This window comes from Garra rufa, chromosome 9 (genome assembly GCF_049309525.1).
Source record: "Garra rufa chromosome 9, GarRuf1.0, whole genome shotgun sequence".
NCBI classification, from domain to species: Eukaryota; Metazoa; Chordata; class Actinopteri; order Cypriniformes; family Cyprinidae; genus Garra; species Garra rufa.
Window position 1 is genome coordinate 18,374,792 of NC_133369.1, and position 135,586 is coordinate 18,510,377.

General features: G+C 36.7%; 3 protein-coding genes across 3 annotated transcripts; 2 read left to right on the forward strand and 1 right to left on the reverse strand.

Annotated features, from left to right (window-relative positions):
- Positions 1 to 3,263: 3,263 nt before the first annotated feature.
- rspo1 (R-spondin 1) lies at positions 3,264 to 24,723 on the forward strand. Its single transcript, XM_073847471.1, has 5 exons — positions 3,264 to 3,826; positions 11,820 to 12,011; positions 14,383 to 14,523; positions 18,006 to 18,215; positions 23,081 to 24,723. The coding sequence occupies exons 1-5, from the start codon at positions 3,730 to 3,732 to the stop codon at positions 23,233 to 23,235; spliced, it is 795 nt and encodes a 264-aa protein (XP_073703572.1). The 5' UTR covers positions 3,264 to 3,729; the 3' UTR covers positions 23,236 to 24,723.
- A 19,594-nt stretch (positions 24,724 to 44,317) lies between these two features.
- fhl3a (four and a half LIM domains 3a) lies at positions 44,318 to 100,882 on the reverse strand. Its single transcript, XM_073846674.1, has 6 exons — positions 100,702 to 100,882; positions 57,661 to 57,850; positions 54,271 to 54,445; positions 49,597 to 49,766; positions 48,806 to 48,992; positions 44,318 to 45,856 (listed from the first exon to the last, which is right to left on the reverse strand). Exons 2-6 carry the CDS (start codon positions 57,814 to 57,816, stop codon positions 45,705 to 45,707), a joined length of 840 nt encoding a protein of 279 aa, XP_073702775.1. The 5' UTR covers positions 57,817 to 57,850; positions 100,702 to 100,882; the 3' UTR covers positions 44,318 to 45,704.
- A 4,228-nt stretch (positions 100,883 to 105,110) lies between these two features.
- On the forward strand, positions 105,111 to 112,140 carry utp11 (UTP11 small subunit processome component). The gene is made up of 8 exons (XM_073847723.1): positions 105,111 to 105,273; positions 105,530 to 105,591; positions 106,137 to 106,239; positions 106,340 to 106,453; positions 107,009 to 107,102; positions 107,458 to 107,588; positions 111,543 to 111,653; positions 111,866 to 112,140. The coding sequence occupies exons 1-8, from the start codon at positions 105,214 to 105,216 to the stop codon at positions 111,947 to 111,949; spliced, it is 759 nt and encodes a 252-aa protein (XP_073703824.1). The 5' UTR covers positions 105,111 to 105,213; the 3' UTR covers positions 111,950 to 112,140.
- Positions 112,141 to 135,586: the final 23,446 nt, after the last annotated feature.

Here is a 135,586-nt window from a genome sequence, read left to right on the forward strand (position 1 = left end):
CAGATACTTTGATGACGCTGATGTGGTCCTGACTCATAGGTGCTGGCGTAGGTTCAGTTCAGATCAAGAGAGAATGTGATGTTGAGGGCAAAGAGGTGCTCACCCGGATTGCTGAGCTGACTGAAGACATCAGATTTATTGTACACTTTAGTCATAGTTATTGCGTGATCATTGGTTAGTTTAGTAGTTTTATTCATCTGGCTGCCATTTATACTGAACCAATATTCCAAAAAGTACTTTATGTGCCAAAGACACACTCCGTTCAACCATTTTAAACACCAGCACTAATTCTTTGTCTGTGCATCACCATTTCTGACCTTGATTCCAGTTCATAAGCTTTTATAGCAAGCCATTTGGGATGGATGTTGAACGTTTAACTGTCTTTCTTCATTTCGTTGGGTTTCCTGGAGCGAAGGATTTCCAGGGGGTCTGAGCCATGGTTCCAGAGCAGGCCAGACAGACATCCACTCTGCTTTTGCTCTGCTTTATTACAGACTCTGTTTATGGCCTGTTTACTGCTCTGACCTTTTTCATGGTTCCGCCTGAACTTGCTGCCTAATGCAACGGCTCGAACATATGTTCTGTGGAACAAGCTGGGCTGTTGGCCTTTGTCACACAAGATGGAAAAAGGCAGCATAAAGAAACAAAGAAAAACAGTGGTATACTGAAAAGGACTGGACTTGAGACCACCGGTGGTCCATGAGGGATTCCAGGTGGCTTGCGAGTTAACTGGCTAATGTAAAAACAGAGTGAAATATAGTAAAATAATATATAAATAGCATGTATACATATATAAAATACTTATTTTATATACAGAAAACCTACATAGAAAAGTGTCATTAATTACTCACCCTCATGTTGTTCCAAACCTGTAAGACCTTTGTTCATCTTCTTGTAGCTTCATAAAATTATGGTTGATCCACTGATGACACATGGACTATTTCGTCGATGTTCTTGGTGCCTTTTTGGACCTTGAACATCTATGGAGGATCAGAAAGCTCTCGGATTTCATCAGAAATATCTTAATTCGTGTTCTAAAGATGAACAAAGGTCTTATGGGTTTGGAACGACATGAGGGTGAGTAATTAATGATAGAATTTTCATTTTTGGGTGAACTATCCCTTTATGTCTAATTTCTCAGATAGCAAATATATGGCTATTTTAGGTTCATTAGATGAAAGTCATTTAAATAAAAAATAGCAGTCTAGCAAAGTTACAGATTAGTTGTAGAGGTATTCGCTAATTTTCATTATTGTGACGTTACGCTGTATATTCTTGTGGTAATTGACAGACAATTTTGTGCAAGTTTTGGTTTGTTGTTTAGCTAAATGAGCAAAAACAGAACTGTCTATCGGCTGTCTGTTAATGGATGAGAGAGCAGAGACTTCAAACATGAAGAGTTGTCAGAGTGCCCTCAGAAAAGCTCAGTCAGATGGTGGGGATGCCCTTTGTGTCACACTCAAAGGTTTGTCTGGGAAATGAGAGTATGACTTCATTGTAGACAAGCAATATTGGTTAAAGAGTAAGGTTTGAAGCATTATTTTTGTTTCGATTTCGCCTATTGGTTTAGATGGATAACTTTTTCGATTTTACCTGAGCTTTTTCCTCTTGTGAAAACTCAAACGCCATGTATTATTTTCCGGATAAATCCCCTTTCTGCTTCCAGGGCGATGGCATATCTGTGCGTCAGACTTGACATGTCTCTCCTAATTAATATTGCTGACGAGTGCTGCGAAGAGCGGGCTACAGAAGGTTTTGGCTCTGTCTGATAAATACGGAGAAGGTGTCGAAGACGTTAGGGTATTATTCATTGTCTAAGATAAATAAACTTGGGGTAGAGAAGACGTCTGTAAGTTTTGGTGGAGGGAGAGGAGGTTGTAAGAAGATTCCGTCTAGACTAGAGAGAGATCATCTTTTTAATGCCTGATGTGCAAGATAAATATTATTTCCTCATTTTTCCTTCATTTAAACCACATCCGCTACTGCATCTGTGTATGCGGTTGCTGTCGTTTCGTTTTTTACCACAACACAGTAACCAAAGGATCCTGTTAACAGCCCTTTAACAGAGAAAATGATTGAACACTATTAATAATGTTGTACATTTGCACAACGTTTCTTTTCGAACCGCTGTACTTTCACCCGTTAGAAGTCAAATTCAAACCAAACTGAGGGAAAATCATGTTTGTCTTGCTTGTTGGCTCATAAATTACAATTTATAGACTCAGCTTCTCATGTTTGAGGAGTGCTGAGTTGCTACAATGAAATATAGATATCTGTAGAGTTATTGTTGGCATTTAAAAGCACTTTTTGGTATGCTAAGAATTAACAAATAACATGATACAAGATCCAGAGGACCTGTGGCCAAATATGGCCCTGCTTTCCTGATACTTCCAGGCATGATGTCTCTCTTGCGTAAAACCAGAACGCTCATCCATTTCTGCTGGAATGTGATTAAGAATCATTCTATAAACATATCTATCTGTCATAGCGAGAGGCGTAAATGTGATCGCTTTCGCTGCTTGAGAGACATTTTTCAGCCTATTGTTTTCTGACAGATGGGGTAAACATGTTTTTTCTTTTCCATTCCTTACTTTTGGATGCGCATCGACCGAAGGTTATTGTGGTATTTGTGCCCTATTTCTGGTGGAATCAACTGTAGCTTTAGCGGCCGGACCCTTCAGCTCTTGTCAGTCTTAATGGGAAATTACACTTAAAATGAAACATTTTGTTTGCTTTCCCGGCTCATGAAGCTATATGGCCAAGGAAAAAATAAGCATGGCAGGAATGTGTGGTTTAAACGGACAAAATACCAGTTTGGGGTTATGTTACTCAAACTATTGTGTCCGCATTTGTAGTTCCAAACCAGACTTCCATGAATCAGTTTAACAAATTTAGAGCGCAGAAATGCTGAACTTCGTTGAGAAAGAGCAGTGATAGAGATGAAAGAGTGCGGTTATGTAAGCCCTGCGTAAGGCTATTTTCTTTCCGTCGCCTTTTCCTTGATTCCAGAAAGTATTTTATGACAGTTTACAGAAAATATAAAAAATTGTTCACTTTCGAAAGCGCAAAATTGAAAAACCTGCACCTCTTCCCCCTGGGCAAGATATTTGGACTTTCTTTTGACATGCTGACTTAACAAAGTACCATTTTATATACATGTCTCATTGTGCTTTTCTCCCCCCATTCACCCACTCCTCTCCACATCCAACTCCCTCCTTCCCTCGCTCGCCCCTTTTTGTCTGTCTCTCTGCAGCAGATCTTGGCACTGACGGATACGTTGTCACGCGTAGGAGTCCAGAACCTCTCTCCATCTCTCTCGTTTTTTTCGGCACTCCCCCTCCTCCTCCCAGCATCCCTAATAAGACACATGCTCCTGGGCTGGGTTGCTCACTCACGTTAGGATCTCCTGGCTGCGACCGCCGCGAGCTTCTCTCTCCTCTAGGTTTCGCCCCCGGCTTCATGGGTTGAAGGGCAGTTCGCGTTGTCCACAAGATCTCATCTCGACCGGCTCTCCTCTCCCAAACTTTATCCTTCTCATCTTCATCGTCTTGACTGCTATGGTTTGTTCTCCAAACATGTACGGACTCGCAGCGGCAGAGGCCTCCAGCCAAGGGCGCCGCGACCGGCTCTAGTCGACTTCGTTCCACCTGCCACAGCGTGAAAGGGGCCCCCTCAGCTGTGATCTGTCTGCCTGCAGGCGGGACCCAGCGTGACTGGGCAGCAGGGACTATGCATTTGGGACTGGTGGCACTGGCAGTTGTCTTCCTCAGCTCCATGGGTCACGGCGATAACCTCAAGGCCTCCAAAGCAAGAAGACAGAGACGAAGTAAGTGTTGATGTCTCTTTCTGTCACATCATTAAGCAGCTCCTTGTCCCTTGAGACAACATTTCACATTTTATTTCTATGTCAGTTTCTATTATTTGTGGCTCATTTCTGAGATCTTTTCCTTCAGCAAGTTTGGTGGGGTATTGCATGTGTAGAACCTGTTCTGGTGCTTTTAATAGCAACTTTGCTTTTTAAGGGTAAATTGGAAATGAGCATGTCATGTTCCCAAGCATTGCCAAATTTCACCCATTAGAGTTTTCTTTGCCTGAATACCAAAATATAATGCCTAACACACCTCATTTTTGTAATTCGTCTGACTTCAAAGCACCTTTTTACGACTTCTTAAAAATAGTTTTTTATTGTTAAGTTAGATTTGAAACTCAGTGCAGCAGAACTCACTTTGAAATATTAGTTCTCTCATGTGTGAGAGAGCACTGAGAGCACTGACATAGTGTTTTTTTAATTTTAAACAACACATTTATGTTTATTGAAAGTGGCTTATCTTATTTTTTTAATACTTTGAGGCTTTGGAATAATGGCGGGAATTAACCTCCAAATTGCAACAGGACTCACTCTGAAATATTGCAGAAGTTAATATATATGTGTGCATCTCATAGTAAGAGCGCTGATGTAGATTTAGTATTTAGTATTTTATTTTTTAAAGGGCACATTTATGATTATAGAAAGTCTTATTTTTTGTGTACTGCTATCAAATGCTCAATAAGGCATTCTGTTTAATGTTTAAAAGTCAGCCTGACAATCAAATACATTTTTTATCCTTATCTGAGATTTGAGATTTATTTATTATTCAGTGGAATACATTGACCACTTCTGGCAGTGTTGAGGAGTGGACAGCCTCCTCTAGAGGAAGCGTTTGGTAATGCAATGACACTCACAGTCGCCGTACACAAATCTGCATTGCATTTGCTACTGGTTAGACTGTTGTTATTTAACTTTGTTGGTTTTTATATTTATACACTTGCCAGAAATTATAAGCATTGAAAAGAACATATATTGTGTTCTGAGAGTTCTAAGAGGTCGTTAAAGCTAGAAATCAAGTAGCACAAGGAAGCCTAGAAGTGCAAATCAAAACACAACGCCAGTGAGAATGTGAAGCTATCTGAGGAGAAATAAACAGTGAGTTACTTGCTGAAATAAATCTGCTGATACTTCACAATCTGTTGAGACTTCTTGACCTCACTGTAAGCTCGTCTGACCAGTGCTTCTTGATAGCAGAGTTTTCTAGCAGTTTTATCAACAAAATGAAAGCAAACACCTCTGACAGCTGTTTTTATACAAGTGACTGATCAGCAGTCACGCTGCTTTTTTTCCCTCCCTTTAAAATGTCCAATCCATACCAGCAAAACATCTAATATTTCATTTTGTCTAAGTGTTTATTTTTGTTCGTTATAAACTGTTTGAAATTATGATAGCACTCTGTACATTTATTTTATGGCACGGCGCCTGATATGTCAAAACGGGATTCAGCTATTCTGCCTACTCTTGTACACTGCAAAAATATTTTTTAATCAGTATTTTGTGTCTATAAACATCCTTTAAACAAGATGATAAATTTACTTTTACAATTGTGTAAGCAATAAGACTTGTTTGCAGGGAATATATCTTGATTTAAGTTTATTTCTCAGAGCCCATTAGTTAATTTTTTTTCTTGCTTTAAAGATAAACCTCTCTACATTTTGCTAGGGTAATGTTTTAAACAAGACTAAATGTATTTGCCAGTGGGATAAGAACATTAAATCAGTTAAATATAAATCAAGATATATTCTCTGAAAACAAGTCTGATGCAATACACGGGATATTATGTGATAGATTTAGCTAAAGGTCTTGTTTATTGAACTGTAATTCCTCAAAAGGCAGATAATGAAGATTTATTACTGAAATCATCAAAATCAAAATTCAGTTTTGTTCCTCTCTTAGGTTTAGGTCATTGTGAACTAATGCTCTGCCACATTCTAAGCAAATCCAAAGGACTTTTTCACACTTGTTGAAGTGAAAAGCTTTAATATTTTAAAGTACAATTCGTCACAAAATTACTCATTTCATGGTTTCAAGGAGAAATATATGAGTATGAGCTGCCAGAGAAATGCAAAAATGCTATTCAAATAACTTTAAAGTCCAAAACACGTATACGTTCTGATACAAAAAGAATTATGATCAGTGTTTGCGTTGCTTTCCTATAAATTCCTACTGGTTTATATGTTGTCCAAGTATGTTTTGTGACCAATTTTAAATTGTTCAAATGAATCCAGCCCAGATTCTGAAAATGTCACTTTCTGGAAGTGCATTTGTTTTGAAATACAAACCAGAGATGAGCATGATGTAAGTGCATAACAAATGAACACGCTAATGTAAAAACTAAAAAAAGCAGTAAAAACGATATCTTTTGACTTCAATTGGCTAGTCATCTGAGAGTCATCAAATAAGCATAGAATTTTTTTCTCCATGGATTCATGTTCAACTAGTTGGATTAATTTATTAGAATTAGTGAATGACCAGTGATAAGAATGCAGGCAGAAGTTCGCAAAACTATCCAGAGTCGAATGCCCAATCACATGGATTGGTCTATTATGTCCAAAAATGCTTGTTTAATGACGCATGACTACTTTTTCATCTCGGGAAAAGTCTTGATTCTTTCCCTTTAGAGTAATGAGGTGTTGTGGAGGGTCATTTAGATTTTATGATGATCTCATGGTCAGATTGGTCATAAAAAGGTCTTATTTATTACTTGCACATTCTGTCATCTTTCCCTTGAAAAGGAAAATCCAAAAGGGACATTCTTTTGCAGTGGCAACTGACATTGTATATAATTCTAGTTTCATCTTTGTTTTTCCTGCTAAGAGATCTTTCATTCATTTCAGCTGTGGAGAGGAATGCAGTGATCACACTAATGCCTGAAAATTCGTTTTTTGAGCTGATTGGTGGTCCTTCTTCTGTTGAAACCACCAGGGAGTCCTAGCTACTGAATATTAATGGCAGACTGATATTGATATTAGTGGTATTGATATTGGTATTAGTGGTACTGATATTATATAAAAGCAATTTTTTTATAGTTGAGGTTATATGATCTAATAGGTATTTTTGTCATGGTTTTTTTTCCCCAGTAAAACTATGTAAAACCCAAGGGTTGTATTTATTCATGAGGTTGCATCACTTACTGTACTTGCAGCTTATTTACAGTGAGACGGTCGTTTTAACACTTTTCAGCATGGAGATTGATTGCCCTGTGAGACTGTATATTTAGAGCTAATGCTACACTCATAGACCAATAAATTAAAGCAGATGAACGCAGTTTTGACTCTAGTCAGCCTACTAGGAACAGGATGTGCACTCTGACATGCTTTCAGAGTAATCGTTTATTTCTTCTTGGCCTCAAACGCAGACATTTTTGGATGTTACAAGCAAGGCACGGAAGTCACAAGGGATTTCTTCGATATCTGTAACTGATTTTATTTTGTTATGTGTCAGCATTTTGGGGCACCTGGACAAAACAAGTACGGAAACAAGTTTCAGGCCTCTTTCTCCCTGTATGACCCGTCAGAAACCTGTGTCTGAAGTCCCAAATTGAATTGCCAGTCCTTGCAGTGCTCTCTCGAATTATATTACACCTACGGAGTTTGTATTATTACACACAGCTTTGCTAAATCGTTCGTTCGTTCAATTGTCTATCGTTTGTATCCATCCATCTATCTATCTATCTGTCTGTCTGTCTGTCTGTCTGTTTCTATATAAAATAAGGTCAGAATTTATATTAGATGGCCTTAACTATTATGTACTTACATCAAAAAATAAGTACAATGTACTTAATGTGGTCATATTGCATTGCAAAACACATTTGCTTCTATTAAGGTGGGATATGGGTAAGGTTAGGGACAGGTTTGGTGGTATGGGTAGATTTAAGGGTGGGTTAGGGTGTAAGGGATGGGTCAACAGTGGTAATTACAGAAATTAAATACAAATGTAATTACACATATATATATATATATATATATATATATTAGGGCCGGGACTCGATTAAAAAATTTAATCTAATTAATTAGAGGCTTTGTAATTAATTAATCGAAATTAATCGCATTTTAATCGCATATAAATATTTGACCTGAGAACAGTGAGAATTAAGATTTTTACATGGATTTTTAGTATACCATTGAATAATGACTGAATACATAAGCTTAAGCAACAAAACATTGTTTATTTTTGTTCAACCAAGTCCAACAGACCAGTGCACTATTGCCATTAAGTGTAGCAAGAGGCACGTTCTTTAACGAGTCTTTCATGCCGAGAACTCTGCTCTTGTGTTTGCTTAATTATGCATTTAAACGTTAATGACCAAACCTATCATTATAAATGTTGCTGCACATGGAATATAACGCGGATAACATTTAAAAAATAGTTTTTATCAGGTTACACACTGATTATTTATCACTCAAACCCCTTTCTCTACCTGTCCGTTGGTCGCGGATATCCTCCATGTTTGTAGTTTTTTAACACTTTTTATGCGTGTTTGTAGTTCTAATCGATTCCTCGTTCACGGCGCAGTGTGTTGCGGGCAATATTAGCCGTTAAGAGTGTGCATTGATCGTTAACTAGTAGACCATCCGGGAATCTTTGGAATACTTTTTTAAACATACTACGATTTGGGACGGACGCAGCTTGTCTGAACCTGAACGCTAGTTGGTGCTCCAGTATAATCGGTCCGCGGAATCTCATCCAGTGAGAAACGTTCCGCGGTGCAAAACTAAGTGCGATTAAAATGCGTTAAAAAATTTTAACGCGTTATTTTTGTGTAATTAATTAATCTAAATTAACGCGTTAAAGTCCCGGCCCTAATATATATATATATATATATATATATATATATTTTTACACATATGTACACAATAAGTACATTGTACCAAATGATTCATTTAAATGTAAGTACATAGTAACCTTATTGGGACAATAAGCACCTACCCTAACCTTAACCGATACTTTATTTTCATCTTTTCAATTAAGTCCTTCATTTTTATTGAAAATAATTGCCTTTTTGATATGATGTGAGATGAGGGAGAAAAAAAGTTTGCCAGAAGGGTGATTCGAACCCGCATCGGGTCGCGTCGAAAAGAGTGAAAAATGCAATATATCTTCTGCGCCACCGGATCCTTTGTAGTGTTGACTATCCCAATCACACAACTGTGGGTGGAGTTAGTGTAAATAGCCTCTGCCAACAAGGCAGGCTATTTGCACTGAGTGTTAATTTAATTATTGCAGGTTTGTCACATTCTGAGTTTGCATTTCACTTTTTTTTTTATCATTTTGAGGAATACTGAATCTGTTTTTTTTTGCAATGAGATGAATTAATGCATGCTTACACTTAGTCTAGAACTATAGTACTCCCAGTTTCTCTCAACATGGGAACAGGAGACTTGTTAGTCAATAAATGGGAAAACAAAGTAACTGGCGTTACTTATTTGAAAAAGTAATGTGGTACCTTACTAGTTACTTAAAAAAAAGTAATCTGATTACGTAACTTGCGTTACTTGTAGTGGGCTAGTGAGCTGGAAATTAAGCTGTTTACTCCTATGGAAAACACTTAACCAGTGGTGGACGAAGTACACAAATCAAGTAATTGAGTAAAAGTACAGATACGTATAATACAATAATACTCCAGTAAAAGTAAAAGTACTCCTTTTTCAATTTTACTCGAGTGAAAGTACAAAAGTACTACATTTTTTGTGTACTTAAGTAAAAAAAAACTACTGAACTATTTAGCAATTTTATTTATATTTTTTATTTTATAATCCTACTGTTCAAAAAGAATTGGATTTTGCCAAAATAACCACTAGCCTATATGGAGTCAAGATATATCTCAAGATATATCTCATTCTCACCAGTAAGAAAAGTGTTTTAAAGCTTGTTATTTTGCAGAACGGCACAGTTATAAATGATATGAGAATAAGGCCTAAAGTTAGGAAGAAAATTTTAAGGAAAATGTAATTATATTTTCATACATTTTTTTCTTCTCAAACCTTGTCTGTGGTGTAAAAACACCCCTGGCCAAATGCCCCCAGAGGACATCACTTTCCGACTTTGATAATTACTGTAGTTACCATGTTCTGAATGCCACATCCTTTCTTTTTCCCTCAGATGTAATCTGTCTGGGCTGTTGATTATAAATATTTGGACTTCATATATGAAAATTACCTCAACTTGTTAGCTAGACAGTTAGCATCAGCTAACAATATTTACTTATTTTCAGTATGGTTATGAATAAACATTATATCTGTCTACTAGGCTAGTTGATCCAAACAATATATAAATTATTCCGTTAATAAACAATATAAAAACAGACGTCACATAGGGCTAAATGCGTAGTATTTTAATAAAACTGTTAAGGTTACAGCAGCGAGGAATATGAACGTGCGTGAGCTATTTTTATTTAATCTGTGTTATTTTAATGTTTCGTTTTTTGACCTAAAACATTGAGACAACAATGTTTATGTGTCTGCATTCAATCATTTCAGTGGGCTTAAATATATCACCCTTTACGGTAGGTTTAGTTCGCAAACAACTGACAGTTACAATAATTAATACTAAAATTCGACATTATAACTTACTTTTTGCAGCATCAGTCGCGCGCACACTCACAAAATCTCCCGGTTCTTATTTGTGAATTCAGTTGACTGGAGACTCACTCTAAACGGCTCATTTGAATCAGTGAGTTGTCGACTCGAGAACAGCTGCAATTGGATCAGTCCAATTCGTGAATGATTTAACAGGTTCATTGAAAAGAATCAGTTTGTTCATTAGTCAGACACTGCTTCTGCGTCTCGGAGCATGTGATATATTATAAGGAGTAACTACATGTTTTATGAAATGTAGTTAAGTAAAAAGTACGATCTTATGCTTTGGAATGTAGTGAAGTAAAAGTAAAAGTCACTCGAAATAAAACTACTCCAGTAAAGTATAGATACTTGAAAATTGCACTTAAAGGATAACTATAAAATGCAACCTGGGCTGTTTTTTTTTTTTTACTGTAAATGAGACAAACGTACATCTAAAAGCATAATTACGACAAACGAGCTGTTTTTGAGATTGACCGTGATTTCGTTTTGTGGTCAGTGGCCGGTGAATGGGAGTACTAGGGGCATAACTTTGAGCGCATCAAAATCGATATTTTTACAACACTAAGAAGGCTCGACACACCATGAAACTTTGCTCGAAGTATCGCCTGGGTCTCTACACATGAACTCGAGCATTGAGAACATTGTTTGTGTACACAGAGTTTACTAAAAAGAACGTTTTTGAACAACTCACTTTCACTGTTTGAGTTTCCGCTCGCGGCCGTCTTGCCAGTCAAGAGGTGTCGATCTCCGAATGCGAGGAGAGTAAAGATGGATAGCTCCTAAAGCATGTTTCCATATAAATGCATAGCTAATTCGTTGTTTTGTCACAAGTGAAAAACAATATTAACCTTCTAGTTGTAAAAAGAGCCTAATATTTCGTCCTATGGAGTCCATTCATTTGCATTCTGAGATCGACACCTCTTGACTGGCAAGACGGCCGCGAGCGGAAACCCAAACAGTGTAAGTGAGTTGTTCAAAACCTTTCTTTTTAGTAAACTCTGTGTACACAAACAATGTTCTCAATGCTCGAGTTCATGTGTAGAGACCCAGGCTATACTTCGAGCATAGTTTCATGGTGTGTCGAGCCTTCTTAGTGTTGTCGATTTTGTCAAAAACGGCTCGTTTGTCGTAATTATGCTTTTAGATATAAATTTGTCTCATTCACAGTAAAAAAAAACAGCCCTGGTTGCATTTTGGCAATAGTTATCCTTTAAGTACAGTAACGAAGTTCGTTACTGTCCACCACTGCACTTAACTAGTTTACTTATCTAGTCATTGTAAGCACTTGGGATTGCAAAGGGTCTTCTAAACTGTAAGGAAACACTGCCAGTATCACTCTCACTCATATTTCTCTTTCTTTCTTCCATCAGTAAGCACTGAAGTACCACCATCGTGCTCGAATGGCTGTGAACACTGCTCGGAGTACAACGGCTGTCTTAAATGTCGACCCCGGCTCTTCATCCTTCTGGAGCGGAATGACATCCGTCAGATAGGCATTTGCCTCGCTGCCTGTCCTGTTGGATATTATGGCATTCGAAATCGAGATATGAACAAATGCACACGTGAGTCTTTGCTCTGCTGGTGTATTTTCATAGTTTTAAAACGGTAAAAAACAGGATATTGAGGTAATCTGTGCCAATCAGGACATTAAAATAATTTCTGAAGGATCATGTGTCAGTGAAGATTGACGATTATGATCAATAGGAAGTGACGCAGCTTGCCTGCTGACACATCTTACCCTGCCCCCTTCCTGAAAAATGAAGATGACTTATCAGAACAGCACATCGTCATAAAATGACCTTCGTTTGCCTTTACAAGGCTTTAACGTCAGTTCTACAGTGTTTAACGTCATTGGAAAGATGGCACAAATTATGCAATTACGAAACAATCACATTATTCACCACATTCATTAATACTGTAACCAGCAATGACATTAAACTAGCACGTCTGACCCGTGGATGCCAAGTGCTAAGGCAGTGATCTGTTTTCTCTTACTTTGTGGGTGAAAAACAAGGTTGGGGGATGTAATGCGAAGCAAAACATTTGTAATACGCGGCTGTTTGTCTATTTCTTCTAGGAAATCTGTGTTATTATTGTAGGCTGTAAATGCAGAGTTCATGGCAGTTCAGCTCCGGCTGTATTTTTCGGTCTTTCTACGCAAACCCTTTGCAAAAAGCATTATGAGGATTTGCCTCGTTGTTTTAACAGTGTGCTCTCTAGGTTTCAGTCAGAGACTCGGCGGCCCGTTCCCATCGTGTGCGTGAGCATTTTTACTGTGATAAAAGCAAAGCAGGGGATAACTGGATAAACAAGGAAATACCTCTCGTAAATTGATTGGTGGTACCTCTTTACTCCTGTTGTGGGAGGAAATAATAGCTTTATTTGAGCCTTTTTCTTACTTCAACCTACCAGAGCTTTTCCAGTTGTAAATTGAACGTCCTGCTCCCTTTTCAAGCGTGTTTTGATAGCCAATTAGTGTGAACCACAGCTTGGAGTCATTATATTTTGTTATAGGAAGAAAATACTTTTGTTACCAAGATACACTCTTGCATCACTCCGCCTAATACCTCTCAGATGGTTCTGATTTAAACTTTCATTCTAGATAACCTTAAATTTAAATGTTAGCATCAAGGGAAGTGAGAAATTAGCGGAGAGCTGTTTTTATTTCACAACCCTCTGGAGCCTTTAATTCATCATTTCTTGACTGTATACTTTACACTTGCTTTGAAATACCACATGCAGCTGTCCGCTTGTTAGCCTAAGTATTTTTATGACCCACACATTGAGACCGAAATACGTCGTATCCACAGGTGTCGACACCAAATCGCTCTGGACGTCACCAGACCTCTTATTGTGTTCGTTTCGTTCTCATTTGAAGTGTTTTCGTCGCGTTCTGAGAGGCGGTTGTGCATGCGAAGCCCTCCTTCATCTCAGGCCTCTGAGTGGCTGCCCCATTGCAATTATTCAATCAGCTGCGTGCATTTGATTTGTCTCCAGATCCCCATGATGTCTTGTTAACAACATTTGTCTTGCATTAAGGGTACATTTGTAAATGCTTGAGTGCAAAAGAATTTGCTCCAAACATTACTAATTTAGTTGTCAGGCATTTAAAGTAGTAATTGAGAGCAGAGGTTATGACAAAAAACACGGCTCAAATATGTTGTTAGGCCCTCTTCTGCTTTTGGCCGGGATTCAGCGATATCTGAGATATCCGTGTGCTGCTGCTGCTGCTGCTCTGAGAATGTCCCAGGTATTCAAAGAGAAATTTAAGAACCTTATTTTTGCACGTTTTCACATATGTCACGCTAATTTAGCATTTAAATCTGTTTTCGTGAAATTTTTTGCAGTCTTATTCGATTTCAAGTTCAGACTGTGTCAGTCAAAAGGCCGTGAGGGGAAAAAAGATCTAAAAGACCATTTAAAATAATCAGTTTTAGGATTTTAAATAGTTTAAAATAAGGAACATTTACTCATGCTTTTGATCATAAATAATTCTGGATGACATGATCACCAGATTTTAGACTATTTTTGATCGCACTGTAAAAAAGGTTTTACAGCACCAAAAGGAAAAGAGTGTGATGGATATTTAAGAACCAGATCTCCTGTTTATCAGAATTAGATAATGACGATAATTGTGAAGGGGTTATGGGTGGGGAAGTGGATTCCGTTTCGTTTGCTTGGTGTCTGGTTTTCATTCTACCAAAATCCACAATTGCCCCCAATTTGAGGCACTTTGTATGTTTGATCAAAGACGGCAGGCTTGTAATGAGACAGAGGTGTGAGGAAGCCATATGAGAGTCCTGACATTCTTGAACTGCCTACTTTTTGTTAAGAAATTGTAAGAGCCTTTTAGAGTGGTGGTCCACTTGTTCAGCATGAAAAAAAGTGTTGATAAAATCAGTATGTAACTCTTATTGTCTTTCTTTATTACAGAATGTAAAATAGAAAACTGTGAGGCGTGTTTTAGCCGAAACTTTTGCACAAAATGTAAGGAGGGCCTGTACTCACACAGAGGGCGGTGTTTCTCCAGTTGTCCTGAAGGATTCACCGCCAATGGCACCATGGAGTGTGTAGGTGAGTCTGGGTTTACACCTTTTGCTTCCGTTGACAGAACTTATATAAGGTTGTTTCATTTTAAACAGCATTTTCTATTCACCTTTTACATGGAAGTAAGCCTATGGGTGAAACTTTAGGTTCATTAGCCACTGTAAGGAAAAAAATGAGAAGAATAACAATGTGGAGTAAAGGTAAAACTATTTGCACTACAAACCAGTGTGTTCATAATTGAGATAATACATTAAAATAATGTGGTAAAGCACACCAATTCGCAATATCAAGCAGCAAAACAAGCCGTTTTGTACAGTTAAAAATAGCTGGATGCAGAGAAGACTGTCGTGGAGCAACTAATTTCTCGAAGAAGTCAATGAAGCTCGAGAGGCAGAGTTCCAGATGTCAAAATAAGACTTTATTGAACAGACCAACAAAGCTGAGACAACAATCGCTGTATATCTGTCTCTGTCTGTCTGGGTATCCATTCTCTCTGCCCAATTTTTAATGGTGGAATCTGGCTAGATCAGCCATTTTTAAAATAACTTTTATTCCGCCGCTTCTTATTGGTTGGAGGCGGTCACATGAGACATACATCAAACTTATTCACTTAAGTTCACTGGTAAAGTCCAGTGGAAAACACCTATGCTGCCCAATGGCAGACACCTAAAGCTCTCAATCTGTACTAAGACATCTGGTAACCAACATATTGATCAGTCTATTGATTACTTTCATAACTTATATGTTATATATTTGAGTAAAATAATAACATTTTGAGTAAAATGTCATAATATATCTTAAGATAACACAATAAGACCAGAAGCCAGACCCATAAATGTTACAAAAGGCCATGCCCACAGAAGAAAAAATGGATTTTGCTCATCTTTCTTAAACTGGGCTCACACTACAGGAGTTTTAAAATCCTAATTGATTGTGAAATCTGGCTGCAGCACACACATAAAGACAATCTTTGCAGATTATCTTCCCTCAAATCTTAAACATGCAGACACTACAAGATATGAAAATCGTGGCACATCACACACTACAAGATATTATTAAGATGATCATTTACGGCACCTCATACAGACAGTCGTGTTATTGCAAAACTTCCACAAGCAGTTTCCTCCATTTCCATGATCCAACGAGCCGTACAGTCGCGTATTGGCCGTTGTGAAAGTAGACTACTTCATATTAACGTCATCATCCCGATTGGCAGCCCTGATTTGTGTGCGAGCAGATCGGGAGTTACAAGATTCGATTTGTGAACGCCTCACATAATCTGCGCCGAACTTCATAACCGATCGAGGTGCTTGACAAGATTTTCGGAAAATCAGGGCAAAATTAGGGCTAAAACTCCTGTAATGTGAGCCTGGCTTTAGTCAGTTTAGGAGTTTAGGAGTTAGAAAAGTGTTGTAATGTGAATTTCTGGGCAAGTTATGCTTTTAGGCAAGTTATGCTTGACAAATGTTGTTTTGAATATTAAATATAAATGGAAACATTACAGTTTTTTAAATTGAAAGTTAAGTGATGTCCCATCTACATTTTTTTTTTAGATTTTTGTAATTTAACATGACACACTGACAATTTTTTTTTAGTTAAATAGATAGTTCACTCAAAAATCAAGATTCTGTCATTAATTACTCACCCTCATGTCGTTCCAAACCCGTAAGGCCTTTGTTCAATTCATCAAGATATTTTTGATGAAATCCAAGAGCTTTCTAACCCTGCATAGACAGCAACGGTGCTACCAGTGTTGTTTTTGACAACCATCTTAGATTTAGTCTTAGTCTTAGTCTTTTGGACTAAAATGCTTATTAGTTTTTGTCAAATTTTAGTCACTTCTATATGTGATAGTTTTAGTCCAATTTTAGTCGACGAAAAGTCAAAAAGGTTTTAGTCTAGTTTTAGTCGACGAAAAGTCAAAAAGGTTTTAGTCTAGTTTTAGTCAAAAAAGGGGAAAAAGTAGTCTTTTAACAAATTAATGTAGGTCAGTAAGTATTTTGCTGTTGGGTAGTGTCACTTGTAAGTTCTGAAAATAGCAGATCTATAGTTCAACACAATGTGAGCTTCCGGATCGACTATTTTCACCAATAATTACAGTAATGAAGGAATGTTTTAAAACATAAAAGACAAAAAAAGGATGGAATGCTAAAACGGCTTGCCATACTAGTATGGCAAAGAGTATTTAATGCTAAAACGGCTTGCCATAGCGTCAGATACGTTTTAGGTTTTGATTGGCATGCACAATAAGCAGAAATGTCATGCATTTTAAACGTCTGATGGACCACCCACTAACATTTTCGTCTATTCTCGTCTCGTCAACGAAAACTCACACACGTCTCGTCATGTTTTAGTCATCAACGAGTCATTTTTATCTCGTCATCGTCTCGTTATCATCATGAAAAAAAGTGGCGTCAACGAAATGATTTCGTCATCGTCATCGTTGACGAAAACAACACTGGGTGCTACCACGTTTAAAGCCCAGATAGGTAGTAAAGACATTGTTAAAATAGTCCATGAGAATACTTTTTGTTTGCAAAAGAAAAAAAAAATATTTAACAAACTTTATAACAGTAATATATAAAAATCTGAATCTGATCTGGTTTTATTTTGTATATAGCCAATTTATAAAGTTTTTGGTTGAGTTCATGTTATTAAATCAGTGGGCATGTGGTACTTCTGTCATAGAATGAGTTATATATGGATATGGTTGTTGCAACTCAGTTATGCTGATGGAACGATAAAACTGTGCTTTTTTATTTCTTTAAATTCTGTTTTCCTTTTTCTGTGGTTTCTCAATCTCTGTTGAGAGGAACGTTGGCAAAAGGCCTGTTGGATGATAAGGGTTTTTATTGATTTCTTTTGAAAATATTTCTGTCAGAAGCAAGCAAACACAGCACTAATAGCATTACTCGCAATGGTGGTGCTGGCTCCTCCAGGCCTTTTGGCCTTTAAATGGAGAGCCTCGACTTTCAGTGACATTTAGCCAAAGCTTATGATGGCTCACCTGCTTTAACGGGTCAGTCCACCACTTTGTATTTTTTTTCAGTCTGTGATTGTTTTTGGCAAAGATGAGCTCCCTTTGACTGTCCGGCCCTCAAACACATTAGACCAAAAAAATTGGATACTTGCTAAAATGCTTGAAAACCGCTCAATGCAACTGAAAGTCTGGAGCTTGACAGCTTGTCATTATGTTGAATAAAAATGGAACCTCATACAACCATAACACATGCTCTGCTTTTTAGCTAAATGTAATTGGAAAATGTGAGTGGTCCTGGATTTTAGCAGTCTGAATCTCTGCTGTGAATTCTTTGGGGTTTCCTAATGCGATTTCTTCAACTTTTGTTTGGAGTAACTTGTTTCTCAGACCCCCGTCCAGAAGAACAAAATGTTCAAACCCCAAGTAATTTCCCTGTTGTCTTAAAATATAGTAAATTGTGAAATTGGTAAATACTAGATTCATTCGAAAAAAATGATTATTCTGTTTCTTGTGTGTGTCTGTGTTGCAGTCCAATGTGATCTAAGTGAATGGAGTCCATGGGGCCCTTGCATGAAGAAGAACAAAACATGTGGCTTTAAAAAGGGTAACCAGACCCGTACCAGGGAGCCCGTACAGCTTCCAAGTCCAGCCACTTCCACAGGGGCCGCTCCGCCCTCGGGCTGCATCCCAGAGACGCAGACCCAAAGATGTACCGTGCAGAAAAAGATCTCTTGCAAAGGTAAATCAGAGAAAGAACAACACAAAAATGTTGGAAAGTAGATGGATAGGAAATACTTGTGCTGAAAGGAATGCGTGAAATCTGTTATCCAACTTCAATACCCGTGTTTGCAAATTACAGATTTGTTGATTCATTGATCATTTATCTTTTTTGGCCGCTCGGAAAAACATGTAAACAGTCTCCCGGCACTAATTTGATTTCGTTTATTTACGGTTTTTGACATAATACGGTGTAAATAAATCCTAGAGTGTTCCCAGTAAATAAACAGAAGCCCAGCTGGTTTGTAATCTTTTCGTCGCTGGCCGTGGATCTGAGGGCGGCCTTTTGTTTGTTGCTTTAACTTACTGGAAAGTGAGCTTAATATGCTGCTCTGGCTCTCGAGCTGTAACGGAACGTTAGTGGACCTGTAGTGGACCTGTTGGCGGTAAAGTCTGAACATGTTTTTCTCTCTACCGTTACTTTCCTGGATGGCTTGTGTAGATTTCAGCCTAAAATATAGGAGTATGAATGGAAGAAGACAGAGGTTTATAGTATGAGCCTTGAAAAAAAGCTTTTAATGTCCTAAACAAGAGGTTTCGGCTCATTGGTTAATTCAGTGGTTAGACCACCGTTCAAATGCTTCGGGTCAGTTCGATTTTTTTCCATTTGAAAGAAATGTTACTTTTACTCAGCGAGCATGCATTAAAATAATCAAAAGTGACAGTAAAGACTTTAACCTTGTAACAAAAAACCCTATTTCAAATAAATGCTCTTCTTTTGAGCTTTCTATTCATTAAAGATTAAAAAATGTCAACATTTTTAGCTTTCCCATCACAGTAATAAATTATATTTAAAGATAAAACAGTTTTAAATTGTAATATTTTAAGTGTTTTTGATCAAATAAAAAAAATCTCCCATACTCTGATAACCACTAGGCTTTTAAAAATAAAAATAGCTAGTTTGATTCTGATTTTATTAAATTTAAAACTCAATAGCTTACAGCAAACCTTGACAATTTCGAAACCAATTTAGGCTAATAAAAAGTGTTTGTGTGATTGCTCTCACTCAAGCATTTTCTCTTTTATGTCTTCCAAACCTTAGATTTCCTTTAATTACATCACATATGCGGACACCATGTTCAAGCGATTCTTATCAGTGTAGGAAATCGCATGACTCATGACTCAAAGCTAATCTTAACATCACCCTTTGACTGATTCTTACAAATAAACACCAGAATATACCTTCTAGATCTCTAGAGTTGAAAAACAGCGCGCTTTCCTGGAAATGACGTCTTATTCTGTGCGAACAGCCTCTCAAGATCAAGTGCTCGGTGTTCTTCTGTCGGGAGAAGTAGGCTCCACGCTTTGCTGGACTAGGTGTGACAGCGCCATTTGAGAAATGAGAGGCGAATTTACTCTGCATGACGCCCGTATTTGTGGAAAGAATTTCCACCCGGGGTCCATAAGAATAATTAACAGTGAAATATTATAAACTGCCCCATAAAAGTGCTATATCGCCTGCCAAATTTCTAAACTTAGAGAGTCCACTTGTCGGAAAAGCTTCGGGAGAGAGAGAGAGAGCTATGGTGAACTAATAGGCCTGGACACATGTAAAGTCATTTGTTTGTAGTTCAATCTCATAATATCATGCTTTCCTTAACTGCGTTAAGATAGGATCAGTTCTGTGCCGGCTGGAGTCAAAACATGTTTTTGGCCACAAAAGCAAAGCAGCACCACCCACTTCTCAGGGCGAGAAGAATTAATGCAACTCAGGTGTCAAAAAACTCATAGGTTATGGGTTGCATGACCCGATTGGCCTCTTTTTTTCTCAGTGCGTAAATGTGCACCTCGTGCTAAATTAGCGAGGCTGTGAATACATCTGCAGGAATTGGCTGACAGGGCTGCTGTAAAAATCACAGGGGGCAGTGCTTGTATAACACCGGTGATTTACTGGTCTGCAGATCTCACGCTTTGTGTTGATTTTGCCAAGCTCCCCCCACTTTCTCTTCCCCTTCCTCTAGCTTAATAAATGTCTTTGCACGAAAACCGAATACGCTAAACGCGTGATTGCCTTTGTCAGGCGATGGTGTTTAGGTTGGATTGAGCAGCGCTGTAATTATTGCTGTCATAAATGAATGGATCCTCCCCAAGCGCTCTTACAGCTTTATCAAAGCTAACAAGTCTCCTCCATGTGGATCCAAAGTTTAAGGCTCCATTTCCTTCCATGTTTTTTCATTTCACCTCGGTTTAAAATCTTGATTAACTGACACTCAAGTAGAGGCTTTTTGTAAACTCAAGACTTTTGAATTCTTCACATGAACGGGATTGCTGAAGAAATATCTTCTTCTGATGATATAATGCTTTCATACAATACATACAACACTTACCTCTTGTCCTCTGACTGGACGAATCTGGGAAGTGATTTTATGAGCAAGTGAATCATTTATTCAGCTGATTTGTTCAAAACACATCACAGCGTTCCATTATGAAGGGCTCATCCCTAATGCCTTTAAAATCCCTTCTGTTCCTTGGAACATGCTTTGCGTCATTTTGCCAACCCACAATTAAACCTGTGCAAAGAATCATGGAACGACCTTTGAAGCAAGTTTTGAGCACTTCAGTGTGGCGGCCATGGTTTTTCTCACTCTGAAGTTAGCCAATGATTTAGTCATTTGAATAAGTCGCTAAATCATTCATTTAGCTGATTTGTTCAAAACATACTGATTCATTGTTGTACAAAACAATCAGATGTCACAGAGTTAGTCACTGAGTCATTCATCCCACCCGACTTGTTCAAAACATGCTACTGATTTGTTTAGGAACAAAACAAACAAGCGTCTGAGTCACTGACTTATTCGCTCAACCGTTTTATTATTCAAAAACAGTGACTCAGTGAAACCGTTTGTATATGAAACACCACAACTGTGTGTTATTCTGAAATGTGCAGCAGCTTTACTGTGGCTTTGTTTGATACTAACTAAACATTTAGTTAGCTATATTGTGTCAAGTAACTTATTACAATATAAACCTCTTGTTTATTGATCGGTTGTGTAAAAACGATAGCACTCTCAAAAATAGTTCTAAATAGCGTTTGCGATTTCTTGCAGCGAAAAAAAGAACACCAGCTTTCACCACACTTTCTCTTATAATATTGCGGAAATTTTTGGTTGATGTTTTAATAATGTAACAGGTGTAATTGCAACAACATCATATCTTTGATATGTTACCCTGGACCACAAAACCAGTCTTAAAGGAGTAGTTCACTTTCAGAACAAAATTTACAGATAATCTTCAGTCGTAAAGAAATTATGCTTTTTGAGGAAAACATTTCAGGATTTCTCTCCATATAATGGACTTCTATGGTGCCCCCGAGTTTGAACTTCCGAAATGCAGTTTAAATGCAGCTTCAAAGGGCTCTAAATGATCCCAGCTTAACGATCTAGCAAAATGATCGTTTTTTTCCCTAAAAACATTTACAATTTATACGCTTCTTAATCTGTACACAGAGTACACACAGAGCTAGAGGTTTAAAATTTTTGAGGTTAAAAAGTATATAAATTGTCTTTTTTTTTTTTTTAGAAAATAAGCATTTGTTTTGCTAGATAAGACCCTTCTTTCCTCAGCTGTGATCGTTTAGAGCCATTTGAAGCTGCATTTTGGAAGTTCAAACTCAGGGGCAAAAAACATATACAACTGAAGAAAGAAAGACATGAACATCTTGGATGACAAGGGGGTGAGTACATTATCTGTACATTTTTGTTCTGAAAGTGAACTACTCCTTTAAGTAGCAAGGATATATTTGTAGAAATTGCCAAAAATACATTGTATGGGTCAAAATGATAAAAAAAAATCATTAGGATATTAAGTAAAGATCATGTTTCATGAAAATATTTTGTAAATTTCCTACCATAAATATATCAAAAAGTTTTGACAACTTTTTATTCTCAAGATTTAAAGTTTTTTGCACGCTCAGATTCCTGATTTTCAAATAGTTGTATCTCGGCCAGATATTGTCATATCCTAATAAACCATACATCAATGGAAAGCTTATTTAATCTGACTGGTTTTTTGGTCCAGAATCACATATAGGCTTTATATATAGCAGAACGAATTGCTGTTTGTGCTTTACAGGCCTTGGCAGGCCCGTTAAATAAACTAAGGGAATGATAATTGTTGCTTGTTTTGTTGTTAGATTCAAGTCCATTAAACTCTTTAATGTTTGCCAAAGAAAGTTGTCTTTCATGTGTTTACAACGATCGCATTTCAAGTCAGAAATCTGTAAAAGTGAAACTGCTTTTTATATAACTCGTATTAACAATCAAAGGTTTAATTAAACAAATGTTTGTTTGCGTCATTTCCATTCTATTTTTAATCATGCATTTTATGTAGAAACAAATGCAGCAGTTTGTGGTCAAACATCAGGGCCCTGAGATGAGCAGAGAGCCAATTTCAGGAGCCGCAGAGCGGCTGTGTGTGTGGCTCATGTTATCAAGTGCGGAGTGAATGCTCTCCAGCACCAAATGAGTGTTGACTTTGGTTTCCAGGGAACACTGAGACTCACAACACTAACTTCATAACAAATATCAGTCAGTCTGGAGGCCCTGATTCCCCTTGTAGTAGTGCAAGTGAGGCTGATGGGAAACGAACCAGCCTGTGTTTTTCAGTACTTTCAGTTTTTTGGACAGTATTACAGTTCAGCATGACCTAATCAGCATTCATTTATGCGTAATGTTTACACATACATTTTTGTACATTTGAATAAAATGGATTACAAATATATTGTATTGTACATCCATTATATTTACTTAAAAATGTAAGTGTAGCTACATTTTACTGTATATATACTAATACATCTTGGGTTTCTAATTGCAACTTTCTTTTACTCAGGAGAAAATAAGAAGAATCCGCAAAACCGTGGAGAAAAAAATGGCAAGAACCGCGGACGAGACTCCAAGGAAAATAGTAAAGGTGGAAACAAGAAAAAAAAGACCCTGAACCGGTCCACCACTGTCCCCACTATTACAACGAGCATGGTGACCTAACCTTATGATGGTGTCAGATGGGCCTAAAAAAGGCGCATGCCTGGCCTATCTTCGTTGGCTGAAGACAAACAATTTTTGATTGTGACGATATCAAAATGATGCAAAAAAAAAAAAAAAAAAGGAATAACGCTGCTACACGTAAAACATGCTCAATGAGAACTGGAGGATTGCTGTACTGAATAATGAACTGATTAAAGCTTGAGGAAACCAAGGAGCTAGGTTGGTTAGTCTCATGCTATTTGGAAGCACCCAGAAAGACTGTGTCCGCTGTGCGTGTGCAGGGTCATCTTTTTGTAAGCCTTCCCACAGGAAACGGCATTGTTTGTGGTTGGCGAAATGTTCCATATGTTCCTCTTTAGACCTATCGGAAAGGTTTCTGAACTATAGACGACACTGCAAATGAGGCCCGCCGTCCAAACATTGCTTAAAGAAGATCTAAAATACATTAGAATCTCTTGTGGTTCACCTAATCCAGCTGTAATCACATTTTTTCTCTCTCCAGAGTTGGATCTCTTTATGTTTTGTGACAGGTAGCAAATAGTCTGGAGCCTGTCTCAGAGTGAAAAGATTTTTTTTTCTTTTACATGCTTTTTTATGTCTGTTTTTTCCTGTTGTTTATAACAAAAGAAGGCACTGGAACTGATATTGTGGTTTACAGAGAGAATGTGGAGAAGGAAGAACTTTAATGATGATGAAACTTTCCAAATCTGATGCAAAAAGTGTTATTATATATCTAGAGACAAACGCACTTATAACTTACAACCGATGGAGCGGTTTTACTTGTTTTAGTGGTATATGTAAAATAAAAGTCTTGTGAGTAGGGGACAATAAATACAGTATTTTCTGCACAGAAGAAGGCAGCAATAATATGAGGAATGTACAGTGTTGAAGTATGTATATGAAAGATTGTGTGCGTGTGTCCGATTGTGTGTTGTTAAATCTGTGTTCGTTCTTGTGTGCACCTTTATGTTGTAAGGCGAGGAGAAGAAAGAGGTCAACAGAAGTCTACAGCACACTTCTTGTGACCAAGCCATTGAGGAACTAAACCAGCATACTGCTTAAACTACATTGATTATATGCTTTATAGGTTTTTCATTGCTCAGTTATCATGGTTCCAATAGACTCAATATATCACATCGTTCATAATGCTTTGCAACATACAGTATCAGTATCTGAGATAGTAATGCTGTACATCATACAGTTATTTACATGTAGCATCCAGTCACACTTTTCTTAGTCTGTTTGCTTTCCATAGCCTTTTGACCAGGACTGTGTTTTCCAAAAGGCAGAAGCAGATTTTCAAGACCGTTGGTGGCAGTGGTTTAAGATCTACTTTTGGGAAACGCAGCCCAGATCAGTAGGTGTTCACCATATACACCCCTAATGAGAATTATGACACTGAAAATGTCAGCTTCCGTTAATCCTGATGCAATATACATATTGTTATATATCTATTTCTATAAAAATCTTCAAGGTAAATAAACATCTAAATAAACATTTGGTTGCAGTTCATATTAATTTTTTTGTCTGTGTATTTGTGTATATTTGAATGGGAGAGCGGGCTTTTAACAGTGAATAATAGGCCTACGTTACTGGGGCAGAGCACAAAAGTGTTTCACTGGGGTGGTCTGTGTCAGTACAAGGAGAGAGACTCTATTTGGGCGGGAAGGTGTTTTGTACTTGTACGTGCGTGATTCGCGTTCGAACAGGATGGCGATTGTGGTTCAGAATGTACGACGGTAGTTGGTGCCCGGGCAAGGGCCGTAAAACTTGAGACAGAAATAAAAGCTAATGATGTGTCATCGCCAGGGGGAGGAGCTTAAACGGGCTTGCACCCTCCAACCGCAACAGCCGTTTCTCATTACAGAGGGGAGGGCAGAAGAACGGTAGAGAGTGGACCGTAAATTACACTTTCATCCCCCTTCCTGACCATAAATTCTTGCGCCGGCTCCATGGGCCGGAGCTCTCCCTCTCGTTCACCCTCTCCCGCTCCTCTCCCATCATTTCTCTCCCTCGTTTCATCTCCCGCAACCCTCCGGGCCTCCCCTTTGGTCCCCCTCTCTGCGTCCATTTTATCAGTTCTTGATTTCTCACTAATACGGAGCCCCTAAGGGAACATAGTGATGAAAAAAATATGAGACTGGTTGAAAAATATATATTTCAATTGCGTTCTCACGCCTGTTGTGTACCCCTGAAACATTGCATTCTCTGGTAAATGTACTGAAATCCTTAGATTCCAGGAAACGCAAGTTTTGGGAATGAACACAAAAGATTAATCCCCTCGAGAAACTGAGTTCACTCTCAAAAGTTTTGAAATATTGTTTTCCTGCCTTCTCAGATTTTATTTCTATCACAAAAGTTAAATATTTCTTGGGCAGAGATTGCAAAAGCATTAAAGTATAATTTTACTTTTTACGTTCCCTAAATGTATAGAGTGTTTGAACTTACGTCACGGTTTGGTCAGTTACCTGGATGTGTGGCCACACTGGCGATACTCAGATGTAAACAATAGCATGGATTGCACATTTAATGTAACCCTGAATACACTGTTCTGCTCATTTATGCTGTCTAAACTATGGAAAAACGTGTGCAGACTGCTAAATCATACACTGTTAGCCCGGATTTAGTTTCTACTTAAGGAGCTTGTAAGCAGGAAAGGGCGCAATAGTTTGACAAACTAAAGTTAACAGGTGGTACGAGCAGTTTGGCCAACCACATAAGTCTTTTGTTCCTCAGACGATTTTTTGCACTCTTCTTCTTGATTTGTTGTAACCGTTGGCAGTCTAATGTATTCCAAATGTTTTTTTCTGGTCTGACTGATTAGTACGGTCCAAAACATGACAATAACTGACCATTTTCAGCAGCAATAATCAGGTAATTTTTGCGAGTTCCATTTGGTTAGGTGGCATTGTTTATGTTTAGTGCCTCTACTATAAGCTGATGACGCATCGTGAAATCTATTGCATTCTTTGAGAAACTTTGCGTGTGCTCGCAAAAGTATCGAACTAGACAGGTACAATTTAAATGTTTTTTTTTTTTTCTTTTTTCATGCAAAAGATTTTGCGTTTGCTCCTGCCTCCTCAGATTATTTGTATCGCAGAAGTTTTAAAAGAAAATTTATCAGTCAGGGAATGCATTTAAGTACGCTATAATTTTCTCCCACAATACATTGCATTCCCTCAAGAAACTTTGCGTGCGTTCGCAAAAGTATTGAACTATTGTTTTTCCGCCCTCAAATTATTTTTTATCACAGACGTTTTGTGAGTGAACCCAAAATATATCGGACAGGGAAAGTAAAAGCATTTAAATATAACATAAATATTAGTTTTTTTTTTTCCCTCACTCCACGAGCGAACGCAAAAATTTCCCTGGTGGGAACACACAAGTTTTGGAAGCAGCTGAGACCGGAAGCCAGACACATTAAAGGGGTCATATAATGTTGCTAAAAAGAGTATTATTTTGTGTATTTGTTGTAATGCAAAGTATTTATGCAGTTTGAGGTTCAAAAAACTATTTTCCACATACTGTACATTATGTTGCTCCTCTTTTTTCCCCGCCTTTCTGAAACGCTTCGATTTTTACACAACTCAACATTGATGGAAACCGAGGTGTTCTCTGATTGGCCAGCTATCCGGTGCGTTGTGATTGGCCGAATACCTCAAGCGTGTGACAGAAATGTTACACCCCTTACATGCAGTTTCTAGACGCGATGCGACAAAAACAATAAAACTCATTATTAAACGAGGCATTTGTTGCTTCCAGTGGGGGCATAAGTACTGATTATAATGACTCTTACTGTCTTTTACGTGCTGCGTCGCACCACTTCACATAAACATAACACCATGTTTGCATTTGCGATTGTAGAATGAGAAACAACAAGCACTACTCTACACTGTTAAAAACACTGCCCATTTTCCACAAGTTCATATGATTCTTTAGGATCTTAATGAAAAGTCTCTAATATACTTTGGTTAAAAATGATCAATAGTAGTGTAAAAAACACCCTTTTACCTTGTCAAAATCAGCTCATTTTAAGACATGGCCCCTTTAAATGCCACCGAGCTCTGCTCGCCCCGCCCCTCTCTGGGATTATGTTTACTTTAGCTGCATTTAGGCGCATTTATCGGCAAAACTTGCCAACAAGCACATTATAAAGAAAGGCCATTTGCAAAGATGCATAAAAAAACCCTGTACAGGGCTCGAAATTGCGACCGTTTTGGTCGCATATGCTCCCAAACTTTCATCTGCACGACCTCAAATTATATTTGGGAGCGTTTGTGCGAGTGCGAGAAATTGTTGTGGTGCGACTTGATTTCATTTCTTTACAAAACATTCGCTAGCCTAACTACTGCACAGACTGCTGTGAGCAGATACAGTGTCAGGTTCTCTCCAACATTACATAACCATTTAAACGTCATCGTTACATTCTTAACTTTAATGCAGATTTTAGATATTAGCCGTCAATAACCGCCTGTCACTGACACTGCTCTTTGCTGAACTACGAACCGACCGTTTTTTTTTTTCACTCAAACAACCTCTGTTCCGGATTTGCACAAACTGCATTGCAATTAAGGGTGTGTGATATGACAGTTTTTGATTGTGGACAATTAAAAGGTCTTCACAACCTGCTTTTGAGGAAATATACTATATTTCGTGCTACAGCGTACATTTTGGCGCCTCCGTCTCAATATACTGTACAACGCGGCATACATTCACATCAAATGATAACTCAGCGGCAGAGTTGCACTCACGCAGGGGTGTAATTTCCACTGCAGACACGCTTTACAAAATCCCGTTTGTGTCCTCCCACTTTCAAATTGTTTTGTTAAATGAATGTCTTGTATTGCAGAATGCACGCTCAGCGTCGCCAAGAGTTTCATGAGATCGTAAAAACGAAACCAAAAGTAAAACGCGCACGCGCATTCAAAAGCAATTTTAATACCCCACTTTAGAGTGCGGCTCCCCAATGCGCGCAAATTAGGCTACATAAAATATCTAGGCTGTTATTAATATGTGGGCTATAATAGGTTGTGTAGTTGTCTATAACTGTATCATGCTTGAAAAATTCGGTCTCTATTTGCACTTTAAATATTGAAAGAGTAGCCTACTTTGATTATGGCTGCATTTATTGTCTACACGACTAAGAAAGAACTGTGTCGTTTATTTTTTTTTAATCGTATATTTTTATACTGTAGATTGTTTAAAAATGCAGTGGTTGTCTCTAATTTAAATTGCTGTTCCTATAATAGAGAAAATAAACATCTTGTTCATGTACTCATATTTTCATTCATTCTTGTCGCTTGCTTAAGGCGTAAAATAAATATATTAAAAAGGCTTTCAGAATCACCCTATTTGCTTGTAAAACATTTGCAATCAGAATCGGCCATGAAGAATCAAGATCGGTGCATTAGGCTATTAAAAAGAAATTGGGTGCTCCTAAATTTTTTTTGGTGCTCCTAACTTTTTGAAGTTGGGAGCACCAGTGCTACCAAGTAAAAAAGTTAATTTCGAGCCCTGTTATACTCACTTCTGCTGTGGGTGAAGCTGCATCACAAATGATTCACACGAAGATAGACACATATGTAGGTCGGGATCGGCGCTTTCCATTTAAAAAGTCTTCAGCGGCTCAGATGTCAGTAGTAAATGACTACTGCTATGTTCATTATTACATCCAACAACAGAACACCTCAATCGCTCATGTGTGACTCTGCACCTGAGTCACACAATGATTGCATTCGGACTGTTTCAGGTCGGATGCGGGCGGGTCTACGGTAAGACGCTAACGTCAATCAAATGTGTTTCGTCACAACAACAAGAAGCTAAGAATGAGCTGATTTTAAAAAGGGGATATTACTTTTAAAGATTAAAAGAATACCACTGGTGGATTTTTATCATTGTAGGCTGGTTGTGTACACACATTAATGTTCAAACAACATGTAAAAGTTAGTTTTGCACCCGATGACTTGCACCCTTTAACTCAAAAATATCTCTTTGGTTTTGAGACTTTAAGCTTTGCAACTTTACAGATCTTATCTATGCACAAACAGCTTGTAATACTCCAAAGACAATGGAAAACCAGGAACGAATCATATGACCCCTTTAAATTTATAAATGGTCACGCCCACTCTTACTGAAAAATGAAGTGGATAGCCTAATTTTTCCCATCACCTTTAGGGGCTCTGTACGTTGACGAGCCTGTAGCAATGTACAATGAAAAACTTCAACAGCCTATATGAAAACCATCCTAAATACGCCCTCGTGAGTGCCGAGCATTTTTGCTTAGTCACAGAACTCAAGATGTCCCCCTGTCCTCCCTCTCAGGTCACGGACTCCACCGGGGCAAATGAGGCCACAAGTCTCCCACATGTCATATACTCTCCGCATATAATCCAGTGCTCTCCCACTGTTTTAACCAATTACCCAATTTCTGACGTTCTTTCAAATTATAACCGAATCCAGCTCTCCTCACATGAACTCAGGGATTCCCCATAGAGAAAACCGCTCCACGTTTTCATCTCTCCTGCTCTGAAACACAACAGCCTCTCTCGTATGGATCGAGATCTGAGGCGAGGGAAAATGGGGGCCAAAAAGGGATGTTTCTAAAGGGGTGCCTCTGGAATAGAGCGTGATGGAGTGTGTGGGTGGTGGGATTTATAAGCTGGCAGCGTGTTTGTGGTGTCTACCAGCGAGGCGTCGTGCCAGTGCAGAAGATATATCTGACCCACTGGAACCCCAATGGTTTTATGAGACCCAAACATGCAATCTATACATAACCGAATCAATACAGCACAATCCGATGTTTTTCAAATGGAAGCGTAAAAACATAACTGCGAAACCTTCTTTATAATCACTGGCTGGTGATTAATACGCGAGCGAATTTCTGAGATGCTGGGCATCCACGCTAACAGAAACAGCCCTCGGTCAGCAGGTGCAGACAGGGTATAAAACTCCTGTGCGTGTCAGGATGAGAACGCTGGAGCCAAGAACTGTGCCTGACTTGCCTGGGAACTCCACAAACATCTGCTTCCAACCACTGGAAAGCGGCGTTTGATTCACAGTTTAGGCACTTTCTTATTTGCTCGGGTTAGCCGAAGCATTACTCTTGTCGGGTTTTCTAAATCAACTTTATTGGGGCCGTTTAAGCCTAGACTGCACGGGCATGGTTTTGTTGGTAAAATGATTATTCTCTTCTTATATTATAGGGAAAAGATATGGCCCAGGTACAATTGTTGGCTCATTAACAGGTCAGAGCTAATATGAACAAGTTAAATGTATTTATTTATTTTTTTGACATAGAATGTTTAAGTCATAGAATATACTTTTCATTGTTTAAAATGTTTGAAAGCCGCTTATGCAAGTAGTAGCCTAAAATGTTTATTCCAGTTGTAAAGAAATTCCATCTCATTACTTTTTAGCATTATATTGAAGATAAAGGTATTTTTAAAAGGAATGAAAAGACACCGTACCGGTCGTAGATTGTGTGTGTCTTGCGTTTTGACAACAGTAGGAAAGTGCTGCCACCTAGTGGTTGTTGTATTCTAGCACTATGGGTCTTGTCTACAAGACATTATCATTTAATTTTACGGGTTATTTATTACATTAAGATGTTTTTGTTGGCTATAGGACTGAATTCTCAAAAATAAATAATAAAAACAGTGCCTTTGCCAGTAGGCTATTAACAAGATTAACAAGATTTCTAAACAAATAGACATGCTATTCAGAAGTAGTCACTCAAAAATGAAAATTCTGTCTTTAATTAATCATGTCGTTCCTAACCCATAAGACATTTTGATTCATCTGCAGAACATAATTATGATACTTTTGATAAAATCCGAGAACTCTCTGACCCTCCATAGACAGCAAGGGTCTTTCCACATTCAAGGTCTAGAAAGGTACCAAGAACATCGACAAACTATTTCTTGTGACATCAGTGGTTCAACCGTAACTTTACGAAGTTACGAGAATACGTTCTGTACATGAAAACAGACAAAATAATGACTGCATTCAACAATTCTTCTCCGCTGCTTCAGCGCTACCACGAGGCCTACTCACGCTTTTATCTGCACTTAAACAAAGCGCGGCGCATGCGTGTTCTACGTCAACAGCACCACGTTTGTTTACATTAATTTTTTTTTGTGCACAAAAAGCATTCTCAGAACTTCATAAAATTATGGTTGAACTGATGTCACATGGACTATTTTGTTGATGTTCTTGGTACTTTTCTGGACCTTGAATGTGGAAGGACCCTTCTGTCATGTAGTGTCTCTTGGATTTCATCAAAAATATCTTAATTTGTGTTCCGAAGATGAACGAATGTCTTATAATTTTGGGTGAGCTATTCCTTTAAGCTTATTGGAACATATCCACAGTTAATGGGCCTGTTTCAGAAAGGAGGTTAAGTGAGAACTCTGAAATAAGGGAAACTCTGGGTTTTCCGTTTCAGAATGGGAGGTTTGTCAAACCAGAGAAAGCAGGCTAAGTCAAGCCTGTTTCTGAAAGCGAGGTAACATACTCAGAGTCAGTTACTGTGGTAACTTACTCTGTGAACCTAACCTGGTCGGGAGCAGGTTATCTTCAGTAAACCCAGTTGAGTTTCTTTCGGTCTCCTCTTTTTAAAGCGTGAGCAATGTTTAGATATCTCAATGATTCATTCACGCTGCAAAAATGCTTTTCTCAGTGAGTATTTTGGAAACTAAATTAAGTGCATTTTACTTAAAACATGAAAAATAATCTTAATGCAAATGGAAACAAGATTATTTGTCTTACCCTGATGGCAGATAATATGCAAAATAAGAAAAATAAGCTTAAAAGAATAAATAAATATGTTATGTAATTTTTCTTATTTCAAAAATGCATCTTGATTTAAGAATCTTTTTTAAAGATTGTTTTTTTTTATTGAAAACAAGAAGACAATAATACTAGTTAAAAGGTCATTTTTAGGTGTATTGCACATATTGCACATATTTTCATCATGCAGACACTGTCAAAGTGACAAAAACTGCATATATATATAGTATAGGATTATTTTTATTTTTATTCCCATATTATTTGAGCTGTGCCATTTTTAAATGATAGTCAGAGCACATTAGTACAGCCGCTGTATGCACATTTTTGTGTCATTGCCTGAGGACAAACCCATCAAATATGAAGCTGATTACTGTATGGAATGGAAGGATGGCAGATGAAAAGGTAGTTTGAGATATATGGCTTAACCACCACCACAGCTGTTAAATTTACTTGGTCATCTTTATTTCATATAAATGCACAAATGCAACGTTTATTCTTTTTTTGTTGGATTTTAATATTCTTCCAAATACCTCTTCTCCTCTTCTTCATTATTTTGTGAGGAGTCAAATTTCATTACTCTAATTAAGAAATGCAACAGTTTGGATTAGAGCACATTTAATTATGTGAAAAAAAAACCCATTAGACTACATTGAAAAAGCTGCTGCAAATTGAAATAGACCCAGAATTATATTTTTATATTTTATATGACATATTTTCATACGTAAAATATTTGTAAAGTCATGTAGTCGACACCCATGAAGCCTTTATGCTTACAGCTTTACCTGGTTGAATTATGTTTTTATACTTCACGTTTAGCTGTTTTATTCTACTTCTTTTTTCTTTTGCCTGTGGGATACCAAGGAAATTAATAGTTGTTCAAATATCATTCTGCAATTTTTTTCCTTTGCTATTATAATTATTAACAATTAAATCATTATATTTTTTTAATAATTAAGAATTAAAGTTAAGCATTGGCTCAAAGTATGCCAAAGTCATTCATAAACAACACACAGTTATACATGTTAGGTAGGCCTAATTAAGTCTTCTTTGTAGAAGTTACACTGATAACATTTTATAATAACGTTAATACATTATATAATGCTATAAATGCTAAAAAAATAAGTTAGTTTATGCTAAGATGTGTAATTATTTTGTTAATATGAAGTGTATCTAATTGTTCAAAACTTGAGGGATGCTGTTGTTTGTCTTAGTTTATCTGCTGTTGTTTGAGTCTGTTTAATTGACACAGTTTTGATATTTGATCAGTGACCTTCACTGATCAAATATCAAAACTGTGTCAATGTGTTCTTTATGTGTTGTATTGTGACATAATTGAAGACCTTTGACTGACTGCCCTTAACATTTGTACATATAGTACAGGATAAACAATATATATAGGCTTTTATCACATTCTACTGCATTTATATAGGTTAAATTACTCAAATTGTTAAAATAATAAAACAAGGGAAATAAACAGGTAAAAAAAAAAAAGGACATGAAATTTAAAAAATCTAAAATAACTCGGTGTATTATAGTGACTGTGAATTATTCTTTGTCCATTAGAGGGCGGCGCATCATATAAAATAAACTTGTTTTGTCCTGATGAAGAAGAAATTCACTTTGTACTGTCACAAATGCCGATACTAACAGCAGTATTTTTGTTATCATAGCATATACTACGAATGGAAAAAAAAAATAATAATGAACGTGCTGCTTTCAGTTTGGTCCTGCCTAAAACAGGAAGCTTGCTATAATGGACTCACGAGGCACGATAAAGTGTGAGTAATGTTAAGAATAATTATATTGAATTATTTCAATAATTCACTTTGATCGTTAGGTGTGAAAGCTGCCCCACTTAAGTTAGAAATCAAATTTTTTAGACATCAAATTGTGTTACTATTGTGAAACACCTCAGGGCCACATGGTTGTCATGCTGAATCAATTTTAGCCGCACCATCGCGTTTGAATGCTTATGCTTAATTTAATGTAGTAATTCCTGGAAAGGAATTGTTTTGACTGACCATGGGTAGTGTCTTCAATAGAGGGTTTGCACTTACTTCACGATTTGGTCAGTTACTTGATGAGGGATACTCGGATGTAAACAGCAGCATGAATTTCACTGAATACATTGTTCTGCTGTCTAATTTAAGCAGTCTAAAACATGGCAATACAATGTGTGGAAGCTGCTAAAGGACTTAGTAATCAGTAAAGGGCACAATATTTTGACGAATTAAAGTTAATAGGTAGTAAAGATATTAATTTATTAATAAAGACGAACACAAATGTTGTCAAGATTCTAGCCCTGGAAACCCTGGTTCAGTTTGGCTAACCTTTTGGCACTCTTCTCTTTGATTTGTTGTAACTTTTGACAGTGTATAATCCACCAATGTTTTGCCTGGTCTGACCGATTAGTACAGCCCAAAACATGACAATAGTCGACTATTTTCAGCATGAATAATCAGCAAAATACTCACGTTTCATTCATTTCAGTGGCATTATTTACTTTCAATGATTGATGACATGTCATGAAAACACTATAGAATTTAACAACTTAAAGAAATGTTTTCCTATCTTAGAATAGTTGCTGTTGAAATGTTTGAGACCGTGTATCTTCTGTTTTGGAACAGCCAATCAGTGTCAACATGACACCTAAGTCACCTGGCTTTATGGCTCAGATTATTAGTTGGAACATTCAGAACTAAGCAAAGATGGTAATCAAATAGCGTACTTCTTGCACAAGATAAATAGGAAAGCTAATAGAGAGGCTAGCTATTGCCAGGTATTACAGACCCCTTGTTTTTAACCTCTGACTGAATTCCTTAGTCTAGGAGTAATTTGAGAGCATTAATTGAGTGTTTGTACTGTGATTGTCTCCTTCACCTCATCTGCTTCACATTTGCTTTTCGATCTTACACAAGGACACATTTGTGTGCCTTAGCTTTTATTTTTGTTGTTGTTTAGGTTAAAATGCTATCCCAGATAGCACAGGTAAATCTGCAAGATGTCTATTAAAGATCTCTTGATCTGGAAAGCATCTGCTGTGCACAAATGTCTGGCAGACGTCTGCAAGATGTCAGTTTTACATACATTTTAAACCATAAACATCTTAAAGACATCTAATTGACATCTATTTGACATCTGATATGTACGTGTGCTATCAGTGATGTTTAGAACTTTTTTTTTCTAGTCTTCCAAATTAGATAATCACTTTTAACAATAATTTTATGAATTCCTGATTTGGATGAATAATATCTTTTTCTATTAAATTTGTAGTGTACTTAACCCAAACTTTTCAGTAGTAGTGTATCAATAGAAATGTTTCTTGTGCACCAAATCAGCTATAGAGTGTTGTCACGTGGCGTCATCAAATTGGCAGCACTGAACAAAACTTGCATATTTTGCTGATTATTGCTGCTGAAAATGATCAATTATTGTCATGTTTTGGGCTGTATAATCGGTCGGCCTGTGAAAAACATTTGGAGTACTACAGACTGACTAAAGTTATAACAAATCAAGGAGAAGAACAAAAATGTTTAAGTTTTAACGTTGACGTCTGAATTTACTTTTATCATTTAAATCAGTTGATTTTCATTTAGTTAAAAATGTATTTACATAGAACAGAATTTTAATATTAGCAATATATTGTTTATCTGCCATGAAAATACATTAGCAGTTTATAGACATCGGCCATAATTTTAATATCTGTGCATCCATCCCTATTTAAATATCACATAGAAAAAATGGCTGATAATGCAAATAAATGTTTAGTTTCAACCACTGCAGCTTGACAAAATGCAGTTCCATATGCACATCCAAGTGCATGGTGCACTGCCAAGTTGTGGAGTTTTGGTCATATACCAACTCAAATGTAATGGCTGACGCTCTGTTGTCTTGCTGTAAGCCTGACACATTGTTATATTTAGACAACGCAGCCCTTTTTCAGCCACAGAACTGGCTGCTTGAAGAATGGAGTGTTGGATAACCGCTCCAACCATCGCAGTCCATCCACAGGAAAGAAATGTCTTGACCTCAGAGCGAGAGAGAAAGATAAAGACACAGAGAAGGGGAGGAAGAATATATTTTGGGGCAAGCCAAACCACAGACGCAGCTTCCAGACCTTTACCATTAAACATCGAGCCTGAGGGTGTCACTTAAAGACTTAGACAGATGACTTTGTGTTCTGCCATTGAGCTACAAATTCTCTCATCTCTCATTTCGGCCTGTTGTGATGACAGCAATCGAGAGTGATGAGGTTTGTGAAAAATGTCTACAGCGAAAATACATCTGGCTCTGTTTGCCGAAACAGACCTCAGTGATGTTGTCCCTGACAGAAATCTAAAATGCATTGACTGTACTTTTGAACTGGATTAATACTGATGGAGAAACATCTTGTGTGACCAGTTTCAATTTCCTTCAGGAATATATTGCAACCAAAATTGTCTTTCTCCAGTATTTTATGTTGCGAGTCTCTGCTTAATTTGCATATACAAGCGTCTGTGTCTCCAAGTGTTGACTGCGCAGACATGTCTGTGGCTAAAGCAACACCGAGCACCGCGTCAAGTGGACACCCGCGCTAAACCGAACGCTGACGGAGATCGTTGGAGAGCTCCTCTGGGATTATGAGTAAACCCTTGGAATGCACTGCCTGGTTTTACACGGCTCCTCCGCTGCACATGCCTAGTGCCACGTTTCACAGCGGCAACAGTGAAAGGTCATCCCTTTTTTCCCTTTCACAATTCATTTTCCTCCTCCTCTTCTCGCTCCATTTCTCTCGCTAGTTTAAACACACCAACCTCTAAATTGCGGTGTTGCCTATTCACTAGAAATCTCAACTGTCTGGATATGATGTTTATATACATGAATGAGAAGTAAAGAATCAACCCAGTAGTGAATTCTACTCTCTCTATGTGAAATTTTACAGCTTCTAGATGGGAAGGATCACATCCTCTGTGTTTGTAAACAGACTGAAATGACTTAATGCAGATGATGTGTTGAGACTTATTGTGTTGAGACTTACGTTTGCCATTGATTTATGATCAAGTAGTCAGAATTAAAACACTCTCTGCTATTGTTTTTTGACAGTACTAAAAACAGGCTGTGAGGGATGCAAATGTTTTAGTTCATGTCTCCCTGCCTAAAACCAGCTACTTAAAAAAAACAGCTTTTAAAAAGCCTAACACTAGTATTTTCACCAGCTAAAAAATAAAAAGTCAGTTATTACTATCTTTTGCTGGTGTTGTGCCAGTGGCAAATATCAGTTTACATTTCCAAACATTCGTTTTGCCATTAATTGTTATAATCCAGCGAGACTTTTGTTTGCACAAGGAGTCTGACAACAGCCAGTGCTCCACACAGAGATCTGTTCTCATTATCATCATCATCTAGTGCAAGACGAGCATTTGTGCTTGAAAAGTATATAGTATGAATTTTTCTTAGAAAATGATAGATTGCTTCGCTAGATAAGACCCTTATTCCTCCTCTGGGATCACGTAGAGCTCTTTAATGCTGCACTGAAACTGCAATTGGACCGTTATCCCATTGCCCACTGCTGAAGTACACAATATGGAGAAAAAACCTGGGATGTTTTCCTCAAAAACCTTCATTTCTTTTTGACTGAAGAAAGACAGACATAAACATCTTGAATGACATGGGGGTTAGTTAATTATCAGGAAATTTTCATTATGGAAGTGAGTTTCTAGCTTCATGTTGAGGACGGCAGTAGCTAGTAAAAATGTTGACCTGGCATTTATAAACATTAGACCAAAAATTATCCCACAATATTAATCCAATAGCGTTCAACTTGAAAGAATCTGTAAACCTTTTTAAACATTTTAAGGAAAGCTTACATTACCATCTACTGTCAGAAATAGGAAATACATGCATTTCATTTTAGTACTACTTTTTTGTAAGTGTTCTTTCTTCCCCAGCTTCTTAAAATCAAACAGCTGTGACCGTACTAGTGCCAGGAATTGTCTCACCAGTCAGTGACTTGTAAAATCAGCAAGTGTTCTTGTCAGCTGTAACCGCGTGCCATGCTTTGTCATCTTGACCTTAAATGATATCAGAAAACAGTCCAGTAATTGACTTTTAAAAGGTTGTTTTGAACCACACACACAGTGTAACCAACCAAGCTGACTAATTCTGAAAACTTGTCTAGACGTCTACCTATGGGAATCTGTCACACTGTAAAGTGCAGCTGTTTTGTGAGTGATACGATATCAGCTCTGACATCATTTATGACCGTAACAGTTACGTTTCTTTTCCTCATTGTTGAGCCACATGGAGGAATTGTGCTGAAATGTGTAATGGATGTGAGTCATAAAGACTCTCACTGACTGTAAATCTCCTCAGCACCCAGATTTCTTAGGATGTTGACCTTGTTTAACCATCTTATGTACTGTTTTTAGGTTTCACTTGTGTTTGCCCGAATTCAACGAGAAGAACAAATTGACTGCTTTACCTGCAAATAGGACCTTGATTTCTCAGGTCATCCACAGATTTCTTAAAGACCTCTCAGGTAAACAAGATTAAATGCACTTCTTGGAAATTAATTTTAACAACATGCTGACTTCAAACTTTGTTGTTCAATTTGGCTTTCAAAAGAAGAATTAAGCATTTGACACGGCTAACAATAATGTTTAAATTGTGGTCAAGTGTTTGTCATGCGGTGTGACCTACGTGCTAGCGTGTAATGTGGATGCTATCTGCTAAACAGCCTGATCTGTGCTTTATAGAGCAACTTTCTGTTGAGCTGGAGTCCCGGTTTTAATGAGCATTTAAGTTCCATTAGCCCCCCACTAGTTTTATAGCCGAATTTAGCGTGATGTCTTTACTGGTTAAATAATCACTGTCTGGCATGTGTAAGAAAATGAGTCTTGATAATAACAAACAGACACATGAAGCAGTATTGCATTTCCTGTCAAGCTTCTCTGTTAAAAATGTGTCAGGAGACTTAAGGATTAGAAGAACCACAATCACAAATGGCTTTATCGAGACGCATAAAACCAAATAAAAGTACGCACAAAACAAGCTATTGTTTCCCACAGTGCTTCATTACTCTCCACTTAGTGTCATCATGGGAACTAGCAGTGTGTACAATAAATCATCTAGTATTTTCAGAGAGCATTTGGCTTCACTGGACAGGCTAATAGTTATGGGCATTTCAGCACTTAATATACAAGGCTTTCAGATGTCACTTGAGGATAAAGTGAGATGACATCACACACTTTCTCATGGCTGGACTTCTCTCCTGATTCTCTGGGCATGAGCTGGATAAATAAGAATTGAAGTAGAATCCAAGGAATGCAGCTTAATTCTGTTTGCACAAATTACATCAGTGATATTATTTTAGTTTAAAATGAACGTTTACAGCTTCCAAACATCAGTGATGTCTTGTTTAAAGGAAATTAACTTAAAATAAAATCAGATGTTCTTATTTTTGTAATTTCTACTTTTATGGTCACTCTGGTTTTGGATACTAACACCAAAACTTTCGTTTTACTTACAAATATATACTTTTAAGTTCCAAAGGTATACACAAAATGTCATCAGAGTGGGGACAAAGAGAGTAAAGTGAGGACATTTTGGCCGGTCCTCACTTTTTGAGACCCCTTTAATAAGTGAAATAAGTATTTGATCCCCTGTCAATCAGTAAGATTTCTGGCTCTCATGTGTCTTTTATACAGGTAAGAAGCTGAGATTAGGAGCACTCTCTTAAAGGGAGTGCTCCTAATTTCAGTTTGTAACCTGTATAAAAGACACCCGTCCACAGAAGCAAGCAATCAATCAATCAGATTCCAAACTCTCCACCATGGCCAAGACCAAAGAGCTGTTCAAGGATGTCAGGGACAAGATTGTAGACAACAGTTGGTGCAATTACACGGGAACTACACGGGAGGATCTTGTCAATGATCTTAAGGCAGCTGGGACCATATGAAGGACTGATATCCTGCAGCGCCCGCAAGGTCCCCCTGCTCAAGAAAGCACATGTACAGGGCCGTCTGAAGTTTGCCAATGAACATCTGAATGATTCCGAGGAGAACTGGTCAGATGAGACCCAAATCAATCTCTTTGGCATCAACTCAACTTGCCATGTTTGGATAAGGAGGAATGCTGCCTATGGCCCCAAGAACACCATCCCCATCGTCAAACATGGAGGTGGAAACATTATGCTTTGGGGATGTTTTTCTCCTAAGGGGACAGGAGAACTGCACTGCATCAAAAGGTTGATGGACATGGTCATGTACCGTCAAATCTTGAGTGAGAACCTCCTTCCTCATTGAAAATGGGTCGTGGATGGGTATTCCAGTATGACAATGACCCAAAACACATGGCCAAGGTAACAAAGGAGTGGCTCAAGATGAAGCACATTAAGGTCCTGGAGTGGCCTAGTCAGTCTCCAGACCTTAATCCCTTAGAAGAGGGAGAGAGCTGAAGGTTCGAGTTTCCAAACATCAGCCTCAAAACCTTAATGACTTGGATAGGATCTGCAAAAAGAAGTGGGACAAAATCCCTCCTGAGATGTGTGCAAACCTGGTGGCCAACTACAGGAAACATCTGACCTCGGTGATTGCCAAAAAGGGTTTTGCCACCAAGTACTAAGTCATGTTTTGCAAAGGGGTCAAATACTTATTTCAGTCATTAAAATGCAAATCAATTTATAAGTTTTTATAAAATGCGAAATGTTTTTTGTTTTATTCTGTCTCTCACTGTCAAAATAGACCTATCATTACAATTATAGACTGATCATAATTATTTAGCAGTGGGCAAACATGCAAAATCAGCAGGGGATAAATAATTATTTTCCTCACTGTAATTGGGTAAAGCTTAGGTTTAGGGTAAGGGTTTGGGTGAAGCTCTTAGTTCTGATGGGTAGGGTTAGCGTAAGGAGCTACTGTAGAGATTGCATTGAATCAAAGTCCCTTTAAGACAAGTCATGTCACATCTTTGAAACGCCTCTCGGGCATGCAAGTTCAGCTCTTATCTCTTTGAATGGGGAAACATCAAATTCTCCAAAACTGTTCACCAAGATTACGATTAAATTTCATATTTTAAATCTCCAACGAAATCCAACAAGATCTGCCTTATAAATATGGTCCCTTGTGCTTTAAATAGCGTTAAAAAAACAGGTAAAAAACGCTTATTTTTCCCGCTAAATGAGCCAGCGCGCATGCGCAGTACTGAGCGCACGTCTTAGCGCCGATTGTTTCTATAGCATCCGGAACTTCTAACGGCAGCTGCAGTGATGCGCTGACTTTACTAATCAACGATTGGTTCTTTCACTAAGAAGGCGGGGCTTCGCAGCGTTGCATTTTTCCCCATTCAAAACTATATGAGTGACATGTCTTGGGTATTCTATAGTCTTTGATTGAATCAATAAATGTCCTCAAAAAGTTAGCTGTACAGTGTTGTGTGTGTGTGTGTGTGTGTGTGTGTGTGTGTGTGTGTGTGTGTGTGTAGGGCATATTGGACATATCCAAAAAATGTATAATCACTAAATGATTCACTGACCGCTAACTCTCAGCAAGTTCAGTAAATCCCTTTGACTGACTCATTAAAAATAACTAGTTCATAAGAGTAATTTTCATCAAGCACTGTAATGTAGAACAACCCAACAACATATTTTCAGCTGTCAATAGCAACTAGCAATAGAGCACAACAATGACCACCAACTGCTTGGTGGTTTAAGTCCCAGAAGTATTGTTTTCAATTCATTTTCTCCATAGGCTTTTTAATTACTAACTAGCTCAAAGATTAATCAAATTACCTTGCAGATCTTAATAGTTTTGCTAGAAAAAAGTTTATCCAATGAAACGACAAAGGGAATATTACTAGTGATCTTTGAATCTATAACACCCAACATTTAATACTATTACTTTTCTGTATTTTCTTTCTGAAAGTTTGCACTACCAGTCAAAAAAAAAAAAAAAATGTTTAATGTTCTGCTCACCAAGCTTGCATTTACTTAATTCAAAGTACATTTTTACTATTTTAAATAGCTGTGTTTCTATTTTAAAATATTTTAAAATGTAATTTTTTTTTTTTTGCATCATTACTCCACTTCACATGATCCTTCAGAAATCAAATAATATTCTAATTTGCTGCTCAAAAAACATTATTATGCTGAAAACAGCTAGAATTTTCCAGGTTTCTTTGATGAATAGAAAGTTCAGAAGAAATTTTTTTTTTTGAACCTCAAATATTTAAAATAGCTGTTTTTATATTTTAAAATATTTTAAAATGTAATTTATGTGATTTTTTTTTTTTTTTATCATTACTCCACTTCACATGATCCTTCAGAAATCAAATAATATTCTAATTTGCTGCTCAAAAAACATTATTATGCTGAAAACAGCTAGAATTTTCCAGGTTTCTTTGATGAATAGAAAGTTCAGAAGAAATTTTTTTTTTTGAACCTCAAATATTTAAAATAGCTGTTTTTATATTTTAAAATATTTTAAAATGTAATTTATGTGATTTTTTTTTCATCATTACTCCACTTCACATGATCCTTCAGAAATCAAATAATATTCTAATTTGCTGCTCAAAAAACATTATTATGCTGAAAACAGCTAGAATTTTCCAGGTTTCTTTGATGAATAGAAAGTTCAGAAGAAAAAAATTTTTTTGAACCTCAAATCATCATATTAGTGTGATTTCTGAAGCATCGTGTGACACTGAAGACTTGAGTAATGATGCTGAAAATATAGCTTTGATCACAAGAATAAATGAAATTTTAAAATGTATTCAAATAGAAAGCAAATATTTAAAATTATAAAAATATTTCACAATATTAGTGCTTCAAAAACTTTTGACTGGTAGTGTATGCACTAATGTACTTTCAGTTTCACTCTTAGTTTTTCCTCTATTGCTAAACCTCATTTAATCTAGTACATTATCTAGAGAACAACATCCCTCACTCATTCTCTATCTATCCTCCCATTTTTTGGGAGCTATTACAATACTGGTGTGGCCACCCCAATCCTAAAAGAATGTTGTCTGGTTCCTGCAGATTTAAATAATTACACATGTACATCTCCCTTTTGAAGATAATGTTGGAAAGAGGTTGTTTCCTGTCAACCTTCAGTTTCAAATAAGCCTTTCCAGTCAGGATTTTATCCACAACATCGCACTGAGACAGTTCCCCACAGGCTGTTAATGACCTCCTCCTTATTGTCGTCTCAATTTGAACAGTCAAGCATGAACGGCTTTGCATGTGATACTGTCTACAGTATTATACTTGAGCAATTGGCATCGCTGACACAGTTTTCTTAGGTTTTTTTCAAGAACACAATCCCTCTAGCTCTTTTTTTACAAGAGGTGTTCCCCAGGGACCTGTTCTTGGTCCTCTCATTTTTGTAAACTATAAAAAATCTACTGTACAATAATGAAATGTCAGTTTTTGGATGGTTGTACTGTAGTACCCACATCTACCAGCAGGGGCTAACAATGTCATGTAAACCAGCATAACATTAACCTGCTGGTCTTGCCCCACAAAACTTGCTGATCTACTCTTATACTGTAAGAGTGAAATCCATTTGTTGTGTCTTTATTGTCTTTGCTTATTTAATACAGACATTATAATGCCAGACAAAAGTTCTACTCAACTGGATAATAGAAGAGGTTTGATCACTCATCTGAGTGACTATATCAGGTTAAGTGGCCTCATAACTTGATGATCTATTTAATACAGGAGCCACTTAAGCAAGTGAAGCCTTGAATTACTTCAACTTCACAGTGTCCGGTTTTCCCACAGGCCTTCCCTGGTAATGATTCACCCACCACCCATGTGATCCTTCTAACCCTCCTCCATTGCCTCACTGGCCCTCTCTTTTTTCCCATAAACCTCTTGACTGTGTGTATGTAACTGAACCCCAGTGGAAGTGCCATGGACCAGCTCCAAAAGCTTCAATCTTCCCTCCCTCTCTCCTCTGTCGTCCTCTCATTTTCGTTTTCGGCTGTTCTCTCCCACATGCTCTCGCAACGTCCACCAGAAGGCCTCCCTCCCCCACCACCATCTCCCGTTCTCCTTTTCCATTTCCTTCTTTGGTGAAAATGCTGAAAAAGAGAAGGGGAGGAAGACCTTCACCAGTGTTGAGAGCGAGCGGATTTGGCCACGTGTTTGTTTTAACTTCTTATGCCTCGTCAAGGCGAAGAAATGGCACACTCAGCACGTTTGCACATAAACACACTCATCTAGAGGCACGAGGTAATCCTGAATGAGATCGAAGACCGTTGAGGATACTAGTAAGCTTTTGCACGATGTAGTCTCTGACAAAAATGACATTACAATTGGTTTAATTTATAAAATATTTATCAATCAATAAACTTTTTTTTTCCAATTTTTAAAAAATGAAATGTTTTTGAACACCTCAAACTTACAAAGCTTGAATCACTTAATTAAGAAATGCACATTTGCCAGCTCTTTCTCTCCTGCATTAAAGCTCAAAGTGAATATATACTTATACATTTAGAAATACTCAGAAGGTGGAAACTAGTAAAATTGGCATCAATAAAATAACAATACTTAATGTCTCAATTTGACAAAGTCTGACAACATGCATACTATCATTTTTGACATTTCATTTCATTTCATTCACTCACTCTTAACACAGAGGAGACATGTTTACAAAGATTTAAGAAATTACGACTGCAGAGGTCATAACGAATTATCAAACAGGAAGTGAACGTGAAGTAATATGTAGTTTGTGTATATACAGTGTAATGCGTGCTGTATCTCGACGTTTCTGTGCTTTTATAGATAATTCAAGCTATAGTAGTGCAAATGCAAGTCTGTCTTCCACCTGTGTACAAAATGCATTGCAAACTTCATTTTCCCCACACATCTCTGGACAGCAGAAACATTTCAGCTGTTATTTTGTCTGACATTGCTATGCATTTTGAAAGACTTCCACTGAATTGAATGCATGTGCAATGGATCAAATGTTGTTTGATGCTGAAGTTCTGCTAAGGTTTTAGTAAAGTTTTTAGAAAAAAGTGCTCACTAACTACAGCAGTCACACATATTTACCTGACACATATGGTGTGTGTGAATGCTTAGATGTTTAGCTTTTCATTGTACCCAAAACTCAAAATCAGTTGTGCTTTCATTCATGTACACTTTACGCTTGGCACAGAATGTTTGGAACAATTCTAAATGGGCGTTCGGTCACTTTACCAGAATGCCAAACCTTTGACCTTTGAGTGTTTCTGAAGGAATCTGTTTGAGTTCTTTCACAGGCTGCAAACACAGACTACATCCACCCATTAATGACCATTACCAGTTTAATGACAGTTCTGGCTGGCCAGGAAAAATAAAGATGGGAATAACTAGTAGGCAGATGGGATATTTTTATCTGTGCATAGAGACCTAGAGTGTTGATTCTGGATAGACTGTAGTTGGAACTCAGCATTGCGTGGCATTCACATCTCAACAGCAATCTTTGGTGCATCTTTTTAAAAGTCTCGTTTATCCAGTCGTGAACCAGCAAGCCTATTCTTTGAGTATTCTGGTAAAGCTCAGACCGTTGTGTGTGGTGACAGATTGCTGGTTTGCTGGCAGTGTCAGCATTGGTGTAAGTTGAGATGTGAAGTTCTTAAGGCACAGCAGTGTAAAATAGACGTGTGCATGTATATGTATGCGTGTATATGGAAAGGTAAGGTGTGTGGATAGGGGTTGCGTTCTATAAGTTGCTGTTGCAGTTGCGACAGAGGATCTCATCTTGCTCAGGGAAGAAACCTGCGCCCACCAGCGACACGGAGCATCGAGAGCAGGTGAAGCATGGCTGGTGCCATTGCCGCTCCTCAAACGAAACGTACTTTCCTCCGCCAAAACCTAAAAGGAAATAAAAATCATGTAACATTTCAACAAAGTTTATCACATAATGTCAGAACTAACACATCTGTAATCCCCTACTTGATCTCATGATAAAAACGTACCTGTGGGAACTTTTTTGCAAGACGCAAAATACGTAATCATTTTCATACGCAGTTATAATTAGAGCTCTGTTTCGCTTTCTGAATGTAACAAGCTTGCTCGGTAGCTCAGTCGGCACGGAATTGGACTTAAGATGCAGAATCCTTGAGTACAAATTCTGTGAAAAACAGTCACGATGAAAGAGCTGAAAGATGAGATTGAAAAACAAGCTAAAATGGCATGCTTCCGATTGTGTTTTTACATCACGTTTGCTTTTGTTCATACTAGGGCTGCCCTCAACTAAAGATTTTTCTGGTTGACTAGTAGTCATTAATTTTAAGCATTAGTCAACTATTAGTCGCACGTTTATTAGTAAATCATATAAGCCATAATAATGAGCCTTTAATTGCTTACATAGCCTAATAAGCACTTAAGTGGATGCAAAAATAAGCTTTCCACAGCGCACCGGCAGATTTAATAATCATGAATGTGTCAGGGAAAAACAGCATTAACATTGTAATAACTTGTTGATAAACTAGTGCTTTCTTTGTTTTCGGCTTAAGAGATGAAGTCTGTAACACTAATTCATTATATCCGCAGTAGTGGATGCGCCTGTATTCATGTTTCATATGGATTACATAATCTGAGAATATTTGTTTTCCATTTAAATTGGTTCATTTGAAAGTAAAAGACATTTCACTCTCTATAGATACAGTTTTGTGTCTATAAACACACAGTTTCGAAGTTTCGTGCTCAAGTTAACAGACAGCTGAAAGCACATCCTGTTTGCTTTCATTATTGTACAAAAGCGCAACGTTTCGTTGTTATTCTGAGTGCACACAATTAAACAGAGTCTTTACAGGATCGAAAGATGTATTACTTTTATTTTATGACCAAAAATGACAGTATTGTAAGAGCAAGTGACCGCACCGGTGCCTCCATCTGTCATGCAGTGAGCACGCTACTATTAAGCTTCCACAGTCCACACAGACTCTTGAATAGCACAAATTTTTGGTTAACATATATTAAGCGGCCATGAAAGTTGCTACTACTTACATATTTTAGATGATAAGCCAGCCATATTTGATGTCGATGAATGATAGGTGAGCGTTTGGATGTCCTACCCAATGTACTATATTACCACATTGACCAGCCGTTAACAATCTGTCCGTCACGGTGTGACTTCGCCACTTCCTACGGAATTTTTTTTTCTGCAACTAATCAAATTTTGGTCGACCAAGCCTCTTTTTGTCGACTAATGATTAGTCAGCTCTGATGTGGGATTACGAGCTGTAATGTTTACTTTAGCCACATTTAGTCGCGTTTTGCCGCATTTAGCTGCGTTTATCGGTGAAACTTGCCAACAAGCACATTATTAAGAAAGGTAATTTGCAAAGATGCATAAACCCTTATACTCACTTCTGCTGTGGGTGAACAAGAACATGAACATAGACGCATAGGTAGATCGGGATCAGCGCTTTCCTTTTAAAACCGAAAGTAACGTTTATCCTCTGCGTCTTCAGCGGCTCAGATGTCGGGAGTAAATGACTACTGCTATGTTCATTATTACATCCAACAACAGAACACCTCAATCGCTCAATTAGAGTCTTCCTCTGCACCTGAGTCGACAGGATGGCGATCGTATTCAGACTGCTTCAGCTCGGTGAGGGCGGGTCTAAGGTAAGACGCTCATGTCAATCAACTGTGTGCCGTCACAACGACAAGAAGCTGAGAATGACCTGATTTTAAAAAGGAGATATTACTTTTAAAGATTAAAAAAATACCACCGGGTGGATTTTTATCATTGTAGGGTGGTTGTGTACACAAACTACTGCATCCGATGACCCCTTAAAAACATCATGAAGCTGTCATGATCTGGGCTGTGGGGTTTCCCTCAGCCACCTGAGAGCGCTGTTTCCCTTCCCTTGCACTGCACTTCCCTGATCGTTCACATCTGTCTTATGTCTCTGGATGTCTGTCTCTGTGTTCTTGATTATCCTGACCCGTGCTCTAGATCGTGTTTCTTGTTTTGTTCAGTTTTTGTGTTTAAAGTCTATTAGTTTTGTGCCTTGTTGGCCTTTTAGTTTGTTTGTTTATTGTTTTATTATTAAATATCTCCTCACCTGCATCTGGACCCAGACCTCCCATTATTCACGTGACAGAATGCAGCCATCTTAGCCAGGCAGGCGTAGATGAACTCGAAGCGAGTAGCCGACGCCGCCTCAAAAGACATTCCCGCCGTATCGGGAACAGAGCGGGTGGTCGCCGCCCCCAAACGCACGTCCGCCGCCGCCAAACGGGAAAGCTTCGCCTCCCCGAAAAAAATCCTCCCCGCTGGACCCATCTTGGATGGCTGCATTCTGTCACGTGAATAATGGGAGGTCTGGGTCCAGATGCAGGTGAGGAGATATTTAATAATAAAACAATAAACAAACAAACTAAAAGACCAACATGGCACAAAACTAATAGACTTTAAACACAAAAACTGAACAAAACAAGAAACACGATCTAGAGCACGGGTCAGGATAATCAAGAACACAGAGACAGACATCCAGAGACATAAGACAGATGTGAACGATCAGGGAAGTGCAGTGCAAGGGAAGGGAAACAGCGCTCTCAGGTGGCTGAGGGAAACCCCACAGCCCAGATCATGACAGAAGCATTACAGTTATAGCGTCACTCGACAAAAATTCAAAAGGACATTTCACATTAAATTTGTCACAAAACGTACATGGCGATACATATTTTGCGTCTTGCGAAAAAGTTCCAACAGGTACATTTTCGTCATGAGATCAAGTTGGTAATCCCCTGTTGTGGCACCACTGCCCCTATCAATTTTTAACCAATGTTTATCAATATTCATTGTACCTGTAATAGGTTTTTTGCAGGCTTCACACTTCTTGGCGTACAGATTGCCAAAACATTTGAGGCAGTATGGGCTGTCTTCACGGGAGGTGAAGTGCTGGCCAGCTAGTTGGACTTTACAGCTTGTGCACACAAAGCACTCCTTATGCCACGGCTCATCCCTGTAGGTCACACCACCTTTAGCCAAGGCCTGAGTTAGAGAGAGAACACCAGAGACACAAACAGTAACCTGTCAGCATGAGTTTCTGTATACTTGACTGAAACCAAACTACATTCAAGGTATGACATTCAAATTAGTTTATCATTGTTTGTTATGCGTAAAAATTCTTGTCATGAGTGTACACGTAATATTCAGGAATTGTATGCTAGGGATGGGTCACTATGATTGTATAGTTTACTACAGGTAGTTGCCCAACAATTGAGGTTAAATAGTTTTAACTAGATTGCTAAAGGATTGATAATTATTTAGCACCACATTAGCATATTAATATGGTTTCTGAAGGATCATGTGAAGTAATGGCCTCTAAAAATTCAGCAGAGCTATCCCAGGAATATTTTTTTTGTATTTTACAGAATTATAAAGCCAAGAATCCAAACAGATGGTGCTTTGTCAGGACAGGATGTGAAATTGACAGCCCAAGTTAATCAGTGACCAGCAAGACTTCTGATATGCAACAGGAAGGAGAAATGAGGTCAGAATTCTGACTTTTTGTAGAGGAATGTGTGCGTGGATTGATGAGGAACACATGGTGATGTATTCCAGGCAGAGAAGCTAGTAAAACTCCTCCACTGACCTGTTTACATCGAGTACAGCGTGGTGCGAACTTGTTCTCGTAGCAGGGTACGCAATAGTGGTCATCTTTATCTGGGATAAAGGACTTGGAGCCTATTGGCTGTTGACAGCTGTTGCAAATGAAACAGCTCTCATGCCATGTGGAGCCGGCGTACTCAAGCTTCCTGGTTCCTGTGAGAGAGAGAAAAAGGAAGGGAGCCTTTAAAACAAACAATTTCCTTGTTCTCGACAGCTGCTCAGACCACGTTGCCACAGAATCTAATCTACTTTACATATGTAATAACTAGGGTAGTGAATTGATTACATATTTGGATCAAGTTATTATATACACTACCAGTCAAAAGTTTAGACACACTTCCCCATTCTCTTTGATGGAGAAGTGTGTCCAAACTTTTGACTGGTAGTGTATGTGATTATTAATGCAAGCATATTTTTAAAGAACTATGTGAACCTGGACCACTAAACCAGTCATAAGGGTAAAGATTTATATAATCTCTGAAAGTTAAATAAATAAGCTTTCCATAAATAAGATGTATGGTTTGTTAGGATACAAGGTGCAAAAAAAAATCTAATTGAGAAAATCGCCTTGTCCAAATGAAGTTCTCAGCAAAGCACATTACAAATCAAAAATTAATCTGTGATATATTTACAGTATGAAATTTCCAAAATATCTTCATGGAACATGATCTTAATATCCTAATGATTTTTGGCATGAAAGGAAAATCGATCATTTTGACCCATACAATGTATTTTTGGCTATTGCTGCAAATATACCTGTGCTACTTAAGACTGGTTTTAAAGGTTTTGTGGTCCGAGGTCACAAGACACTGATATATCTTCTCGAAACGAAAAGGAAAGACTTTAAAACAAAGACCATGATGGATAATGTTTATTTGTGGGGAGTTTACTAAGTAAACATTATCAGTTACACCATTGTTTAGTCCTCAAGTCAGGGGAAATGTGTTTGTTTCTGAGAAATGTCAGAACTCTTAGTTACATAATAGCATCATTTTGGTGGAAAAGGGTTATTCTCTGATAAATCCCTTTCCAGGATTCTCGGATGACTAAGGGAATATAACAGAACTAGGAGGCCCATCATAATTGCCTAGATTCTTTGCATTATCCCACTGTGAGACCTGCTGATGAGCATGTCAGCAAAAGTCACTTCACCCAGTTTGAAAGACTTCATGCTTCTTAAGAGATCTCACCTGAGATTACTTATCGCTGAGATTTCCCTACCAAAGATGAGTCTGAATCTGAGCTTTCAAAGTGACAAAATGATGATCTGACAGTTAAGGCTCATCAAATAATTAGCAGGTTAAAGGTTGACGTTCATAATCCACTAAGCATTTTGCACATTACCAAGATCAAAAGACTTGTGAAGATCCTCCTTAAAGAGGTCCTCAAATCACCAAAGCTTTACATGGAGAGCAAAAGATAAAGGTTGTAATCCACTGGATAACAAAAGGCATTTAGAAGAAATATCAAGTTACAGCAAGGCCGCTCACTCACCCCAAATATGTGTCACCACATTCATCAACGCAAAGTATGAACTATAAAACAGAGCCATCTATCCTTTGTCTTTCCCTTGTCATCTGCACATCACAAACAGAGGTCCTAATCACTAACAATGTGTTCCTCTTTCTATAATGTAGCCCTTAAGTTAGATGCATGAATTGGGATTCAAAATTGTGGCAGAATATTTTTGGTTTGGCAGCTTTTGGAGGTTGTAATACAGCTTGATTTGTTCACTGAATTTACCTCAGAAAGTAACAGCTACACATTTTTAATGCCAGAAGCAACTACACTCTTCAAAATAAAGGTTCCAAAGGGTGTTTTTGCCGTGATGCCCATAGAAGAACCATTTTTGAACCTTTCAGTGAACAGTTCCTAAAAGAACCATTTTGAAGAACATTTAAAAAAAAAACTATAAAGAACCTTTTCTGCATTTGAAAGGTTCCATTGATGTTCAAGGTACTTCATAGAACCATTAATGCCAATAAAGAACCTTTATTTTTAAGAATGTAGATTTACATTTCCAGGACGAAACAATGATACTCGCAAGGCAGCAAAATAGCAAACGCCACATCAGAGCTGCTTTCTCATTGTCTTGATACTCAGCAAACGTTCTTGCAGTCTAAAGTTGACTTTAGAGGGTTAAATAGGCGCAAGAAGGAAAAGACCAACAGGAGTTCATTATGCAAACAGATGTCAGGAAGAAGATTAATCGCAATTCAGTATTTAAATAATATGACCTTTGGTTACACACCTAAGACTAAAATTGTAAACACAATGGCATTACACTAAACTTCAAAAGTGTGGAGTCTGTAACATTTTTAGTTAAACCAAAAATGAAAATTCTGTCATTAATTACTCTGAACACAAGTTAAGATATTTTTGAGGAAATCCAAGAACAAAAATAACAACTTTATTCGACAATTTCCATCTTCTTTGGCTTCTAATCTTATTTATTTGGACTAACAAGCATCTTTAAACCACAACCTGTAAGTACGTTTGATAGGTTATATGTACATTTTCAATGGAGTGCTCAAAATATCTATTTTTTTGTGCTAATATGTGATGCATACTGTACCTATAGCAGCTTAGGTTTCTGGGTAAACCACGATATTACTGTCTTGCTCAAATAGTTCTGATAATTCACTGTGAACCCACTATTTCCTAAGTATGTGTCGTTTAATGTAGACTGTCGTTATAATTACTTCGTTTAATAATAAAGAATGTGACTTAGACATATTTTGGTTTACAAACTGTGTTGTTTCAGCAGTTAGTCACGTTAGCACTCGGCTAACGTATGCACCATTATTGTTTTGTTATGTGTTTAAAGTCTAAACTGCTGTGGGCACGATTTGCATCAAGTGTTAAACAAAAGTGTTGAACAAGTGTTTTTATGTCATTATTTTAAGAATGGATTAGAGCACTATATTATTATTTAACGTTGCATCAAGGTTGCCAGGTTTTCACAACAAAACCTGCCCTGCTACTCAAAACGAGCCCAATCACGTTTCAAGGGGGGTCCCCCGTTAAAATAGCGTTCTAGGGTGTAAAATACACACTTTTTGTTGGGGTTCACCTGGTAAATTCGCATTCCAGAGGCTAAATATGACATTATTGTGCTTGGTAGCTTTCTCAAGTATTCCTCTCTGTGCCAATCACAACAGACTTGGCCAGCTGACCAATCCGAGCAGAGTAGGCTTATGGAAGGAAGGGGTTTACACATATTACGCTCAAAGCTGCTTCAAGCGAACGTTTGAAATCATTGACAAATGACTTAGATGCATTTAAACCTGTTGTAGGGGACTTTAACACAATATTAGCACGCTTTAAAAAAACCATACGACCTGCTCTTTAAATAAGTAAGGCTGGGCAAAAAATGGCAAGTCATCCTCTCTGTTTACGAAGACTGTTTTATGTACATGTGGTGAAAACTGACATGGAAGCAAAAAAATTATCGAATAAAGTTGTTGTTTTTGTTTTCATTGTGCACAAAAAGTATTCTTGTAGCTTCATAAAATTAAGGTTGAACCACTGATGTCACATGTACCTATTTTAATGATGTCCTTACTACCTTTCTGGGCCTTGAACGTTAGTTGTATTGCTGCCATGCAGGCTCAGAAAGCTCTTGGATTTCATCAAAAAGTATCTGCATTTGTGTTCCAAAGATGAAAAAAAGGTTTTTATGGGTTTGGAATGACATGAGGGTGAGTAATTAATGACAGAATTTTTCATTTTTGTTTTGGACCCCTTTCTTCAGTGTCAAATGATCCTTTAGAAATCATTCTAATAAGCTAGTTTGTGCTCAATGTTGAAAACAGTTGTACTGCTTAATACATTGTGGAATACATTTATTTCAGAATAGTTTAATGAATTGAAAATGTAAAAGAACATGATTTATATGAAAGAGAAATCACTTTTAATCCATTAAATGCATCCTTGCTGGAGGAAAATATAGTACTGATGCCAAACTTGTGAAGAGTAGTGCAAGTGGTTTAGACTGAATAAACTGCAGAGGTTTCATACTTAGTTTAGAAACAAACTCCAACCGCAACTCTAACCACATTTATGGAAAATCAATGCCTTGCAGGCATCAGAAAAATACATAAAAGGACTTTCAATACAGGGCTCACTTTGCAAGCCTTGTAAAATAACATACGTAACCTTTTGGAATTTTTACCTGCATTTCAGATGGATGCAAACTTGCTGAAATAGTTTACTGGCTTATCTTCTCCTATCATCAGAGGCTTGGATGGCAGCCATGCGCAATGATTTGGCTGAGAGACAGCAAGCCAAGCAGACTGGCAATTATTTTGTCACTTCTAACCTGGTCTTCACCGCTGTACACTCCCTCACTTTTCTCTCTCTCTCTCTATTTTAGTCATGCTGTTGGTGCTTTGCATTTACTTTGGCAGAACTTTCCCCCTTTCTCTGTTTTGGCTCCTTCATGTTTGTGAATCTAACGTTACCTGCATACCTGTGGTCGTGACAAGCTGTCTGTTTTAGTAGTGTGAAGACTTGAAGTCTTACACAACAGGATCGAGAACAAACTGAAGGAATGGTGCCAGGTTGTGAAGGGACTAGATTTGAGACCAGTTTGAACAGGATTTGTCAGGTAGTGACATGAGTTATGACTGATGAGGTGTGCTGATGTCATTCGTACCAGGCATGACGGTTTTATCGCAGGCCACACATTTGGAGGAGAACTCGTTGCAGTAGCAGTCATTGCACAGAAGAGCATCGTCCTGGCTGGTGAAGGGCTCATCTGCCAGCGAACGGTCACAGCGGAAACAGCGGAAGCAGTGCTCGTGGTAGTGACGGTCCTCGTAAAATAGCTCCTGAATCACAAAGAAACAACACAGAGATGTTATGCACATTTCCGGTTGAGTTTACTGAGGTTCATGAGTCCCTTGTTCGTCCTGAACAGTAAAACTGCCTGCTGTTCTTCAGAAAAATTCTTCAGGTCCCACAAATTCTTTGGTTTTTCATTATTTTTGTGTATTTTTTGTTTTTGAGATGCATATTTTCACACTGAGGACAACTGAGGGACTCATATGCAACTATTACAGAAGGTTCAACTCTCACTGATGCTTCAGAAGGAAACACGATGCATTAAGAGCCAGGGGGTGAAAACTTTTGAACAGAATGGAAAAGTGTACATTTTTCTTATTTTGTCTAAATATCACCTTTTTTTATTTCAGTACTGCCCTTCAGAGGCAACAGAAGGTACTTACATGTCTCCTAGAAGACAAAATAAGTCAAATTTACCCTAATCTTCAAATTCAAAAAGTTTTCACCCCCCAGCTCATCGTGTTTCCTTCTGAAGCATCAGTGAGCATTAGAACCTTCTGTAATAGTTGCACATGAGTCTTTCAGTTGTCCCCAGTGTGAAAAAATGGATCCCAAAATCATACAGTCATTGTTGGAAAGGTTTGGATCATTCAGGTAACAACACAGTATTAAGAATAGGGTGTAAACTTTTGAACTGGGTCATTTTTATAAATTCAACTACTATTTTCTCTTGTGGTAAATTATTTAGGTCATTACTAAAAAACATAACAGGCATTTTGTATGATCCCTCTTATTTTGGTCAAATAATTAACATTTAGCAGATTCTGAAAGGGGGGTGTAAACTTTTGACCTTAACTGTAAAAGGAGAGTTCATGCAATGCCAGTGGAACAGTAAAGGAAAAATACTGAAGAATGTACTTTTGTGTTCCACAGAAGAAAGTAAGTCATACGGGTTTGTAATGACATGAGGGTGTGTAAATCTCCTAGCAGGAAACGGTGTACTGGGATCTCCATATTAGAATATTAACAAATTGTGGTTATTGTTAAAGACGAGTTGACGTACCAACGATTAGCCATGTTTATAAAAAAAAATGTCGGAATAGGCCACAAATTAAACCACTTTTCCTTGATCCCAAGTACATTTCTGATTAAGATCTCAAGTAATGGCTATTCAGCCTCTCAAACGCTAGCACATGTGCATCTAGTTATGAGTGTGTGTTTGTGGAGAACATGGCGCCTAGGTCAACTCCTCATGTAAAATATGTAAACACATAGTAATAAGACAGGGAGGGTGCAATTTATGACCTGTGCTGCAAATGGCCAAGACAAACAGTGACTTAATTTAGCATCTGCTGTCCCTCATTGTCAGTAAGTCATCAGACTCTTTGTCTGTAAGCACATGGATTCGTGATTTCCTGTGGGGAGTTTACTAGAGTGGTAAATGAACTGCATTGTTTGGTTTTTATTTAATTTTGAAGGGATTAGATACTCTCGAAACGGGAAGGATTAAAGACTCAATTGGTTGCTAATGTTTTGCCTTAGGTTTTAAACATTGTTGCTCTGACTGAAGTTGAATGACATTTCTAATTGGCCAATAAATGCCTCTCTCAAAAGAACTGCTAAACAGACAGTTTCAGCCTGAAACCACATAAAAACGCTTTCACAGTGTAATTGAGTCTCAAATTTTTCCAACCACCATGGATATGCTCCTGTAAAATCAACATTTTGCTGTAGAGAGCGAACTCGACACTATTTGTATGGCGGGAATCGTTCAGTCAGAAGTTCAAATTTTGGAGGTCTAAAGATGCGGTCAAATGTACCGTTGTTCTGAAAATTTTGTGGGAGAAATCTAGTTATTCCATTATAAATCCACATCATCTGGAATTCTGACAATGGACCTTTTTTGTCTGTGAATTTTTGCCAAATGTGATCGTACCTTAAAGCAATAGTCCGTATTTATTTTCTTAAAGTGATAGTTCACCCAAAAATGTATGTCATTGATTTCTTACCCTCATGTCTTTCCAAACCTGTAAGACCTTCGTTCATCTTCAGAACACAAATTAAAATATTTTTTTATGAAATCCAAGAGCTTTCTGACCCTGCATAAACAAGAACGCAACTGAGACGTTCAAGGCCCAGAAAGGTCTCTTGTAAACATGCATTGAAGACTGACACAGAAGAGAAGTTGTTGTTAAATAAAATCGTTATTTTTGTTTTCTTTGCACACAAAAAGTATTCTCTGAGCTTCATAACATTATGGTTGAACCACTGATATCACATGGACTATTTTAACAATGTCCTACCTTTCAGGGCTCATACAGGGTGCCTAAAGTGCTTGAAGTACTTCAATTTGACTTTTTGAAATTTAAGGCCTGGAAAACCCTTGAAAATAGCAATATTTCTGAAGAGGTACTTGAAAAGTGCTTGAATTATTGAATTGTATTTTGCGTCGCAAAATGATTCAGTTTCAAAGTGCTCCAATCGTATTGTGTATCGCAAATCGTTTGTTTCAGATAAGGACTTCAAATTGTGTATCACGAATCATTTGATCTAGATTGGAACGGGTTCGCGAATTGAATGATTCAAATCAAATGATTCGCGATACATGATTTGAAGTTCCGATCTAAATCAAATGATTTGCAAATCGATATGCAAAGTTCCAATCTACGTCAAAGGATTTGCAATCCGCACTCCGAGTCCTGCTCTGAAATGGTGGCTTGCGAATCATTATTCAGATCGGGACTTCAGAGTGTTGATTGTGAATCATTTGATTTAGATCGGAACTTCGTGAATCATTTGTTTCAGATCAGGATTTCAGAGCGATTTTGTGAATTTCTTTTTTTTTGTTAAACCATAGAAAACATCAAAATAAAACAAAAAAATAAATGAAGTATGCACTAATACAAATCACTTAAGAAAATGAACCATGATTTTACTATAGTAGTAATACTAGAGTATTGCATGTGCTTCACTTTATTTTGGACATTTCTTTAATTGCTACATATTTTTTCATTATCTAGTTCTCATTTTTTTTAAGAATCTGAAATAGAAGACACATTGTTCGATCCTTGAAAATCAAAAAAGCAGTGCTTCTTACAGGTTTGGAATGACAAGATGGTGAGTGATTAACAGAATTTTAAACTATCCCTTTAACATTCTGCAAAATATCTTCTTTTGTGTCCCACAGGAAAAAGTCATACGAGTTGAATGACACAAGGGTGAGTAAATTAAAAGAACTGGTGCTTTAATAAGTTCAACTCACTCTTGAATCGTGGCCAATCAGCTCTTTGCACTCATCGCAGGTGTTGGCGAACAGGCTGTCGTAGCACGGGATGCAGTAAGGGTTGTCCTCCGCCTGGATGTACTTCCTGCCGTATAAGGACTCCTTGCAGTTGTCACAGTCAAAGCGCTCGCTCATGTTGCTCCCGATCCGAGTCACTCCCTGTAACACACTAGAAAGATTCAGAGAGGTTAACCTTCAATCACAGCTGCGTCGCACTGAGAGAAAGACACACACGAACAAACACAAACAGGCAGATCTGTCATGAGGCACTGTGCAGAACCTCTATTAAGTTTTATAGCTCTGTGATGATAGCTGGGAAATGAGAGGGAGGAAGCTGGAATTTTAGCAAGCGCACAACTCGTGCTGCATGTGACGTGGCAGCTGTAGCGACGCTTTAATAGGAGCCCACTTTTAGATGTTTCTAAGTTTGACCCCCATTTTTTTCTTTTTAGAGATAATCATTGTGTTTTAAAAGCTTTGTTTTATTTGGCCATGGAGCAAAAACCAGTGTTTCTCAATGTTTCACACTGTGATGTGTTTTGAAGACACTGTAGCAGGGTTAAAGTTCTTTAAGTTTTAAAAAGATAGTCACCCAAAAATGAAAGTTCTGTCATTAATTACTCACCCTCATGTTGTTCCAAACCCGTAAAACCACATTATAGGATTTTTGTAATGAAATCCGAAAGCTTTCTGACCCTGTGTAGACGGCAACGCAACGGAAATGCTCAAGGTCGAGAAAGGTAGTAAGGACATGGATAAAATAGTCTATGTGACATCAGTGGTTCAACCGCAATGTTATGAAACTATGAGAATACTTTTTGTGAGCAAAGAAAAGAAAGTGTTTTGAAGTAGAACGTCCATCTCTCTTAGTTCATCGTTTGTATATTCTGGTTCAAAGTAAGGCTGGGCAAAAAACTGCAAGTCATCCTCTCTGTTGAAAATCTTCAGACATGTTTACTCTGCTTGTAAACAAGACGCAGTGCATCCAGGTTCTACGCCAGAACGCCAGCTTCTGCGGCAGCAACACCACACGCATACGTCGTAGTACTTTAGTGAACATATGTTGAATACTGACATGAAAGATAAGAAATTGTTAAATAAAGTTGTTATTTTTGTTTTGCACACAAAAAGTATTCTTGTAGCTTCATAACATTACATAACATGTACAGTAGTAGTTGCCTTGCTGTCTATGTAGGGTCAGAGAGCTCTCGGATTTCATCAAAAATATCTTAATTTGTGTTCTGAAGAAGAATAAAGGTCTCACGGGTTTGGAACGAGAAATTAAAGACACAATTGTTATTTTTGGGTGAACTATCCCTTTAAAAATGCATCTCAAGGCCTTTTTTCCCAAAACTTTGTGTCTGCATCTTATTGTATTTGATTGAAAGAACAGACGTCCCCTTAATATGGCTAGCCTTTTAGCAAATTATGTAAGACTACGTAATCAGGCAAACATTAAATCACAATTTAATGTTAACAAACCAGACACAAAGTTGAATGAATTTTTATACTTGTACAAGTTGTTCATGAGTCCAACTTTACAGTTGAGGTTGCAGTTGAAGAAAAGTTCAAAAGTTTACATACGCCTTGCAGAATCTGCGAAATGTTAATTATTTTACCAAAATAAGAGGGATCAAGAGAAGAAAATAGCTGAATTTAAAAAAAATTACCCCGTTCAAAAGTTTACATACACTTAATTCTTAATACTGCGTTATTACCTGAATGATCCACAGCTGTGTTTTTTTGTTTAGTGATAGTTGTTCATGAGTCCCTTGTTTGTCCTAAACAGTTAAACTGCCCACTGTTTTTCAGAAAACAGAATTTTTGTGTATTTTAACTCTTTCCAACAATGACTGTGTGATTTTGAGATCCATCTTTTCACACTGAGGACAACTGAGAGAGTCGTATGCAACTATTACAGAAGGTCCAAATGCTCACTGATGCTTCAGAAGGAAATCCAATGCATTAAGAGCCGGGGGGTGAAAACTTTTGAAGATCAGGGTAAATTTAACTTATTTTGTCTTTTGGGAAACATCTAAGTATCTTCTGTAGCTTCTGAGGGGCATTACTAAACAAAACAAAAAAAGACAAAATAAGAAAAATTTACATTCTGTTCAAAAGTTTACACCCCCTGGCTCTTAATGCATCGTTTTTCTTTCTGAGGCATCAGTGAGCATTTAAACCTTCTGTAATAGTTGCATATGAGTCCCTCAGTTGTGCTCAGTGAGAAAACATGGATTTCCAAATCATTCAGTCAAATGTTGGAAAGGGTTCAAAATACACACAAAAACCAAAGAATTTGTGGGACCTGAAGGAGTTTTCTGAAGAACATCAGGCAGTTTAACTGTTCAGGACAAAGAAGGGACAACTATCACAAAAAAAAAATAAAAAAATCAGGTAACAACACAGTATTAAGAATCAAGTGTATGTAAACTTTTGAACAGGATCATTTTTATAAATTCAACACTTATTTTCTCTTGTGGACTGCAAGTAAACATCTTTTATGTAAAGTATCTTATTCAGGTGAGTACTAAAATAAAATGCATTTTGTAGGATCACTCTTATTTTGGTCAAATAATTAACATTTTTGCAAGGTGTATGTAAACTTTTGACCTCAACTGTATGGCCAAATAAGCTAAATAAATAAATGTCAATTGATTTCCTCTTTATAACTTGGAGTTTACACCTAACCCAGGCTTTCTCACTTACGCATCCACGTGTCTGACAGATAAAAGGCAAGATCACTATACTATACTATACTCTTGACTGGAAAAAGACCCCATTCTGTTGGAGGTCTGCACATTTTGAATGCTTCACCAGCAAATATTTGTGAAGTAAACACTTCTGCCTTGGATGCGCAGACCACCTAGAGAGAGTGTTTAGAGAACCACAAAAGTGACAACAACTCTTAAATTTTTTGAAAGAACAAGCGCTGGTCCCAAACAATACAGAGGGGGTTGTGTTTTTTATTTTGTAATGCCTGTCTTACATCAGGCGCAGATCTTCATAGGGGAGTACGGATCAGATTAGTTCACATTTGCTACAATAACATACCCCACGTTCACAATGCGAGGTGTTAAAAACCATTTACAGTAAACTCATAAAACGACAGCGTAATAAAAACACCATCTTGACCTTAACGTGAGCGTACAGCTGTGCGAGTGCCCGTCACGGAATAATATTGTTACAGCGTTGCGGCAACGCTATCAGGTTGCCAAAACATTACCGAGACGTTGGAGGAAAGCCTTATGATAAGTGATAGGCCTCCCTGGCAGAGACAAGCTCAGCGTATCAGTTTCCACCCAGCTAATAATAATAATCAGCCACCGCTGAAATAATGAATCTATTTGCGCTCCCTGTCTTACACACGCCCACAGGGAGGGTGTAATCACAGGATGCAAGATGAAAGGTATCAACCACCGTGTTTTATCTTTCCTCTTTCCCCTGGCATGACAAAGGGCTCAAATGTTCATGGGTGTGAAAGGCTAAGATAAAAGAAGGCCAACGCACCTCCCGAAGCTTCATAAATAATCAGCTGACACTCTTTTACTACGATGATACCACTTACTCTCAGCTGAGAGCTGCTTTAAAAGCTTCTTTGCCCTGGATCTGCTCGTAAATTAAGGAGTGTTAATGTTAAAGGCTCCTGTGGCCTGAGGCTGCCCCTGGTTTACATCGTTACAGACCTGCGTTTGAGGGAATATGAACCTCCTCTGTTCTCATCAAGGCTATCTGTGTTTCTCACAGACGGGTCAATGACATCATCACACACGTTTGTTGTCCTGGTCGTTAATTTAGTCAAAAGTACATTGAAAATGCACATTTTCTTTTAAAATATAATTTGGCTTTGTAGAGACAAGGTTGGTTCAGGTCAAAAATGGATGATACGTACTAATTATTAATTCATAATATGTATCAAAATGACATTTTACCCTGAAAATGTATTTAAAAACTTTTTTGAAAATAATGATTTATTTGAAGATGTGTAAGATGTGAAGATGTGTCTTAAAAATGTATTCAAAACCAAATTTAAGGCATTTCTAAAAAAAAAAAAAAAAAAGGTATACATTTTAAATTAGATTTTTCCTTTTATTTATTCAGAAAAAAACTTTAACATCATATCATATTATGCACAACAGTGTTATTTTAGTAATATTTATATATGGTTTATATATTATTATTAATATTTTGAATTGCCTTTTAGTTTTATATTTAGCTTTTATTTTCGATTTTTTTTAGATAGCTTTTGACATTTTTATTCATTTATTTTTTATTTCATTTTATTTATTTCATTTTTTTGTTTTTATTTAGGTTTTAGTTATAATTTTTATGTCAGTTAGTATTTTTTTAACTTCAGTTTCAGTACTTATAAATCAATAAATCATAATATGTATAATTAAAATACTTCTTACCTTGAAAAAATATTTAAAAACTTTTTTTGTAAATAGTTTATTTAAAGATATGTACACTCATACTTGCATATTCAAGGTGTAAGAAAACAATATTATTACTTGTTCAAGGCGCATAACATTTTTACAGTCGTTAAACTGAAACTTTTCTTTAAAAAATGTTTTCAAAACATTATATTATATAATAATTGAATTGATTTATATCAATCAATTAAATAATTTCTAAAAAATTGGCATACATTTTAAACTTATTTTTTCCTTTTATTTATTTAAAAAAAAAGTTAACAAAATTATATCATAACATGCCCAACAGTTTTATTTTAATAGTATTTATATACTGTTTATATACTATTAGTGATATTCTGAATTAGCTTTTATTTAGTAATTTTGTGCTTTTGACATTTTTATTCATTTTTATTCCTAAATAATTTATATATATATATATATATATATATATATATATATATATATATATATATATATATATATATATATATAAATTAAGTTTTAGTAGTTTTAGTTTTATTTCTTTTTTTATATCTTTTTTTTTTAAGTTTTAGTTAACAATAACAACACTGGTGTGCTTTGATGGCAAGGAACGGGAAGAACAAGTAAACAGAGTAGTCTTTTTTTAGTACTAGAGACAGCTTTTGTGCAGGTGTGTGAACACCTGGGATCCATCCCATGACCGCCATCTACTTCCTTCATCTTTCTTCAGATCTCCAGAGCTAATAGTTGTTACTTCCTGCAACTTATTACACTGCAAAAAGAGAACTGAAACCTGGCTTAGTGCTAAATATAGCATTTTCTAAAAAAGCCAAACCAACATTTTAAACATCTTTTAAATGTACATGGAGAAGAAGATACATCGCTTTTAATGAAAGCTGACAGATCCATGCATCTGTTCTTTGATTTGGCGAGCATATGCTAAATTTCACATCAAATTTCATCTAAACACAGGACGGGCTGTTTGCGCACGCCAGGAAGGATCATCCAGAGCGTTTCGAAGGCCTCATCGTTCACCCAAGTAACGTCAACAATAGTGCTCTGCAGCCTGACTACAAGTGTGTTTACGGTCTCTAGGGAGACGTGAGCTTTAGTAAGAATAACTCGCCTCCTGGTAATCATTAAATATGAGGTAGGACCGAGTCCTTCACTGTACGGAGGGAAATATTGTTCCAGCTAAGACGATATATAAATATACTTATTTTGTCAAGGGCGGGGGTTGTTATTACTTCCTTTCTGTGCTGGGTTTCTAAAACATCTAATGAGAGCAACAAATGGAGAAAATGGGCAGTTTGGACTAAGGTGGAGAGCATGATGTCATCAGTGACCCCAGGGCTAGACATCCAAAAGTGATTCAATCCAGAAGCTGGGAAAGTGAAGTGAGACCTCTCCCTTTACATATAAAGTCGGAGCTGGCTCTGGTTGAAAGCTAACGTGGTATTTTGTACAGAACCACGAGGAACCCTCTGACACACTGCAGCTGAAAGTGTAAGCAGGAATTTCCTCTTCTTCGCACAAAGTGTTTTGTGACTGATGAACTGGCCTTCGGTAAAATACCTAAACTGTGAGCAAAACAGTCCTTGAGGGTTGAGGATGTCCAACAAAACACCATAACCTATCAGCTCTGTTTATTTAATCTAGTCTGCAAAATGTCACTGCTTTTAGACAAACCATTAGAACATATTGCACCATCTTCTCTTAATGGAAAACATGTTTTGTTGTACAGTTTTTCTATCTATCTAAAACGTATAGTTCCGGTCCTTAATTCTGATTGGTTGAGCTGCGTTTGAAGCTGTTGTAAATTACTCTACAAACCAGGGGCGGACTGGCCATCGGGAGAACCGGGACAATTCCCGGTGGCCTGGCAGCCAATTTTTTTATTTATACTTTATTTTCATATATATTGTTGTTGTTGTTTCTGTTGCCTGCCGAATGTACTAAAGTGATTATTTCCAAATTCGCCATTCAATAATAATACTCTAATAAATCGTAATCCGGTTCGTCTTGACTGACAACGCAATTCGCCACGCGCACGCTCCGCCCATCCGCGCGTCCGCCAAAAGAATTCAAGACTCGAGAATGGAGAGCCCAGATGGAGCAGAGAGTCGAAACTGTCCTGTTCAGTACTTCATTTACAGGTCAGATACATCTGTAAATAGACTATTGTAGTTTTCTTTACTTAGTTAAGCATTAAACTGCTTGCAAATATTATAAATAGCAGTCCGTTTACTGAAAAATTAACAAAATGGCATAACTTGTAAAGAGTAGGAACTTAGCAGACAAATATTCACATTGTTTTATAACACGTTTAGAGGGAGCTAAGGCTAACAACAATACAACTCTTACAAAAATTAACCATGTTTTCACTAACTATAGTAACAATGTTTTTTGTTTTTTAAACTATGGTAACCACAAATTAACAAAGGTTTTTCTACACTTGGTATTTGTAGTAAATGGTATTTGTAGTAAAACTCTGGTTATCCAAATTGTAATCAAAATGCCAAAAAAACGACAACAAAAAAAAAAAACTACTATACTACTATACTTTTACCATAGGCCTAATTAAACCATGGTTAATTTTCCTAAGGACAAAACATGACCCATGATAATGCAAAAAAAAAAAATCAGTATTAGGATTTTACTAAAGATATATTCAAGATGTAGCTATTATTGTAGGCCAACAGTTTTGACATTTGGGCAAGATAAAACAATAGCACATGGTCCTAATGTAATACTTAAATTTTTATAAAAAGGTAAATGGAAGTTCAAGAGATAATCTTTAATTATTTTGCGTGGCACCAGCCAGTGGATTATACTTTTTTATTGTCCATGATTTCAGAATTTGTTGTGGGTTTTTGGGATGGCCTGGATGAGTGTGAGATTTCCCGGCCTGAAATTTTGTCCCAGTCTGCCCCTGCTACAAACATACACCTTTGTTTACATCTGTTGCCCAGCAACCACTTTGTTGCAACCAAAGACTATAGAATACCCAAGACATATCACTCATATAGACGTTTTTCCTGAACACGGAAGTAAGTCCGACTCTTAACTGAAAGAATGCTTTGCATTTCCGGTCTGCATTGTTTCTAGTCAAATTAGGGTATATTCCGTAAGGAATAATTGACGACGGGCCGTAGAATTCCTAGAAAATAATGCACACCCGAGGTGGTGATGCGGTCACGACGCGAAGCGGAGTGGCCGTTACACCTCGGGTGTGCATTATTTTCTAGGAATTCTACGGACCGAAGTCAATTATTCCGCTTATACTACAGTTACCACACCTCAAGACATCGATCAAATGATATATTTCAAGACATTCGTCCGGTTTGTATCCTTAAAATGCTTTTGTGAGTAGGATTATTTTCTTACGCAGCTCATCCAACAGCTTCGTTGCTAGTTCCAAAACGTCATTTTAGAACTAGTAACGAAGGCTTGAGCTGTTGAGAGCAGACTATGCAGTTAATAACTGCGTCTCAGTGGCAAAAAGTTAAACTGTAAGTTCATCTGCTTTAAGATGCAGCTGTTATTACCCTGCTAGTGAGAAATGGTCATGTATAGCGCTGACAACACGTTTCTGTGCTAGTATGTGACCTATAGTGTGCATGCAAGCACGTGATTGCAAGACAGAAAAAAGTTTGTGCGTGTATATTTACTAATTTATTTATTTATTGGTTCGTTGCATATTTCTATTAGTTGCAGCAATAAATGAAACACAAAGTTCTTAGCCATATCAATATTATTTATTTGTTGTACCTTCGATAAAAATGTGCAGCAGGCCAGCCATTATTGTTTCATTTTCGATTTATATGGCTACAACTTAATTTATCTAGACCTTTGTTTTATTTATTAAAATTAAACTGCACGTTTCCATTAATTGTAAAATTCGACATTGAAAACGGCAGATCAAGCGCGGGGGGCTGTGTGTTCGCAGAGATCGCCTTTTCCTGTTGATCGTGGGTTTCTGATTTCTGATTTTCTGTGACATTTGAACTGTTGTTTCCTGAGAGGATCAGGCTCCATTGTTTTCTTTCTTTAGCCGAAGGTGTCCAATAGCTTTTTAGGCTTGTTTCGCACCTGTGCCCTGTGACAGACATTATTTGCCTGCTCTCCAGCCCTGCTTCTGTCAGAATTTGAACTGCGGTGCTTCTCAGTGAGTGGTTGGTGTATCTTTTGGATAACCCGACTGCCTCGCTGATGCGTGGAAGCATATTTCCGAGGAAGTTCACACCCATCGGTTCGCGGGTATACCAGAACTCTCGCCCGTCGAGCTCCTCCTGTGGGGCTTTCAGTGGATGAAGATAGAAGGATGTGGCATCAGGTGGGCATTTAGCGATGTATTTCTTGAAACTTTTGACTGGGCAAAAGGGGTCACTTGAATTAGCAAACATGAATCCTCGGTAGCAGTCTTTGTTAGGATCAGTGGGCTTTTTGTGGTTTTTTGTTTCAGCATTGTAAGACAAGCAAACATATTCATCTCCATTTTCGTCTTTTTTAATAACGAACGAATGCTTTCTCAATTCTCGATTTCCTTCACGGCCCCTTCTTACCAGGTTCAGCTGAACATCAAACCAGACCTTGCGAACCAGTCCGGCTGCTGTGTCTGGTGACAGATACGGAGAGTTGCGAATGCGCTGTATTTCAGCGATGGAGATGGGAGGATGATGAGAACTGGTGTCTTTTCCAGCCTTGCGAAACTTTTTGAGGACAGCCCTGAATACGTCGTTGGATGACTTGAATTCGGATTGACCAGTGATGTTATATCTGGACATAAAGCGGTTCAGTCCTGCTCTTAGGGAAATAAAACTTGACACGGAGTACTCTGCGCCGGATGCGTTTCGGACAGTGGCATAGAAAGCTTGCAGCTGGGTATTTAAAGCGTCTGCTCCCTCTCTCTCTACCTCATCCACAGACATATTTTTGGCCTTAAGCCAATCATTAAACACATTAACTGCCCAAGCTGTTGTTTTTTTGGTGTTTTCTTCATGTTTTTCTCCTTCGAGTATGTCTAGCTGTTCTTCGCTGATCGTTTTATGTCTTTTGTTCTTGCCGGCTGCTTTTGATGTCCGCTTCCGTTTATGTTGTTTTTCATCTGGACTGTCCAATACTGCTGCCGCCCAGTTGTTAAAATTTTCATATTTACCATAAATATTAAAATGTACGTGCGGAAAATGGTCTGCCATGTTGTTGTTGTTGTTGTTTGTGTATGCAAATGTCCGTTATTACAGTTATAACTATGCAAAGTGATATGGAACTGTAATTCGGTCAAAAGCTGTCTGGAACTACGTTCGCCGTGCGTATCCCTGAATATAATGCACACCTCTAGAACGTTCATCAGCCAATCAGATTCAAGCATTCAACGGCCCTGTAGTATAAGAGCTAATAAACTAATGTCAAACCTATTAAAATGTTTTTAAAAAGCACATGGCTCCATAGCGCCATCACTTGACAATGTCGCAATGACCGTCATTTGTCAGTGCCTCACTTTAATGAGTGTGTAGATGACACGAAGCAGCGGTCGTTAGCTACATTAAAAACAGATGGACGCTATTTGAATGGGTTCCTATGGAAACCGGAACAGAAAAGTATTCAATCTGACGTTAGAATTCGTAATGGCGGCGCTCATTGTTTACTCAGGAAAAAGGTCTAGAGTTTTGAATGGGGAAAATGCAGTGCTCATTATGTCTGCGAAGCCCCACCTTCTTAATGAAAGAGCCAATCGTTGATTAGTAAAGTCAGCGCATACCAACAGCTGCCGTTAGAAGTTCTGGTGGCAATAGAAACAATGAGCATTCTGAGACGCATTATCTGGCGGAAGAATAATATTTTTATTTAAAAAAGGAATAGTTTGATTTGATTCTGATTAGTTGTTCGAAGCTGTTGGCCGAGTTCGAAGCTGTTGTAAATTACTCTACAAACATACACCTTTGTTTACATCTGTGTTGCTCGGCAACCACTTTGTTGCAACCACAACCATTTCTGAGGAACTACATTGTCTGGCGGAAGAATAATGTTTTTTATTTAAAAAACGGACAGCTCCGGTCCTTGATTCTGATTGGTTGAGCTGCATTTGAAGCTGTTGTAAATTACTCTACAAACATACACCTTTGTTTACATCTGTTGCCCAGCAACCACTTTGTTGCAACCAAAGACTATAGAATACCCAAGACATATCACTCATATAGTTTTGAATGGGGAAAAATGCAACACTCATTATGGCTGCGAAGCCCCACCTTCTTAATGAAAGAGCCAATCGTTGATTAGTAAAGTCACTGCTGTTAGAAGTTCAGTTTGCAATAGACCTTTTTCCTGAACACGGAAGTAAGTCCGACTCTTAACTGAAAGAATGCTTTGCATTTCTGGTCTGCATTGTTTCTAGTCAAATTAGGGTATATTCCGAGCTAATAAACTAATGTTAAACCTATTAAAATGTTTTTAAAAAGCACATGGCTCCATAGCGCCATCACTTGGCAATGTCGCAATGACCGTCATTTGTCAGTGCCTCACTTTAATGAGTGTGTAGATGACACGAACCAGCGGAAGGTAGCTACATTAAAAACACATGGACGCTATTTGAATGGGTTCCTATGGAAACCGGAACAGAAAAGCATTCAATCTTACGTTAGAATTCGTAATGGCGGCGCTCATCGTTTACTCAGGAAAAAGGTCTATAGGAACAATGAGCATTCTGAGACGCATTATCTGGTGGAAGAATTATGTTTTTATTTAAAAAAAGGAATAGTTCCGGTAATTGATTCTGATTGGTTGAGCCGAGTTCGAAGCTGTTGTAAATTACTTTACAAACATACACCTTTGTTTACATCTGTGTTGCTCGGCAACCACTTTGTTGCAACCACAACCGTTTCTGAGGAACTACATTGTCTGGCGGAAGAATAATGTTTTTATTTAAAAAAAACGGATAGCTCCGGTCCTTGATTCTAATTGGTTGAGCTGTGTTTGAAGCTGTTGTAAATTACTCTACAAACATACACCTTTGTTTACATCTGTGTTGCTTGGCAACCATGTTGTTGCAACCACAACAGTTTCTGAGGAACTACATTGTTCGGCGGAAGAATAATGTTTTTACTAATATCATTACACTTTATTTCCTCTGTTTTATTTTGTGAAACCTTACTAAGCGTTTATAAGAGCAATAAGCCCGGTGAAGCCTTGGTTTAGGGTGAATTTATAACAGCTAAGGGGCGTTGTTAGGCACAGTGTAGTAAGGTTTAACAAAATAAAACAAAGCAAATAAAGAGATATTAGTAAAAACATTCTTTTGCCTCCTCATGTATATTCTCACCATTCATTTTTAATTACCCCCACCAAACTCACTGCACACTTTAGGGGTCTGTTAAAACTCAATGGGCTCAGGGGAGGCAAGAGAGATGCAGACTCTTGCTGTAACTTTACCTGCTGATGTTGCTTTTGTACAATGTTTCTTTTTTGAGGAGACACTGCCTCCCTTGCCTCCTCGGAGGAAACGCCCCTGCTATATATCTATATATGAACATTCTGAGATGACATGCAGTTTTGTGGCTTCCAACATAGACAGTTGTCAGGCTGTCTTCCTGCACAACTATGAAGGAAATAATGGTTTAAGCTGCCTTAGGCCAGCTCTTAAATATTTCAAAGCAGCTATCTTGTCGCCTTCTGGTCCTATCTGTATCTGAAGGATATGGCGGTCCTTCTCAGAACAGTCTGTGAGATTCTTGGTGAATGACAAGGCCACAATGGCATGTTTGTCTAACTTCAGAGAGGCCAGACTGAAAGGGAGCAGGGCAGTAGGGGCATGGGCAGCGTGTTTCACACAGACCCCCGTCCCGTTGCAGTTTCACAGACAACAGTACTAATCCTCTGACCAAACTCCCATCACGCTCCGCTTCACTTTAAACGGGCCGGCTGTGCCTCCCGCTGGGAAACTGACCCGGGCCCTTCCTGTTCCTAGGGTCCAGCCAGAGCTCGGCCTGTCAAACGTCTGCCTGGGCAACATGAGGCAATGGCTACTTGCCACCTCACTGTGACTATTACACAACGCTCACCAACTTCTACTGCATCGTCAGATATATTTATCACTAAATTAAATAGTCGGTCAACAGAATAACATCCTGTTCTGTGTCAAGCGTAACATTGCAGAATAGATTCTGTCAGATTAATACTGAGGTTGCCATGAGTGGCCACATAATTTCAGGCTTGTGGCAAATGTGATGAATGTAATATTGTCTGTTAGATACAAGAAAATAGTAGTATGTACTGTTTATGTAATATGTAGCTTTTGTGAACTTTAGGGAAAAACAGAGTGATGAAGGCAGGGTAGGTTCACAAAGATTTATAAATTAACCTGGCAAATGAAAATACAGCATATGGATAAACAGACAGCAGCACACTGAGATCAGTCTGCCATTGGAGGAGCTCCAGGAACAGCGATAACTCTAGATTTGATTTACAGTCAGCAGAAAACACACCGCCAGCAGGTACTACTGAATATCATCTGAGGCTAAGGAAGCTACACTGTGTGTCCAATTGCAACATAGCAATTCATCATATATGTGACCCTGGACCACAAAACCAGTCATAAGTCATGGGTATATTTGTAGAAATAGTCAAAAATACATTGTATGGGTCAAAATTATTGTTTTTTTTCTTTTATGCTAAAAATCATTAGGTAAACATGTTCAATAAAGATATTTAGTACATTTTCTACTGTAAATATATCAAAACCTAATTTTTGATTAGTAATATGCATTGCTAGGAACTTCATTTGGACAACTTTAGAGGCAAAATTTTTAAACCAAAAATATTTCGGCCCAGATTTTTTTTTTTTTTTATCCACCACATCAAATACAGTGATAGTCTATTACTAATGCTGCAATAAAATGGCACATGAAGAGAGTGGAGTACATCGACTCTACTAAAATTAAGAGCTGACAGGTTCCAGAGACAAGATGGAGGTGATGTCTGCCTGACAAAACGCTTCTGTTTCTGTTGTAAAGCCACAGTATCGATTCAAAAAGAGAAAGCTGCGGCGGAGAAGATCTACATGTGCACTCGGTATTGCCTTTTAGGATTGGCTCACGCCACATCAGATAAGGCAAAAACGGCGGAGAGGAGGAGGAAAGAGAGGGAGAGTGAGTCTTATCGGAGGAAGCAGGGAGGCAATTGCCGATGAAGAGGAGATAACATTCAAAAACAAATCCGAGCATTTGCTCTCGCTCATTCACACATCATCTTTATCAGAGTATTCGATGCATGACAGATGAGCCATAATAATCTCAATTTACATTAGGTATTTTTTTATACAGTACAGGACAGAAGATAGCTGTTTTCTCACATCTGCTGATGTTCTCAAACACTTAAAGTCTGGAAGAAACTACAAAATAGGGGTGGACGATATATACCAGCAGACATGATTAACTAGTAGAAATTTGTCAACCGGTAGATTTTGGATTATCGTCTCTATCGCGGTTACACACTCACGTGACATTTCTTTACTACATGGTCACAAAAATCTATCCTTTGCACTGTATTAAAATTGCTGTTAAAATGCAATAAGCAGTGAAAGAGAACTAATTTTCCTATATGCGTGAAATGACGCTCATGGAGCACAGGAGTATTGATCAGAGTTATTTTTGCTGCTTTCTGGGCCTTGAACGGTTGAATACACATTTGTATGTGTCAAAATGCCGGTCTTTGCAAGTATCTTCGTAAACACAGTAGGTTTTAAGGAAAAGCAAACAGCTGAAAAAGAAAAACGCGTGTAAAAGTACATTGGATCCAGGCAGCTCTTAAAGTGACAGCAGTCTAATATTCCTGCTGTCTGTCATTCATGTTAATCAAACAACAAAACAGAAAATCTCTCAGTATTCTTGACTAAATCACTTTTGTAACTTTAGAACAAATATATATTTAATTTACACAGTGATTTGATTTTCTTTATACAATGTATGTAGCATTTCTTATTTATTTGTTCTACTGTAGTTTTTGTCCTCTTGCTTGTAATTAGTTTTTGACACTGGTGACAAGAATTCTGAAATTTTCATGGTGTCAGAAATTTTGATTTTATTTAAAGCAAAAATAAGTATATCGTGACATACAGTCAAAATAAAGTAAACTGTGACATTTTATACCCAAAAAATTTTAATACAGTGGACTAACAGTAAAATTTGGGACCGAAAAAACTTATCTGACATTATCAAGATGAATTTATTCTGACACAGTTTAACTTTTGAGTTCTTGTCATATTTTATTACCATTTTCTAAACTATAGCGATAACTGTGATTAGTTTTTTATTGTGATAGTGAAGCTGCCTGAATTTAGTTTGACTGTAATTCATTCATGATTATCAAGATGAATTTTTTAAAACAGTTTAACTCTTGAGTTCCTGCCATATTTTATTACCATTTGTGACCCTGGACCACAAAACCAGTCATATTTATGAAATTTCATCAATTAATTCATTGACCAAGATACAACTATTTGGAAATCTGAAATCTAAATATTGAGAAAATCACCTTTAAAGCTGTCCAGATGAAGTTCCTAGCAATGCATATTACTAATGAACAATTATTAAAATTTACTTTTAATATATTTACAGTAGGAAATTTACAAAATATCTTCTTTACTTAATATCCTAATGATTTTTGGCACCAATTTTGACCCAAACAGTGTATTTTTGGCTATTGCTATAAATATACCCATGCTACTTAAGACTTGTTTTGTAGTCCAGGGTCACAAATACCTTAAAATAAAAAAAACTAGCTTAAATGACAAGCCTTGAAATAATACTTTTACTGACCTAAAAGTTGGCCAGAAAGTTGGCCTGTTTTGTTCTCGATTCACTGAAATAACTAGATTTAGTAGCTACTTTTACTATTATAAACACTGTTGATTTTTACCCAATTATAATTCTATTTATTTGTTTCTTTGTGTCAATTTATTTATTTGGTAAATAAATGATAAATGAATAAAAAGCTAAATAAATCAGTAAATAAATAACTTATTTATTTAAATGAGCAACAATCTTTGGACCACTGTTTAAGCTCTTCTGCTGTGAAATTTGCCTATTGCTAATGGTTGTGCTTGTGCAATTGGGCCTCTGTTGTTTACTCTCCCTGGAGAGGACGCTTTGACAGTGTTAGTAAATGATCTGTTCGACTGCCGCCACAGAGTTTAAAACCTACACATTTTCTCTAGTGTCACAGTGATAACAGTTAATATTCGTACTGGCCAGACACCAAATGTCGCAACCGCAAAGGGCTTTGTCTACTCACACCGTGAATCCATCTTCTGTTACAGGCCAAGCCATGTGGAGCAGATGTCACTGACCACAGTTATCCTTCAGAATGACCATCATCAGCAAAATAATCCACGCCGAGACAGCTTTGCAACAACAAGGTTTGACGTAAACCAGACAACAACCCACATAAACAAATCCTCTTTTTTATTATTTACCCCTGCAAATGATGAAAACGCTACTAGCCTCATTGACGCAAGAAGGCAGGTACTCTTGGTTGGCCGATCAGTACAGGTCTGTTTGTTCTTTTTTGAGTTTATTTTAGTGCATGTTAGATGTGAGACAGGAACAAGCCTCAAGAACAGACATACACCAGGCCTAACATGTCATTTCCATTGAGCCCTTAAAACACAGCCTTGTGCCGCATGAGGATGGCAAAGTCAAGTTCACCTCGTAAACATCAATGAGCATTAATGAGCACCTGCTTCGGGAGCTAACATTAACAAGGATGTCATTTTCTTAGCTTTTAAGCTGAAGGGAGGTGTGGATATATGCCCTGAGAATCACCTTCACAAACCTTCAAGAGGCATATGGATGTGTCTGTAAGCCATCATCCAAGGCTAACTCTAATTCCCTACACAACAATAACGGCCTTATTTGACCCTTTTGACTTTTCCACTATAGCTGTTTGACATTTCAGACTCGATCGGTGCCAAGACGGTTTCGCTAAAGGCTAGCGCAGCAGTCATTAAAAAGGACACGCGGAGCTGCACAGTCAATTAGCAAAGCCCCAAAGCCATTGTCAGCAGTGTCTAGCTAAAGCCTCTGTGCTTTAGCAAAGGCCCTGAGGAGGAGGAAATTTTCTGTTTCACAAAAATTCTATTCTAAATTACAGCTCTGTATGAGCGAGGCATTAAGCCAAAGTTGGGAAAAAAACAAAAAAGAGGCACAACAATACAAACAAACGATCATGCTACTTTATATTCATGCTGCAGCTATAATTAACTATAATTAAATAATGTTAGCATTGTTATGCAGTTGTTGAAGCGTTCTGAGTGTTTTTAGCACATAGCTAGGTGTTACTTCTTACTAATCTGAGCCTGAGATTATTTATTGATATATATATTTTTTTTTTTTTTTTTTTTGTGTGTGTGCTTTATTATCCACTGTACGATAGGGAATATGTACATACACTACCAGTCAAACGTTTTTAAACTGTGAGATTTTTTTATGTTTTTTAAAGAAGTTTCTTCTGCTCACCAAGCCTGCATTTATTTGATCCAAAATACAGTCCAAGCAGTCATATTGTGAAATAATTTTACTATTTTAAATAACTGCTTTCTGTATGAACATATTTTAAAATGTAATTTAGTCCTGTGATCAAAACTACATTACTCCAGTCTTCAATGTCACATGATTTAAAAAATTGAGTACATTTTTTAAAGGATTCTTTGGCGAATAAAAAGATCCAAAGATCAGCATTTATCTGAAATATAAAAAAAGCTTCTGTAACATTATACACTATTCCATTCAAAATCTTGGAGTCAGTGCAACTTTGTTTTTTGGGAAAGAAATAGAAATTAATACTTGATCAAAAGTGATAAATTTATGATGTTACAAAAGATTTCTATTTTGGATAAATGCTGTTCTTTTGAACACACTATTTATCAATGAAACCTGAAAACATTCTACTCAGCTGTTTTCAACATAATAATAATAATAATAATAAATATAGCTGCAAGCAGCAATTACGGGGCCAAGCACTCAAAGCGGAAAATGAGGAGCTAAGGATGGCAGGAACAGCAGACCAACTGCAACAATAAGGAAAAGGAAGCAATATTAAGAGGATTTTAGTGAAAATTACAGAAAAATGGTGTAGAACGCCTACTGATATGATTTAATGGCTTATTAAGTTTTACCAACAGGTGGCGCTGTTATCAAATCGATGTGGTGTGTTTAGTGTGAGATGACAAATGTTCACACAAAGTTTGGTGTCATTATGTCAAAGTTTTCCAAAGATATAGCCTTAGAGTCATTTTCACATCAAGCCTTAAATTTATAGAGGCGCTATACGAAAACGGTTTCATCTATCATCATGAAATCCATAACTTTTTATCAGCACAGTCTGAAGATGATCTGACTCGATTTTGGTGAAAATCGGACAAACGGTCTAGGACTAGTTCGAAAAAGTAGGTTTTCAACATAAATCAAAATGGCGGATAGGGAGTTTGGCCAATTGTGGAATAATGGGTATCTATGTTGTCGGCTGGACCCAAGGAATATTTTGAGACCAGTTTCATTACAATAGGCTAATGCTATCTACAGTTATTAGCATTTTTGTTCATTTTAAAACTAATGGTTAATGAATGCTTCATTACTCTTGACCAATAGGTGGCGCTGCTACCAAATTTATGTGGTGTAATCAGTGTGAGGTGGTAATGCCACATACCAAATTTGGTGCAAATATCTCAAAGCTTTGCAGAGATACAGCTTCCGATGCGCTTTGGCATCTTACCTGCAAATTCGTTGAAGCGTTAAATGAAAACGGTTTCGAATATCGACACGAAATCCATAACTTTTTGTCAGCATGGTCTGAAGATGATCCGAGTCAAATTTGGTGAAAATCCGACTAACGGTCTAGGAGGAGTTCGAAAAAGTAGGTTTTCTACATTCATCAAAATGGCGAACAGGAATTTAGGCCAATTTTGGCATAATTGGTATCAATGTTCTCGGCCTGACCCAAGGAATATTTTGAGATCACTTTTATAACAATAAGCCATTTTTTTCAGAAGTTATTAGCATTTTTCGAAATTTCGTTATAACTTTTGACCACAAGGTGGCGCTGGCCCCAAAATTGGTATGTACATTCAGGGCATGGTGCCGAACATTTTTGTAATTATTGTCGAAACGATACGTTAATCCGTTCTCAAGATACAGCATTTTAAAGCTAAATTCAAAATGGCCGACACCCAAAATGGCTGACATGGGAAAATTGGATATGGTTCGACTCGGCATGCTCCTCCGACTCTAACAAGACCAGTTTTGAGATTTTTGGTCAAACCAATGAGAAGTTATAAGCAAAAATAACCATTTTTCATATCTCCTGACCACTAGGTGGCACTGTGACGAAACACTGCAGGGCGCCTCAGGTCATGCTTGTTATAACACACACCAAGTTTGGTCTCAATCCGACAAACCGTTGCCGAGATACGGCCTCACATCCATTTTTGTGCGCTTTTCGTAGAATTAATTAGCGCGTTATTCGAGAACGGTTTGTCCAATCAACTTGAATTCCATAACTTTTTGCCAGCATGGTCTGAAGATGATCTGAGCCAATTTTGGTGAAAATCAGACAAACCGTCTAGGACGAGTTCGAAAAAGTAGGTTTTATAAACAAAAAAATATAGAAAAAAAACTAAACCTTACGATTTTTGAAATTTGGTGTTTATTCGACTCGGCATGACCCAAGGATTCAGGGAAAATTGGAATTTTGATTTTATGGCTTACGGTTCAAAAGTTATTAGCAAAAAGAAAGTGAAAGTTTGGACAAGTGGTGGCGCTAGAGAGTTTGAGTTAGAGACTCCAAACTTGCTATGGTTAATGTTAGGACGGTCCACTATTAGTGTGCCAAATTATACAACTTTCCCGCAAGCGGTTCTATGGGCTGCCATAGACTTGCGGCGGAATAATAATAATAATAAGAATTCTAACGGATACAATAGGTGCCTTCGCACCTTCGGTGCTTGGCCCCTAATAATAAATGTTTTTTGAGCAGCAAATCAGATTATTAAATTGATTTCTGAAGGACCATGTGACTGGAGTAATGATGCAAAAATGTAGCTTTGAAATCACCGGAATAAATTACATTTTAATATATATTTAAATAGAAACCAGTTATTTTAAATGGTAAAAACATTTCAAATTTTTACAGTTTTTTCTGTACTTTGAATCAAATAAATGCAGGCTTAGGTGAGCAGAAGAGACTTATTAAAAAAAAAAAAATCTTACTGTTCAAAAACTTTTGACTGGTAGTGTATAAACACCATTTTATAAAAGAAATTCATACTTTATTCAGAAATGATGCATTAAATTCATCAAAAGTGACAGTAAATACATTTATGATGTTACATTTTAAAAAAAAAAAGACTAAAAACTGCTGTTTGAACTTTCTATTCTAAAGTATAATCATTCCCACAAAAATATTAAGTAACGCTAAATTCAGCTAAAAAAATCCTTTTTTTTTTCAAATGTATTAACAGAAAACTGTCGTTTTTCTTACTTTTACATTTTTCTTTATTATTCATTTTTACAACTAATCGAGCCATGGTAAGCATAAGAGACTTATTTTAACAACATTAAAATATCTTGGAGACCAAACTTTTTAAATGTTACAGCACACATACTGAAAAGGTAGCACAGTGACATATGATATTTATTACTTCATATAATGCTCTGAATTAAACAAGGTGACACTTTTTTGTTACTGCTTCTACCGCTGAACTGTATCTGTATTTCAGGTCTGTTTCTGCTCAAGCTACTGCGCCAAGGAAAGGTGAAAATAGAGGCAGATTTATTCATCATCTGTATTTTTATCCATGTAGATGGTAAAAAAGGTCTTGCCTACATATTTCTTTCTGTGTAGTGAGAGACAGAGAGGAAAAAAAACGGCCATACATTACAGTTTAACATCTGCTTTCTATTGACAGAAGTATGCAGTGCCAGAGTAGGTTTTGGAGAGTCACTGCGCGAAGAATGCAGGAAGGGCTGTCTTTTCTTCACTTTCTGTGGTATTTGCCGGTAAGTGCTTCAGAGGCAAGAAGAATACAAAGATAGAAACTGACAGTATGAAGGGCGGACTGGGATGAAGAGAAAGGCTTAAAAAGAGGAGGTTTGTATGGTTTGAGTTGTATCAGGTCATGGAATCCAATACAAAAAAAGAGAAAGACCCGGTGAATTAAATGTTCAACAGCTTTGTTGCATTACAGGGAGGGCAAAATGAGAGCGGTGAAGAGAGTCAGGACAAGAAGGAGTATTTTAACTGGGATGAAGACGGCTAAGGTTGGGTTATTGATGGGGGAGGGGTGTTCAAAGGATAATGTAAGACAGTAAGAAAGAGGCAGTGAGTATATTATTGCTCCCAGAACAAACAAACACAATTGTAATCCCACGAGCTTGCTCGCTTTTCTGTTTCCCAGTGGCTACGCGGAGTAGAATTTATGACCAAACATGGTCATTGGCGTCACTGTCCTCCATGTGTCATCAACCTTCTGTTACTGAAAGCGCCTTTGCTTTAATGTTTTAAAAAATTGTCCTAAAGTCACATAAGGTCAGGTGAATATGCATGCATGAGAAGATGATAAGATGGTGTAAGAGAAGAGCAGTGAAAGGGAAAAGACAGGGAGAATAAGGAAGGGAAAGGAAAAAGGAAAAGGGGAAAGGAAACAAAAAGTGAAAGCAAAAGTATAGGGAAATAGGAAAAGAAAAGTAAAGCAAAGGGGAAAAGAAATAGAAAAGGAAGAAGAGAGCAGAGGAAAAAAGAAAGAGGAAAGCAAAGAAAAAAAAGCAAAAGGTAAAAGGACAAAAAAATAAAAAGCAAATGGAAAAGGAAAAGGGAAAGAAAAATAATCCACAAAGAAAATGGAAACAAAATGGAAAGATAACAGGAATAAAAAGGAAAACAAAAGAGGAAAACAAATGGGAAAAGGAAATTAAATAGGAAAGCAAAGGTATATGGAAATGGAAAAAGAAAAGGAAACAGGAAAAAAGTAAAGTGTAAAAGGGAAAAGAAAGGGCAAAGGAAGGTAAACTGGAATGGCAAGGAAAGCAAAAGTAAAAGGAAAAAACTGGAAAGGGAAGAGGGAGCAAAGGGAAAAGGAAATGGGAAAAGGAAAGCAAACAGGAAAAGAAATGAAAAAGGAAAAGAAAGGAAAAAAGAAAGAGGAATGCAATAAAAGTAAAGGTAAAAGGAAATGGGAAAGGAAACGGGAAAGGAAAAGAAAAAGGAGAAAAGCATGTTAACTGGAAAGCAAAGGAAAGGAAAGAGGAAAGTAAAATGAAAACAAAGGGGAAAAGCAAAGAAAAGGGAAAAGAAAAGGGAAAAAATGAAAGGAAAAAAGGAAACAAAGGGAAAAGAAAAGGAATGTAAACAGGAAAAAGAAAAGGAAAAGACAGCAAAGGAAAAAAGAAAGAGGAATGCAAAGAGGAAATGAAAGGGAAAGCGAAGGAAATGATAAAGGAAAAAGGAAAGGAAAAAAAGTGAAAAGGAGAAAAGAAAGGGGAAAAGCAGGTGAACTGGAAAGCAAAGGAAAGGAAAGTGAAAAGAAAAGGGAAAACAGGGACAAGGTAAGGTGAAAGGGGAAAAAATTGGACAGAAAAAAGGGAAGCAAAGGAATAGGAAAGCAAAGGTAAAGGAAATGGGAATAGAAACAAGAAAGGAAAAGTAAACTGGAAAGGGGAAAGGAAGGTAAATTGGAAGGAAAGGAAAGGACAGGACAGGAAATCAAAGATGAAAGAAAGGAAAACAAAGGCAAAAAACCAGAGGAAAAAAGGAAAACAAAAAAAGCAAAGGTAAACAGAAATGGGAAAGAAAACGGAAACAAAAGGTGAAAGAAATAGGAAAGGAAATGAAAAGGAAAGGGAAAAAGAAAAGCATGGAAACAGAGGGAGGAAAGCAAAGGAAATCAAAAGTTACAGGAAAGATAAAAGCAAAGGTAAAAGAAAATGGGAAATGGAAAAGGAAAGAGTAATGCAAAGGAAAAAGAAAGGAGGAAAGGCAAAGAAATACAGGAAAAAGATAATGGAATAGAAAAGAAAATGAATTAGAATGAAAAAAGAAAGCAAAGAAAAAAGGAAATGTGAAAGGAAATTGGAAAGGGAAAAACAACATGAACAAAAAAGGCAAAGGAGAAAAAAGAAAGCAGAAAGGAAAAGGAAAATTGGTGATGAATGCATGGATTGACTGACAAAACTCAAACAGCGAAATCAGTAACTATCTTTCTCATTGAAGCTGCATTATTACACTTGACTTGAATAGAGTCCAACTCTAAGCTGATCACTCATCAGATGTCAAGTGTGGACACTGGATGTCTGAATGCTGCCCGTCCCGCTCTGTATATTCCTAGAGCAACCCTACGATTAGAGCAGAGTGCTGCAGAGGCTTGGCAATGCTACACGTCAGATGTCTGGACTCGTTCTTCTCCATGCCGAGTAGAAAATAAAGACACAGAAAGGTGGTCTGGCAAACACAAGGGGCATTTGTAAAGCATTTCCTTGGGCTCAGGGTGGGCTCCTAAATTTCACTGGTGGTTTTTCAACACACTGTAGTAGAGAGCTTTTTAACCTCTGGAACACTTGCCTTGATCAGATGTCTTTTGATGCTGGGGATGGAAACTGGTCTTAAGCACACCGCTTCATCCTCAACATGACAAATTATTTACAATGGTCAGAATAATCGCTGCTGAGGTAGATTGAGCGTAACATTCAAGTTTGACATTCCAAACCCAGTTTAAAGCGTTGCCAAATGACAGACACTGTTCATTGACTAAACAACAGTGTAAGTGAGGAGCCCAAACTCATCCAGTCAGTTGCCAAGAATTTGATGTAAAACTTTTAGGTTTCATGTCTATGTTTTATTCTTTTTTGACATACAAAGTTGATATGCTCTGAACTGTTTGATGTTATAGGAAAACAATGAGAACTGTGGGAACATAGTAGTGATTAGTCGAGTCAAGTTGTGATTTTCCTTCAAGTGCCATAACATAGCAGGCTGTGAGGGGGTTCAAGGCCTTTCCTATTTGCTTTCTTTGTTTGTACTTCTCTGTGCTAGTCACAACTGCTACGCATTGGCATTAGAGTGTGGCCTGTTAGGTCTAGTCTCCAAGGTTTTTGGTGCTATCTCCTACATTCCTTCTCATGTCAACACAGAGCAAATTAGCTGAAAGTGCAGTACTTTGGTTTTCCCACTTTCCACATCTAGAATAGGCTGAAACTCCTTTATTTTACAATAAATGGTCAGTGAATGGAGGATTTCATTTGTGTGAGGTTTATTCATGTTAAGTTACAATTTGAAACATGTCTAAATGCAGTTCATAACCATGATTTGAACGTTTAGAATATACAGTTATACCAGAATAGGTATTAGGGTTGCAATTTTAGCATTAAATTATAATATCACATCGTAGAAACTAGCTACACTACCAGTCAAAAGTTTTTGAATAGTAAGATTTTGAATGTTTTTAAGAAGGTCTCTTCTGCTCACCAAGCCTGCAAGTAAACAGTAATATTTTGAAATATTTTTACTATTTAAAATAACTGCTTTCTATTTGAATATATTTAAAAATGTAATTTATTCCTTTGATTTCAAAGCTGAATTTTTAGCATCATTACTCCAGTCACACGATCCTCCAGATATCATTATAATATTTTGATTTGCTGCTGAGTACATTTTTTTCAGGTTTCTTTATCATAACTTTTGGTCAATTTAAAGCCTCCTTGCTAAATAAAAGTATTCATTTCTATAATTTCTTATAGAAAAAAAACTCAATTGTTTAAAATAACTGTTTAAAACATGATGATAATAAAAATAAAAATAAAAATGTTTCTTGAACAGCAAATCAGCATATTAGAATGATTTCTGAAGGACCATGTAACACTGAAGACTGAAGAGTATTGATGCTGAAAATTTAACTTCATCAAAGAAATAAATTACATCAAATAAATTTAAATATATTCAAGTATGCAGCAGTTATTTTAAATAGTAAAAATATTTTACAACATTACTGCTTTTGGATCAAATAAACAGGCTTGGTGAGCAGAAGAGACTTTGAAAAACATTAAAAACTTTTGACTGGTATTTTCGGAACAAATGTTGGTTTGTACTTACATTTTCACTGAAATCGAATACATTTTTTATAATAAATAAAACAATAAATATTATTACACTAACATTTTAAAGTTTAGGTACAAGTAAGATTTTTTTTTTTTAGTTTTTGAAGTAAGTCTCTTATGCACACCAAGGATTTGATACTTAAAAATACAGTAAAACCAGAAATATATTAAAAATATTTTACAATTTAAAACAACTTTTCTATTTTGAATAGATTTTTAATGTGTAATTTACCCCTGTAATTGCAAAGCTTTTATTATATTATATTATATTATATTATACTAATATGGGGTTCTTAATTTTTGGACTAATGCAACAGTATTAATAAAAGGAAATTTCACATTTTAGCAGAACAGGCCATTTTATTTATTCCTTTTCATTTTGGGTTAATTATCTTGAATAATTTATTACTACATTCTGCTGTATTAGTGGAAAGTGCCTTTTATCTTTGGTTCAAAATGTGCATTCACACAGCCATCATTTCACCACTGAAGTATTGTGACTCCTATAAACTCTGACATTTGACATAATGTTAAGTTCTCAGGAATTAAATTAGGACACAGAGTGGTTATATCTGTCCTTTCCTGAACGTTTTTTCCTCTCTGATTCTTACTTCTGGATGTGTGCCTATGAATAATAGATTTGATATATATATTAATAATAGATTTACTTAACAAATGTTTCCATTCGTGGCAAGCATCCCAAATGAAAGGAACATCTTTCCTCTAGTAGCGCTTGTAATAATTGTATGAGTTTGAGCACGTAGCACAGTATAGGAGTGCATGCTCCCTTTCACATAACACATGTCAGTGGGTTTACCCACTGCACAGCGCGAATATAGCTTTAGCTAATTTGGGTTTTAAAACAGTAGCTAGCCAGTCCTAGGTGGTCTTACACTCGCGTTTTTTAAAGAAAAGCACTAATTCAGCAAGGTCAGCTTGACCAGAATGAGAGCAGCAGTGGTTGCTGGGTCATTCAGCGCACCTGCAAGCAATCAGGCCTCAAAAAACAGATAATAATACAGCCGGACTGAGTGAAACGTGTCTTCTCTTTTCACTACTATTTTATAAGAGTAATTCTGTTGTTGACAAATCATGATGGCTGTAAAGCTCTAAAAAACAAAACAATAAAGTACACAGTACACTTGAGTGCTATATTCCAAGAAAGAATGAATTTTTAAGCCACAAATCACTGAAATCTGTTTGGGTTGTTGAGTTTAACTTAATAATCAGATCAGTCCAATTTCAGAGTCTTTGGACACTAGATTAAATTATTCAAATGAATGAATCATTCAATAAACTGCTTTTTATGATCAACTCCATAACATAATATTTTTTAACTTTTTGTTCCACAGACAAAAGGAAGTCATACAGGCTTGGACAACATGATGGGGAGTAACTGATGACATCTGATGAGTAAATTCAAGGCAATGCCTTAAAAAACAAACAAAAATCAAACTTTAGCCTTGTGAGTTGGTCTTCTGTGTTATCATTTTTTTTCCCTAAAGATTAGCAGTGTGGCAGGGAACAGACAGATTCTCTCTCTTTGTCCCTGGCAAAGTCAAGCTGACAGAAAGGGAAAAAACTCATAATGCCAGGACATATGAAGGGATCCTGCTAAATGGGAAGTGTCCAGGATGATTTACCATCAGAAGTTATTCCAGGATATTATCCTTTTATTTTTCTACCATCCCGTTTATAGTTCTCCTTGGCAACATGTAAACAGTGCCCTGGCTCCACAGAGCAATAAAATACCCAGCAGAGATGTTTGCCTTCATTGCCTTCATCATGTGAGTTGTATTGGCATCCTAAACACATACACACACGTTATATCTTATCCTCATGGAACTTAACCAAATTAAGTCTCACAGGTTCCAACAGCTTGTGAAATGTTCCAGTGTAGTTTCTAAATGAACAGCAAAAGTGTTCAGCCTAGTGTTGATGTGTTTCCTATTGAAACAGGAAGTTTGGTAGGATATATTGCAACAGTTGCATTCTAGAGGTAAAAATCCCATTAATTGTCTTCTAAAGGAGAGAATGGATGGCAATTTTTCACAAGTTGGTATGATTCTTTAAGGGGTTCATGAAATATCAGCAAAATACTTTGGTTAAAATTTCTCAATAGTCGTGTAAAACAACACCTGTTTTACCTTGTCAAAACAGCTCTGTTCACAACGACTCGTTTCAGTGCATGCCTCTTTAAATGTTAATGAGCTAATCCTCACCCCACCCCTCTCTTCTATTTTCTGCGTATTCGGTGTCACATTACCATCAAAAACAAAACTAATCCACTGCCTCCTCAATGGCTCTGGTATAAGGAGAAAATGAAGACTTGAGTTCACTTTTACATCCAAATACAAAACATCTGCATTGCTTACGAGACATTGGTGTTGCTACAAGAAAATGGAGGACAGAGTACAACTGGCTGAGGGCGGAAATATGCTAACACGGGACAGTCCATCAGCAGTCGTGGGCGGGGCCTGAGCATTATGATGTCATACTGCTCAGAAAATGAAAACAGCTTGATAATTCAGACTGTTTAGGTTTTTTTTGAGGATTAAGAAATTGAGTGAATGGATTTTTATTATTATGGTGTTTTTCAGCCATGAAAGTCTGAAGTCTTTTTTTTTTAACTGCTGGAAATACGACAGAAACTAGACTGACTTCCTGTTGTAAACTGACCTACACTCTTCAAAATAAAGGTTCCAAAAGGGTGTTTTTGCAGTGATGCCATAGAAGAACCATTTTTGGTTTCCTAAAGAACCTTTCAGTGAGCAGTTCCTAAAAGAACCATTTTGAAGAACATTTAAAAAATCTAAAGAACCTTTTTCGATTATAAAGAACCTTTTTTTCCATTTGAAAGGTTCCATGGATGTTTAAGGTTCTTCACAGAACCATTGATGCCAATAAAGAACCTTTATTTTTAAGAGTGTATAGCTTTGCTTTGTGGCAGTTTTCCTTTATGTCAGCTGATCTCAGAGCTAATCTATAAGACATCCGAACTTCTATAAGTTCAAGTGAAACTGTGCTCAAATCATTATATAGGGACCCTTTCATTGCATATCAACCGAAAGTCTCCATTTTCTCAGGGGTGTCTTCCTATATCCCTTCAGCAAGAGATCTGCCCACAGCATCTGACAGCTAGACAAACAAACACAGTTTGTCAGTAACAGACAAAAAAGCAAGACAGACAGGGAGGATGATAATGGCAATGCACACACACACACAAATGAAAATAAACGCAGCAGAAGATCTAGAGACAATGGGGGAGTTGTTCAGGAGGGGCCCGACACTATGAGCAGCTGCATACACACATCTCTTCTCTAACTCTGTTGGTGGTTGCTTTCCACAGCATATAACCACAACCCCACACTGGCCCGCTTCTAATCCAGCAGACAAGATAAGATTATATAATGCGATAAAGTTTGGAAATGAGCTGCGCAAGACTGTCAGGTCTAATTCCCAATGGTGGATAGAAGAAAAACTGTTTACTTCATTGATTTAGTCAATATAGGAATTCAGCAGTTGAATATATTTGTAAAATGACTGCTAAACTCACGATTGCCCCTGGCAATCAGTTTACCGTTATTTGTCAGTACAATTAAAGTCCCCATGAAATCAAAATTGAAGTTTTTTTCAAAATTGAATCGCCGCGGTGTGCACACAGTCTGCTCCTGTCCAGAGATCATATGCGCAAGTTGGCACAGACCACCAAATGTATCAGACTTATTCGAATTCTACACAGAATGGTATATTTTATAGCGATTTGGATGAGATTGTGGCTGTCATACACTGTCAAATGCGACTTCACTGAGCTTAACGGCTCTGGCCTAAGCTGTGATATACAAATGAAACGCTATTGGCTATTTTAAAACGAGGACGGGACTGCTTGATATGTCCCACCCTGTCTTCCTGTTTCGGTTGAAATTACGTCAACACATAGAATAACGCTATGTGTTTTAAAGAACTTCAGTAGACCTTTATGATTTGTAATAGACACAACAAATCACAACACAACAACAAAACAGTATTTACATAGTGGATACACAATATATTGGTTATCGGACAATATGAGAGATTTTTTCCTATTTTTTTTTATTTAGTTGATCTTAAAAAATACTAACACTGTTAAAAATATGACCCTGGACCACAAAACCAGTCATAAGGATAAATTTAAAAAAAAAAAAATTGAGATTTATACATCATCTGAAAGCTGATGTATGGTTTGTTAGGATAGGACAATATTTGGCCGAGATACAACTATTTGAAAATCTGGCATCTAAGTGTTCATTTATCAAATATCAAAGTATTGAGAAAATTGCCTTTAAAATTGTCCAAATGAAGTTCTTAGCAATGCATATTACTAACCAAAAAAATAAGTTGTAATATATTTACGGTAGGAAATTTACTAAATATCTTCATAGAACATGATCTTTACTTATTATCCTAATGATTTCTGGCATAAAAGAAAAATCGATCATTTTGACCCATACAATGTATTTGTTGGCTATTGCTACAAATATACTCATGCTACTTAAGGCTGGTTTTGTGGTCCAGGGTCAAATATAATCTTTAGCAAATTTCTTTTCATATATAACTATGAAATTTTGTGATGCCTAAATTCATTCTAGTTTTTAAAAGATACATTTTTTTTTTTTTTACATTTTTTATATTGGTTATGGGTCATAACATGAAATGAGAGACTTTTAATATCAGTGCATCCCTACCATATTCACTCAGTCTCAGTTTATTTTGCGTGAAATTGTTTTATTTAATTCCCTTTGCTAAACCATGCTTACATAGAGATGACAGCTGCTATCACACATATATTAGACTTATATACAAGCAAAGAATCTGAATTAATCAGACTGTTTCAACTTACTGCAGAAGGAATAAAATGCCCCTAAATATAGACTTGTATGTACATGTGCGCACACTTTTTTTTTCCAGTGGAAGGATCTAAGAAAAACACAATCGGCATTGGCGGCTGGATTGGGCTTAAACATGTCTCCCTTGGTTCTCTTTTATGACTCTCCAAGGACTCATCTAGACCACCTCCCTTTTTCCTTGTCTTCTCTTTTTCTTTTCCTGCCACGTTTTTCTGTAACCTTCAAGATAAATGTCACATGCAGAAAAGCAAACCAAGAAAAAAAAAAACTTTAGCACATGGCTAGACGCATGCCTATAAATTGCCATAAAATGAGGAAGCATATACTTTGCATGCAAAAGGCTGTGGGTGTTGGCGACCTCCAGGGGTCTTTTTTTCCCCTTTTCCATTTGCAGGGGGACTGAGCTCCAGGCACCAGAAAGCAGAGCACTGGCCACGCTGCTGGAATGAGCTCACTTCAAAGGTGACCATAAATCAAACAGTTGTGCCCCCGCCATCCGCTACACCATCCCCCAAAATCCCTTCTGTCATTCTCAAGACAGAGAAGCATTACCTCATAGACTCCGAGCTCAGACTTCTGCAGTCATTGGCTGTGCCTGTACGGGTCGTTGTTTAATTCACCAGTTTCCTGATTGTAAAACTGCTCAATCCAGCTACAACAAAAACTAATGCTAAAATGTCATATCTGTGGCTGTGTCCTCTCATTGGCATCCTAGGTTTGAATCTCAGAGGTACCAAAATGAGGTCAAGTGACAGCAGAAACCCAAGTCGCAGAGTTCCGAGGTGGGTGAGGTAATTGTGGGTAACCTCCTGTCGATCTCTTCTGCAGTTCCCATGGCGCCTGTGGTTGGTTGGCAGATCAGTGGTAGGTTAACTTGGCGTATGTTAAAACCTTACTACAAAGTTCATCTCCAGTCCTGATCAGATATAACTGAAGCTAATTAGAATCTTCAGGAGGACTTCAAACCGAGGTGTATACATCCTAGGTGTATATGATTTTTTTCTTTCAGACAAATAGGGTTTATATTCAAATATGTCCTAGCTCTTTCAAGCTTTATAATGGCAGTGAATGGGTGTTGAGATTTTGAAATCCATTAAAGTGCATCCATCTATTATAAAAAGCACTCCACACAGCTCAGGGGGGTTAATAAAGGTCTTCTGAAGTGAATCGATGTGTTTGTGTAAGGAAATTATCCATATGTGAAACTTAAGCATAAGCTCTTGTGTGAAGTGACGAACGCGTAAACGCAAAGCTCAAAAACAAAACACCAGTCATGAATAAGAAGTACTAAACAAGGATTTGTAAAGAAAAATTTTCGATAATAAGCCAAGAGAAGACTGGTTTTCCTTTGCTATAAACAAAACTTGGTTTTTGCAAGACTAGCATATTCTTACCAGTGCTTACATGACGCCTCCGTCCTACGTCATCCACTGGAACGCCACTCTCGTGAACCCACGTACGACAGTTAGTGAAAGCTAGAGTTTACGGTTTTTAAAGTTTCAAATATGGACGTTTTTCTTACACAAACGCATCGATTAATCTCAGAAGGCATTTATTAACCCCCTGGAGCTGTGTGGAGCTCTTATTATGATGGATGGATGCACTTTATTGGACTTCAAATTCTCAACACCCATTCACTGCCATTATAAAGCTTGGAAGTATAATATAACTCTGACTGTAATCATCTGAAAGAAAAAGTCATATACACCTAGGATAGCTTAAGGGTGAGTAAATCTTGAGGTAATTTTTATTTTGGGGTAAACTATCTCTTTAACCTTGGATTGTTGTGCTAGTTGTACCATCAGTGGTTTTAAGGGATTCACAATTAGCATAGCATACATTCACTTAGCTGGAACGATATACTACGATGTGGAATCAATTTCTGCTGAGTTGTCATGTCATAGATATAAAGTCTATTTCAAGGCACTCGGTAAGTACTGTAATACTCTACATTGATTACTTACTTGATTTTTTTAAGTCTGATGGGGCAAGTTGAAAAAAAAAATTCTTTGACTTTACAGAGGATAAGAAGGGCAATTCATCATGGTCTTATCTCGCTGTGTCACGTGGGACTCTCTTTATCATGCAGCCATGCAAAAACACCATTTGTCTTCAGTGCCTTGTTCATTGCAAGCGATAAAATGTACATTCTTGAGTGGAAACAAAAAAAAACCTTAGCATAGGTAGTTTGGCGAATGCAGATAAGACTGAATAATTATGCAGATATCAAATCAGAAGGCCTCATCTAAGTGTCTATCAAACTCGGGTACCTTCCTCGGGTATCCACAGCTTTCTTCCATGATGATTCCAACCTCATTAAACCCCACAACCCTTTATAACCTCCATCTGTTCCACTTACTAAAACAAATCTGGTTGATTTACTTGACAAACTGAGTTCCACGGTGCAGTTGTGCATTTTTTAGGCCAAGTGGAGCAGCTCACCACAGATAAATGAATATGCAGACAGCCAAACAGACCCAAAGCCAGACGTAAAGACATCAGTCTTAGGTGGCGAGTGGCGCCAGGTTCTGCACATGGCTTTCTGAAAATCTCATCATAGATCATCCAAAAATATAGATTTTGTCAAGACAGCTGCATATTAATAGGAAAGACTGCAGTTTTTTGAGCTGAGCTTGCAGCCTAGTTCAAAGTCAAGGCATCTTGCTCTACGTAATATTCCTGTATGTAGAGCATAATGTACTTTACTAAATATTTCTGTTTTCATAATCATAAACACTATACGATTACAAAATTAAAACTTTTACACTTAACATTTATCAGGATATTTTCATAGCGAGCTTTTAGTATCAGCGCTCCTGCATTTGAGTGTAGGCAATCTGGCTCTTGTTTTTGTAATTATGCATTTCATCCATTTTCCTGAACTGGTTCGATATCCCTCTGTCTCTTGTATATAAAAGAATGGCAATTTCATGCCATTGGGAGAAACACAATGTTATTGTTTCCAATGAAGAACCCCTCATTCCAATTCAGTCAATTTAAATCCTCTCTAACTCCTCCTAAGACCTACTATTTTGGACTGCTTTGACTACTTTTCTAAAGAGGCACTGTTTACTAGGCAAGATTATACGGTTTACTGTTTGGCTTCTGTGTTTTGGCAAAATGCAAATAGTCTCTTTAGACAAAAGATGCAAGACTTTTTAAATATTAAAATATGTGCCCATATTCACATAAAGATGTTCCAAAGATAGAGGAAAATAACCATCTCTAATGCAATCAGTAATGCAACAAAACTAAATTGTTCCCATTATAATCAACCCAGCTGTCAACACTACAGTGTAGACAGCGTTGTTGATTTTAACGGCAGCGATCAAGTTTTGACACTATTCGCCCTCGGACATACTCCGTATCCAAATATGACAATGGTTGAGATATGTGTGTTTAAAATGTAATTATGGTTTGGTAGACTTCATGTGCAACAGCAAACAAGTCATTGAAGCACTCAAAGGGACTGTGTCTTTGTATTCGCAAGGTTTTGCTCAAGGGAGCCTTGTCAACAAGTGTTAGACAACAAGTGTCTTTGCTTTCTCATCCCTCTGGTCTTATCCAGGCCCTCTGCACTAAATCATCTTCATCTTTCTATCCACTATAGCCGCCATCCTTTTATAGACACAACAAGGACACTTTCTCCCATTTATGGGCTTCTGTGAAGTGCCGAGCCATGGTCAGTGAAAGTCTCGTGAAGGTGTTCACTCACAGAAGGCGACAGCTACCTCCGCTTTCCCTGCTCCATGGAAAATTGCCAAAGACTCTCTTGAAAACCTCTGTGTCAGGTAAGATCAGCCGCGTTTCCATTACCCTTTGAATTGCGCAAACTGAAATTACATTTCAAAATACGCCCAGTAGAAACATAAATTTTGCCAAAAATTTTCATCTATCACAAAAAAGTTTTTACGCTCACATGAGGTGGTTTTTCAGGCAATTCGATAAAAGAAATATTTCAAAAAACTGTTTTTTTTGCAAAGTCACATGATCATTCATTAAAGAGATTGACACTAAATACTTCTTGTGCGCTTTTTATCCTTCAGAAATCATTTTAATATGCTGATTTACTCCTTAAAAGGAAAATTCTTAATTATAGTCAATGTTGAAAATAGTTCATGCTTAATATTTTGTGGAAATACTACCATTCCAAAGTTTGGGGTAAGAAAGCCTTAAAAAACTGAATCCTTCTATTCAACAGGGACGCATTAAATTTTATGTTACAAAATATTTCTATTTCAAAACAATGTAGCACCAATAATAACTGAGCACTAAAACAGCATATTACAATAATTTCTGAAGGATCATGTGACACTAAAGACCAGATTAATGGCTGCTTAAATGCTTTTGCATCACAGAAATAAATTGTAATGATTAAAAATTATAATAAAAATTCACATTAAAACAAATAAACGGAGCCTTTTTTTAAAACATGACATAAACTTTGAAAAACTGTAATTATTCCATATATATGACAGAAATTCTAATATATGTCAAATGGAACATATATTTCAAACAGAACTATAAAATAATAATTATATATGACATAAGCAGCTAGTCTATTGGCATTTTTATTGCAAGGCGCAGATTTTTTTTGTCCTGCCTGTTTACATTCTTACGACAAACTGAATGTGAACACTCATGCGCATACTTAGTGCATTTGACTGTTTACACATGCATCTGCATTGCACTACCAGATTTCTTCATGATGCAAGTATTTCGCAGCTGTTTACTTAAGAGGGAAACACTCTCACACAGCTGTGCACCACATAAACATCAGCATAAATCGGAAGGGTAGGAGACTAAAAAATTCAGAAGCGATCCCAGTGAGCGTTGGTTTTTTACGCATTCCACTGCAGTGTGCTCTGTAGGTCAGCAAGGGTGAGCCGGTTCATCGTGCTCCATAAAAGATTATGACAGCTCGTATGATGTCGAAGTCAAGGTTTGTTTAGAAGTCCAAAAGCAACCGAAATGAGTCATTCATCACTACATACAAACACAAAACAGATGCACAAACACGGAATGGAAACACTTGAGTCAGATTTCCTCTCATCTGAAATGATGTCACAGCCATTTGCTCTCATCTCTTACAGATGTGGAGGCTAATTAAGCACTGGGAAGTGATCAGCACTTGCAATCCAGACTTGGCACCCTATAATGTGCTTAAAAATGTCTGCCTACACATGTGGATCTGTGCATGTGTGCATGTGGAGAGATTCAGAGCTTTATTAAGATAAGCCTTGTGCAAAAACAGGAACTGTGTGGTGGTGAAATGCATGTGTAAGATGTAATGATTGTGATTAATCCTTTTAAATGGCTTGTTGGAGAATTAATGGCTCCTCTCGATGATTCTAGCTTAACAGCTGGGCTGCTGTCTCTGATTCACAACCAGTGGTTTCAAATCTAAATATTAGTTTTAATTTTTTCCTACACTGTACATCTAGTTTACTATTCGCTTAATGCTTCTGTGCTTTTACCACTGAAGAGTCAGCAGAGCTTTTACTGGATCAAATTGACCCTACTTGACAAATTACAGCTCAGAAGTCACATTTTTCTGTTTGTAACTGAGCATGTGTGAAAGACATGATGACAGTAAAAGTACTTTACATTACTATGTAGAGACGCTTCCAATGAATGATTAATTGGCCAGTTATTTCCTTTGTTTAATGGAGCACACACTGTAAAAAAAAAAAATTTGCATTCGGACGGGACACTGCGTCTCCATAGTGTCCGCTAGAGGACGCAGCGCCCCTTTCCTCATGGGGAACCATGGTTATATGTGTAACCTGAAACGTTCCCCTTCTTGGGAACTTGCGCTGTGTCCTCTAACGGACACTATGGGGACACCACGTCTTGTTCCCTCTCGGGAAACCATGAGTATATGTGTAACCCGAGATGTTCCTGCGTGTACGTTTTAAAAGAAAAAACTTTCAAATTTTCTCTTTCAAAATTCCAAGTGTAATTTAATGTTACTCTTAAATTCTTTGTAACTATTTGGAAAATTTACTAGCAATTTTTTGAGTGAAAGTTGTTTATTTTCAGTGTAGTATGAAATTATATTATTTACAGTTGAAGTCAAAAGTTTACATACACCTTGCAGAATCTGCAAAATGTTAATTAATTTACCAAAATAAGAGGGATCATACAAAATACATGTTATTTTTTATTTAGTACTGATTTGAATAAGATATTTCACATAAAAGATGTTTACATATAATCCACAAGAGAATATAATAGTTGAATTTATAAATATAACCCTGTTTAAAGGTTTACATACATTTAATTCTTAATACTGTGTTTTTACCTGTGTTGTTTATTATTATTATTATTGTTATTATTATTAGTAATAGAAAAATCATGCATTAAGAGCCAGGGGTGAAAACTTTTTGAATTTGAAGATCAGAGTAAATGTAACTTATTTTGTCTTTTTATGTGGACTGTTACAGTTGAAGTCAAAAGTTTACATACACCTTGCAAAATCTGCAAAATGTTAATTGTTTTACCAAAATAAGAGGGTTTTTCAGCATTTTCTGTGTAACTGAACCCTTTCTAAGAATGACTGTATGATTTTGAGATCCATCTTTTCACACTGAGGACAACTGAGGGACATTTGCAACTATTATAAAAGGTTCAAATGCTCACTGATGCTTCAGAAGGAAAGAATGATGCATTAAAAGCCAGAGGGTAAAAAGTTTTTGAATTTGAAGATCAGGGTAAAATTAACTTATTTTGTCTTCTGGGGAACATGTAAGTATCTTCTGTAGCTTCTGAAGGGCTGTACTAAATGAAAAAAAAAAAAGATATTTAGGCAAAATAAGAAAAATGTACAAATCCTCATTCCATTCAAAAGTTTACACCCCCGGCTCTTAATGCATTGTTTTTTCCTTCTGAAACATCAGTGAGCATTTGAACCTTTTGTAATAGTTACATATGAGTCCCTCAGTTGATCTAGATCTCAAAACCATACAGTCATTGTTGGAAAGGGTTCAAACACAGAAAAAAGCTTGTATTTAGGTCAGTACTAAATAAAAAAATAACATGAATTTTGTATGTTCCCTCTTATTTTGGTCAAATAATTAACATTTTGCAGATTCTGCAAGGTGTATGCAAACCTTTGACTTTAACTGTAACTGTCCATATAAAAACAGCACTAGTTAAAATAGATATAAGAAAACTGATATTTATAATCTTTAAACCCTAAATTTGACATCCAAGAACAACTATTAGGTTGCTACTAAGTTTAATGGCAACAGCAGCATTAAATAATTTACTGTATTAACAAAACGGGTTACTTGCATTAAAATTGAAATGTTTTTAAATCTCTTTAATGTAAATGCTTGTGTTGTACACTGTTAATTTTAGTCTTCATACTTCAAAAGTTCATGATTGAATAATTCAATGTATCTTTGTATTTATTTGTGAAAAATACTACATTCAGCTTTTTTCTTACTGCAGTTCGCTGTGACCTCTCAATGTTTTTTTTTCTCCTAGAAATGCTTTTTGAATACTTAAAACTGATGTCACTGATAGGTTCTCCGTGCAGAGTGCAAAGACCTGACTAATTCCATCAAGACGGCGAGAGGGTGGCACAACAGATGGAACATTAAAAACAGTTTGATTTATCAGCAAGAATAAATCAAGTCAAGATAATCAGTCTGCGGGACAGATGTTTGAACCGTAAGTTTCCAGTATGTGGTGAGTCACTGTCAGATGGAGAAAAACTCGCAGCCATGAAGATGAACAGAGCAGTTTGTATCAACATCGCTGATTATTTATAATGTGCCTTAGTGCTCAGGTAAGATATGCTCTTTCATTAGTATGTTGCTTTGGAAACATATCAAAGTCTAGAAAAAAAGAAAACTATAATTTGTTTAGATACCACATGTTTATTTAGATATTTTTCATTTTCTATGATTATTTAGCATATATATATATATATATATATATATATATATATATATATTAATAAACAAATTAATGAACGCATTGTGATTTCTATAGCAGTGCACCATGACTTTGATTTTCCAACATCCTGAACTACAGACTTTATTTGCACTGGGTCCAGATTTTACAGGAAACTCCCTGCAGTTATACACATATTTCACTCTGATTCTGATAGTATGTTAGAGTAAGTTTGACAGTCATAGCTTTGAGTATGCCAACCAAACACATTTTATGTGACTGTTGCAAGTACGGACCAGTGTTTATGTTCCAATGTGGGTATTCATTGTCAGGTTGAATGCATCTCTCTGACAGATTTGGGAAAATTTCCTGTTGGGAGTTGGTGATACGTGTGCGAGACGAGGGGTGAAAGAACCCAACCCTGTGACAGCACAGTTAACAGCGTCTCTTACAGCCCGCACCTCTAAGGTGACTGGATTCTGGGATCTGTACAGAGATGAGGTGTCTCAAAGGTGATTCAGGGACTGTGACCCGGTGACTAATAAGTGTGGATGGATCGATTGCAAAGTAACATCTGTTGCTTGTGATACAGCTGTTATGACAGACATATTAAGGATGAAGCATTAGAAAACTGCGATTGCTTAATCCGTATAACTCACAGATGTTTACTGAAGCAATTCATGCATACAGACACATGCACTAAACACACTTGCAAGGTCTGATTCAGCAAGTTTTGACCAGAAATGATGGGAATTGTAAGGACTTTAATGATTCCCATTCTGGTTCCACTAGTGATTATATTTGTCTTCCAAACCTTATTACAAAATGCAGCAAGTAAATTGTATATGTTTAATTTTCTGAAAAGTACTGACTCATAAGGTGTTTGATTCAGAAATAGGACTACACTAGTTGCACATGTAAGGTTTTGATTCACTAAACGAAACGGCTCATAAGAGTCATTTACACGAGAATCAAACTACACTACTTGCCCATGTATGGTTTTAATTGACTTGAGAGTCATTTGTTTGGGATTCGGACTACAGTTGTAGTCTATGGGTTTAATTCACTAAAAGTGACTCATAAGAGTCATTTGTTTAGGAATCAAACTACATTACTTGCACTGTCTATGGTTTTGATTCACTAAAACAAAGCGACTCATAAGAGTCATTCATTTAGGAATCAAACTACATTAGTTGCACTATTAGTTTACTGGGTTGCAACGATAAATCCATGCATCACAAATCAAGAAATTATTCTGCATCAATTCTGGGATTTTCCAAATACATTGCGATTCTCTCCCAAATTGATCTATAGAATAATTTATATAGGAATCAAACTCCATTAGTTGCACTGTCTATGGTTTTGATTCACTAAAACAAAAAGGTTAATAAGAGTCATTTGTTCGGAAATCAGACTATACTAGTAGCACTCTTTATTAGGGTTGCAACAATAAATCAATGCATTGTGAATTGAGAAATGATTCTGCATTGATTCTGAGATTTTCCAAATGCATCGCGATTCTCTCCTGAAACGATCTATGGTTTTAATTCACTAAAACAAAGTGATTCAGAAGAGTAATTTGTGCAGGAATCAAACTCCATTAGTTTCACTGTCTATGGTTTTGATTCACTAAAACAAAGAGGTTAATGGGAGTAATTTGTTTGGAAATCAGACTACACTAGCAGCACTGTCTATTAGGGTTGCAACAATAAATCTATCCATTGCCAATCAAGAAATGATTCTGTATTGATTCAGAGATTTTCTGAATACATCGCGATTCTCGCTTGATTCGATTCTGAGCTGTTTTCAACAGCAGATGGCATTGCATTCTTTAGAAACAGCTATTCTGGGTTTTGTTAATGGTTCGGGGCAGTCATGACTTAATAGTTATTGAGTCAGACTTGTAACCCGAAGGTTGCGGGTTCAAGTCTCAGGCACTTGGATGGGTTAAATGCAGAGCACAAATTCCAGATATAAGTCACCATGGCCACACATCACATCCTTTCATTTCCTTCTTAAACAAAAGTTTTTTACAAATTAGAAAAAGACAAATAGTGTAGTCCACCAGAAGGGCTTTAACCAGCTGAATCTTGACCCCTTGGTCACAGTGACACACAGCAGCATATCAGAGCAAACGATAAGTATTGCGGAGAAATGACCGGAAGAAAGACAGACAAATGGGTTTAACAACAAGTGACTCGGAGCAAGACACTAACCGTCTTTGAAGGACAATAAGGCCTGCGAGAGGAAGAGAGGGGAAAGGTAAACAAACAGTACAAGCGAGCAGATAGCACACCGAGCAGAGGGTCGCGTCTCTAGGGGGCCCAGGCTGCGAGGATCTGATTTCATCCATTCTTTCTCCTCGGCCTGGGAGGAAGCCACCATCTCACTGGATCACAGATGCACCTGGAGTCCCCCGCAGGAAACCCCCAGTAACTTCCCTTTATTCAAAGTTAACCCTCCAAACAACTAGTTGTATGTCCCACATGAGCAATCTTGAAAGAAATGTGGTAGTAGAACACAAAAAGTCTGAATCCTGAGATAATAATAGAGATTTTCACACAGCGAGCTTCTGATATGTATGGGACGGTCCCAGATTCGACACACTAACTCATGATGATGATGTAAAGAAGACAGTAAACACAGTGTACTGGCATGCGTTAGTCATTCAAGACATTTGAATTCGCATTGCTTCATCTGGCACTCTTTTTAGAGATGAATTAAAGGGTTCGTTGTCTCTGGCTTTGCGTTATCTTACACATTTGGTTACAGAGCTGCTTTATTGATGGACAGATGTTCAGTCCAATTGATTTGCATATAGACGGTCTGATAAATGTTTATGGCTTGGATACACTTATATGCTCTTTTTGTGTGACTTGTAAATGGAAAACTACATTCAGTTTGTTGTGCCCAAACAAGTGGTAGTCTTTGAGTAGAATACCACACTACTATAGTATATATAGCGAGAACAGTGTGCCGTTTTTTGTATGCATAGAATACAACTGCCAAGTGAGAAATATTCAACAGAGCTCACTTTATGGAAAACTGCATCATGAAATGCATTGCTCTCTGTCCTATCACTGATGAACAACAGTCGCTGTATAAGATAAAGCTTTCCGAAAACAAAACACAGTGCTTTCAGAGAATGTGGCCATGATCACACTGCAGTCACATCGCCCTGACCCAATAGGGAAAAAAGAACTGCATTTTCAACCTCAGTTTTTGCAAGTCTGAATATTCCAGACACCAAAAAAAAAAGTAGTCCGAAGATGACAACATCACACTTCATGGACTTTTTTTGGACTTTATGGACCTTACATACTACCAAAGAGTGCAGGGATTTTGAACCACAAGAAAAAAGACTCTTTATAAGAATAACAAACCAAATTTTTGGCACAGCAGGACTTTTCAGAAACCACGGTTCTTATAAGAGGAAGCCCTGTTGTGGTTAGTGCAAAATGAAATACGGCCCAATTTAAGAACTTGGATTTCTTTGATGGACAACATGATGAGTTATTCACAAGCCACTTCTGATGAAGCACTTTTTACGATATGTATAGAATATGGTGGAGTCAGGAAAGTTGGAATAAAAAACATTCTATATATTTTTTATTGTATGGCTGGTGATTTAAATTAAAATTAATAGTTAAAATATGTGACCCTGGACCACAAAAGTCATAAGAGTCAACTTTTTAAAATTCATAAATACATCATCTGAAATCTGAATAAATAAGCTTTCTATTGATGTATTGTTTGTTATATGACAATATTTGGCCAAGATACAACTATTTGAAATCTGGAATCTGAGGGTGCAAAAAAAAAATCACAATATTGAGAAAATCACCTTTAAAGTTGTCCAAATAAAATTCTTAGCAATGCATAATGCTAATCAAATATTAAGTTTTATTTATAAGATATATTTATGGTAGGAAATTTACCTAATGATTTTTGGCATAAAAAAAACAAACAAAAAAAACATTTTGACCACACAATGTTACTAAAATATACCTTGTGGTTCAAGGTCATATATATAAATTATATAGTTTTGCATAATGGACTGAGTTTTATATTACATGTGGAAATAAGTTGATATGGTGCAGGCAGTGATCCTGTAAGACACACTAAGGCCTCATAAAGTTTGTGGCATGTATATGAGACGGATGGAACTTAAGTTTCAAAGGGATGGTTTTGTTTCTCCAGAAGCACCTCTAAACTCCCCCTCTTGGAATAATGAATGGGAATGCAATGGCAGAGGGCTGGCGGCAGACAGCATGAGAATCTGGCTCTGAGGTAAGCACTTTCAAAGCTTCTTAATGCACCAAAAGACACAGTGATGTACCTCAAAGATCTCTCTGCTTTTTGTTCTCATGCACACACAAATATACGCATGCCAGCACATGCCATACTACGTTTAAAACGCACAGTACAACTCTTTAAAACAATATGACTCAATGAGTCATTCAATTGACTGGCTGCCTGTACGCGACGTCTACAGGATGCCAGAGAACAGAGGTCAGTCTCAGCAGCTGGGCTTGAAAATAGAAAAGAAAGAGGAAATGAGTAGAGGACGCAGTTCTGTTCTTCCTGTCAACGTTTCTGACCTACTCACTGCAGTCTGTCTAGTCAAGACTTTCCTAAGTATTGCTTAAATGAAAAATCACTGCCAAAGGTGTTTAGTCATCATCCGCCAATCGGATATATCAAGAAGACACACCCAATGAAAGATAAACTATTTCCACTCACCTGTTTCCAATCACTCAAGGTGTGTCTTTATAATCACATCACTCACTAATATGTGCAACCCATTTCTTGTTTTATGTTTAACTTGAGGTAACTTTCTATAAAAAAAATGTTATCATTCTCGATGGGCTTCCATATTATTACCTCACCAAACAGGGCTGTAAAAATGTGCTGTCTAAAGTAATATGCAACGGAAACCTTATGAGCAGTTACTCAAACCGTTCACTACGCCTTGGAATGCAACGTGTTCTGGGATGAGGTGTGTTCAAAGATGAGCAATCAAGTTCTAACCTGGATCTGCTTTCGACTAAACTCAGAAATATGTCAGGCCCTCCACGATATGTATGCCTCGTTTAGGTTTTCTAACGGTTATCTGCAAGTGTGCATTTAATGCCAATGTAGACTTGAGGTCTGGCTGTCAGAAAACTTGTCATGTCATGACACGTGTGTCAGATTCCTCTGAAAATAACAAGTGTGCAACATCACGAAATTCTGAGTTTAGGTAGAGTTGAAGAAGACCTTGAAAGGGCTTACCTTGCATATAATAAATTAGCTTTTCTCTCACTCAGGAATGAATGGCCTAGAATTACATTTTACACGTCCACCACGAGTAAGCTTTCAACATGCACTTTTTTTAAATGCACCTAAATCATTTTAGAATAATATAGTTAAAACATATTTTATTAGCTTTTACCTTTTATCATATCTGTGGAAGCTAAGATTTAAGAGTTAGTCGAAAATAATATTTTGCAAGTGCTGAGGTAAAACATTTAACTTTATAATACTTCTTTAAGACATACTACCATAACCTGGATGAATGAAAACTTTCACAGGCAAACAAATCATCGATTTTTAACTCTCTGGTTATGAATGAAAAAAGGTGTTGATAATCATTAGCTCTGTCACGTGAGTTTCTAAATTTATTTGAAATGTTAAAAAGAAAAAAAGAATTGCGCTTACCCTGTCAAAACGCTTTCAGTACTCTGTTTGTCCGTGTCGGGGTCAGTTTAGTTGGCCTGTTGTTCAATAGCTCTGTAGTCCTGTTGCTCCTCACTGGAGTGCAGAAGCGTTCAGCTCTCCCTCAAAGCACCAAATGAGAGAATGCTCTCGCTCAACTCTTCCATGCGCTACTATAGAGGAAGTTGAGTGAGTCACAAGCTCCCGCCCCAATGGATGAAAACGGTCTTCCTTCTTTTCTTAAGAAAGTTTCATTGAATGATCTTCAGATTAAGACAGTTTGTATTGTTATCTGTTTGACTTGACGTTTGCAGTTTGCAGTTAGCTTAGAGCGCAGGAAATGTCTGTAGGCTAGTAAATGAAAGTAGCACAAATACTTACCTGTTACTTGACACCCACATCTGAGGGGGATGAATCTTCCTGACAATGAACAACTTTTTTTCCACTCCGTAACCGCATTGCTCATGTGGGATGGAGCATATAAACTAGGTTAATTCAACAGAGATTAAAGTATTTGTTTTGTCTGAACCAGTCTAACCATTAAAGAAACGTTTTAACCCCAACAGTGGAAATGTCTTTTTCAGTAGAGCACATTTCCTAGCTTCCTTGCAGATTCTGGGAGGTTTTCATAGCGTTTGATCTTTAACGTTTAATTTTACGTCTTTTATGTTATTCTATTTATTTATTTATTTTTAGTATGGTCAAATTGAAACTGCCTTTAAACTTTTATCGGTGGCCTAACACTTTATAAAAAGGTGTCATTTTTTAACATTAGTTAATGTATTAACTAACATGACCAAACAATGAACAATACATTTATTACACTATTTAATAATCTTTGTGAATGTTAGTTAATAAAAATACAGTCGTTTTTTGTTTGTTCATGTTACTTCACAGTGCATGTTAACAAACGTGTGAATTTAATAATGCATTAGTACATGATTAATAATGCTGTAGAAACTATTGTTCCTTCTTAGTTCATGTTAGCTAATGTAGTTAACTAATGTTAACTAATGAACATTATTGTAAAGTGTTACTCTGTCTTAAATATGTCATAATTATTTGCTACTAACACTACAAATGCCATTTATGTATATGTTTGTTTCTTAATATATGATAATTCTAACAAATTGCTATGGTATGATGTGATGAATGTGAAAATATGAACAAATATGACATCCTTTATGATTTAATCTTTATTACTATCTGCAAAAATGAACCTTTTATTCTAACAATATTTAAAATACCAGTTGAAATGTTATTGAACACATTACTGTGTTTAATATTAAAATCATTTTTGAGTAAAAGAGTTGTGATGAAAATGACAATGTAGTGGAAATGGTGTGATTAATGATTTAAAATGGTTTTGTCTCACTCAGAAATGGATGAACAAATTATTGCCACAGGATATTCACAAGAGTTTGCTGTGGAAACACTTCAGGCACTTACATGTGTTGTTGTGTAACAATGGGGTAAGTGTTGCACTGATATTAGTTTTCACCGTGTGGTTATGTCTGTAATGTAATACTTGAATGAAGATACAATATGAAGAGCCTCTTGCAAGATTAAAGCAGTGACTTTGTCCTTGTAGTAATTCAGGCAACCGCAGAAAACACTGAGCAATTGTTGTAAATGAAATGATTTGTGTTCAGCCATAACATTAAAGATTATAACTGAAACTAAACTAGTAACTGTATCTTAAGTTTACTTATATGATTTGCTAACAATAGACTCATAGATTGACTCAGAACAGGTGTTTGGTGCCCTCTTGTATGACCTTACCAAAGAGTTCATAATTCAAATTCATTAAATTACTAGAAAGGGACCTCATGTTCTCTTAAACATGTAATGATGTACTCGATGTCTGATTCTCAGCATCAGGACTGTAATGCCTTTGAGGTTTTATTGCCGCTCTTTAACAGTTTAAAAGACTCTGGTTTATCAAATTACACCAAATTTAATCGAGTGTAAATTGTGAAATACCTCCACTGTTTACGACAATCATTCCACTTATCCCTGAAAAAAACAAACTGTGTCCTTGTCTGTCATGTCTTTTGAGGTTTCTCATGTCTTTAGGACATTAAAACCCTTTTTACTGACGTTTTGTACTGCCAGCTCAAACTGGGTAATGTAAATAGCGGGGTGACTGTTAATTGTCCCATATCCACTCTTTACAGGATTTTGTGGTCGAATTTTGAGAGTGAGAACCAAACATTCAAGAGAGGCCTCTTCCTGGAAGGATCGAGGGTTCAGACGGCGTTGTTAACATCCTTGGTAAAACCTGAAATTATAAGTTTTAAATCTGTTAAATGGTTTCCTCTGTTTAAAAAAAAAATACTCCTCAAAAACCTTTCCCGCTGACACAGGAGTTAAAACGTAAATAAGATTTGCCACAATCCAGACTATCCGCAATTTACAATTTGTACAGATGGAATCAAGCACACTATATCTATTACTTGAATATGACCACTCAAAAATAAGACGAAAACCGTTTTATGAACTACAACACAGTGTGATTCATACAGGAGCTCCTTTTGATTCGTATTAATCTGTGTATAGAAACCTTGCATTGGTTAAGAAAGGCATTCCAAGGTCTTGAGCTCAGCTACTGGCCAGTAACATTATGTCATTTGTGTGATTTTTAAAGGCCTATATTAAAAACCAAACAGTAATATATCTGTCAAGCAAGGGCATTCCAGAAACTCCAAGCTATCATAAACCTATAACCCCTCGTTTTGCCCATTTGACATTCTGCCCTCTCTTAAACACAGGTTCGGATACTTGGTTGTTCCCTAAAGATTTTTTTTGTTAAGAAACATATATAATCCAATTAAATTTCAGTCAGGGAAATGCTTTAAATCTCATGTTTTTGTTTTACATGCTTCACTGTGGTTCATTTTCTGTAGGAAAAGACCATCAGGTCACTTGGTTTTATATGTCTTGCTTAAAAAAAGTTAAAAGCCCACAAACCCTGGGTCAATCAAGGCTATGACATCACATGGAAAAAGTGACGCCATGATGGGTTTCCTTCTCAGCAAAGAATTAGCATGTTTGCGAATCTCACAATTTTTTTCAAACATTAAACAGGGAAAATAGGATTAACATGTCATATGAGGTAATACATAGAATGTGTTTGTCCTTCTTCAGTTAAAGTACTAATGGAAAAACTTTCCATTTGAGGTTATTTCGTAAGATCCTCTGTACCTGTACATGTTACAAAACACAGTGGGAAAAGGCTCACAGCACTAGAACATGATGTTCTGTATTTCTGAGTAATGCAGTGTTTTTTGCCAGAGGAAAAGCTGGTTGTTATTTCAAATCTGCCCTTGCTTATGTCCCATGCCCCGCATGTTTGACACACCAAATGGCTATTTCTGCCTCCATTTCATTCTCAGAAAACAAGCTAACTGATGTATAAACTGGACCTTATAAGAGGCCTGGTGTCGTCTTCAGACTTTTGCTTTGACATTTGTCACTCCAATAGCTAAAAGCTGTCTTTTTGGTTAAAATTCACATTAGATGCTTGGAATGGAGTAGGACACCCTTTAAAGACCCTGTTTGAGAAACACCAAGTATTATTTGTTAGTGTTAACCAATCTCTTTGGCAGATAAAGGCTGTCATTATCATGACCAAAGTGATTTAACGTGTCAACACACTGGCCAGGAAATATAAACTAAGTGTCTCAGCACCCAAGGTTTGTTATTGAGTTCTTCCCTGCTGTGAGCCTGGCTATCTTCCTCATACAAAACAGTAGACAACTCATGTGATGGATATCACTGATTAGATGGCCATATAAAGCTAATGTTGTGGTGTACGCTCAGTGTCAAGGATTCAGCTTGTTACTGGAGCTTTGTGACTCTGAGAAAGTGCAGTTTTTACAACAAGAGTGAATGACTGGATTTGAAAACATAACATTTACTGGATTAAAAAAACGATTTTGACTAAATGGAGCTTTCATTCAAAATTTAAAAGTACTTTTTGAATGAGTCGGAGTAAAAAAGTACTTGGTTTGCAGTGGAGTAACGTTACACTGCCATCTGGTGTCAACAATGGTTAAGCAATGTCTTTCACACTATACTTTAAAATGAAAGTAGAGGTATATACACTGAAATATCCACATTTTCTTCAGTTGCCGCGTTTACGCGGTTTAATAACACCGAGGAATAGACTACTGAATTATATATTTGTATAATTAAAATGTACGATTTATGAACAACCTAGTTATCATTACATTATATTTAAGCCTATAATCTATTCATATCACTTTTATGTCACATGTAGTTTTTTTGTATTAAAAAATGTCCAAATATTAATAACATGTATGCGTTTAATCAGGATGTTTTTCGCGAATCTGCTGCCGAGAAACAACACGTTACTGCTCTCTCCATCGTATCCACGTGAGTGAGTCAAGAATCATACATGCGTCGTCGTTGTGCGGTGTAGCATACAAATTCCTGTCTAGGTTTTTGTCCCTTATCAATCATATTTAAGCTTGTTTTCAGATATTTGCAGCCATGTCGTCTTTTCGAAAAGCGTTGAAATCTAAACAACGAGACCACAAAGAGCGATCACAGGTAAGTTTAAATGTACTGGTAAATATACTGGAGTGATGCCTTGCTAAATAGCTAATGTCGTAGAAAGACTCAAACTGTTGGAAAAATGTATTATATATTTAGTCTGACCAATAAATTAATGTATATATGTAGTTGTAGTAGGAAAGTAATCGAGTAAAGCATTTTAGCTTTAACTAGCAGTGGATTAGAAGATTTAACTTTCCACATTTCCACATTTCTTATTTGTTTATTAACGTGACTTTTTCTACCGTCTCAGCTCGGTTTCAGGAAACACTTGGGATTGTTAGAGAAGAAGAAGGACTACAAACTTCGTGCAGAGTAAGAAAACATACAATTTATTTATTTTTTATTTGATGTTTTATGTTTGTTGGTTGCTCTCCCATAAGAGATATCATTGGAATGGTTTGTTATGAGGAGCAAATTGTCATTGTGACCCTGAACCATCAAAACCAGTTAAAAGAGTTAATTTTCTGAAATTGAGATTCATACATCATCTGAAAGTAGAGTAAATAAGCTGTCAATTGATGTATGGCTTGTTAGGATATGACAATATAGAGATACAACTATTTGAAAATCTGTAATCTGAGGGTGCAAAAAATCTAAATATTGAGAAAATTGCAGTTAAAGTTGTCCAAATGAAGTTCTTAGCAATGCATATTACTAATCAAAAATGTAGTTTTCATATATTTACTGTGGGAAATGTACAAAATATATTTATGGAACATAATCTTTACTGTATCCTAATGATTTTTGCCATAAAAGAAAAAATAATTGTTAGTCAATTGAATATAGTTGAAAAACTGGACTTTATGATTTCAATACAGTTTACAAACTGCTGTGTCCAACTGTTATTTGTAATGCAGTGACTACCACCGGAAAGAGAGGACCCTCAGGGCCTTGTACAAGAAGGCCATGGATAAGAATCCTGATGAATTTAACTTCAAAATGATACACAACCAATTAAAGGTTTGTCACCTCTTAAATACTGCTATTGCATTATTATTAGTGCACAGTTTTCTATGGCTCTGAGGTTTTGTGAGACCTTGCACATTCTGCTACTGTTCAGGATGGAGTTCACATGATCAAACCAAAAGATGAAGTGATGACGGAGGAGCAGAAGAAGATGATGAGGACCCAGGACATCAGATATGTGGAAATGAAGCGAGTGGCGGAGATGAAGGTAGGACTGGTTCTTCCTATATACAGTCAAACCAAAATTATTCAGACACCTTTAACATTTCTCACATTATCACAGTTTATCCGCTATAGTGTAGAAAATGGTAATAAAATATGACAAGTACTCAGAGTTAAACTGTGTCAGAACCAATCAATCTTGATAATGACACTTTGATAGAAAGGTATGGAATGGATTACAATCAACCAAAAAATCAGACTAGTATGACAATATTTACAGAGCTATTAATACTTTGAAGGAAAATAACACTTAACAACATGATTAGGTCAAAGTGTCAAATCTAATTTTTGGTCTCACATTTGTGTAATTATTTTGGTAGTCCACAGTATGAAGGATTTTTGGGTGTAATATATCACAGTTTAATTTATTTTGCTGTACTGTCTTACATAAATGAACTATAGAGTCCTGCACCCACTAGTTAAAAAATACAAAAAATTATATCTGGTGTCTGAATAATTTTAGATTTCACTGTATCTGTGTATGTATGGCTTCATCCCTTTAAAATTGAGAATAATTGTTTTAAATGTTTTTATTTTTCAGAAAATCGAAAGGATGAAGTCAGAGCTCCACCTTCTTGATGTTAATGACAAAAAGAACAATAACCATGTTTTTTATGTGGACTCAAAAAAAGAAGGTGATATTGTTCAGCTGCCTTATAATAAGCTAGTTTCATATGAATACGTTTATACCCTTTATGCTGCCTACTTTGCTCTGCCAGTAAAATAATCAGTATTAATATAATGCACATCTTAATTTTACTTAATATATGTAATGTGGCTGATACAAAGCATTTGTCTTGGGCTTCTTAAGTTTAGCTTCAGGTGAAGGTAATACTGTATGATTTTATGTTTGATAATGTATATTTTCATGAAAGTTTGAGGTCAGATGATACTTGGTGGACCACTTGCAGAGCTGCTGCAGACTCCTTGTTGAACTAGACATTATTTCAAAATTTTTATATTTTCAAATCTTTTACTTATTAATGCTAGTGGAGGACTTTGACCTGGCCACACACCTCAACACAGTACCCGAACTGGTGGGACGAGCATATAATAGACCTACAGTTGAGACCCTGGAAAAGAAAAGCATTGTGGGAGAACTGAATTCTCAGGGAATAAAGGTAATGTATGCTATGTACATCGCATACGTATTTTTAGTAATAATAAGTGTAAGAATTTATTAATATTTTATAATGATTTTATAAATGATTGCATAAATAATATTAGTTATAAAGACTTTTAAATGTATATAGTTAAAGTAAAAAGTTGACATCCCCTTTCAGAATCTGCAAAATGTTAATTATTTGACCAAAATAATAGGGATCATGCAAATTGCATGTTATTGTTTATTTACTACTCATCTGAATAAGATATTTTACATAAAGGATGTTTACATATAGTTCACAAGAGAAAATAATAGTTGAATGTATAAAAATTACCCAGTTCAAAACTTTACATCTCCTTGATTCTTAATACTGTGTTGTTTTCTGAATGATCCACAGCTGTTTTTTTTTGTTTGTTTAGTGAACAGTTAAACTGCTGTTCTTCATAAAATTCTTTCATATCCCACAAATTCTTTGGTTTTTCAGCATCTTTCCAGCAATGATTTTAAGATTCATGTTTTGTCACTGAGGACAAATGAGGAACTCATATGCAACTATTACAGAAGGTTCAAACGCTCACTGATGCTCCAGGAGGAAAAACGATGCATTAAGAGCTGGTGGTGAAAAACTGAACAGAATGGAAATGTGTACATTTTTCTTATTTAGCTTAAATGTTGTCTTTTTTTCATTTAGTACTGCCCTTCAGAGGCTTACAGAAGATAGTTACATGTTTCCCAGAAGACAAAATAAGTTAAATTTACCCTGATCTTCAAATTCAAAAGGTTGTCACCTCCGGCTCTTGATGCATGGTTTTTCCTTCTGAAGCATCAGTGAATGTTTGAACCTTTTGTAATAGTTGCATTTGAGTCTTTCAGTTAGGGCTGTAGTCAAGACCACCTTTGTCGAGTCCAAGACAAGTCCAAGACCAGGACTAGTCGAGTCCAAGTCAAGACCGAGTCCAAAGAGGTTCGAGTCCAAGACAAGACCGAGTCCAAAAAAGTTTGAATCCGAGTCAAGACCGAGTCCAGGACAGGAAAAAAAGTCGTATGCATGACATCATCAAGACAATCATTTTGGGTTATTATTTGTTGATCTAAAAGCAAAAACAGTGTCACAACTAGACTTGTAGTCAAGACCGCCTAAACCGAGACCAAGACACTACCAAGACCAGAAGGGATCGAGACCAAGACAAGACCAAGACCAAGACAGACCATGTCAAGACCAAGACCAAGTCGAGACCAAGACCGATACCAAGTCGAGACCAGAGAAAAAAAAAACAGACTAGTGTTGAAGCCAAGGTTAATTTAGTTTAGCTTTTTAAAATTTGTTTTATTTTGGTATAGTTTTCAAATTTTCAGTAAAATTTAGTTTAGTTATTATTAGTTTCATTAACATTTTTTTTAGTTTAAGTTTAGTTTCTATTTTGTGAACACATTTCTATTTAGTTTTTATATAGTTTAGTTTCAGTTTTAGTTTTTTGAGATTAAATAGAGATCACGATTTCCTCGCAATTCTAAACTAAGCAAAATAATGTGAGACAAAATATTAATTGCTTCAGTCTATTTAAAAGTGTTTAATTCATTTTAATGAATTCTTAATAATTTAATACATAATATTTATATTTAAAATAGAATATGTTTAACACACCGATTTTTTATATTAAATTTATGAAAAAGTGGTTTGAATGAATAAATGACATGCTCACAAAAACATCACTGGATGAATCTGCATTTTGAATCAATCTCTATTCATTGACAAATACATTTTTTAACAGTTGTTTCCATCTAGTGGCGAAACAATGCAATCGACACAAACATTATTTGAAGCGCCAATTACTTTCAAAAGATGACGTGCTCTGTTTTAATTTCTACCATAGACATCACATCAGTGTTTATATCCAAACTATGACCTTTAATCATAATATTGCTGTGATAATATGAATGACTGGGTATTTGAAAAGACTGTTTGTGAAGCTGTTTTTTTTTTACATTAACATGATGACTGCTCTCTCTGTTAGCGGCAGTGCAAATACAGATTTGAATGTAAGACTTTTTCAAAGGTTTAATAGACATGGGAAATCGTTGTCATTTACAAATGAGATCGCGTGCATAAGAACTCTTTGTGATCAACGAAAGCAAATTTTATGATCCAAGAATTCGCTGACATAGGCTACTGTCACTACTAGCTGCTGGATATGTGGTGATACCTCATAATAGCAGTGTTAGAACTGATATACAAACACCAACCCACTACTATTACCAATGCTCGGTACTAGTACTGAGCATTTAAGCAACTAAATTACAATATAGCTTCACTGCAGATGTACAGTAGTGTAGAAAAGAAGTGACCAGTAGGGGAGAGCGGGGCACAACCACTTTTTGAATTTCGCGGTTTATGTAAATCCACTTGGGGTTCAGAGTACAATTTTTATCCACATTATTTTCACATTTGTCTAGTACAAATATATCGCTTTGTTTCATATTTACAGTGTATACGTTTTTCGTTATTTACCTCAAAAGAAAGGAAGTGAAACGTGACAACATGCCCCATAGATGGGGTACATTGTAACATCTGAGGGGCACGTTGTAACACGACCATATGACAGCTTAAAATGTTATCTGATCGAATGAAAAAAATATACACAACAAACTAAAATACATGTGTTAACTTTTTCAAATGAAGTAATGACGTTTTTTAAAAAAATAAAAATGGTCTAATTTTGGAGTTTGACAATGAACATATCGAGACGATGCTTTGAACGGTCCTGATCGCAACACACAGCGGTACAGTAGTTCAAAACAATGTGGACAAATAAATGAAACACATATAGACATTCAGAAAAACATTCCCGTCCCTCCACACACAGCTCTCATAGAACACGACACACATAAACCAGCCAAAATGCTTTACATGTCTTGAAATAATAACATCTGAACATTAAACATTGATTGTCAGCCTTTATTCACCTGTTTCTTGTGGTTTCTTATCAAAATCCTTAGAAGTCAATAGTGTACATTGCACCGCTTATGTCATGTTAGAGTGTGTGTGAATTGTGATTGGTTATTACTTTTTTTGTTTTGTTTTTGTGATTGGTTATTGGTAGTGATGGGTCGTTCGGGCAGATGACGTGACGAAAAATAATATTTTAATTAAATTCGGGCGGGTGAAATGAAAAAATTAAAATTATAAACAGTTTAAAATGTGTGCTTACTGGGAACATAATAAAGACACCTGGACTCGGTCGAGACCAAAAGCCATATTTGGCAAGACCAGTGGCCGAGACCGAGACAAGTCCGAGTCTGAATACCAGCGAGTCCGAGACAAGTCCGAGACCATAAAAAAACGGTCTCGAGACCGGACTCGAGTCCAAGACCGGACTCGAGTACTACAGCCCTGCTTTCAGTTGTCCTCAGTGTGAAAACATGGATCTCAAAATCATACAGTCTTTGTTGGAAAGGGTTCAAATACACAAAAACAAAAGAATATGTGGGACCTGAAGGATTTTTCTGAAGAACAGCGGGCAGTTTAACCATTCAGGACAAATAAGGGAATCATGAACAACTATCACTAAACAAAAAGAAACACAGCTGTGGAACATTTAGCTAAGAACGCAGTATTAGGAATCAAGGGGATGTAAACTTTTGAACAGGGTCATTTTTATAAATTCAACTATTTTTTCTCTTTGTAGACTTTATGTAAACATCTTTTATGCAAAATATTTCATTCAGGTCAGTACTTTTACCATATAAACGACATGCGTTTTGTATGCTCCCTCTTTATTTGGTATAAAATTAACATTTTGCAGATTCTGAAAGGGGGATGTAAACTTTTGACCTCAGCTGTATATGTAATCATTTTTAAACCCAAGAAAAAGCAGCTCCTGCTCTAAATAATAGTGACAAATCACTTTTAACTAATTTCTCTGCTTTTATTCAACATCTTTGTCTAACATGTTTGTTTTCCCTTTCTCAGAAACTTGCAAGCCAGAGGATACTTGAATATCGGAGGCTTTCACAACGTATTGATAGAGAAAAGGAAATGTTTGTCATTAGTCAAAAGATCCAGACTAGAAAAGATCTACAAGTAAGTGCATTTATCTACCTTTACCTAAACCACTTCAACATAGGAACTTTAGTATTGATTCAAATCATTTCAATTCCGTAATGCATGTATTTACCAAATACCTTGTTTTAAAAATAAATGTCTTGTCTTATGATGAAATATTGGTTGTGCTTTCATAATGTATTTGTTTTCATCATCGTGTCACATCTGGATTGTGCTTTTATCTCTGACAGGATAAGGTTAAGAAAGTGAAAGTCTGTAAGGAGACCAAAAGTGCTTCTGCCGTCTATAAATTTGAGGCCAAGAGGAAAAGATGACCACACCAAGGAAACTCATTTTGTCTTGTGGCCACCAGTCAGCAGTTTAATCTATGAAGTGGACTCAATCTGTGGATTTGTCTTTCCCTTCTAAATAACATATTCTAAAGGAGACCATCTGAGAGAGGCAAGGAGTTTGTATATATTTATTGCAAATGGTTTGTTGCCTTAAAATAAAAATTTTTCTTTAATATTTTGTAGTTCCTTGGTTTTAACAGTAGATGGTACTAGCACATCTCATCTGATCACATCACATCAACTCTACAACCATGGTACAAAATGAGCAAAGTTCTAGGCATCAAAATGCAACTGTTACACCTGCAAAATTCAGTTGCAACTCTTAAAGTATTGGGTCATGTACGTAGTATTTAAAATGTTATTTTTTACATTGATAACTGAGAATTGGTGAAAGTCCTGTTAGTGAAATCATACATGGCATATATGTTTTACATTTTGTTTTATATACGCATTATCTTCACATTAAGACTTTGTAATAGTCCCAGTATTTTTCAGTAAATATTACAAGCCATTTTATTTTTTTGTCCTTTTATTGCATATTCATTTGAATACATAAGGCTTTCAGAGTTAAAGCAAAAGTTTAAATGGCCCACTTTTAAACACTCTTGTACCAATCTTGTTCCTGCTTGTGTAATTGTTCATGTGAAAGGTTGTGCGCTGTCTGCGCAGACTTGTGTCGTCTCTGCGTGGCTTGATTGATCATGCAGGTGGCAGCGGCTTCATAAACAGGCCCCATCCATTACTCTCTCTTGGGAAAGAGAGGAGGGGTGAATCAGGAACAGGGAAATGTCACTGTGTTCGGGAGTAGCAGGCCAAGAGTCTGTCTGTGCCAACGCTGACCACAGGAAAAGCAGTTTGTAATGAATGTTGTGTGCATACTGCTGCTGTAACTCTTATTTTTTTATTTTAAATTCTTATACTTTATTTCTTTTAAAAGGATTTACAAGAACATGTTCACATTGACATGAACATGCATGTCTAAGCCCGGTGATATTTACAAAGCAGCTTCGTGTGACCTATCAATATTGACCTTCTGTATTTGCACAATTCTCTGCCAAAAGAAGTGACAGGCGGAGTGTGCGCGCGTTTGTGCGTCATGTGGTTGAGGATTCGTCACTGCGACCGCCTCGGTTTGGAGTGGAGGGTCACGCAGCCGTGTGCGCAGTTCCGCTCTGCTTCCGTCTGTCGTTACACAGAAGGCCACTGTTCTTACTGAAGCCTGTCTTTCATTCGGATCAGCTTTTGCACAGGGGTCATGGCTGCAGGTCTACCATTGCAGTGTTAGTAGTGACCCCTAGATTTGAAAGATATTGGTCAAAATCCTCCACATTGTCCCATAATGTTATTCACATAGGAGATGTAAAAGAGGCCTCCTGTTGCCCTCAAGGAGCTCTCGAGTCATTTGTTAAAGGTTTGGGGCAAGACTGACAATATAGTTTTGAATAAGCTTGTTTGATGTGATGCCATTGGAAGTCTACGCTGACCCTCAGTGCTTTTGCTCACTTTTTTTGCTGTTGTAAATACGAACTGTACTGATGACCACAGGTCACCATTGTTCTTGATTTAAGTTTTTTTAAGACATCTCTTCTGCTCACTAAGCATGCATTTATTTGATCCAAAGTACAGCAAAAACAGTACATTTCTGAAGTATATTTTACTATTTAAAATATTTCTATTTAAATATATATTAAATGTAGTTTATTCCTGTGATTTCAAACCTGATTTTTTAGCATCATTACTCCATGATCCTTCAGAAATCACTCTAATATAATGTTTTGCTGCTCAAAAAACATTTATTATGCTGAAAACAGTTAAGTAGAATTTTTTCAGGTTTCTTGGATGAATAAAGTTCAGAAGAACAGCATTTATCTGAAATAGAAATCTTTTTAAACATTACAAATGTCTTTATCACTTTCGATCAATTTAAAGCGTCCTTGCTAAAAAGAAAAAAATAATTTCTTCCTGAATACTGACAAAAATGTACTCACCAGATTTAATATTGATAATAATATTTCTTGCTCAGCAAATCATTTTAGAATGATTTCTGAAGGATCATGTGACGCTGAAAACTGGAGTAATGATGCTGAAAATGTTGCTTTGATCACAAGAATAAATTACATTTTATTATATATTTAAATAGAAAAGAGTTGTTTTAAATAGTAAAAATATTTCAACATTTTACAGATTTTGCTGTCCTTTGGATCAAATTAATGCAGGCTTGGTGAGCAGAAGAGACATCGAAACTTTTACTGTTCAAGAACTTTTGAACTTTTTTTTTGTTTGTTTTGAGAACCTGCAAAAAAGGGGCTTTTCAAAGGTACACTCAAATTATTATATTTTTTTTTACCTCAATTAAATGTTACACAAAGACATGAATCATTATTTTGGAATATTTAAACTTTTGTACACTCATATAACACAAGGTTGCCTAAGAAAAGTTGTTTTATCTTACATGGAGTGGGTCTCTTCTTGGAAGCAGCCATTTTGAGAGCACATGACAAGCTGTGTACTTTGCATATTACAATATTACAGTCAGCCATTGTTAATTTCTGTTTGCAACTTGTTTAACTTATATAATGTGAGATTTAAACAGGGTATTATGCAGGGTGGTACTTATATTCATTCAGCTCTAGCTGAAAAAATATAAGTACCACCCTGCATAATGTGTGAGCATTGCACTAAATCGAGTAACCAAATGTTAGTTAAAACAACAAAAGGATTTTTTTCAATAAAGTTGCAATGTAATGAAGGTAGCGATGAGTCAGCTCTTCGATAGTGTGATGTACATCCATCTGTGAAGCGAAATTATGGGAAAAGGAAAAAATATAAGTTTGGGACTTGGATCTCTCGATCTGTAGTTGATTGGATGGAGGAAGATTTGGCTGAATGTGACCTTGGAGTTGTTTGTATGAAAGGGGGCAGGACTTAAACAAATTAAATGATTTGAGATGGTTGGCATACATCAGAGACAATGTCTCTGCAAAATAGAGTTATGTGGTCAATAAATAAATAAAAATAGTCAAACCTATACATGGATAAATGGTTCGCAATAAGGTCGTTAAAGGGATAGTTCAACCCCCCCCCCCCCCCAAAAAAAAAAAAAAAAAAATTCTGTTATTAATTACTCACCCTCATGTCGTTCCAAACCCGTAAGATCTTCATTTATCTTTGGATAGATAAATTAAGATATTTTTGATGAAACCCGAGAGCTTTCTTACCCTGCATAGATGGCAACACAACTGAAACATTCCTAGGTCCAGAAAGGTAGTAAAGACATTGTTAAAATAGTCCTTGTTCCATCAGTGGTTCAACCTTAATGTTATGAAGCTATGAGAATACTTTTTGTGCACAAAGAAAGCAAAAAATAAAGACTTTATTCAACAATTTCTTCTCTTCTGTATCAGAGGAAGACAGACACTGTACATAAAACAGTCTTCAGAAACAGGTCTGAATATTTCGACAGAGAGGATGACTTGGAATTTTTTGCCCAGTCTTACTTATTTGAACCAGAATATACAGACGTTGAACTAAGAGAGATGGACATTCTATGTCAGCAGCACCACATGCATACGTCATGGTTCTCTTGAATGCACGGAAGAGAAGAAATTGTTGAAAAAAAAAAATAAAATTTTTTTTGTAGCTCTCTTAAATTACAGTTATATTACTGATAAAAAATAGTCACATGGACTATTTTGAATGATGTTCTTACTGGACCTTGAAAGTTTCAGTTGCGTTGCTGTCTATGCGTGGTCAGAAAGAACATCGATTTTGGAACAACATGAGGTTGAGTAATTAATGACATTCATTCATTTTTTGTGTGAACTATGCCTTTAAGATGCATTTAAAAATACAGGGAATTTCACGATGAATTTAAATGAAACATTTTTCTTTTCTTTAATATCAGACCAGTTTAATCTCCTTAGTCAAGAGGACTATGTTAAAGTCAGTTGTGAGATGTTTTAAGGCCACTTTAGGGCTTCACATATATCAAGAACCTGGATATAGAGGTCATGTATTTTTCATTTTCAATTAGAATTGTCAAGTGTTTTTCACATTTAAAAAAAAATACCATAGTGAAATCATTAGGATGTGTAATTGGGATAATGTCTTAACCTGACTCCTGAGTAATTAATATGAAGTGATTCTGAATGGCGCTAATAAAATGAGCTGTAAATGACGTTGGGGCCCCTCAGTATGTAAGTGAGTGGGAAGAACCCTTTCATAGCAGAGCAGTTTGCTTATTGCTGATTTGTATCTCTCTATTTCTTCCTAATTTGGATTTTTTTATGTAATACATCACGCTGTAACAATTTCCATGGATTAAACTGTAATTACAGACACACATAGTATATCATGAATAATATGAAAGCATTATTGTGTAGGCGATTAATGCGAGAGCTTTTCACAGCTGTATAGTGAATTGAGCATCGCGAAACACTGGAAGTAAGGCCGTTGCTTAATCACTCTCCGCACATAATAGCGTTGGTGACTCGGGAGTAGTTTTGACCAGAGAACGATGGCCTTGGCTGTTATTACAGCACCTGAGCCCGCTGGATGTCAAGCCCTTAGCTGCCTCTCCTCTGCCGTGCCTCAAAGACTCCTTTCATGAGTGAGGTTAAGAACAGCACTAATCGATTTGCCAATTACGGTGCAGGGTAACCGGGTGGGTGAACAGTAGAATCGGTGGGTCGTGTGGAGAAAAAATGGCTGAGGTTCTTATATCTGGCCCTTTGAGTCGCACCGCAGTTTGTCACACGGCTTTTGAAGTAGCGGATTGTAGCGAGAGCTCGAGGGGTGGGGGTTTGTCTCTGTGCCAGAGGGAAAGCGATTGAAGGAAAATCTTTATAACCCTCACTGTGCGCGTGTGTGTGTGAGGTGGGATCACAGAGACCCCTTTAAATTGTCACTAATTAGCCATGAGCCTGTTTGGAAGAGGCACTCGAATTGATTAAATTTGCATGGGAGTCTAAATCACGCTAAGGCCTCCTCCCTGATGGAGCTCGTTTCCCCCTCTGCTCCCCAGACGTGGCGGGCCCATGGGGGGGACCCGCTGCGGGTGAGAGGACAGGACAAGGCGTGGCGCGCACCCATCTGCCTGGGTATTACCGTTAGTCCATCACTCTCCCACTGGCAGCCGTGTGCCTGGGGGATGTGTTCATTACACTTTAACTACTGGATCTGTCCTTGTCTGCAGGCAGCCGGGTGTCATTGTCTGTCTATCTCTGCGTATCCCTCCACACTCTGCTTCACTCAGCCTTATAGAACAACAGTCTGGCTTTATGGTCTATTATGGCCTGTTAACGGATGCGCCTTATTGTTGTTTGCTACGTTATTTAGTCTCCCTGTAGGTTTTTGTAAACTGCTTCCCAGCATTACTACTTTTTCATAATTTACTCAACATCATCTTGTTTTAAACCTGTATGGCTTTGAGATTTTCTTTTTTTTTTTGTTCATAGAATGAAAATCACTGGGGTCCAATGTTTGTTTGAACTTCAGCATTCTTTAAAATATCTTATTTTGTGTTCTGCAAAAAAAAAAAAAAAAAAAATGGCATGAAGTTGACCCTATCCCAAAGACCCAATTAACATGTAAAAATAACAAGTGTAAATTTCGCTTTCAAATTATTGTAATAAGTTCCTGTGCTTTAAAACTTTTACCACAAGGTAGGAATTCATATTTCAAAAATGTGACTGGCAGGAACGCACAATATATTGGTATTGGTTATCAGCCAATATTAGTTCTTTTTAAAATGTTTTTAAATTTTTTTTTATAGCTATTAGTTTATTATTGGATATTTAATTACAATTTTTACTTACATTAAGATTACCTTTACCATCATCTAATGCTCAATTAAATCTAATCGTTAAAAAAAAAAACACAAATAATTAATTTATTAACACTGTTAAATCTGATCATTAGCAAATCTTAAAATAATCATACTGTACATTATAACAATATGATGCCTAAATTCACTTGTAGCATTTAAAATGATTAATTTTTAGTGTTTTACCTGTATTGATTTAGACAAAATAAAATAGAATTTTAATATTGACCACTCTTGGCCAAAGCATTAAAAATTATTATTGGCTTATCGGTATTGGTCAGACTTTTATCATTAGCAAATCTCAAAATTACTATACATTTTTCATAATATACGTTATAACTTTGTGATGCCTAAACTCAGTTAAGTATTTAAAATGATTATTTTTTATTTTTTTAGTGTTTTAAACTGTATTTATTTAGACAGAATAATTTAGAATTTTAATCAGCCATAGCATGAAAATTATTATTGGCTTAATGGTATCGGTCAGACTTTTATCATTAGGAAATCTGTAAAAAGCTATAGTGTTTTAACGGTATTGATTTAGAAATGTAAAAAAAAAATGGAATTTTAATATTGACCATAATTGGTTATCATCAATAGCATGCACATTGTTATTGGCTTTTCTGTATCAGTCAGTTTATCATTAGCAAATCTAAAAAAAAAAAAAATCTTTTCATACTCATTTCATAATCTGCAACATAACTTTGTGATGCTGAAATTCACTTGTAGAATTTAAAATAATTATTTTTTAGTGTTTTAAAATGCATTTAAAATGCTTAATTTCAGTGTTTTAAACTGCTTTTATTTAGACAAAATAATATAGAATTTTTGACCATAATTGGTTATCAGCCATAGCATGAAAATTATTATCAGTTTATCTGTATCGATCAGGCTTTTATCATTAGCAATTAAAAAAACAAAAGTTTTCATAATTTGCGTTATAACATTATGATGCTTGTAGTATTTAAATGTTTAATTTTAGTTTTAGTGTTTTAAACTGCATTCATTTAGACAAAATAATGTAGAATTTTATTACTGACCATAATCGGTTATCAGCCATAGCATAACATTTTTTATCGGCTTATCAGTTTTTGTCAGGCTTTGATCATTAGCAAATTTCTAAAAAAAAAAAAAAAAAAAACTACTAATTTTTCATAATGCACATTATAACTTTGTGATGCTTAAATTTACTTGTAGAATTTAAAATAATTACTTTTTAGTGTTTCAAAGGGCATGTATTTAGACAAAATAATTTAGAATTTTAATAGTGACCAGAATTGGTTATCAGTCATAACATTAAAGTAATTATCGGCTTATCGGTATCGGTCATACTTTCATCATTAGGAAATCTCAAAATTGCTATACATTTTTTCATAATGTGCATTATAACTTTGTGATGCCTAAATTCACTTGAAGGATTTAAAAAAGAATTCATTTAAGTTTTTAGTGTTTTAAACTTTATTTTGACAAAATCATTTTGAATTTTAATATTGACCGTAATCGGTTATCAGCCATAGCAAAATTTTTTTTTTAACTTTTATCATTAGCAAACCTAAAAAAAAAAGTAAGTAAAATGAATAAATAAATTCATAATGTACATTATAACCTTGTGATGTTTAAATTCACCTAACTCATTTGAAAAAAAAAAAAAATCTTTTTTAAACTGCATTTATTCAGACAAAATAACGTACAATTTTAATATTGTCCATAATCGGTTATAGCGTGAATATCGGCTTATCGGTTAGGCTTTTACCATTAGCAAATCTCAAAAAATGATTCATTTTTGTAGTCTGCATTACAACTTTGTGATGCTAGAATTCACTTCTAGCGTTTAAAATAATTATTTTTGGTGTTTCAAACTGCATTTATTTAGACAAAATAATGTCTCATTTTAATATTGACCATAATCAGTTATCGTTATAACATAAAAAGTTATTAGCAGCTTATCGGTCTCGGTCACTTTAAGCATCAGTGGATCCCGTATACTGACTAGAATATCGTCTAGTAACATTATTTCTGTTATGGTGTTGATTTTACCTTAGCAAAACACATTGTACAAAGTGCGATAAAACAAATAACAGTATGTGACTCTGGACCACAAAAACCAGTAAATAAGAGTCCATTTAATCTGCAATCTTTCCACTGAGATACAATTATTTGAAAAATTGGGGGAACAAAAATCTAAATATTGAGAAAATCATCCAAATAAATTTCTTAATGCATGTTACTAATCAAAAAATCAGCTTTGATATATTTATGGTAGGAAATTTACAAAAAGTCTTCATGCAAAATGATCTTAACTTGGCATAAAAGAAAAAAATACGTTGACCCATACGATGTATTGTTGGCAAATATACCCCTGCTACTTAAAGTCCAGGGTCACGTATGTCTAGTGTGTATGCCAGTCAGAAAATGTTAGCATAAATTCCTTACATTTATTCATGCTTTAAATCTGGCTGCTCTGAGAACACAAACATATGTATCATTTTCCACTGAGTATGTGTGATGGGTGTTATGACTTTGAAATTTTGTTAAAATATTAATTACCAACCTGACACTTCAATGTTACGTATGTTTTTTGAGGCCCTTGTGGTCTCTCAGACCCCAGAGCAGCACGTGAGGTTTAAATGTTTAACATTTCCTGCATTATTCTGAATGATAATACTTTTATGTTATGATATTTGCCACATTTCTGTATTGCATTATTGCTATTGTAAGAACAGAGTGAATGAGCATTCCAATATACTTATCACACATTCCCAGTAAACCTTGCACTCTCTCTCTCTTTCTCTCTTTCTCTCTCATGGGACTGGTCCTAGGGGCTGTGTGATTGCTGTAATCAGATCGCGCTGTTAATCAGAGTGTGTTCGTCAGTGTCCTGATGAGCGGCCCTCGCTGATTGTAATGTGATGCCTCTGTTTCAAAAAGGCCCCTCCTTTTTGAGCACTAACACTATATCGTCCCTGTCTACGGCTGAACGGGCCAACCTCGTCACCCAGAGGATAATACAAGGTGGGGCGGAGAGAGCAGGTGGGGGTATGTTGCTGGTTTGGGGTCCGATCTGAAATGCTTTACGACCCTGTCCTGTCCTGTCGTACACAAACAACAACATTCTCTGTATCTCGTCGTCTTCCTTGTATTTTAATGAGGTCCAAGCAGTGATACTCTTATGGCTGCCTCATCAGCCAAGTCCCTACAAGGGCTGATACAAATTAATTAACCTAATTAGAGGCTGTGATTGCAGGCGTGATTGTGGGGGCCGGGGGAGGAGGGCGGCGGCGGGGGCTGCGCTGGCAGGCAGGGCTCGGGCTGTAATAAGCCGCGAGGTGTGGGAGAAAAGCCAGATCACTGTGCATGGCTAATGAGCGGTAAAGAAATCCCCCATCTCTCCTTTTCTCTCCCGTCAGACTTCTTAAAATCTCTCGCTGTGTCTCATAGGCCCTTTTTATTTTTTTCGCCTATTGTCTCTTCAAATCAATCGTGCTGTTTTCTTCCAGAACAAACTCCCAATTCCTATCTATACGTTTATTTTATGTACCATATATGTTCACAGTGCTTTACGTTCCTCAGTCTCTGTGGTTTCTTTTCTCTTAGTGTCTGTTCTTATCATTTCCTGCCTGTGATTTGTTCTGCTTCTCCTCGTCCTGTATTCTCTAATGTTAATACTTTAAACCCATCCAGTCCACTGGGTACTGTGATACTTATCTTAAACCTCACAATCTGTCTTTCTCGCTCTCTCACTTTCTAACCCTCCCCCTCACACACACACACACACACACACACACACACACACACACACACCACAAGAGCAATATTTAAATTTCTTGCTATTTGTTTTGGAAACAGAACAAGGATATTCTGGAAAACGAAGCAAAGCGCATTTTTTCTTGCCTGGATCAGCAATTCTAACGTTTCTAATGAGTTGGAGGAGGACTGGAAGCGTTATCTGAGGGAAAAAAGAACAGTTTCTCAGGAAGGCACGAATGTTCTTTTCTGCCTTGTGTTGAGAACACACAGTGCCCGCCTTATAAACTAGTTCTAGCTTAGCATTAGTTAAGAGTCTATCCCATCCCATGTCTTTTGGTTAGATAATCTGACAAGAAAATTCTCTGTGTATGTGACTGGCATGACTGATGTGGCTTTTATGTAAAATTTGGGTATTAAGAGGCTTTTTAACCTTTACAGATCCTGAGAACCTTTATTCAGCCCAGTCAGCCAAAGAGCTACATTTACTCGATAACATTTTATAATATTGTTCTTTACTTATTACATATGTAGTTATTATTCTAAATCATAATTGTGACCCTGGGCCACACAACCAGTCATAAGGGTCCATTTTTGGAAATTGAGATTTATACATCTGAAGCTGAATAAATAAGCTTTCTATTAATGTATGGTTTGTTAGGATATTACACTATTTTGCTGAGATACAACTATTTAAAAATCTGGAATCTGAGGGTGCAAAAAAATCGAAATATTGAGAAAATCGCCTTTAAAGTTGTCCAAATGAAGTAGCAATGCATATTATTAATCAAAAATTAAGTTTTAATATATTTATGGTAGAAAATTTACAAAATATTTTCATGGAAGATGATCTTTACTTAATATCCTAATGATTTTTGGCATAAAAGAAAAATCTATAATTTTGACCCATACAATGTATTTTTGGTTATTGCTACAAATATACCAGTGGTCCAGGGTCACATTTGTATATTTAAATAAATTATATGTTTAAATTAATATATATATTATGTATATTTACATTTAGAGACATAGAATTTTGTCTTGATTTCATTACCGATAACTACGACGAAAAATGTTAATTTGACAAGCTTTTTTTTCCAATGACTAAAACGAGATGATGACGAGAGGACAATAAGCTAAATAAATGATACCTGTGACTCTATTAACATGCAATATCATTGACGATAAAAGATAAGAATAAAATGTATTTAAAAAATACACCAAAAATGTATTTTTATATTTTTCGAAACAAGGAGACAAAATATTATTTTGTACAAGCTTATACTACACAAGCTTTCATGTGTGCAGTTGCCAGATATCAAGAGTTCAAATCTGCAAATCATTTTCTGCCCAGTTTGTAGCACTCACATACTTTGGCTCACTTTGGCCTAATAGTTAGAGAGTCTGAATTGCAACCCGAAGGTTGTGGGTTCGAGTCTCAGGTCCGGCAGGTATTGTTGGTCGAGGGAGTAAACAACCGGCGCTCTCTTCCATGTTCAATACCACAACTGAGATAAGACCCTTGAGCAAGGCACCGAACCCCCAACTGCTTCCTGGGTCCCCCCACTGCTTCCTGTGTATGTTCACTACTGTGTGTGTGCACTTGGATGGGTTAAATGCAGAGCACAAATTTCAAATATGGGTCACATCCTTTCCTTTTTCATTTCCAATGTTTTGCAATCTGGCAACCATGTGCACATGCTCGCGCTTTATTACGGAAGCAACGACGACGATCTGAAAACACGACAAACAAGATATATATGAAAAGTTTTAAAAGGCTAAAACTAGACTAAAATGGTCAGACATTTAGTTGACTAAGTATGATAATAACTAAAAAGTACATTTGATACCAGTACTAAGCTTAATTTAAAATACTAAGACTAAATTAAAAATAGCTGACAAAAGTAACACTAACACTGAATTATATATGTGACCATGGACCACAAAACCAGTCATAAGGTTAAATTTTACAAAACTGAGATGTATATATATAATATGAAAGCTCAGTAAATAAGCTTTCTATTGATGTATGGTTTGTTAGGATAGGACAATATTTGGCCGAGATACATCTATTTGAAAATCTGGAATCTGAGGGTGCAAAAAAATAAAAATCCTGAGAAAATCACCTTTAAAGTTGTCCAAATTAGGGTCTTAACAATGCATATTACTAATCAAAAATTACATTTTGATACATTTACAGTAGGAATTTTACAAAAAATATTCATGGAACATGATCTTTACTTAATTCCCTAATGATTTTTGGCATAAAAGAAAAATCTATAATTTTGACCCATGCAATGTATTTTTAGCTATTGCTACAAACATACCCCAGCGACTTAAGACTGGTTTTGTGGTTTGCATCCAAAAGGTTTTTATGTACATAATATATGTGTGTACTGTATTTATTATGCATATATAAATACACACCCATGCATGTATATATTTAAAGAAAAAAATGTTATGTTTATATATTAAATGTGACCCTGGACCACAAAACCAGTCTTAAGTAGCATGGGTATGTTTGTAGCAATAGCCAAAAATACATTGTGTGGGTCGAAATTATAGATTTTTCTTTTATGCCAAAAATCATTAGGATATTAAGTATAGATCATGTTCCATGAAGATATTTTGTACATTTCCTACTGTAAATAAATCAAAACGTAATTTTTGATTTGTAATATGCTTTGATAAGAACTTCATTTGGACAACTTTAAAGGCGATTTTCTCAATATTTATATATTTTTTAACACCCTCAGATACTAGATTTTCAAATAGTTGTATCTCTGCCAAATATTGTACTATCCTAACAAACCATACATCAATAGAAAGCTTATTTATTCAGCTTATATACATGATGTATAAAAAGGCCTTTATGAATTACACATACATACATAGACCTACAGTTTTATTTCATTTTTTTATATTTAATTATAGAATATCTAGAGTTATATATTGCATACACACACAACACAATTTAAGCATGTATTGATATAGCAGTCACCTTGTACTGTGCTTTGGTGAGATGAGGAAGTAACAATTAACTGAAATCTGTATATCCTTGCCATCTCTTGCTCTCTCTATCATGCACTCACTGTCTCTTTCTCTCTTTAGATAAGCGCTGTGCTATCATGTGGAAGGTAAGCACAGCTCTTTTGGGTTCTCTTCTCATTTAGCGGTCACATTTAGTCTTTAATTAAGCCGAGAGCGATACCCCGGCAATGAGCCGATGCTATCATGGGGCCGCCAGGGCACACTAGGTGATGAGGGCCCGAGAACGGACCAGTAAGTGCTTACGTTAAAGCCTGTGTGTGTGTGTGTGTGTGTGTGTGTATGTGTGTGTGTGTGTGTGTGTGTGTGTGTGTATGGGCTAGCGTTGCTTTCAGAGCTAAACAGCTGTAGAGCGGCCGCTATCAGATATTTATAAGAGGCTCATGAATATGGATGGCGGCAAGATGGGGCTGATGTTTGTCCTCTAAAGGGGATGAAAGGAGAATGCGCTCTCCTCCCGGAGAGAAACAGTCAGGGCCACTTGGAGAGGAGGGGTGGAGGGGTCTGCACAGTGGAACGATAGGGACTGAAAAGGGATGACACTTTTCTTTCCTTCCAGTCAAACTCTGCAATTTCTTGGTCGAAGTGCTTAGCATGACACCTTCAACCAATGATGTGTTACGTAATCGTCATTTCCTCACCGCAGTCAGAGATATAAGAATAGTCAAGAAAACTACAAGAAGACAGTAGCACTATAAATCTAGTATATTTATGCATACATATACACTACCAGTCAAAAGTTTTTGAACAGTAAGATTTTTTAATGTTTTTTAAAGAAGTGTCTTCTGCTCACCGAGCTTGCATTTATTTGATCCAAAGTACAGCAAAAAAAAGCACAATATTGAAATATTTTTACTATTTAAAGTAACTGTTTTCTATTTGAATATATTTTAAAATGTAATTTATTCCTGTGATTTCAAAGCTGAATTTTTAGCATCATTACTCTAGTCACATGATCCATTAGAAATCATTTATTATGTTGAAAAAAGCTGAGTAGAATTTATTCATTTTTTAAAAGTATTAATTTCTGTAATTTCTTTCCCACCAAAAAAAAAAAAAATTTGACTCCAAGCTTTTAAATGGTATAGTGAATAATTTTGCAAAAGCTTTTTATTTCAGATAAATGCTGATCTTTGGATCTTTCTATTTTCATCGAAGAATCCTGAAAAAATATACTCAACTGTTTTAAATATTGATGATAATAATAATAATAATAACTGTTTTTTGAACAGCAAATCAGCATATTAGAATGATTTCTCAAGGATCGTGTATCACTGAAGACTGGAGTAATGATGCTGAAAATTTTTGATTTGATCACAGAAATAAATTACATTTGAAAATTGTTCTGTTTTGCTGTACTTTGGATCAAATAAATGCAGGATTGGTGAGCAGAAGAGACTTCTTTAAAAAACATTAAAAACTAAAAATCTTACTGTTCAAAAACTTTTACTGGTAGTGCATACTACACCAATTAGAAGTTTAGTTAAGGTATCTTATGTTCACTGGGGCTTTTATTTAATCCATAAAAAAGTAAAAATATGAATTTTGTAAAATATATTAGAACAATTTAAAATAACTGTTTTCTATTTTAATATATTTTAAAATGATAATGATTTATTTCTGTGATCAAATAAAAAATTGTCAGCGTCATTAAAAAATAAAAAAGGTAATTGTGTTTTTTTTCTCACAATCTCGCAGTTCTGACTTTTTTCCCCCAGAATTGTGTCATATATACTCCCAATTCTGACTTACTTTCTCAGAACTGTGAGATATAAATGCACAATTGTGAGTTTAAAATGTAGAATTGCTAGATAAAGTCAGAATTGTGAGATATAAACTCAATTGCGAGAAAAAAGTCTGAATTGCGAGATATATATTCTGACTTTTTTTTATTGCAATTGCTAGTTTGTATCTCACAATTCAGACTTTTTTCTCAGAATTGTAAGATATAAACTTGCAATTGTGAGTTACAATGTCTGTTCTTAGGAGATAAAAAAGATATATATCCCGCAGTTTTGACTTAAATTCTCAGAATTGTGAGTTTATATCTCAGAGGAAAAAAAGTCTGAATTGCGAGATATATATTCTGACTTTTTTTCTTGCAATTGCTAGTTTGTATCTCACAATTCTGACTTTTTTCTCAGAATTGTAAGATATAAACTTGCAATTGTGAGTTACAATGTCTGTTCTTAGGAGAAAAAAAAGATATATATCCCGCAATTTTGACTTAATTTCTCAGAATTGTGAGTTTATATCTCAGAGAAAAAAAATCTGAATTGTGAGATACAATAACCTTTTTTTATTCAGTGGCAGAAATGGGCTTCCATTTTAATGTATTTTATAATGTCATTTATTCCTTTAATGGGAGAGCTGAATTTTTTTACAGCAGTAATTCTTTCTTATTATTATTACATTACTGTCTTATTATTGTCATAGTTGAAAACGATTGTGCTGCTTAATATTTTTGTGAAAACTGATACATTTTCAGGATTCATTGATGAAAGTTCAGAAAGTTAAAAAGAACAGCATTTTATTTAAAAATCTTTTGTAACATTGTAAATGTCTTTACTGTGACTTGTTATAGATATAATGCTTGATAAATGTGACCCTGGACCACAAAACCAGTCATAAGGTTAAATTTGACAAAACTGAGATTTATACATCATATGAAAGCACAATAAATAAGCTTTCTATTGATGTATGGTTTGTTAGGATAGGACAATATTTGGCCGAGATACATCTATTTGAAATCAGAAATCTGTGGATGCAAAAAAATCGAAAAGACTGAGAAAATCACCTTTAAAGTTGTGCAAATTAGGTTCTTAACAATGCATATCACTAATCAAAAATTACATTTTGATATATTTACAGTAGGAATTTTACAAAAAATCTTCATGGAACATGAACTTTACTTAATTTCCTAATGATTTTTGGCATAAAAGAAAAATCAATAATTTTGACCCATGCAATGTATTTTCGGCTATTGCTACAAATATACCCCAGCGACTTAAGACTGGTTTTGTGGTCCAGGGTCACAAATAAAAGTATTATTATTATTTTTTAAATGATAATTATCCAAACAGTAGTTTTAAAAGTAGCATATAGTCACAAAATACCGTTAAAATACCCCCAGTGACAAAGTAAAGGTAAATATTTTGCTAACTGCAACAATCTATTGATCACTCTTTGAATGTATCCTATTTGAATCACCTGATTTCTACAGAATCCATGTCTTGAGATATACTAGACATGATTAGCCATCAAGCAATGTTAAAGCCATAACTGAAATTTTCAGAAGATTAGTTTTGCACAAGGTCTATTTCCTCTATGATTTTTTCAAATGAGATGAGCGCTATGAAGTTGAATGAGCATGGTGTAATCAGGGTCAAGCTCTGACCAGTCGGATGGGCCTAAAGCATGTGACCCTGTACCTCTCGACTCCCTCCCCCTACACGTTAGTGGCTAATCCATTATGATTAATTGCCTGGAGCAAAGCTACCTAAAGTTGCATTAGTAGTTGCCAATTACCATAATTGCGATGTTTTAATATGGTTAATAGGCTGACATGACCTTGCCCAAGCGCTTGGCAGGTACACGGTGTGCAAGAGCGGAGCCATGTGGAGCAGCCATATTTAGAATATTATTGATGGAAAGTCTGCCCCGTTGATTCATGGCTATGTTTGAAAGGAGAAGAGGTGAACCAACAAGGGACAAAAACACGCATTTAGGAACCATCAGATTGAGTGAAAGACATCTAAAACGCTGTAGATGGACGCAATCGCCCAACAGAACCCCCTCTGTTTGCTGGCAAGACGAGGGCCAAAACATAATGGCCTTTATGGTGGCGGCTTTGACCACGCAACCTTTGAAATACCTTCATGGTGACTTTGGCTGCGTAGGAGCGCTGCTGGGACGTCAGTGTGGGCACAAGAGTGGCAGGGAGGGGGTCAGAATTTAAAAAATGCACCCCGAAAGACCAGAGGGGTCAATGTTTTGGTTTTCGATTCTTTTGTGAAGTGGACAAATGATCCTCGATGCTGCACAATAATGTTTTTATGAGACTCTAAATTTTGAGATGAAGAGGCCCTTTGTGGGCGTGGAATAGCCAACACGTGGCCGCTCTTGAACAGTGGTAGTCCTGCGGCATGTCTGCAGCGAGATTGGTTGATCTTCGAACACTTTGCTCTAACAAGCAGCCACTTTGTTCCCATGAGACAAGGGCCACTCAGAGAATTAATTACCTAGAGGACAGGGCGAATCGTGCCAGTGCGGCTTCTGGAACCAGTGCACTGGCTCTATTCGGAGAGATAATGTTTCTCTCTCATCTGGGGCTATCCGCCCACCGCTGGGATCCCTGGGAACAAAGAGGCTGCTTTGCAAAGAGCTGGTTGCTCTCTTTTACTCTCTCGCTCTCTGGCTCTTACTCTTTCGCCATCTCTCTCCCTCCTTCTCCTTTCTCACATGCATTCTTACTCAATTTTTTGTTTACTATTATCTAGAGAGTACACCATTCTTTTACTTTTTCAATTCTAATTTAATCCCTGAGTTTGAATTGAAACAGAATTGAGCAAGCAAATTGGTAAAGAATTCACATTTAAATGTAAGGAAGAACTATTAAAGTAAAAAGTTTATATACACCTTTTAGAATCTGCAAAATGTTAATTATTTTACCAAAATAAGAGGGATCATGCAAAATGCATATTTTTTATTTAGCACTGACCTGAATAAGAAATTTCACATAAAAGACATTTACATATAGTCCACAAGAGAAAATAATAGTTGAATTTATAAAAATGACCTCGTTCAAAAGTTTACATACACTTGGTTCTTAATACTGTGTTGTTACCTGAATGATCCACAGCTGTGTTTTTTCTTTCTTTCTTTTTTCAGTGATAGTTGTTCATGAGTCTCTTGTTTGTCTTGAACAGGTAACTACCCGCTGTTTTTTTTAGAAAAATCCTTCAGGTCCCACAAATTCTTTGGTTTTTCAGCATTTTTGTGTATTTTAACCCTTTCCAACAATGACTGTATTATTTTGAGATCCATCTTTTCACACTGAGGACAACTGACGGACTTATGCAACTATTACAGAAGGTTCAAATGCTCAATGATGCTCCAGAAGGAAACAAATCAAAAGATATTTAGGCAAAATAAGAAAAATGTACAGTTATTGTTGGAAACGGTTCAAATACACAAAAATGCTGACAAACCAAAGAATTTGTGGGACCTAAAGGATTTTTCTGAAAAACAATAGGCTGTTTAAATGTTCAACTATCACTAAACAAACAAGCAAAAAAAAAAAAAAAAAAAAAAAAAAAAACAGCTGTGTGTCATTTAGGGAACAACACATTATTAAGAATCAAGAGTATGTAAACATTTGAACGGGGTCATTTTTATAAATTCAACTATTATTTTCTCTTGTGGACTATATGTATATGTCTTTTTTGTTTAATTTCTTATTCAGGTCAGTACTAAATAAAAAATAACATGCATTTTGTATGATCCCTCTTATCTTTGTAAAATAATTAACATTTTGCAGTTTCTGCAAGGTGTATGTAAACTTTTGACTTGCAACTAATTATTTTAGCTATGAAAGGAATGTTTGTCAGGACAAACTTTAAATGTTGGGTTGACATCTTGAAAAAAGTTTATAAAGTTTTGAAATTTGAGGGCTTCTAGCCGTGGTTCTCAACCAGTGGTCTGGGTCCCATTAGAGGGCTGCAGTTTGGCTTAAAATGATTTAAAAGATGAAACAAGTTTTAAAATAAGATGAAACAGCAAAAACTCGACATGTAAGCTGATATCATATTTCTTATTTTAATTTGTTCCCCAAACAACTGTCAGAACCAGTGTTCTCATGGTTTTGGAAATCCTGAACATATGAGGGAATTTCTAGACCTGGAAGTCATGTAAATTGATCAAATCTTACAAATTCATGGGCATTTCTAGAACAAATGTACATTTTTCTAGTTATGTCAGGCTCTAAAATATTTTTCTAAAATATTTGTATTTGAGTACAAAAAAAATCACAAATGACTAAAGAAGTCAGAAACTAAATAAATTAATTGATGATCAAAAGTGTAAACCCTAAAGAACATTCAGTGATCCACAAATTTTTTAGGGGGTCTTCAGCACTTATTTTCAGACCATCAGTCATCAGAGTGCAGTAAACACTGGTTACAGATGCAGAGATGTACCTTTAAATCCAAAAAATCTGATTGCACCCTAAAAAAACACACAGATCATGTTTTTAGGCCATTTGAAGTTTGATTTTGACTTCACAAAGTGGTAATATATAAGTGTGTGAGCTGTGTACTTATTAGTTCTTTATTAATACCATTATTAGATTGTTCATTCAGACTGATTTGTGAGCACAGAAAAGACGGAAAAACAGAAGGCGGCATTTATTGCATGAACCAATCATAACTGATCATAACCGGTCATATCCAATCATATTGTGATAAAGACATTTCCTCCTCTCAAGTGATTTTCCCCTATTTCCCCGATTTTCCTCAATTACCCTGAATCAAACTCATGCTTTAGGGGGTCTGTTAAAACTCAATGGGCTCAGGAGAGGCACGGGCTTTACGTGCTTGGTGTCACTGTTGTACAATGTTTCTTTTGAAAAACAAGTGACTTATACACTTTTTTAATGTCATATTTTGTAATATTTTTATTGTTTTATTTTCATATTAGAATTTTTTTTCTCATCCAATTTTTTGAGGAGACGCTGCGTCCCTGATCTACAGATATTCTTTCGACAATGAGGGACATCAGAAAGTGAGTAAGAAAGGTCTTAAAGGGATAGTTCACCCAAAAAAAATTAATTTTATGTTTATCTGCTTACCCCTAGGGCATCCAAGATGTAGGTGACTTTGTTTCCTTAGAAGTTTTTTTTAACTCAAACTGTTGCAGTCTGTCAGTCATATAATGGCAGCCAAAGGGTTCCACGGCTTTGAAAGTAAAAAAAAAAAAACATACACAGACAAAACCAAAATAAACTCTGCGGCTCATGACGATACGCTGAGGTCTTAAGACACCAAACAATTGGTCTGTGCAAGAAACTGAACAGTACTTATATTAACTTTTACCTCGGATCCACCGCAATGTCCTGAGCGCATCTACAACAGCTGGCGCATAACGCATCAACATGCTCTGGCATAGTAGACGCATGCACGGAAGCGTTCTGTCACGTGTATACATCACTCTTTGTGTATACAGTGTAGAAAGATTGTGTATACGACGGCTACTCTGCTTATCCTGATTGTTGCAACTGATTAAAAACTAAAAGATTACGCTTGCTTGTCTTAAGCAAACTCATCCAGGAGTGTTGACTTTTAACCGACATCCAACTTTTGAGCCAGATCGACTGACTGTTATGGTTGCTTGCTCTCGTCACATGCTGACTGTTTTGAACGCGCTCAGGACAGTTGGACATAGCGGTGTATCAGAGGGAAAAAAATATATAAATACTGTTCAGTTTCTTGCACAGACCGATTGTTTGGTGTCTTAAGACCTCAATGTATTTTTTGACTCTCAAAGCCGTGGAGCCCATTGACTGCCATTATATGACTGACAGACTGCAAAAATCTTTTTTGAAAATCTTTGTTTGTGTTCTACTGAACAAAACAAAGTCACCTACATCTTGGATGGCCTGGGGGTAAGCAGATAAACATCAAATTTTCATTTTTGGGTGAACTATCCCTTTAAGGACAAAAAGATGTTCAGTGTAACTTCATAATCATAATTACAAACAGTTTCTTCAATATGGAATTTGGCACAACTCTACACCCATGTACTTAACGAAGTCATAACCTTACCAGGAGATTGGCTGCTTTTATTGGCATCTCTGTGATTTTTATCTGTTTGATGAGAATTCTTGTTTTTACATTCCTCTTAATCTTTATTACCTGAACCCACCGGTTCCTGTTTTAGATATTGAAATGATAAAACACAGATCCCTTCTAATACCTTTTCAAAGAAGCTATATGAATAATTACAGGCTGGCTTTCAGCCTCAGTCTCTGGTTGCGTTCTCCAGAGACCCCTTAGTTTTAAACTACTTTGCTTTACGCTAATTACATTGTTTGCTAATTGTGGGAAAAGACACGTGCGCCGAAAGACCCCCATTATGGTGTCAGTGATCCACTGCGAGCCCTTTGGATCCCACATTAATCTTTAGCCGCAAACCTTGTTGGGTTTGATGTAAACACGTGCTCCGAGGGCAACATGAGATTCATTCAAATGAATCATTCAGATCATGCTGGGAGATGAGTTTTTATAATGTGAATCTTGATGCACTGTACTTACTTACTTCTTCTTACTTACGACTCCTTTTCACCTGCTGGGAGACTATAGGGCAAATGGAAGAGGTGCATTATGGGCTGCGGCATGCCTTCCTAATGTCCCTAGAGGGATGCCATATGTCTCCTGTTAACAGGGTGAGGGCTGCTGGACACATAATCAATAGATCAATCATAGAATGATCGTTTGCAATCAATCATCCGCCGCCTCAGGGTAGCGTTCTCCTCTCCGTACTGTTCCATCGAACGGGGCGTAGTTATGACACATTTATTTCTATCCTGCCACATTTCTCTTTAAAATATGAATAGTGCATTTGACAGTGTGCAGGAGCGCACGAGGTGGCGAAAACGAGAGCATGGAACCATACAGAGGAAGATCAGAGAAGGTACACTACCCTGTTCAGCCATTCTTTACTTTCCAAGCCTTACCCACTTCATCATTAAAAATCTATAAGCCAGCTCTGTGATTTAACACACATCTGAAGGCCTCTCCGTAGTAATCAGCCGGGGTGAAGCCTGGTATCCGTGCGCACCAAAGAAGCCCGTATGGGTCTCCATCACAGCGAAAGTGCCGCATGGGACTCCGGCGAGCAGAGAGAATGGGATGAAATAATAATGAAAAGCCACTGTGAGAGAGACCGAGAAAGCGAGCGAGAAAGAAAGAGAGGGGTATTGTTTCGCGTCTGCATGCTCAGCTCGTCAGAGTTGCCATCTTGAATTCCATCCATTCAGATGGCAGCCACTGTGTAGGCCAGGCCTCCGACGCGTTTCCCTGCTGCGTTCACAACAGACGCATTGACACGGCACCGCTGCGGGACATCTGCGCCCAGGCGTGCGCTCGCATGCTCGCGCAAACACTGGGTTGCTTTTGTGTGCCGGCTATGACGCAGAAGTGTAGTGACAAACACAGGGGTCTCGCAGGCTTTCGGGTGCATATGCTCAGGACTGAGGGTATTGCAGGGCAGGAGAGGTTATGGGCTGCTGATGGGGGTGTGATGGGGCAGAGGCGTGCGTCCCGTGGGGTTTAGAGATATGGTCTTGCGTGGTGCTGACCTTCAACATTCCTGGGTGTCTCCTCACCGTGTTGTGACGTGGGTGGGCCATTCACCCTTGAACCCTGAGAAGTGCTCATGTGGGTCCATTGAGTGGGTTGTAAACAATTCGGTTTAGTTCTGCTCAACCAGTTATTAAGGGGTTGTGGTAACTCATAAACCATTGCATTTGGTCTAATGGTCATAAAAATGGTTAATGCTCTTAATATGTAAAAAGGATTAATCCTATTAAAAATATATTTTATTTTATTTGTATTTTATTTTTAAGGCTGCCAAAGTTAAGTCTTTAATTGGTTTCATCTAAATGGTTTTATTTTATTATTTTTAAGGCTGCCAAAGTTAAGTCTTTAAATGGTTTTATTTTATTTTAAATTTTTTATTGTAATGTATTGTATTTTATTATATTGTTTAAGACTACCAAAGTTATTTCTGTAAATGGTTTCATTTTAATGGGTTAAATTAATCGAACATTTTATTATTTTATTTTATTATATTTTATGTTATTATTTTATTTTAAGGCTGCCAAAGTTAATTCTCTAAATGATTTTATTTTGTTTTATTATTTTAATGGTTTTGTTTTATTTTATTGTATTTTTAAGGCTGCCAAAGTTAATTGTCTACAGTGTAAATGGTTTCATTTTAATGTTTTTATTTATTTTCTTTTATTATTTTTAAGGCTGCCAAAGTTAATTCATTAAATTTTTTATTTAATTTTATTTAATTTTTTGAAAATGGTTTTAGTTATTTATTTCTCTATTATATTTTATATTTTATTTTAAGGCTGTCATTAAACTTAATTCTTAATATGTTTTTATTTATTTCATTTTATTTATTTATTTATTTAATGGTTTTATTTAATTTTATTGTATTTCAAGTCATTCAAATTTATTTAATGTATTTTTTCTCCCCAGTTATTAATTTTTGTGTTTTAGTTTTCAGACCAACTAAGACCAGCAAACAGCTTTTTTTTTAGCCAGGAAATTTATGTTAAAAAGTGGGCTTTTTGCATCCGGTCGGTTTGGACCGAACCCAGACAGCCAGACTTTCAACCCAACACTGTGTAGGAGCGATAGTCAATGTTATTGTTAGTGATAATGCCATGCACTTGTTTTGTTGTTGTCCAGCAATCGAAACATACATAATTAATAACGGCGGGCCATGAATACAATTGTGCCATTGTCAGATTATGAATACACTCAGTGCTGAGACTTCACAACAAATTCTTCTTTTTTTCCATTATTAATGTCGGATAAATACTAAATCTTGACCGAAAAGAACACAGGACATCTTGCTCGATAGGCAACCTGCTCTTTCAAAAGGCCATCACAATTGTCACTCTCCACCAATTGGTCCCTTTTGGGGCTTCCTGGCATTTTGCACACAAGCCACTCATCTGTTGAGCGTGGCAGGATTGATGGATGGAGCCGGAGAAGAGGTGGGGGGGCCGGTGGAGGACAGGAGCCGCCTGGACCTGCCCGAACGAGTGCAGTGGGTCCTAGAGAGGGTACATCGACGGTCATGTCAGGGTTGAGTTATGGCGCCGGTCCCCCAGCAGGGTGTAGGGGGTGTGTGAAGCACACACCGTGATGGATGTGGTCCTAAAGATGCTCTAGAAGGTCTAGGCGATAGTCCGACATTGAACACCACAA

Bases quoted from the DNA above. Each gene is read 5' to 3' on its own strand.
- fhl3a (XM_073846674.1), bottom strand. From the start codon at position 57,816: ATGAGCGAGCGCTTTGACTGTGACAACTGCAAGGAGTCCTTATACGGC. The intron at 48,993-49,596 runs GTCAGTGGAGGA...TCTCTAACTCAG, and splicing joins GCTGTACTCGATGTAAACAG to GCCTTGGCTAAAGGTGGTGT. The intron at 45,857-48,805 runs GTACAATGAATA...ATTTCCTTTTAG, and splicing joins CTGCAAAAAACCTATTACAG to GTTTTGGCGGAGGAAAGTAC.
- utp11 (XM_073847723.1), top strand. From the start codon at position 105,214: ATGTCGTCTTTTCGAAAAGCGTTGAAATCTAAACAACGAGACCACAAA. The intron at 106,240-106,339 runs GTTTGTCACCTC...GCTACTGTTCAG, and splicing joins TGATACACAACCAATTAAAG to GATGGAGTTCACATGATCAA. The intron at 106,454-107,008 runs GTAGGACTGGTT...TTTATTTTTCAG, and splicing joins AGCGAGTGGCGGAGATGAAG to AAAATCGAAAGGATGAAGTC.
- rspo1 (XM_073847471.1), top strand. From the start codon at position 3,730: ATGCATTTGGGACTGGTGGCACTGGCAGTTGTCTTCCTCAGCTCCATG. The intron at 3,827-11,819 runs GTAAGTGTTGAT...TTCTTCCATCAG, and splicing joins AGCAAGAAGACAGAGACGAA to TAAGCACTGAAGTACCACCA. The intron at 18,216-23,080 runs GTAAATCAGAGA...TCTTTTACTCAG, and splicing joins GAAAAAGATCTCTTGCAAAG to GAGAAAATAAGAAGAATCCG.